The following is a 144,179-nucleotide window of genomic DNA, read 5'->3' as shown; positions in this document are numbered from 1 at the left end:
GTGTCAGCACAGTGCAGGGACAGCATTCACTGAGACATGAAGGGGTCAGCACAGTGCGGGGACAGCATTCACTGAGACACGAAGGGGTCAGCACAGTGCGGAGGCAGCATTCACGGAGACACCGAAGGGATCAGCACAGTGCGGAGACAGCATTCACTGAGACACGAAGGGGTCAGCACAGTGCGGAGGCAGCATTCACTGAGACACCGAAGGGATCAGCACAGTGCGGGGACAGCATTCACTGAGACAACGAAGGGGTCAGCACAGTGCGGGGACAGCATTCACTGAGACACCGAAGGGGTCAGCACAGTGCGGGGACAGCATTCATTGAGACGCCGAAGGGGTCAGCACAGTGCGGAGACAGCATTCACTGAGACACCGAAGGAGTCAGCACAGTGCGGAGACAGCATTCACTGAGACACGAAGGAGTAAGCACAGTGCGGAGGCAGCATTCACTGAGACACCAAAGGGGTCAGCACCAGTACTGTATGTGTGTCCATCAAGGCCATTCCATCATTTGTTGCGCCATGGAAACAGACACTGGCCAAGTAAGAAGCAGCAGGCTTCAGTTGTAACCATTCAGATTAAACCATGGAAACAATATAATCAGTTATAGCATTACTGGACGCATCTGGCTGCATCAGTTTAGTGCAATGTTATCATTGAACAGCAAAAGAAGATCAGTGATGCACGAGATAGGGTCACACAATCCCCTCAATGAAGAAGGCATGGTTTTACATCACGTTTTCAAGTGAACGTTTTCAAGAGGTTAAAAAAACTAAAACACGAGCCAATGAAAGCCGTAAGTAGAAATACAATATTTACGTCACGATAACAAAAAGTACCAGGAGGCCTTCTTTGCACAGGATAACATGTAATCATCTCAGTGAGTTCAAATTAGGGCTGCTATGATTAAATCAAAAAAAGATTTTTCTGTCAATTCCATTCCTCATTATATACATCGATATAAATACTGGAGGATCGATTCAATAATTACATTTTTGTAACGTGCCTCGTTAATAACATTATTTGAGTTTATCAATGAAACTGCACCGAACGCCCTGCCTTGCTATTTACAGTATTTCTGCCGCAGACAAGCAGTGGGCGTGCTCTTCTTTACCTGCTCGTGTTAACAAGCATCTGATTTGCTGGTCCCATCCTACCAAATCTTTTTTATTTCGCTCTGTGAGCAAGTGTTTTTTGTGTTTAAACCTTTTGTTTGTTTTTGTTATTTGAATAAACGGCGCTGCAGTGTCTTTTTGTCACTGCAGTACTGTCTGTGTTTTTGTTTCCTGCACTGCTGGCCTGACATCACCACTCACCATGCCTGTCACACGTGGTGTTAGAATGGGATCACCAGCGCCTCCGGGACTCAGGCCAGAAAAGGTACTGCAGGAAAGGGTACTGCAGTTTTCTTCGTTTTTTCTTTTTTTTTATTTGTGGAGGAGAAAGGAGGATGGGAAGAAGGAAGAGCTGCAAGAGGCAGCAGCAACAGCTGCCACCGGGGGACGTCGGCCCGATTTATGTGGTAGACGAGTGGTAGACATGTACACGGCTCCTCGCCCCGTCACAATTACATAGAAAAATATATTTATTTATTTATTTATTTTGCTTTTCATTTTGGCACAATCTTTTCACTCTAGTATTTCTCATTACCGTCAATCACACTGGAAGGGCGGGACAATACCGTTGGTGCGTTCGATTATCTACTAACTGGTGTGCCAGGTTTGTGTTAGCGTAGAAGCAGTAGTAATAATATTCTCATAAATGGAGTGTGGAGTAGTGGTTAGGGCTCTGGACTCTTGACCGGAGGGTCGTGGGTTCAATCCCAAGTGGGGGACACTGCTGCTGTACCCTTGAGCAACGTACTTTACCTAGATTGCTCCAGTAAAAGCCCAACTGTATAAATGGGTAATTGTATGTAAAAAATAATGTGTAAAAAAATAATGTAATTGCATTTAAAAATAATATCTTGTAACAATTGTAAGTCACCCTGGATAAGGGTGTCTGTTAAGAAATAAATAATAATCACACACACACAACTACGGCTCTCGTTGCGCTCGCACAGCTTGTAACGGTCACCCTACAAAGTTGATAGGCAACTGTACTGTCCTCCCTTAGGAGATACTACTGGCCAAATAATTAAAACTAAATAAGTCAGTAAGGGTGACTGACAGTAAAACAGGGTCGTCACAATGCGTCAATTTAACTACACAACACTGGTTTATTCCAAGGAACACAAAGCTTGACAAAAAGAATAAGACTAAACAATTATTATTATTATTATTATTATTATTATTATTTCTTATCAGACGCCCTTATCCAGGGCGACTTACAATCGCAAGCAAATACATTCAAGTGTTACAATACAAGTCATACAATAAGAACAAGAAATACAATAATTTTTTCAAGTGTGACAAACCACAATTCAATAATACAGCAGATAATAGTGAAAGTTACATCAGGATATGATTAAATAGTGATAGTTACATCAGGATATGATTAAGTACAAAATACTACAGATTAAACACTTGGCAGATTACAATATTCTGAGGTACAGGATTAAATGCAGTAAAATAGGGGGCAGATAAGAGCAAAATAAAGCATATTTAAATGAAGGGTGATAGTGTCCCAGGATACAACAGAGGAGTTCTACAGGTGCTGTTTGAAGAGGTGAGTCTTAAGGAGGCGCCGGAATGTGGTCAGGGACTGGGCAGTCCTGACATCTGTAGGAAGGTCGTTCCACCACTGCGGAGCAAGGGTGGAGAAGGAGCGGGCTCGGGAGGCAGGGGAGCGTAGCGGAGGTAGAGCCAGTCTTCTAGTGCAGGCGGAGCGGAGAGGTCGAGTGGGGGTGTAGGGAGAGATGAGGGTCTGGAGGTAGCTGGGTGCAGTCTGATCAAGGCATCTGTAGGCTAGTACAAGAGTCTTGAACTGGATGCGAGCGGTGATCGGGAGCCAGTGGAGCGAGCGGAGTAGTGGAGTAGCGTGGGCGAAGCGAGGTAGAGAGAACACCAGGCGAGCAGCAGAGTTCTGGATGAGCTGGAGCGGACGGGTGGCGGACGCAGGGAGGCCAGCAAGGAGGGAGTTGCAGTAGTCTAGGCGGGAGAGTACCAGGGCCTGGACCAGGAGCTGGGTAGCATAGTTGGTGAGGAAGGGTCTGATTCTTCGGAATTACAGAAGAAAACAACTCAGTTAGGGATAGAGTGACAAGGAAGAGAATATAGTGTAAACAAACCCAGGAAAACAGATTATAAATGAAGATACACAGCAGAGCTTAAGAATATAACCACAACAATTTAACAATTACTGACACGGAGGATGATTAATATACAGAATGAATAAACAATGCAACACAAAATATAAATCAACAAAATAGTAATGAAGTCCCAAAAAGTAACAAAAGAAAAAAAACAACAGCGATGACCAAGTCAACGGAAAGAGCTCACCAAACCGGTATGGAAGTCCAGTTAATTACTTGGGAGGAATGTGAATGATGATGTAGAGGTCTTCAGGAGATTAAAAACATTGAGAGCGATGAAATGGATGTTTGATGAAAACTGAGGTTGCAAACAGTCCAGAACAGATGCACAAAAACATACAACCACACACTCCAGCAAAAAACACAAAAGAAACTACCCCACCTAATTAAGCAAAAACGGTAACTAGACAATAAACTAAAGCAGCAGACAAAAAGAAAAACAAAGGCTAAAGAATAATATCTAGCTAACAGTATAAAGATTAGGTTTCTCAAAAGGTAGACAGACTCTCTCACCAAGGTGATAGCTATAGGAAAAAAACACACTCCCAACCCCCCACAATTAGAGAAATAAGAGACAGGTGAAGATTGACTGTGTGAGAGGATTGGTGGATGAAATTTTGAATGGACCAATGGGGTGAAAGAAAGAAAGAAATGGATACTGGGAAATGTAGTTTTTATAGGTTGGCCTGGCCAGGCTACTGCCTTTGCTTAAAGAGACAGGTGAGTGAAAATTACACCCACATATGTAGCAACAGTGCTATTCATGGTGTCCTTTTTTATATTATCGGACTCTCCCCATTGTATACGATAATTGTTAGGGCCTAACTTCTTGGTTATAAGCGCGGGCCCTACCCACTTAGGTGCAAGCTTAGCGGATAACTTACCAGAGGCATCAGATATGGGATGTGATCTGATCCAGACCAGCTCACCTTCTGCATACTGACAGGGTACTCTCCGAGCATTGTAATTCCGAGCTTGATGCTGTTGGGCTTTAGACACACGATTCCTTACTTCTCTCGCCATTTCCTGTTGGCGATCCAGGAGTTGGTAGGGATCCGTGGAAGGGGCAGGAGAAACCGCAATGAGACGGTCCAAGGGGCCTTTGAGGTTCCGCCCCAGAGCTAATTTGGCTGGTGTGAACCCTGTGGTATCATGTTTGGCCGTATTGATTGCAAACCGGAACTCTGGTAGCCACTGATCCCACAGCTGATGGTTGTTTCCGACAAAAGAAGCAATCATAGTTTTAAGAGTGCGGTTGACTCGTTCCGTTAGATTGGTTTGTGGATGGTAACTGGTGGTAAGTTTCTGTATCACCCCCCCAGGTTTTGCAAACCTCAGAGAGTAGCTGACTGGTAAATTGAGGACCACGGTCTGACAAAAGATGTTGCGACGTTCCCCATCTTGTAAAAATGTCCTGAATTAAAATACTCACAATTTTGGGAGTTTTACTATCCTTTAAGGAGAATAGTTCAACCCATTTGGTGTAATAGTCGACAATGACAAGTCACCCTGGATAAGGGCATCTGCTAAGAAATAAAATCGGCCAACATCAAACATATTTTTACCTCAGACATTTAGGTAATACTGTATTAGACTGTAGCCATTAAAGAAAAAGAACCAAATATGCGTTTTGTGTCCCCTCTTTTACATAGGACATTATCACTGTATCACTGGGGCAGCAGTGTGGAGTAGTGGTTAGGGCTCTGGACTCTTGACCGGAGGGTCGTGGGTTCAATCCCAGGTGAGGGACACTGCTGCTGTACTCTTGAGCAAGGTACTTTACCTAGATTGCTCCAGTAAAAACCCAACTGTATAAATGGGTAATTGTATGTAAAAAAAATAATGTGTTAAAAAATAATGTAATTGTATGTAAAAATAATGTGATATCCTGTAACAATTGTAAGTCGCCCTGGATAAGGGCATCTGCTAAGAAATAAATAATAATAATAATTTACTAACATATCAACATGCCTTTTTTACAATATTACAGCATCCTATAACATTTGTATACGTTAATACATTTGCTTTGGCGGCACTCTGCTGAATGTTTTATAAAGTTTATCTTCTACTGTCCAATTGTTCATCTATGATGTGCAAAGCGTGGTTGTGTACCAATGTACTTCATGTAGAGCTTGAAGATGCCTTTCACGTCCGCTACCTTCGTTGCCGCTAACACACGAAGTTCCTTCAGTTGTCATGGCGTCCTTCTGAATGTTTTTTAAATTGTGTTACGGTGACTGCTCGCATGAATGAAGGTATAAAGGTTCCGAACAAGCCCCAAAAAGTTTTTGAAACTGTATTTGAGCTCACTGTGTCAACCACAACTAAATTCAGGCAATGTGCATAGCAATGTGTTTAAACAGCACTAGTGCTTGTTGTGTCCTGCAGATTTACAATTCTCTCTGTAAGTTCGCAATTTTCGCTAACATACCGGAAAGTGACAGCAACCTGTTCCCTTCCAGACACATCGGGGGTTTCATCGAGAATTACACTAAAATATCTGGCAGTGGTTAATTCGTTTCTCATCTTATTTTCAATTGCAGTACTTGCAGAAAGCATGTCATTTTGAGATTGATTAGACACATAGCTGGCATTTTTCTGTAACTGGGACTTGCATTCCTTCATGAACAGATCCCTTGTATTTAAGTAGCCCACTATCTCCAGGAAAAGACCCCTATTCTCGGATGTTTCATGTTCATCATGTCCCCGAAAGGGTAAACCCAGCTTTCCTACAGTCTGACAGAGATGGAGAAGGTGGGTAAGGTGCTCCCTGTTTTTTGCATTCTCTGTTTATTCTTTCTCATGCTCTTATCGTGCTTCACTAAGCATTACATCGTCATGATTCTTTTTGTACTTGAAATGCTTGATTCATTCAGTTGCTATTTTGTGCTGGCTACTTTTTGTATGCTCTCTGATTTTTTGGGGGCCTTTTTTCCAATTGCAGCATGCAGTTACTATCCAAGCTGGGTCATTTTTTCGGGTTAAATTGCATGAAAACAATCGGCATTCGAAACAAAACACTTTCTTGTTTTTTTCTGAATATTTAAGTCACGATGCGGGTTCTGGTATTTTGTACCAGGCTGCATTGAATGAGCGTACTTTATTTAAGTCACGATGCGGGTTCTGGTATTTTGTACCAGGCTGCATTGAATGAGCGTACTTTATTTAAGTCACGATGCGGGTTCTGGTATTTTGTACCAGGCTGCATTGAATGAGCGTACTTTATTTAAGTCACGATGCGGGTTCTGGTATTTTGTACCAGGCTGCATTGAATGAGCGTACTTTATTTAAGTCACGATGCGGGTTCTGGTATTTTGTACCAGGCTGCATTGAATGAGCGTACTTTATTTAAGTCACGATGCGGGTTCTGGTATTTTGTACCAGGCTGCATTGAATGAGCGTACTTTATTTAAGTCACGATGCGGGTTCTGGTATTTTGTACCAGGCTGCATTGAATGAGCGTACTTTATTTAAGTCACGATGCGGGTTCTGGTATTTTGTACCAGGCTGCATTGAATGAGCGTACTTTATTTAAGTCACGATGCGGGTTCTGGTATTTTGTACCAGGCTGCATTGAATGAGCGTACTTTAAGTCACGATGCGGGTTCTGGTATTTTGTACCAGGCTGCATTGAATGAGCGTACTTTATTTCCCGAATGCAATTTGTGGAAATTTGTTTAGCACAGGCTGATGAGGCCCTTTATTTACAATGCGTAGAAGGGCAGCCCATGATTAATCGGGTACACACTTTCCGTAATGGTGCCATTAGAAGCAGTTTGCTGTGTTTTATCAGCTGAAGTCATATTTGCAGTGCCATTGCACTCTGCTCCTCCTGCTAATTCTTCTTCTGTGGGGTCTTGTGGGACTGAAGGGTCTGCTGAAGCAGGGGAGGGTAAGTTGTTATCCAGTGGCTGATCAGCAGATAACTGCTTTTTGAAAAATGTTCTAATATCTGCGTCTGCTCTGCAGGTTTAACGTAACGGTAACGTCATCGCGAATGCGCACACGTTTTCAACTGTAACAAGCGTGTGACTGTACACACCCAACCACGATCTCGTTTACAACGCAGTCGTTCGTTAGCTCGTTATGCAGAAATGCAATTGATGAGTGCCAGTGAGGAAAATTACAGACAGAGAATTGATGAGAAAAAAATAATATCTTTGCTATGATTACTGGGGGGGCTGGTGCCCCTGCCTGCCCGCCACTTCCGCACGCCCCTGACTTGAGTGGTTGTTTTTATCAGATTGTGTTTTCTTTCATATATGTAGGAGCTGCACAAATCAACACCATCATGGATAAATCACTACGACTGCTTCTTCTCGATGCTACGCTAACTCAAACCTGGCACACCAGCTAGCAGATAATCAAACGCACCAACGGTATTGTCCTGCCCTTCCAGTGTGATTGATGCTCATGAGAAATACTAGAGTGAAAAGATTGTGCCAAAATGAAAAGCGAAATAAATAAATAAATAAATGTTTTTATGTAATTGTGGCAAAGTGGCTGCTGATTAGAAACAGGTGCAGAGTTGATGCAGTGCAGAAATAAACACACACCAGGAAACTGTAATCCGTTTGGAAAAGGGGTCTTTTATTTTAACTCCCAGTCTGGCAACCAAACAATAAACCTCCAGCAATACACACCAATGTGTAATGCACGGAGGTAACAATAATAAATGGATTGCAGGCCAAATAATAAAGACACGTTATCCGCTCCACAATAATACAAAAGACCGGTCCGGGTGCGTGCAGTAGTGCTCGTGATAGGTGATAACAATTTAAACAGTGTGGTGCAGTGTTGTTCCGGGTAGTGCTGGCCCAAGGCGACAGCTCCGGAGACGTGTTAGCCGTCTAGTGAATTTACAAAAACAAAAGACAATTACTAACAGCGACAAAAACAAACAAAACACTCACAAACTCTTTTTCAATACAATTGGGAACTCTCCCGGTCCTTCCAGTTCCTTGTCTCTCTGAACCTCTCCGTCCCCTTTATGCTATCACGCATGACCTCTTGGTAAATGAGTGCAGCTGTCTCTACTCTCTTCAGCTGCTACGTCGTTTCCCTTACGGGTCAATACGTTCCTGCAACTGAGTCTCGCCTTCTTCCAGACTGGCCGTCTTTCCGGCCGGGGGAAAGAAATGTCAGGCCAGCTCGTCCAAAGACTTCCCCTTTCGCTGCTTAGCGCCCTCACAGGTCGGGAGGGAGATTTACAACCAAAAATTATATTTCTGTCACAGTAATGTATTTCGATTTTTATTTATTTATATCATTTTATTTATTTATTTATTTATTTATTTATTTATTTATTTATTTATATTTGTATTCATTTAGTTATTATTTATTTCAATATTTATTTATTTATTTATATTCATTTGTTTATTTATTTATTTCATTTTTTATTTAAATATTTATCTATTTATTTATCTTCCATAGTATTTATATTTATCTATCAAATTATCTTCCATAGTAATTACCGCTCGCATTCAATTGTTGTGCACAAGCTTTTACTTAACTGCAATGATATTAAAATAATCACGTCGGGGGTAGAGGAATAGAGCAAAAATGTATGTGGACGGTACAATCATCAATTAATTGATTGCTATTTTGAGGCTTAACTGACAGCCCTAATTCCAATAAACATATAGAATACAATACAATGGAAGCTTCAGTGCCAGGGAGAGATTGCCTTGAAATACTGTGGTGATGTGATACAGCACAAAATGTGCAACAATTATTGAGTTCTTAAGATTGTATTGAAATACCCCCCTACCTCCCCACCATAGACAGATCAAATCATCAGTGTTAGAATGGCCTTTGGTAGCACATATATGCACGTCAATGATTTCCATTGTAAAGAGCTGTGATAGTGCACAGATATGCACAGCAATGATTTCCATTGTAAAGAGCTGTGATAGTGCACAGATATGCACAGCAATGATTTCCATTGTAAAGAGCTGTGATAGTGCACAGGTATGCACAGCAATGATTTCCATTGTAAAGAGCTGTGGCAGTGCACAGATATGCACAGCATTCCCATTGTAAATATCTGTGATAGTACACAGATATGCACAGCAATGATTTCCATTGTAAAGATCTGTGATAGTGCACAGATATGCACAGCAATGATTTCCATTGTAAAGAGCTGTGATAGTGCACAGATATGCACAGCAATGATTTCCATTGTAAAGAGCTGTGATAGTGCACAGATATGCACAGCAATGATTTCCATTGTAAAGAGCTGTGATAGTGCACAGATATGCACAGCAATGATTTCCATTGTAAAGAGCTGTGATAGTGCACAGGTATGCACAGCATTTCCATTGTAAAGGGATGATTTTGTATTATTATTATTATTATTATTATTATTATTATTATTATTATTTATTTCTAAGCAGACGCCCTTATCCAGGGCGACTTACAATTGTTACAAGATATCACATTATACATTATTTCACATTATACACATATCACATTATTTTTACATACAATTACCCATTTATACAGTTGGGCTTTTACTGGAGCAATCTAGGTAAAGTACCTTGCTCAAGGGTACAACAGCAGTGTCCTCCACTGGGGATTGAACCCACAACCCTCCGGTCAAGAGTCCAGAGCCCTAACCACTACACCACACTGCTATCGTGCAGGAATGAAAAGACAGTCAACGTGGAAAATGCAAATGTATTCCCCACAAATGAAAGCAAGCAATGTACTCTCATATACATTAGATTTTGTAGCTTGTAATAATGTTTCTACTGAAAACAAACATATAATAATTTATAAACAAATAACTTACTATTATAACAATTGGCTACTACAATGTCACACTGTAATTGTCGGTGAATACAATATTACTGTAAGATATTGTCACGGATGGCTTGAGTGGTGCGTGTGGGTGGTGAGGTCAGGTTCAGGAAGCAGCAGTAAACACAGATGATATGGGGTGAAACTGGGGCGCTATGGCTGTGCTCAGTGTGTTTATTAAATAATAAAACAAAGATTTAAACAAAACACATAATAAACAAAAGGGCCCACTGGCCAAAGCAAAATAACACAAAACAATAATAATCCTTTCAAGCAACAAGTACCTTTGTTCCCTTATTTGGTCGAGGTAGCATTTACTTTTTTCTGTTTACTTCTCCGTCTCTCTAATACTCTCTGATTGTCTGAGCCCAGAGTGGGTCTTTTATACCTTAGGCTTCAGCCACATTCCCACGGGCTTTAGTAACCCCATCCCCACCAGCTACACTGTACGAGACCGGCTTTTCGCCGGTCTCAAACAATAAACAATAATGTTGGACGGCTTTCGTCTGTCCGCACACAAATACAATACATAATAATAATGATGCAAATAATAATACAACACAAATAATAATACATAAATAATGAAAGGGCCGGGCACCTTGCTAGAGATATATAAATATTTAATATGATTTCTTAGACAGCATAAACTAATCTTTTATCATTAGAGCATTTTAGTTTTTAACATGTGAAATCCAGGGAACCTGGCTGGGCACCATCATCAGTGATTGCTGCTTTGTGTCTGCTCCTGGTGGCTTAATTCCACACTGACCTTTGTTTGACCTCTTTGGAAAAGCGTGTTACAGTTAGACACTATCCTGTGCTACGAGCCCAGAATGGCACAGATCAAAGTAAGCAAATGAACTCATTTGTTTTAATGGTATCTGGTAGGATCCCAGTAATCTCATTCCATCCAGTCTCTAATACTGTAGATGTTTAGCTAGCCCCCTGTATTAATACCCTGTGTTGTGAATCGTAGAACTTGTTATGCATTTAAGGAAGCAGCTGTAGTTTCAGAAATACATATGCCAGATGAGAAGCATTGTCTTTAGAAATGTGAGTAGTAAAAGCATACAAGCTATTACGTTTTTATGATTGTTTGAATGTTTTGCCTACAATATTGCAAGAGGACAACCCTACTGTACGATACAGTCAGGTATGCATACTGTATTGTTGCAAGCAAGGGGGTGCACCTGAGTAGAATGGGTCATTGTGCTAGTTAATGTCTTCAGGACCTCCAGCCACCACAGCTTGCAATAAGTTACATAGGATGTGGGTGCACAAAACTGGACCCTGGGTGCACAAGGGTGGTTAGGATGGAAGAAGTCGGGAGGTAGGTAGTATTCAAGCTGGAGCACAGCTGGCTACAGTTAGATGTGGGATGCAGAGAAGTGTAGTGTGTGATGAGACTGAGTAATTCAACATGCGCCTACCGGCATACATGGAAAGTGTTGGGATTTAGGTTCGTTGCTCGGGAATAGCATCTGAAGACAAGTTTCGTTCTGGACTAGGTTTCTTTAGCTTGAATTGCTTTTACTGATGGGCATCCACTTCCTGCTAACCTCCTGCCTTTTGGACTCAGCATTCTATCCTCACAGCTAATGCTGCGTTGTTTCTTGGACCAGCCACATGCTGGATCGCAGGGGAAAATTAAGGGAATTTTCTCATGCAAATTAAGTTAATGAGTGATCTGACATGCAGATCACTGTGTGCCAGGTCACCGTAGAAGCAAGCTATCAGTGGTGGTTAAATATCAGTTAATAGTTGAGCATTAATGATCATTTACGTGTGAACAGTGCAGTATCCTAAAATAGAATCCTTCCATTTCTTTATTGTTAAGAAGCCTCACCTATATCCATAATGCTAAACACTCCATGTTCTGAGTTCTCTCTATCAGGTTGATCAGCACTTTACTGTTATGATAGAAGGAAGGAAAGACAGGACATCAGCAGCAAATGCTGATAATTCAGTTAATGACTGGTTAAGCAGAAGGGCAGTGTTCACAGTAGTTCTTCCAAAATATTGTTAAAATGAAAAAATAAAAAAATAAATAAAATAAAACCCTTTTCTGATTGACTTGCATCAATTGGCTACATTGTCTGAACGATGCCCCAGTTTCAGATGCGGCAGTGGCAGAGTCTGATAAATTATTCCATTTCATTTGATCACTTGTACACATTTGCTTTCTGAACAACAGAAACAGCAAACTGTGATACACTTTGGTCTGCTAACCCAAGCAATTCTCTCCTTAGCAGAATGGGAAACTTAATCAATAGAGCAATTTGTGCACAGCGCAGACCAGGTACTCTGCAGACTGCAGCAGGTTAAACCCGGTACTCCACAGACTGCAGCAGGTTAAACCCGGTACTCCACAGACTGCAGCAGGTTAAACCCGGTAGTCCACAGACTGCAGCAGGTTAAACCCGGTACTCCACAGACTGCAGCAGGTTAAACCCGGTACTCCACAGACTGCAGCAGGTTAAACCCGGTACTCCACAGACTGCAGCAGGTTAAACCCGGTACTCCACAGACTGCAGCAGGTTAAACCCGGTACTCCACAGACTGCAGCAGGTTAAACCCGGTACTCCACAGACTGCAGCAGGTTAAACCCGGTACTCCGCAGACTGCAGCAGGTTAAACCCGGTACTCCACAGACTGCAGCAGGTTAAACCCGGTACTCCACAGACTGCAGCAGGTTAAACCCGGTACTCCAGACTGCAGCAGGTTAAACCCGGTACTCCACAGACTGCAGCAGGTTAAACCCGGTACTCCACAGACTGCAGCAGGTTAAACCCGGTACTCCAGACTGCAGCAGGATAAACCCGGTTACCATGGTAAAATCATTACAGACTGTAACAAAACATAGTGAAAGCATGGTAAACTGTAATAAAGCATAGTGAAAGCATGGTAAACTGTAATAAAGCATAGTGAAAGCATGGTAAAGCAAAGGTAAGCTGTGCAAATTAAATACATGATAAACCATGGTAAAATATGGTAAAAGCAAAGTATAACCATCGGAAAAGCATGGGTGGAGGGGAACTGCAAATTCACTGCAGTAAACTTTAATAAGGGCTTTCACGCTGCTCTTCAGGAGGAAGATATTTCCACTTTCCCTGGAAACAGACAATTAATAAACCATAAACCCAGCAGAGTGTACGCAGAGTGTTAATATTTCCTGTTGAGAAACTAAGTGGTTCTGAATGGAAAGAGGTGCCTCCAGGGCAGGCTAGCAGGAGTGAGCATCTTTTCATGTGACCAGCAGCACTATTAATGGCCTCCGATGGTCCTTGGAATGCAGTTGGGTCCCTGTCTGTACAGCTGGCAAAGGCACGCTTCTAGGAAGGCAGTGGAGGAGTTGAACTGGAACCCTAATATGAATGTCTGTTTAAATTAGGTAAACATGGGGACATTTGAGACCATCTGAAGGCCAGACACCTTGGGCTGGATTCTCAAAGCTATTTACTCTTGTCAGGAGGTGAGTGGTGTGTGTGACACAATGAATATTATTATTTATTTCTTAGCAGAATATCCAAACAGTATTGTTCTTTTCAAAATGTCCAGGTTTTATTTTCAAAACAGTAAAATAATAAGTCCGCCCCTCTACCAGCTATGGTATTGGGGGGTACCGGGCGGGTTTTCAGTCCCAAAAAGAACTCAAACCATCAATACTGTTACAATCCCCACTGCCCGTGACGTGGTGCTCTTCAGAACAGTGATGGTGGTGTGCTGTGTGGCTGTGCTGTCGTGTTGTGAGGGTAGTGCTCTGGGGTTGTGTGCTTTGTGGCTGTGCTGTCGTGTCGTGAGGGTAGTGCTCTGGGGGTGTGTGCTGTGTGGCTGTGCTGTCGTGTTGTGAGGGTGGTGCTCTGGGGTTGTGTGCTGTGTGGCTGTGCTGTCGTGTCATGAGGGTAGTGCTCTGGCGTGTTAGTCACATCAGCATAAGGGGGGCGTACTCACATAATTGCATTCCCCTTTGTACTACCAAACTCCTCTCTGTGATCAGCCTGGCGCCACAGTCTGTCCAATCACTGCAGGCCCCGCAGCTGACCACAATGGAGTTGTTTAGTAGACTTGCAGCTGCGCGCCCTCCCCAAGATGGCTGACTTGATGTGACAGAGATGCTGAGACAGGCACAGGCTACAGGTAATGTATAGAGATACAATTAAGCAATTACTTAAACCACTTAAAAGCACTATCTTGTAAATAGTTTAGTACCATTAGTAGAAAGCAAAACAAAAGGTATTACCCTAATTGTGAATCAGAATTAGGAAAGCTCGCTTGAGAGCGCCTGCTCTCTGAGTGACACCAGCGCAAACAGGCTGGAAAAGGAAAAGGTTGCTTCAAATAAAGGGAAAAGTGAGGACTAATTAAAGTGCACTTGACACATTGCTGAACATCATCATTCTAGCAAGAATAAATAATGCATGTGCTCACTGAATGCCTACATTTTGCATAATCGTCTCAAGCCACAATGGAAATTCTTTGTGAAGCACTTAATCAGAGCCAAGGTAGGTAGAGATATTATTACCACCTACACAGGAGAGAAGACAGGATCTGCAGACATGGAAATCATATGCAGCTCTGTGGAGCTATTGCATTATACTGGCAAATGTGAAGGAGAAGGGGTGCATTTATCTGTGGAGTTTTACTTCATCAAGGCACTTATCACTAACAAGTCAGGTGCCTGACACAAAGTGGTAATGACACGCTTCTATCAAATTGAATTTGATTCTCTCTTGAAATGATTTTTTTTTTACACAGAATAATTATGCACGAGCTTGTCATTCCCATTAATCTGAGCAGTGGCTGCGACTAGCACTCCTGTGCTGGTGTTTAGAAATACGCTTCACACCAAGTAACACAACCATGATACGCAACTAAGATAGAAGCTATGATGCACTTGTTAAAGGATAAGTAGAAGCAAGCTTTTAATTGAAAGATACAGTGCAGGCTTTGCAACTGCTGCATGAATCTTGCTCAGGGAACATTATTCAAACTACAGTATGTTCTGCATATGAAGTCATTGGTGATTCGTTAACCCCAAGAAAACCCTGTTTGAAGATTCAGGATGCTGTGTGATTGCAGAGGAGTTAACGACGCGCTCTTGCTCTGGTGCTTGGGCTCATTTCCACAAGCACTGCTCAGAGAGGGGTTTGATTCTAGGCCTACCATTTAAGTCGCTTACTTACAAGACAAGATAGCTCAAGAAGATAATGTGTACTTGCACTAATGACTTTAATTGTTTATCCCACTTCCATCCTGTGGTTTCTGTGATGTCTGAACTCCAGATCCAGTACACTGGTATTCATTAAAGCACACCCTGTGATTGTGTTTGTGGGGGGGGGGGGGGTGATCCTTGTATGACCGGATCATTCTGTTCCCTGACCTGTGGATTGCCAAAGGGTTTGTTTCTCCCATGCTGTATCTCATTCCTAAAAAGAACATCAAACTGCAGGACGGGAAATTCCTGGCAACACGGGTCAGCATTAGAAGAAGAAGAAGACCATGTTAGGAATTTCTGACAAATATTTTCCAAGTTAGCCTGTGGAAATTTTCCCCAAAGAAATCTACTTACTAAGATAAACGGTGAACCAGATTCATACAACTGATTTAAATATATTAAAAAGGAAGCAAGTTAATATATAGGAATTAACCCCGTCTCTGCCAACCACCACCAAGACACACAACAGCAATACTTTATTTACAGACAGGGCTGCCACAATATATATATATATATATATATATATATATATATATATATATATACATATATATATATATATATACATATATATATATATATATATATATATATATATATATATATATATATAAATATATATATATATATATATATATATATAACCGAAGGAAGGTTCGAACCTTCAATGGTGCTCATTTGCATACTTTATTGGTGATGTCACCATACTACTTGTTTACATTAGATTGAAAATCCTATTATTTTACAGGTAATCCATTTTAGTGGAATAAAGAATTCACAGGTAGTTTAAAAATACTTATTTAGAACAATAATAATGTTTTATAATTTAAATAAAAATAAAAATACACGTTGTTTATTTACACGTAATTGAGCCTGCTTGCGATCTATACAGTAAGCTTGCATTATTATTATTATTATTATTATTATTATTATTTATTTCTTAGCAGACGCCCTTATCCAGGGCGACTTACAATCACAAGCAAATACAAATACATTCAAGTGTTACAATATAAGTCATACAATAAGAGCAAGAAATACAATAATTCTCAAGTGTGACAAACCACAATTCAATAATACAGCAGATAATAGTGATAGTTACATCAGGATATGATTAAATAGTGATAGTTACATCAGGATATGATTAAGTACAAAATACTACAGATTAAACACTTGGCAGATTACAATATTCTGAGGTACAGGACTAAATGCAGTAAAATAGGGGGCAGATAAGAGCAAAATAAAGCATATTTAAATGAAGGGTGATAGTGTCCCAGGATACAACAGAGGAGTTTTACAGGTGCTGTTTGAAGAGGTGAGTCTTAAGGAGGCACCGGAATGTGGTCAGGGACTGGGCAGTCCTGACATCTGTAGGAAGGTCGTTCCACCACTGCGGAGCAAGGGTGGAGAAGGAGCGGGCTCGGGAGGCAGGGGAGCGTAGCGGAGGTAGAGCCAGTCTTCTAGTGCAGGCGGAGCGGAGAGGTCGAGTGGGGGTGTAGGGAGAGATGAGCATTGCAGCAGTACCAACTGCAGCGGACAAAGCTTTATTTAACAGTCACCGTTCCAAGCAGGTTATCAGTCACATTTTACTACTACTAAAAATATAAATAATACTAATAATAATATGAATTTACGCTTGTCAAGTAACCCCAGAGATTGGTTATGCCTCCATGATGATACAAGTCGCTTGTACAGTTTGCATTCAACTTTTTTTTTTTTTGGTCGTCTGGGCATTTAACAAAAAAATCCCAACCAGCATAAGGGTTTCGAGACATTTCTTTCAATACAGTTTACGCCTTACGCACGCTACAACGCTTTGCTGTCGAGACGGCCAATGAAGAAATTAAAGGATAACACAAGTTGGAACGGAGGGGCAGATGGTGCTCAGTTTTTTTAATTAAAATTATTAGTGTTAGCGTATATTTTTATAACATATTCTACCATAGCACTTCTCTTACACTGTCTTGTAAACTAGGTATTCAGTACATTTTACTAAAGCAATACAGCCTAGAGGTACGAGCCCACTACTTTGGATATATTATACCCTGCTCCATACACTGCAGCGGCACCATGTAGAGTTGATATGTAACGATTTGGTAGCAGATTTTACGCATTATACAAATCAAAAGATCAAATTTTTGCATCTGAGTGACATTTAATGTGTGATTTATAGTATTCACACATTGTCAAACAGTTTCTGTTAACAGAAAACAAACAAAAGAACAATACAGTGTGTGTGAACCCGTCTGACGAACCTTCGATGGTTTAAAACAATCATCAAATCCCTGGCTAGCGAACAAACCTTCGGACACAGCCCTAATATATATATGTGTTTCTGTAGAGACATTCATGGTCGCACTCTTGTCATCTTGCTTCAAAGGGATTAATTATTTAACTCCTGCCATTTATTTTCTTCAGAAAATATCTTTATTAATTTAAAAACATGATTATAAATACAAACAAACTACGTGTTTCTTTTTTTTTCTTTTCTTTTTTTTTTAATTTAGTCATTGCCAATTATTTTTATTATTTTCTCCCAATTTGGAATGGCCAATTTTTTTTTTTTTAGGCTCAGCTCACCGCTACCACCCCTGCGCTGACTCGGGAGGACAATGACGAACACACACTGTCCTCCGAAGCGTGTGCCGTCAGCGGACCGCTTGTTTTCACACTGTGGACTCACCATGCAGCCACCCAAGAGCTACAGCGTCGGAGGACAATGCAGCTCTCGGGCAGCTTACAGGCAGCTTACAGCTTATATATATATATATATAATCCTTAACTCTGTATTGATGTGGTAGCAGCATATTAATGTTACTCAACAGGCTTTGCTAATGTTTATAATGGCAAATTTTATAAATTCCCTGGCTGCCAACTCTACATATTGTGCAGTTCAGTGACAGATGGTTTAAGTCCCAGGTCTGAAGGCTTCATCCTTGGGCAGGAGGCCCTTTGATCATTTTACTACTCCTACGTAATGAAAATTGACACACAGCAACATGCTGGATTGAGGAAGGAAGTGTGCAGAGATCAATGTGAAGACTAAAAGGAAAAAACAATGGCTGTCTGGCCTGCGACCTTTCATGGCTTTCACATTGTCAGCAGCAAATCTGAGAGTAAATGGGCTTGAATATAGTGCTGCCCTGACCTTCTCCAGACTGCACAGTGTGTTGGTGAGATAGCTGTTGATAGACCTGCGAGATAATTACTCGACATGGCCTATATCGCTAGAGAAAGAAACCTTGTGGCTACCGTTAGTTTTTAAAAACAATTCACTTTTATTATAAGAATATAAGAAAGTTTTAGAAATGAGAGGAGGCCATTTGGCTTGGTTGTTAGTAGCTTATTGATCCCAGAATCTCATCAAGCAGCTTCTTGAAGGATCCCAGGGTGTCGGCTTCAACAACATTACTGGGGAGTTGGTTCCAGACTCTCACGATTCTCTGTGTAAAAAAGTGCCTCCTATTTTCTGTTCTGAATGCCCCTTTATCTAATCTCCATTTGTGACCCCTGGTCCTTGTTTCTTTTTTCAGGTTTTAAAAGTCCCTTGGGTCGACATTGTCAGTACCTTTTAGAATTTTGAATGCTTGAATTAGATCACTGCATAGTCTTCTTTGTTGAAGACTGAATAGATTCAATTATTTTAGCCTGTCTACATAAGACATGCCTTTTAAACCCGGAATAATTCTGGTTGCTCATCTTTGCACTCTTTCTAGAGCAGCAATATCCTTTTTGTAGCGAGGTGACCAGAACTGAAGAAGCTGCTTGATGAGATTCTGGGATCAATAAGCTACTAACAACCAAACGTGCAAGATGGGCTGAATGGCCTCCTCTCGTTTGTAAACTTTCTTATGTTCTAATATTCTAGATGAGGTCTGACTAATGCATTGTAAAGTTTTAACATTACTTCCCTTGATTTAAATTCAACACCTTTCACTTATATCCAAACATCTTGTTGGCCTTTTTATGAATAATTATTGTATCATTAAAATGTGATATGAATCAGTATTATATCATTCAAGTTACTTCTCTGTTGGCATTCCACTTATTGCAGGACTGGTTCTTTTTTTAGCTGGTCATGTTGGTTTAAGAGAAAATTCCTTGCCTGTTTATGGGGAACCAGGTGACTCTAGTTGCCGTGCAAACCAGTGCGCTATCAGTACGACAAAACTAAACCAACAGTTGTATCTCGATTTAAAAAATAAAACATAGGAGTCCGCGCCCCTGCTCGGGAGTGTGTGGGTTGTGTTGAGTGGAGGGACTCTAACTCTATTCTGTCAGCCTTGCTTGTATAAGCATTTGTATTCATTACAGCTCTACACCTTCTCATATTTTAAATCCTGTGCACTGTTGTCAGCTCCGGATCGTGCTATTGGTAGTCTATTAAAAAACAGACGACAGTTAACAAACACTAACAAGCACAAGACAAAACTCACGGTTCACGATACTGCAACACAGACTCCTTGTAGGTTTAAAACACTAACCATTTACCAAGGAACAGATCACTTACACTATGTCCCCTATTTATACCCTCGCTCATGACCCCTAGGTTAACGAGCGCATCCGCTCCTCCAATCCTCAGATGCCACACCGTTTACCGTCTGGGTCATTGAGTTTGGGTACCGTAGCTCCTCCCCCTTCCTAAATGGCCGACTTCCACCTACCCTAAGGAATAAATTGTCGTGCCATTTAGTTAAGGGTACTCTGTTCCTTTTACACCGTGCCCTCACAGGTCGAGAGGGAGATCTAACACCAAGAATCATTTGATCTCTGTCACAAGGATTTATACCAAGTAAAGGGTAATTAAGAAATAAATAAATACCTGTCCAGCACATCCAGTAAGTTGATACTTGTATAAAAAAAGTATTTTAAAGTCCCTTGTCCTCTTTTGTTTAAACCTCTTGCATGAGGAAGTTGGATAGGGATAAATGAAAGGATGAGGGATCCTGTTTGATGTTGCACCTCCATTTGAGATGTCATGTAAACTATGAAATCAATTGATCTGTCACTAATTAGATGACAATTCAACTTCAAAAAGACTTTTGTACAAAACAAACAAAATATATTTATATTAATATTTGTCTTTAGAAATTTCAGAATCAATATCAGGCAATTATTTCCTAATTATTTTTTAAATACAGCCTTTTACTGGAAACAAGAATGAAGAGAGTAAAACAGTTTGGAACAAAAAATGATGCCAAATGGTTTCTAGGAAGGTCATGCTTGGAAAATGTCACGCAGACAATATGCCTCTAACTGCTTGTTAAACAATGCTGCAGAAAGTATAAAGTAAACACCAGAAGAGGTGAAAGCGGCTTTCAGGCTGGAGGAAGGTGAGCCAGAGAATGACTGTTGAAAAGGTTAAACCACACAGGGGAGAGATTATAAACATTTTGCCATAAAAACAATGAGAGGAATGTGATGACTCACTCAAGAATGTGGGAGAGATAGAGGGGTGGAGAGAGAGAGAGAGAGAGAGAGAGAGAGAGAGAGAGAGAGAGAGAGAGAAAGAGAGAGAGAGAGAGAGAGAGAGAGAGAGAGAGAGAGAGAGAGAGAGAGAGAGAGGGGGGGGGGGGGGGGGGTTACCATACACATAAAAGTAAGAGCAGTCAGAAAAGTGAACTCAGCATCAATACTCAAGATAGGAGTTCTTGGAAAGGGAAGAACAAGTCCAGTCCTACTTATTATTGCATTCATTTCACAGGAGGGAAAAGTTGTCAGTTAAAAAAAAAAAACACCACACCTTTTGAGGGGGCGTTTGTTCATGTGTCATTGTTTACTGTCTTTTTACATATATTAAAATAGGGATAAAATCGGTAAAAAAAATAGTTTTTAATGAAACATCGGTAAAAATTGGGGTGAAAAAATCTCAGAATGCACACTTTACATGTGGTTTCTCATTAGGTTGAATGTCCCTGGCATGTCTGATGAAGCACAATCTGCAAGTCGAAGTCACATTTTCCCAAGTTAGCTGGTACTTTGCAAACGTTTGGGCAATCACTGTGCGGACGGAAACAGTATCTCCAGAAGGTATGAACATGACATCAGCACAAAACAAGCCAGGTTTATTCGCCTTGAAATCATAAAAATAAAATTGACAGAACTGTGTGGTGCAAGCCATCGGGAGACCCTTCAAAAATCACACTGGACATTTCCATCAATGCGTTCCATGTAAATTTACCAACTAAAGCGTCACCATTTTCTGTCAGATATTTACGATTAAGATTGTCAGTGTTAGGCAGTGTTTTAGCTGATAGACAGGCAGTACTGTCGCACAAAGTCACTGATACACACCTCTGCAATAAACAGTGGCTGTCCAGCAAAGCTCTGACAAACCGATTAACACAGTCATTCTGTGCTCTCTTTTATTAAAGCGAGTGTAAAAGCTGCTAAATGGATTGCTTGTCTCTCAGTTCATTTTCCTGATTTAGTTGAAAGTGTTGCTTATTTTTCAGTGTGTTCTTTTATTGTCAGCGCGAACATCTACCTCAATGAAACAGTGTTTGCAGCTCTGTGCATCCTCTGCTTCATCTGACCCACTTCTGCTATTTTTGCTTTTTGTATACTTTGAAACATTCGTTTTCTTTTGAATATTCATAAACTGATTTACTTTTTCTCCCCATTCCTCATCCGCTAAAAATATTATATTCAGTTTAGTTTTTGATCAAGCTAGTAGTTACTATGCCCAGCAATTGCCACAATAATCACACTTGGATTGGCCAACATAATCAGGTGATAGTGTGTTTGTGAAATGACAGAGAACCACAGTTGAACGTTATTTGATCCTCTGACGTCTAAACATCTGCTGTATCCTATGATACAGTGTAGGGTTGTTTTTTACAATGTCGGAGTCAAAATTAAACAGCATTTTAATCAAATGATTGTGTATTTCCTAGAAAATAGTACCAGGATAATATTGAATAATAGATAAAAATCGGGTATAAATCAGTGAAAACCGACATCCAGTAAAAAGAAAATCCTGAAATTTTTCAGTAAAATTGGGAATAAAGTGGTAACGCGGAACACTACAGATAACGTAGCACACTGTTTGTCAGATTTACATACCATATCGATAATTTAATGTGCACGATAATGTCAGAGACTTACCAGTGACCACCATGATATAAAAAGCCCTAGCAATCCATGCATATCTTTTGGTCAATGGCGGTGGCTTATTGTGACAGGGTGGTGAGTGGTAGATAGCAAATAACACTCACAATACACTTGATTACTCCCAAAACTGTCCACATTTATTAATTATACTTACAAAAAGAAAACAAGTCGCAATGGTATAGGGGAGTCCAAAAACGCGGCGGGCTGCCGACCCAAACAAAACAACACTCCAATAACCACGATCCTCCGTGCATGAAACTGTGCTCTGCGGTTTGGGTGGAAGTTTCCTTGCTGTGCTGGGCTGTGCAGTGAGGCTGTCAGTCGTGCTGTGAGCTGGCTTCCTGGCTGCAGCGTCCGATTTCCTCTTTCCTCCTCTGCAACACACAAAAACAAACAAAACACGCTCACAACTGATCACAACGTCTCAGTGTAAGGGGCCGTACTCACGTAGCTGCGTCCCTTTTCTACTACTCAACTCCTCCCTGCAATCAGCCCGACGCCATGGTTTCTCCAATTGCTGCCTGCCCCGAAGCCGATCACAAGGGATTCGTTTCGTGTATGTGCAGCTACGTGCTTCCGCCAAGATGGTTGACTTCCGTTTTCTGCCTACCGTAGAATCGACCAGACTATGGGGAAGTATACAGCTCATCTTAAACAGCGCCCTTTCTGGTTGGGAGGGAGATTTACAGCTTAGATTCTTTCTCTCTTTGTCACACTAACATTGACCGAAAATGAGCGATCAACAGATGCAGCCCTCCTCAGGGGACAGGCAGAGGCAACGCAAACTAAAACTGCACACAGAGGAGTTAGAAATTCTAGTTTAGGAGGTTGTTTTAAATTATAATACCTTGTTCGGTCCACTCTATTATTTGTACCAATGAACACCCATTTACATTTATTCACACTTAATATAACCTGTTATTTACAGGTAATTTTCAAAGCTCTATGAAAACTGTAATGCAAGTAATGCCTCTGTGATGCCATATAGATTTCAGCCCAGAAAAATATGTTTAAATAATGTGCCTATCAGTGGTTAAAGCCTGGTTTCCAAACTAACTAATTATCGCTCACTTTAACGTGCACACTACGATTATTGCCCTTTTGTAAATCAGTGAGAATAAAGCTCATCTCATTATTCAGAGCGGGGTGCCTCATTTAAATATATTATCATAAATTACCATACACATCACATATTCATTCTGATTACCACAGTGTGGCACAATAAAATCAGTTTGTGGCACAACATGTCCACTATTTTGCGTGATAATGAATAAAATTGCAATAGTAAATATGGAACTCATGAACGTGCACACTAATAGAAATGATGGTGCACCATAATGTTCAGTGCACTTTTGTAAATGAGGCCCATTAAGCAATGGTGATTGATTCGCTACTTTCTGAATAGAAAGTGGCAAAACATCAAAAAACAGTTAAATATTTCAGGGTGTTCCTCTTTAAACTTACTAGCTGTCCTTTTACGACACTTAGTTCCAACCAAGTGCTTAATATCAGCCCTCTGTCAAAGTGTGCTGTCTAGCCCATCATAACTCTTCTGGTCACCTCATTACAAAAAGGATATTGCTGCTCTAGAAAGAGTGCAAAGAAGAGCAACCAGAATTATCCCGGGTTTAAAAGGCATGTTGTATGCAGACAGGCTCAAAGAATTGAATCTATTTAGTCTTGAGCAAAGAAGACTACGCGGTGATCTGATTCAAGCATTCAAAATTCTAAAAGGTATTGACAATGTCGACCCAGGGGACTTTATCGACCTGAAAAAAGAAACAAGGACCAGGGGTCACAAATGGAGATTAGATAAAGGGGCATTCAGAACAGAAAATAGGAGGCGCTTTTTTAGCGAGAGAGAGAGAGAGAGAGAGAGAGAGAGAGAGAGAGAGAGAGAGAGAGAGAGCACAACACAGTGGTATAATCTTCTGTCATTTTACTGGTGTCCATATTTCATTTTTCCCCATATAGAATAATGTATGGATCAGAATATATTGTAACAATACTAGATCTGCTGTAACCGCATTCGGGAAGGTTCTGTGACCCAGAGTCAAAAGTTCAACTGTGGCAGGTGTTCCGGGACGTCAGAGACAGGAGAATTGCCACCAATCAGAAGCTCGGCTTGACATGCAAGCAGGACCCAGTTGCAACATTGTTGTCACAAATCAGGGGAAAAGATGTTGCAACAATCAAGGGATTGAGAGCAGGAAGCTGTGCATGCTTGGAATTGGTGGAATTTGCCTTTTTTATTTTATTTGATAATTTAGTCACAGTCTGAGTAGCATTACGCTGCTCAGCTGTAGTTGTACCACTGGCTGGTAAAGCAGCACTCTTTACCTGTCGAGAACCTGAAATACCTGTGAGCCTGCCTTCATTTCCATCAAACACTACAATATTATCACACAATAACATATGTCTCTCATTGGGCTGGTAATGCACTCGTGGCTGTGCAAAACCAACTCAACTGGTTTTTACTGCCAACGAGAGACATATATTATATTGGTGTACCCTTGAGCAAGCAACTTTACCTAGATTGCTCCAGTAAAAACCCAACTGTATGAATGGGTAATTGTATGTAAAAATAATGTGTAAATAATGTAATTGTATGTAAAAATAATGTGATATCTTGTAACAATTGTAAGTCGCCCTGGATAAAAGCGTATGCTGAGAAATAAATAATAATAATAATTGTGTGATAATATATTCTGTCCCGTACATTATTCTGTTTATATATAACAGTTCTTTTGATTTGTCTGTGTTATTCCCCCTATGAATAGTAGCACTTGTACAAGTCATGTGAATTTTTATACATCTCTAAATCAGCATTTTGTTATTGCATAAATAACGTGATTCATTTTTTGATTGCATTGTAAATTGTTTATCTGTTTTATTGCTGTTGTTAAAATGCCTCCGTTTTAATGTGTTCTGTCGTCAGGTGCAGTGGTACAGCGAATGAAAAATAATGTCCAAATGTGTATTTATTAATAACAAATAATAACAACAAAAGTAGTCCACCCCTTTACCAACGATGGTATTGGGGGGGGGGGGGGGGGTACACGGCAGGCTTTCAATCCAAAACAAAAAAACAAACAAAACTCGACTTTGTCCATCCCCCGTCCTCCGTGCACGGCAGTGTGCGCGCTCGAGTCCTGGGAAACGTAGTGCAAGTGATTGTGATGCGGTGCGGTGCTGTGATGTGCTGTGCTGTGCAGAAACGCGCTCCTGTCTGCCGGTCCGCGGCTCACTCCTCCTCTACAACGAAACAAACACATACAACAAACCAAAAAGATAAACAGTGCAGGCTCCGGCTGTCTGTACACGTCAGTGCAAGGCAGCGTATTGACGTAGCTGCTTCCCCTTTGTACCCACAAAGCCCTCTGCAAACAACCCGTTGCCATGGTTTCTCCAATCGAGGGCCATCCCGCAGCTGATTGCAATGGAGTCTTTCCGGGTACATGCAACTACGCACTGCCCCTAACATGGTCACCTTCCGGTTTCTGCCTACCGTCAAAGCAGTCCATCTAGGAGGCAGCATACCACCGTCCTTACACAGCGTCCTTTCCGATCGGGAGGGAGATTTACAACGTCGACTCTTTCTCTCTTTATCACAGTTCTTTTCCCAGTTGAATAAAAATTGCACAGTAAATACAGGTCTCTGTCTACAACATTGTAATGAATCACACTCAAAGAAACAGAGGTGTCTTAGACCTGGTAGCTGGTCACCTTGTGTAATCTTCAGTACAATGATTGCTGTGTGGTGGAGAGCACTGAGCACTGTCAATTGCAATCACTGTGCTGCTTTAGAGGCTCTCCTCTCTATTATCACTGACTCTCGTTAATGGGGCGGGGGGGGGGGGGGGCATGTCAGTATTGAGGCTATAAGGGGCTATTCTGTATACCATACCATGCTCCATTTGCACAATAATCTTGCTGTATAAAATGATTTCTTTTCATGTTTTTTTATGCACTTCACCATATCTGTTTTTGCAGTGCCATGCTTTTATTTCTTTCATGTTTTCATTATGCCTTTACTTTATTTTATATTTATCGCTATGTTTTTAATGAGCATTTAGATAAACCGTATAGAGTAATTAAATGCAAATAGTCCCTGGTGTCACAGCTATGCACCTTGTAAGCACTTTCTCTCCATGGTACTAAATGCCCCGTCAGGTTTGAAAGCTGTTTTGTGGTAACTTCCTCATTCTTGTTCTAGCCACCTTTCCTGGCCAATGGTGGTAATTAAGAGTAATTACAATGCCATCCAAAATCATATAAATAGCAATAGGATTTTCACTGTTTTTTTACATGCAGTTGCACTTTTCACATGCACAACCCTGCCATCACATTTTGTACTGTAGTATATGAACTTAAATTAATAAATAGTAAGCATTCCTGTACAAAAGAGATTTCCTAGTTCTTGATAGATGATATTATTATTATTATTTATTTCTTAGCAGACACCCTTATGCAGGGCGATTTACAGTCGTAAACAAAAATACATTTCAATAATCACAGTACAAGTATTAATACAATTAAGAGCAAGATAAAATACAATGACTTTGGTTCTAGCAAGTACAAGTATATGACAAAATACGATTCAATAACGGAGCAGATAACAGTGTCAGTGATAGTTACATCAGGATATAATTAAATACAAAATACTATAGATTAAATTACACTTGACAGATTACAGTACTCTAAAGTACAGGATTAAATGCAGTAAAATAGGGAGCAGGTAAGAGCAAGTAAAGCGCATTAAGGAAAAGTGATAAGTGTCCAGAGGGAAAAGAGGAGTTCTACAGGTGCTGTCTAAAGAGGTGAGTCTTGAGGAGGAATTGAATGTATAGTCACACGATACAGAGTAATCTGAGAGCAAAGGTTTAGGGTTAGGGTTAGGGTAACCCATCATTAAGCTCTGTTCATCAAACATCTACTCAGTCAACTCTAGCTAATCCAAACCCTGCTAGTCCGAATAAAAACCACATGCTCACAATGAAATGCACAAACCTCAGTGTCACAGTTCTGTGATGAGTACATACAACATGTGCAGTCATCTCTGTATGCTTTAATGAAAGGGCATCTTTAAGAGGGGGTACAACCAGTACCAGACAGACTGTTAATTTGGTCCACTGAACATGCACTACCTGTACAGTACAGGGAAACATGAAAGAAAATGAGAAAGGTGTTGGTATTAAAACTGGTAGCACTGTTTAATCTCTGTACACAGAGATTAAAGACAGATTTGTCAGCATCTGCTGATAAGTGCTGCACGCGACCTGCCTGTCGTTTATTTTGCAAATGTCGCTTGATCATAAGTGAGCGTTTTGCTTCAGGGTGTAAACATAAACACTGTTCACCTGAATTCCCCTTCCTTTGGTTTTGCAGGCAGCGCTGCACAGGGGCCAGGCAGGTAGAAGTGGTTAATGCTTGTGGTAAAGGCAATGAAAATAAACACACATGGTTTACTTTGTCATCTGTTTGGATCTCGGTTAGTGCAGTGCAGAGGTTCTTCAAAGGCTGAGGCACAGTAGTAATCTTATTTGATGTTTAGCTGTTTATTTACAGCCTAAAACTTTTTTTTTTGCAGCATATTTTTCATTTACTGCTGTTTTTATTTTGTGCAAGTGAAGTACAAGGACTTTATCATATATTGAAAAGTACAGTACTGCAAGTGCTAAATGTCAGGCACACAGAAACACAGTCTGGGGTTATTACTGTGCATATACTGTGTACTCTAGACACACAGAGGATCCAAAGTGTAAATTAACAACTTCAAATAAAAACATTAAAAAAAGGTACCAGGTATAAAATGAAGAAATCTTAATTACAATTAGGGTGTCTGTTTCTCGTGTTGTATAGAAGTAGAATGAGTCCTAGCGGAAATTATTATTATTATTATTATTATTATTATTATTATTATTATTATTATTTATTTATTAGCAGACACCCTTGTCCAGGGCGACTTACAGTAGTAAACAAAAATATATTTCAAGAATCACAGTACAAGTAATAATACAATTAAGAGCAAGATAAATACAATGACTTTGGTTCTAGCAAGTACAAGTATGACAAAATATGATTCAGTAACGGAGCAGATAACAGTGTCAGTGATAGTTACATTAGGATATAATTAAATACAAAATACTACAGATTAAATAACACTTGACAGATTACAGTACTCTAAAGTACAGGATTAAATGCAGTAAAATAGGGGGCAGAGTTTGAATTACAGTTTGAATTACATTTTACAGTAAATAGTAACGTCAATAAAACAGATGGGGATTTTTTTCTAAAGTTTATTAAAAGTCCCTATATATGTGTGTGTGTCTGTGAGGCTGCCTGCAGTGTATATGTGTGTGTGTGTGTGCGCGAAGCTGCCTGCAGTGTATATGTGTGTGTGAAGCTGCCTGCAGTGTATGTGTATATGTGTGTGTGTGTGCGAGGCTGCCTGCAGTGTGTGTGTGTGTGTGTGTGCGCGCGAGGCTGTCTGCAGTGTATATGTGTGTGTGTGTGTGTGCATGCGAGGCTGCCTGTAGTGTATGTGTGCGTGTGTGTGTGCGTGTGTGTGTGCGTGTGTGTGTGCGAAGCTGTCTGCAGTGTATGTGTGTGTGTGTGTGTGTGTGTGCGCGAGGCTGTCTGCAGTGTATATGTGTGTGTGTGTATGCATGTGTGTGTGTGTGTGTGTGTGCGTGTGTGTGAGGCTGTCTGCACACTCAGGGAGCCTGTGCTGTGGCGCTGTGGGAGAGGAACTCCAGGTGAGACTGTTTGGAATTAAACAAGACCTCACCCAAAGTACCAACTTCACTCACCTGTACAAGGGGATCTACACGCTCTGCCAAGTTTTAGACTTAGTTTTCTGTTTTACATTTAAAACTTGATCTTCAGATTTAAATGTTTCCACTGCAGCACAGTGACCATACCAGTAATATAGTGTTTTGGTAAATGTATATATACTTTTTCTTTTTATGAATGACATTCTTTCCCCACAAATATACAAATATTCACAGCAAAAACAACACAAATAAAAAACAGCATGTTAAATTACGCTGTTACAATGTTTTCTTTACAGCATAATGTAGCTCTGCATTGCTCACACTGTATCTGTGATCTACGTGTAGTGTTAAAAAAATAAAAACAAATCTTAACAAAATTACTGAAGCCTTCTGAAAAGAGGTCCAGAAGCATTTAAACTAAAAAGGAAGCGGGGAGAAAACAAAAAAAAACAGAAGGGAGACCACATCAAAACAAAGGCAACAACTCAGGTAAGACAGCTATTAAATGTATTTATCTTAATGCTAGAAGTCTCAGAAACAAAATGTTAGAACTTGAAGCTACTGCACTAACAAGTAACTACGATGTGATAGGTGTTACAGAAACTTGGTTGTCTGAGAGTGATGGAGACGAATATAATATTAGTGGGTATACACTGTATAGGAAAGACAGGCAGGACAGAAGAGGCGGGAGGGTAGCGCTATACATAAGAAATAGTCTTGAAGCCCAGGTGTTAAATCTGGACAAAGAAAACAACGCCGAATCAATATGGGTCAGAATAATGGACACAAATTCAAAGGGCATAATAATAGGATCATGCTATAGACCGCCAAATTCAGACGCTGAGCAAAATAATGTGTTATACAATGACATTCGAAATGCGTGTAGAAAAGGAGAAGCCATACTAATGGGGGATTTCAACTTCCCCAGTATAAAATGGGAGAACCCGGTGGGGAGCACGACGAACGAAATTGAAATGGTGGAAATGACAAATGACTGCGTCCTAACGCAATTTGTCAAGGCACCGACTAGAGGGGAGGCATGCCTTGATTTGGTCTTTTCAAATAACAATGACAGAATAACTAAAACAGAGGTCAGAGAGCCATTGGCAAACTCAGACAACAACATGGTCTTATTTGAAGTGTTTTTAAAACCCCAAAAGAAATGACTAAAGCTAAGGTTTACAATTTTAGAAAAGCAAACTATGACGGTATGAAACAGAGACTAACAGAAGTAGATTGGAGTAAAATAGAGAAAACATCCACAGAAAATGTACTACCGAAACCTAGTCTGCAGCTTTACAAAAACTGTAGCTTATTACAAAACCTGATTCCGATGCCAAAAATTTAGGACGTCATCATTTAGAAAAAAAGTCCTTTTTATACAAATACTTTGTATTTTCGTTTTGTTTGGCAACGCTGGTAAACACATTTCCATATGCACACATAAGATTTCTATTGTTAAATGCAGGGCCAAAAAAAAAATATATAAACAAAAAGCATTGTAGGAGGAAGTTTGAATAATACTGTAATTCTAGTAATAATAATAATAATAATAATAATAATAATAATAATAATAATAATAATAATAATTTTGATTAACTTTAAATGTTAATCTTACAAATTCTCAACTATTATTATTATTATTATTATTATTATTATTATTATTATTATTATTATTATTATTATTATTATTATTAATAAACCATTAATAAAATAAATCAGGGAATCAATCAGGGGCGGGTTTATGTTTATGAATCAGTGAAAGTTTCACGTCGTATTGCACACTGTACACAAAAAAAGACTCCCTTTCGAAGGGAGTCTCAATCAGTGTTTTTTGCCATCCAAGCAAGCCCAAATTTCCCACCGACTGCATCAGCAGCACTGGTATACTGTATATTGTAACGCTCCATGAAAATAAATAGGTTCACACAGGCTGTCTCGTCCAAACTGTTTATTGTGAACACAGGTAAAATAAATTTAAAAAAAAAAAGATCTCTGTCAGCCGCGGATCATGGCAAAGAAATAATAATAATAATAATAACATTCTCAGTTTCTCACTTGCTTTCCACTTCACAGTGCTGCTTCAAAATGATTATGCCAGAGAATATGCTCTTTATAGTAAACATTTTCCTTCATATAAAGCTACAGATTTTTTTTTTTTCAGAATAGGCATTGTCAATCATGGGTATGTCAAACTGTATGTCAGAGGCTGTCGTTAGTTAAGACTTGACTGTAGAAAGCGTTCAATAACTCCTAGTTAAGTTCACTCTTGTGAATAGCAGGCTGACGCTCAGGACCGATTAAAACTTTATGCTAATGAGGTAATCATAGGTAACCTTTCTCTCAATTCGTTAATAACATGGCTTCATAGATGAAAATCGTTGGGGCTAACGACGCATCTGAATGATCTCTTCTGAAGAGCAACTGTCATTAAATAGGTGCCTATGGACGAAATCCCATCATGTATTCCTGTTTTCTCATTTCAACAGGCCTTAACCCTTTATGAATAGACCCCCCTGTGTCTTTGTCAGGTAGTTAATTAACCTTGACTATCAATAAATCAATCAATCTTTATTTTATATAGCGCCTTTCATAGTGGGCCATCATCACAGACTACCTGACGAAGAAACATTGTGTCGACTAATTCTCAAACTGAACACAGTAGGGATTCAAGGAAATGCATGCATATGGATTAGGGAGTGGTTAACATGTAGAAAACAAAAAGTACTGATTAGAGGAGAAACCTCAAAATGGAGATTAGATAAAGGGGCATTCAGAACAGAATATAGGAGGCACTTTTTTACACAGAGAATTGTGAGGGTCTGGAACCAACTCCCAAGTAATGTTGTTGAAGCTGACACACTGGGGTCCTTCAAGAAGCTGCTTGATGAGATTCTGGGATCAATAAGCTACTAACAACCAAACGAGCAAGATGGGCTGAATGGCCTCTTCTCGTTTGTAAACTTTCTTATGTTCTTAAGAACATAAGACATAAGACATCTTATGTTCTTATGGCTCAGTTTTTTAAGTTTGCATTTTCTATTTATCTGTGATTATTTTTTGTATTCTTTAATTGCTCTACCTGCCCCTGAATGAAAAGTTTACAAAAGCTGAAGAATATGATAGCTGTATCTTGCTCTTAAACAAGCACACCTTACAGGATACTGCTGCTAGTTACTGGAATCGAAAGGTCAGAGTGTTTTGGGTCCCTGAAACAGTCATCTCGGACTGCCGTTTCTGCACTTCACCCAATCGAACTGATGAAAACTAAGTGCTCTGAATACAGGCTTCTGGTGCAAAACACGAGCACTGAAACCAACAAATGAGTCAACCTGCTGCCAGCTCCACTCTCTGCGGGTCGCACTCTTACCAGAAGCAGTTTAGAAATCAAGCAGATAATATAGCTGTCTAACCGACTTAGATAAAAATCTATAATAGTAATAATTTAAAAAAATAATTTAAAAAACCACAACCAAACAGCAAGACAGACTGCAGACTGTTTGTATCTCACCATTTCACTGTTCGCCATCTCTGCAAGATCTGGAAATATTTTTTTAAGAGTAAAGAAACAAACAACTGCTGAGCGCTCAATGTGCATTTCCTGTGCTTGTCGCTTTCTCTGAACCTCAGATAGATTTGACACCGATAAAGCCCTGCAAATGTGTTTTTTTATAGATTTTTCATCTGTGGGAGTGCATATATTTTTATACACACGCTCACTGAAATAGAACAATAAAATGCAGCCTTGTCAAACTTGTACATATTGCAAATCTATATTTATGTTGATATATTTTAGTAAATCCTTTTTTTTAAATAGAACTGAAGTATAGTTGTAAGGTTGGATGAAAATGATGTCCCTAGCAATGATATAGTGGCAGGGCTCGAAATGTAGCCATGCAGCAATTGCTGTGAGCGCCCTTCTCAATTACCGCAATGCCCATTAAAATGTATGTCTATGCATGGCTATTATGGCTGCAGTGCCCTTTTTGCCGTCAAACTAGGAAGTGTTTGGATCCAAACAATAACATGATTGTGTGATTTGCGGGGTTAAGTCAATAGGGCAGCAGTGTGGAGTAGTGGTTAGGGCTCTGGACTCCAGGTGGGGGACACACTGCTGCTGTACCCTTGAGCAAGTTAGTACTTTACCTAGATTGCTCCAGTAAAAACCGAACTGTATAAATGGGTAATTGTATGCAAAAATAATATGTAAAAAAAAAAAAATATATATATATACAGTATATATAATGTAATTGTATGTAAAAATAATGTGACAACTTATTGTAACAATTGTAAGTCGCCCTGGATAAGTGCATCTGCTAAGAAATAAATAATAATAAGTTGCATAAGCAAGAAAAAAACTCAACCCTTTCAAGCACATGGGTTTCTACCATGCGCAATAATGCCATCTCAGAAAAGAGTCCTGAAAAAAGAGCAGAAAGCCTTGCACACACAAAACTTGATAATTTTTTCAGGTCAGTAGTTTAGAAATATTTAGATAATAACCACTTATAAGTAAGTTTCTTGCAGGTTTAAAAATAAATAGTTACTTAACTCACTTGAATATGGTCTAATTGCAATTGTTATTAACACAACAAAACCAAGATGGTTGGAAATAAATTTCTACATTGTATTCGACTGTTTATTATGATGATTTGTCCATCTTGTGATAAAAATAAATTTTAGTTCATCCATATATGCAACACTATGCCAAAATTAAATTGCGGTGCATGTGTTTAAGATAAGGAGCTGTGCTTTCCTGACTTTTCCTAAATATATGTACTAATTATCCTGACAAAGAAAGAATCACGTAGCTGATTTGTGAGATAAAATATTATTATTATTACTGTTGTATGTACATGATATACCTGTATATAAACAAATGTGGCTTTGTAAACAATTGTAAATGAAGCCTATTCTGTTCAAATGTTTATTTATTCAGGTCATTTTGATTATAGTATGTCTGTGTATAAACGCATAGCTTCAGTTGCATATATGCGCTTTGTTATGTAGGCAATGGTGACAGAGAAATAATTAATCTTGGTTATAAATCTCCCTCCCGACCTGTGAGAGAACAGTGTAAAAGAAACAGAGTGCCCCGGACTGGATGGTTGGACAATTCATTCCAAGGGTTAGGTGGAAGTCGGACATCTGGAAAGGGGGTGGAGCTATGTGACAACTGCAGCTTGAAGGAGAAATGGTTGCACTCGCTAACCAAGGGGGCGTGACTGATGGTACAAAAGGGGACGTGGCTAGGTGATCTGTTCCTTTGTTTATGGTTAAGAGAGAAACGCTGAAGGATGAAAGTAAAATAATCATGAGTGTTTATTTAGTGTTTGTTTGTTTTGTCGAGTCTAATTGTACTACTTGTTATTTATTAGACGACTAACACGATCCAGAGCTGTCGCTTAAGGCCAGCACAAACCCGGGGATCGTTCAAGAAGCTGCTTGATGAGATTCTGGGATCAATAAGCTACTAATAACCAAACGAGCAAGATGGGCTGAATGGTCTCCTCTCGTTTGTAAACGTTCTTATGTTCTTATGTTCTTATGTCTTATGTTCTTAAGAACATAAAAATATAAGAAAGTTTACAAACGAGAGGAGGCCATTCAGCCCATCTTGCTCGTTTGGTTGTTAGTAGCTTATTGATCCCAGAATCTCATCCAGCAGCTTCTTGAAGGATCCCAGGGTGTCAGCTTCAACAACATTACTGGGGAGTTGGTTCCAGACCCTCACAATTCTCTGTGTAAAAAAGTGCCTCCTATATTCTGTTCTGAATGCCCCTTTATCTAATCTCCTTTTGTGACCCCTGGTCCTTGTTTCTTTTTTCAGGTCAAAAAAGTCCCCTGGGTCGACATTGTCTATACCTTTTAGGATTTTGAATGCTTGAATCAGATCACCGCGTCGTCGTCTTTGTTCAAGACTGAATAGATTCAATTCTTTTAGCCTGTCTGCATACGACATGCCTTTTAAACCTAGGATAATTCTGGTTGCTCTTCTTTGCACTCTTTCTAGAGCAGAAATATCCTTTTTTTAACGAGGTGACCAGAACTGAACACAATATTATTATTATTTGTTTATTTAGCAGACGCCTTTATCCAAGGCGACTTACAGAGACTAGGGTGTGTGAACTATGCATCAGCTGCAGAGTCACTTACAATTACGTCTCACCCGAAAGACTGAGCACAAGGAGGTTAAGTGACTTGCTCAGGGTCACACAATGAGTCAGTGGCTGAGGTGGGATTTGAACCCTGCATTTATTTGGCCCTGCATTTAACAATAGAAATCTTACGTGTGCATATGGAAATGTGTTTACCAGCGTTGACAAACAAAACGAAAATACAAAGTATTTATTTAAAAAGGACTTTTTTTCTAAATGATGACGTCCTAAATTTTTTGGCATCGGAATCAGGTTTTGTAATAAGCTACAGCTTTTGTAAAGCTGCAGACTAGGTTTCGGTAGTACTGTCATGGATTCCGTTTTTCTTTTTGCAACAGCTATCGACGGCAACCAGGGAACATTGATAATGCTGATGATGTCATAAAAAAGAGGTCGATTTTTGTTCTTGAACGATTGTATACCTATTCATAAAGTGCGTTGTGACAGTCACCTGTTTGCTCAGATCATTTTATGAATAACAATATGGACAACTTTCTTTAGTTTTAAACAAAATGTGTTTTATTACAGCAGTCATCAAGTACTTTTATGAATAGGGCCCATTGTGTCGAAAAGCATTGTGGTTTTTGTTTGTTTTGTTTGTTCAAAAAAAAAGTTTGTTCAATAAAATATATTTTAATCAGAAATTGACAGAGTGTGTTGGTGGATCACAGCAAATCAACAAGAAAAATAAGATTAGTTCAACTGCACAAAATGAATACTTGTGACAAACAATTCAATTGAGACAGTCTCTTAATTATTTTTTAATTGTTTTTTATCAACTTCTTAAAGCACTGTTTTTTTGTATTCAGCCGATGAAGGACTTGCAGTCCGAAACATCCTTTTTAAGTACCTGAAATATCCTTTTCTTTTTTCTTATATATATATATATATATATATATATATATATATATATATATATATATATATATATATATCCAGGGCTAGCAATGGAATGTGATTGGTCGAGCAATGTTCCAGCTGTCCGTATACTGGATGGATGTCTTTATACTCACCCGACTTTGTCACTTAAAATAATGTAGTTTGTAAACGCTACAGAAAAACAGAAAAATACACTTCTGCACAGTATCCACCCCTCTCAGATATATACCTTGAAAGATTACTGAAATCCGGGACCTCGTTGTATTTATTTTTATTCCTCCCGTCTGTTCTGCTCAAACAGTGTGTGTCTGCACTGTCAATGTCAGGGAAAAAAAAATAACTCAGTGCCATCTCAACTCCACCCCCTGGAGTATCTTTTCAATGGCAATGTCCACACTATCAAAAATACAGATGTACTTTCTTTTGCATGTTCCAATAAAATTAATGTACTCATGTTAACTTAGTGTGCAGTTCAAAGTTATAAATGGGACTACTTTATTGGCGTAAGGATATTTAATTTAAAAAAAAATGTCTTCCCCTAAACATTATTTATGCTTTTTATTCTTCAGATCCACTGTTTGACCTGGATTATAAGGCCCTTCAGGGCGTCCGTATACGTTGAATATACAGACTTCTCGGGGGCTGGAGGCACTCGACTTCATCTCATGCCTCACAACGCCCAGAGGCGTCCGTATATTCAACGTATACGGACTGCCTGTCAGGACTTATTGCATTCATTTATAGTTAACATAATAAATTCTTGTCCAGAACAACCAGATAATGAATGTCATCAGGAGAGGGTGGAAAAAAACCTACTGGTGCCCACTTAGCAGGAGTGCAGCACTGGCATGTACTGCTGTTAATTATAGAAACGCTTTAGGAGAACATTGGGGCCCTGTCTGTGTGAAATCATGATTACTATTATTATTCTTTAACTGATTTGTTAATTGAAGCCTACACTGTGTTTTATTTGTATTTTATCTTTTTATCTTTGCAGCACTAATAAGATTTCTTTCTTTCTTTCTTTCTCTTTCTTTCTTTCTTTCTTTCTTTGTCTGATAAAAGGGCATTAAGGCTGTCTGAAATATAGATATATATAAAACCTACAAAGTGAACACATTACCTTTTATCAAAGGCCTTGCCCTTTTGGTCCTCAACTGATTCCAGATTACAAGCTCACCTCTGCCCCCAGAAATCTACTTGGAAATGGATTTGAACCCCATGCTGATGTTATTGTGTTTATGATTGTGCCTGTTATTCTACTGGCGATAGAGACGTGGTTTATTATGTATAGTGAATAATAATAATAATAATAATAATAATAATAATAATAATAATAATAATAATAATAATAATAATAATAATAATATTGTTTTGTGGTGGTTTGGTGGTGGTTGGCTGGGATAGGGTTAATTTCCTATCCCTGCCAAAATACATGTGAGAATGTGGCTGGAGCTAATTGAGTAATTGGTGATAATTAGGCTCCAGCCACATGATATTAAAAAAGGAGAAAAATCCTTTGTTTGGGGAAGGAGTTTTTGTCCCTCCGTCCGTCGTTTATTTTGAAAAACTGTAGTGACAGGCTAATGCCCAGCCTATTTTTGGGGGATTTTGTTTAAACGTTTTGTTTTGGCCCTTGCGTCGTGTTTTTTTGTTCTTGTTTATTGTGTGCAAGATTTGTTTTTGTTTGATCTTTTATTTTTGCTCTGTGAGCAGTAGTGTTTTGTTTTGTATTTTTATTTTTTGTTTGTTTATTAAAAACGTGCAGCAGCACTTAAACTACAGCTTCCTCGCCTCTGAGTCTCCTTCCCAGCCAATACCATCTGGGCCGGCAACGCTACCTTGTCACTAATAATAATAATAATAATAATAATAATAATAATAATAATAATAATAATAATAAATCTTTATTTATATAGCGCAACTCATGTGCAATACAGCTCAAAGCGCTTTACAAGCAGAATAAAACACAGAAACAAAAAAGCACAATTATTAAAAGCAGAAGTAACAACAAAACTCAAACTAAAACATGTTAATATTAAGAAAAAGCAATATTATAAAAATATGTTTTTAATCAAGATTTAAAAATAACAATTGAGGGTGAATCTCTAATAAAAGCCGGTGGGTAATAAAAAAGTGTGGGAGCATTAAAACAGAAAGCAGCCTCTCCCATCCTTTTACGATTCACCCTCGGAATACACAGGAGACCAGCATCAGCAGATCTAAGAACGCGTTCCGTATGGTATGGAATTAGCATGTCATTCAAGCAGTCTGGAGCTAATCCAGTCAAAGCTTTAAATACTAGTAATAATACTTTAAAATCAATCCTATAAACACAGGAAGCCAATGCAATGATGCCAACACAGGAGTAATGCGAGTCCTTTTTTTTGTTCTCGTTAGTATTCTAGCAGCTGCATTTTATTTGCACAAGCTGCAGGCGTGATAGAGCATGGCATGTAAGTCCAGAGAATAAAGCGTTACAGTAATCTAATCTAGAGAAAATAAAAGCATGTACAAATTTCTCAACATCACCCAAGGACAGAAAAGGTCTAACTGTAGCAATATTCCTCAAATGATAGAAAGAGACTTTAGTAATATGTTTAATATGTGATTCAAAGCAAAGTTCAGGGTCAAAAATAAGCCCCAGGTTTCTTTGAGTTTAACAAACCTAAATCAATGTGTGTCGACTCCATCTGTTGCCTAGAGCCTGTCTTATCTGTAAAAAATTGAGACATCCAGCTTCTAATATCAGCAAGACACTTGAATAAGACATTGATAGCTGTTATGTCACCTGCTTTAACAGATATATAAATCTGTGTATCATCTGCATAGCTGTGAAAATTCATCCCATGTTTCCAAATAATCTCCCCAAGTGGAATCGTGTATAAAGAGAATTACATGGGACCAAGAATGGAGCCCTGCGGGACACCACATGTAATATTGGCTAATCCAGATGCAGATTCTCCTAAGGCAATAAAATATTGTCTATTCAATAAATATGATTTGAACCCATTTAGAACAGTACCAGAAAGGCCCACCCATTCTCTAAGATGATGAATTAAAATCTCATGATCCATGGTATCAAAAGCAGCACTCAGGTCTAAAAGGATCAGTACAGATAAATAATTTGAGTCTGCACTCATACGTAGATCATTCACAACTTTGACCAACGCAGTCTCAGTGCTATGGTTAGAGAGAAATCCCGATTGAAATTTCTCAAAGATGTTGCTATTATTATCCATTAATGTGTTTAAAAATTACCTTTTCAAGTACCTTAGCTAAAAAGGAAGGTTCGAAATAGGTCTAAAATGACTTAGAACTGAGCTATCCAGATTGGATTTCTTGAGTAAAGGATTCACTAAGGCAGTTTTTAAAGAAGCTCGAAACCACCCTGATGACAAAGAACTATTAACTATATGAAGGACCTCATTGGACAGCTTGCTAAAGACCTCCTTCAAGAGACTGGCTGGTATATGATCCAAAAGACAGGTAGGAGATTTCATTGGCATAACTATTTTATTTAAATCTTGTAAATTAATTAAAGAGAAGGAATTGATTTCTGATTCGATTGTTTTAGATGGCACACAGAGCTCAGAATCATATTGATAATGTCAGAGACTTACCCGTGACCACCGTGATATCAAAAGCCCCAGCAGTCCAGGCGTATCTTTTGGTCAGTGGCTTATTGTGAAAGGTGGAGGTGGCTAACATTAACCAAAAATGAGAGATCAACAGACACAGCCTCAGCAGGGGACAGGCAGAAGCAACGTAAAGTGAAACTGCACTGCTTACCATTTAATTTTAACATGTCCTTGTCTGATGTAAAAGAAAAAGAAAGAAAAAAAGCCCTTTCCTTTCTCCTTTAATGCATGCAGCCCGCCCATTAGTTTCTAAAATTGTATTGTACTGTAATTCTTCTTTAAAACAACCCGCTTATTCAACATGTGCAGTCGGCATTGTATGAGTGACATTCCCATTAAGCCAATCACAGCTCACAGAGGTAGTAAAATAGCCAATCAAATAGCACACAGGACCCGTTTCCTCTCGCAGTGTAACAGCACAGCACACATTATTTTGATTAGGCTAGCGAGGCGAAGACTTGTTTAAACTATTTATTTTACTTTGTGTAAAATTTAAAACCAGTAGCCAAAAAGTAGTTGGAGATGTCACAGAAGCAGTGAAAGGTGGAGGCTGAACACAGAAGATTCCAAAATCGTTAGCCAGATGAATATTTTTTCACTGAATAATTTGGGCATTATGTCTGATTTGCAGTGCAACAGTTGCAGTTATGAAAGATAGATTAGAACATACAATGTCACTTTGATATGCTGCACAAAGCAATGTATTCTGAGTTTACTGGAAATGTAACTTTAACTTCAATGAGTGGACTGGCTAGCAGAGTGCTGGAGAAAATTAAAGGAGGAAATGCAGCAGTACCAATTTTCACTACATTCTGCATCAACAGGCATTATGTGGAAATGTTGCAGACTTAGAACATGTAATGAGCATTGTTAGAGCCCCATGTTTATCGCAAATGCGAAATAACACAAAATGTAAAATATACAACAAAATAAAATGAAATGCAAATTATACAAAAAATCATTATAAAAGTAAACATAGAATGACATTTTTAAATTGGGAGGTTTATAGAACAAATACTTCAAATAAATACTTGCAATCGTAGTTGTCAAGGCTCAGTCGTTACCATAGACACGGTCTGAAGGGAAACGGAAGCTCTGCCTAGCACTTGCGTAGATGTATAGTTTGAAGCGAGTCGTTTGGGAATTCAAATTGTGAATTCAAAGACGTATGTTTCTAAAATGCCTAAACCGCGCATAATTAAACAACGCTGCAAAGAATTTGAGCATGAGGGGATGTATGCAGCTGACGCTGACAAAATAATGATGAGCAGATTTTACAACTGTCGGCTGGAATGGGACTCAAAGATACCGTCGTTAAGCATCATTAGATGTTTATTGCTTTTGGGGAAAATATGGCTTGCTTGCGTGTACAGTATTTTGCATTCGTATGCTAAACGTTTTTATTTATTTTTTAATGGGTAGATTGCTGTATGTGCAATTATTATGACAGCCCCACAATAGTAGGGCAGTGTAAATATATTTATCTATTTTTGATTTGAAATTATTGTATTTGTATAGAGGGCATGGGCAGTATTTACTGTAAATAGGCAGTTGATTAAAGAGTGGGGGACTGTACGTTACCGTTAGTGCTGCTAATGAGAAATTATGATAACCAATTATTTTTCTGGGCGAGGTCTGTTTGTCAAAATGTAAAAAAAAAAAAAAAAAAAATCAGATCATGTTTAATAAAAAATATGCATGTAAAAACATGATGTATACTATACTATTATTGATATACATCTATTTGAGTTGTTTTATTAATGTGTATCTGGAATAAAACAACATTTGTGAAAAATAAAACGACATTTGTGAAAAATAAAAAAAAAATATTAAAAAAAATTTTAAAAAAAATTTCATAGTGGCACTGTTTCTGTTTACTACATTGCGTTTGCACTGTTTGCCAGTATCATTTTTTTCAGTGCTGTAAACATTTTTTTTTACTGTCTGAGATTTCCATTGAAAGTAAAATACAATACTCTTCTATTTCCTCCATTATATTACATTTGTGACACAGAGATTTTTTATTTTTTTTGTCAGGTGTTCTAGGAAAGCTGTTTCCAGTTATATCTGCCTATTTCTGTACTATAAAATAATACATTACGTAATATGTTGATTAAATGATTGAAACCGTGCCTGCATACTTATTGACTAGGAATCGTGCAGTGGGAGTGTGTTTTTGTAAAGTGATATATTTGAGTATATTGGCCTACATACAATTTCTATAGACATTTTCAGGTACATTACTATATATATATATATATATATATATATATATATATATATATATATATATATATATATATATATGTGTGTGTGTGTTTACAGGTAGTGGACAAAAAAGTGGAAACACCAATGTAAAGTCACTTAATAGGGCGTTTGGCCACTATGGTATCCCGCTCTGTGGAGTTCTCGGTGGACCGTTTTTGATGAAACTGACTGCTCGCGCCCCAGGTTGAAATTTTCAGTCAATTGATCTGCAGTTGCTCGCCTGTTTTGCCTTGCACTTCGAAGGAATTAATGCACATTTAACGCCCTTTAGTAAATACCATGTGAACACAGCTCCTCTCATTATTCTGAGCTGGCTGCTCATTTAAATACACCAGCATGCATTACAATAAGAATCACATGTTCATTCTGATTACCGTAGTGTGAAGCACTACATTTAGAGCACTCCAAGATATGCCACGTATCGCATGTGATAATGAATACAATTGCAATAGTAAATATGGAAATCATGAACATGCTGCACACTAATTGCAATCATCGCGCACCATAAAGACCAATGTATTTTAAATGTATAAATCATTGCGCTGAAATAACACTAATGTGTTTTGGGTAGGCTATTACATTCTGAAAAAAATATAAATCTGTACAGTACGCCTATACAGTGTACAGTACAGTTAATTCTAGCGCACTTTGGTGTACAATCCGAATAAAAGATTATTTTAAATTAAAACGAAATGATTTTAGCGTTAAGCGTTGATTATTATTATTATTAACTTGGCCTACTTCGTAGCCTAGATAGTTAACACAAAATAGATCATGGTGCCGCATTGGCAAGTTATGATACAGGAGAACAGTCAATTCTCGTTAATATGAATTGCAAGGGACCAGCAACAAATATTGCATTATACCACTAATTCATATTATTATGAGTAGCCTATAAGTCAAATGTACAGTCAGTTTTTATTTAAGTTAGTCAGGGGTGCAGTGCTAAATTGTGCACAATTACAAACCACCTGTACATTAATAGAATAGGTGTGTTTCCTATTCCTGTACAGATGTTCAGAATGAGCTGGAGGGGTTAGCGGCACATGTGTGCAGTCTATTGCTCCCAACAGGTATGCTGTAATCGAGAAAGAATGCCTAGCCGTCATGAAAGACAAAATTAACTGAAAGCCAGTTTCTGTGCGGGTAGACCCGGCCATCCACATGCAGTGTTTGTCCCAAAAACGTTGACCTCGCATGGGCCCCAATTCTGCTGTACAGGTCAGTCCGACCCTGGCTCCCAACATGTTGGGGAAACCAGAAATGTCATAAAAAATATTTTCAAGGCTAAGTAAGTACACCCTGCCAGTAGGGAAAAATAAGTATTTGGGTGCTCTCCTCAAAAATGCATTGAGAACAACTGGCAATGCACCAGAAAAAGCAGACTAGTAAATGCTAGTGTGAGCCATTATAATGAAGCAAGCAGTAATTACAGTATTTTGTTAGTGTGCATATATTATTTTGTACCTTAACAGCTCCCGTAGCTAGAGAGAGGAGAGAGAATGCTGGGAGAAAAGGAGGAGGAGGTTGTTGTGCGGGAGACGTGGTAGAGTGCAAATCAATCCCAACTGCATCCCGTTACTTTTATTATTTTCTAACTGTAGTCGTATCACAGTTTCTATACTGTCTGCTGGCCAACTACGTTGTGTGTTTCCACTATTGCTGAGCCTGTATATCGGAGTCAGTGTTTAATAAAACCTGACAGAGACTGTAAGCAAGATCAAGCGCCTGGCCTGTTTCATTTGTCCACGCTACGGATCCCCGGGAACCAAAGGTAACCCACGGCCTTACACTAGCAACAATTGTGACTGTTGAAAATATGCTTTCAAAAGTTCTTGGTTGAGAACCGCAAAGAAAAACGGCTGCTGCAAAGCATTCCCTAAAAAGTCGCTAACAGCATTGTGCTTGTTTAGTACATTTCACCCTAGACTTCCAACTCGTTTGTGACTATTGAAACAGCCACAACACTTTAGTACATCTACCCCAGAGTGTCATTCTCTGGTTTACTTTAAAAGTTTTAAACCCAGTTGACATCACCCTTGAATTTGAATTTGCTTTTTTAAAATTATTATTTTTTTTTTTACACGTTTTCCATCACAGACATAAACTAACTATGTAAGATGAATTTCACCACAGACAGCTTGCACACAACAACTTGGCAAGGATCAGCATTACACTCTTCTGACAGACATTACTGGGCTTACCTTAGCTAGTTCAATAAAAACATTTGTAAAAGACTATAAATTTTCTTTTCAACAACTTGGTAATTACAGACACATGGCCGGGTCTTACAGTACACACCACAGTGTTGTTTCATTGATGTTGAAGTCTCTCATTCGGACACAAACAATGAGGTAATAAGAGCCCCCCACGCACCCCTCCTATATCCCCAGCAATTGTGCAGAATGTTTGTTTTATTAAGATAATCGCATGTCCTTTACGATTCTGTCTTCCCAACCTTAGGATTCTATCCAGTAAACACTCTGGTCTACTAGTTTGGTTTGGCTTCTGTTCTGTATTGAGCTGTTTGCCACGGCACCATCCCACCACTTTCCTTCTTTTAACACTTCAGAATAGTGTTTCTCCTAAGGACAGCCCTGTACAACAATTAGTGTTTGGCCAGCAAGAATGACGCTTCCAATGCTATCCTCCGACATAGTTCAAAACTCTGCAGTCACTCACAAGGAATACAATAAAAAATAATAAAAAGAATCGCACTTTATAAACACAAAATTATTATTTTTATTTTATACTACGAATACCCTTCACGTGACGTGATAACTTTATAAATTATAAATCACAAAAAACAAAGATTGACTCAAGACCATTTATTGAACATAAAATAGTTAACTGTGGAACTTTTGTATGTCGTATGTTCTGTGCCCAGGATGGCATTTATACACAGATGTAGAGGAATTCTGACAATCCTTAACAGGGATTGGTGGATTGCTCACACATGATTTACATTACGGATAGGTCTGTTTTCTTTTTGTTTTCTCAATTCTTATGTCCTTGCCTTTGTACAACAAAGCCCATTCCTGTGTTGGCCCAGGCATTAGCTGCAGCAGTGTACCTGTCCGCGTGATGATGTCAACAAAAACCTAGTGCAAACAAGTTTCGGTGTGATCATGTCAACAAGAACTAGGTACAAGCATGTTTCTGTGTGATCATGTCAACAAGAACCAGGTACAAGCATGTTTCTGTGTGATCATGTCAACAAGAACCAGGTACAAGCATGTTTCTGTGTGATCATGTCGACAAGAACCAGGTACAAACAAGTTTCTGTGTGATCATGTCGACAAGAACCAGGTACAAGCATGTTTCTGTGTGATCATGTCGACAAGAACCAGGTACAAGCATGTTTCTGTGTGATCATGTCGACAAGAACCAGGTACAAGCATGTTTCTGTGTGATCATGTCGACAAGAACCAGGTACAAGCATGTTTCTGTGTGATCATGTCAACAAGAACCTGGTACAAGCATGTTTCCAGTGACCACAACAACGTACAGCCTTGTTTTTGTTTTTCACTTCAAATGTACTTCTGTTTTTAGCATCAAAATTATTTTAAACTGTTTGCAGACTTTTACAACTTGTTCTTTCTTCTAACAGCCAACAATTCTTGGTAAATCTGGGTTGGCAAAAAAATATTTAACAATCAACATAAATTTTATGCAACAGGTTTTAACACAGTGGTTATTTTAATTGTTTGAGAATATTTTGGATGGACAAAGGTGTTTCAAAAATAAATGTAAAGTATATAAATACTTAAATGTGTTTAAAATATTTTGCATAATATTTTCTAAATTATTTGATTCACATTGTAGATAAAATATAGAATCTGTGAAAGTGTGCAACCGATTTGAGAGACGAGTGTACTAAACCCAGCCAAGATCACTCAAGTCACTGACTCACCGCTGAGGAAATGTCTTGTATTATATATTGCTTCAGACACATTCCTTTCTGTCTAGTTTGGTCAAGCAGAATATTTCCAGAATACTCAGAAGATCTTTAATAGTAGCTTTGTATGTAGAATGGGTTTGGCATCTGTCCAGTAAACAAATGGAAGACTCCTGCCCACATTGCACAGCTAAGGTTCCAGACATACTTGAGTCCCAGACACGCCAGCACATCTCCAGCATATTTACTGTTAACCAGCATCAATCTCCACTTCTAAATCATATGTATTTATAGCCTACAATCATACACACTAAAATACATACATAAGTAGATGCCAACATAAGAAAATAAATTCCAACCAATCTACATAGATGGCTTCTGGTATTTTCTTTCTTTTTAACCAAAAAAAGATTGTAAAATGCACATTAAAAGAGTTGTATATAGTAAGCTGTGGCAAAATATCCCCAGGAAAAAGGGTAAATGACTAGTGGGGTTTAATTTTTATTTATTTATTATATTTTTTAATCCGTCCCATCCGTTTTTTACCCACATGCCAGATAATCGTAAATCAGCATTTGATATGTGAAGTGTTCTTAATAAATGTACATTCTGCATGACAAAATGCACAATTTTAAATGAAGTTTACAAATTGTACACAACATTCCCATTATTTTTTATTTCCATATTCTTGCTGCTTGCTGGTGGGAGAGCCGTCTCCCTGTACGCTAATAATTTCCATAACCTGCTCTTAATTGTATTAATACTTGTACGGTGATTCTTGAAATGTAGTTTTGTTTACGACTGTAAGTCGCCCTGGATAAGGGCGTCTGCTAAGAAATAAATAATAATAATAACAATAATAACAATGAATTCTGCTTCCATTCATTTTTCTTGATCACGTTAACATGCATTTTGATTAACGAGTTCCCCTTATCTAGTTTGAGACAGGAAGTGATGTAGGTGACCTGTGACAATTAAGCTTTTTAACGAGAAATGTGTTCATTAACAACCTCATTGACTCAATTTAAAAGCAATGTTGTTGAAGCTGGCACCCTGGGATCCTTCAAGAAGCTGCTTGATGAGATTCTGGGATCAATAAGCTACTAACAACCAAACGAGCAAGATGGGCCGAATGGCCTCCTCTCGTTTGTAAACTTTCTTATGTTCTTATGTTCTTAAGAAGATCTGGGCATCATCAACATAGAGATGATACGAGAAGCCATGAGAGGAGATGACGGGACCCAGGGAGCAGGTGTAGAGAGAAAACAGGAGGGATCCCAGGACTGAGCCTTGGGGGACACTTGTCAAAAGAGAGCAAGAGGCAGAGGGTGAGCCACGCCAGGACACCCGGTACGTGCGATCAGCGAGGTAGGAGGAGAAGCAGGCAAGAGCAGTGCCGGAGAGTCCCAGGTCAGCGAGGGAGGACAGGAGATTAGAGTGGTTGACAGTGTGAAAGGCTGCAGAGAAGTCGAGGAAAATTAGGAATGAGGAGACGGCCAGAGAGCAGAGAGTTCATGATAGAGAGAAGAGCAGTTTTAGTGGAGTATGCCTGGTGAAAGCCAGATTAGAGGGGGTCAAGCTGAGAATGTGTTGGTGATGTACCGCTCTCTCAAGGGTTTTAATGAACGGGAGAAGGGAGACAGGACGGTAGTTCTGGAGGAATGAGAGATCAAGGGAGGGTTTTTTAAGGGGGGTGATGCAGGCTTGTTTGAAGGCAGAAGGGAAACAGCCAGTTGAGAGGAGATGAAAGGGAGTAGAGCAGGGGCAGCAGCCTGGAAAAGGTGAGAGGGGAGGGGGGTCCAGAGCACGTGGTGGGTTTATGACTCTGGAGCAGGGAACAAAGATCAGGCACCGAGAGGGGCAAGAAGGAGTAGGACAGTAGAATTGTAGGGGTTGCAGAGGGTGATGGGGAATGGGTGAGTTGAGGACAGAGGGTGGGTAGGGAAGGAGGCGAGGTAGTGAAGAGTTTGCGGATGTTTGTGATTTTGCAGGAGAAGGAGGCAAAGTCATCAGCCGAGTAGAGGACAGTGGAACAGGGGGAATGCTATGGAGGGAGGAGAACGTAGAGAAAAGTTTACAGGGATTGTTAGTGGAATACTGAATGATAGTGGAAGTAGAAGCTTTTGGCAGAGGTGAGTGTAGAAGAGAAGGAAGAGAGGAGGGAGCAATAGAGAACCAAGGCAGCAGGGAGATTGGTTTTCTTCCATTTCTTTTCAGCAGAGCATAGGTGTGAGCCAAGCAGAGCACGGAGGAGAGCCAGGGCTGGGGCGGGGAGAGGCAGACAAGTCGATGGGTGAGGGGGCAATGGGAGTCAAGGCAGGAGGTGAGGGACGAGAAAAGGGTGAAGGTAGCCGAGTCTACAGAGAGTTGGGAGAAGGAGTCGATAGAGGGGAGGTGCGAGAGAGCAACAGAGGAGAAGACAGTGGGGGAGAGGGAATGGAGGTTTCAATGGAAGGTGACAGAGGGGGTCGGTGGAGCAGGAAGGGATGGGAGCGACAGAGAGAAGGAGATGAAGTAGTGGTCAGCGATGTCGAGAGGAGTGACCAAGAGGGCGGGGGGAGCAGTCCCTGGTGAAGACGAGGTCCAGTTGACAGCTTGCTCTATGAGTGGGGCTGGCAAGGAGAGAAGAAGGCAAATGAGTGAAGAAGGGGAGGAAATCCAGCAGAGTGGTTAGGGTTAGAGAGGTGGATGTGGAGGGAGAGGGGAGGGAGGAGAGGAGGAAGTTAAGCTCAATAAGAAAGTGAGTAAGGGGTCCAGGAGGGCGATAGAGAACAATGAGGAGGAGGCGACATGGGGAGGTGATTTCAACAGCGTGAAACTCAGAGGTGCTAACTGAGAGAAAGGAGGGGGGACAGAAAAGAGCAGGTAGGGAGAGCAGAAGTCCTGTTCCCCCACCCCGTCCAGAGGGGTGAGGCGAGTGGGACAGGACATAGAGAGAGGAAAGGCTGGCCAGAGTGTTAGTGTTATCAGGAGAGATCCAGGTTTCAGTGAAAGCTAGGAAGTCAAGAGAGAGGTGAGAGGCAAAGGCAGAGATGTTCAAAGTCAGCTTTGTTGGAAGCCGAGCGACAATTCCAGAGGGCGCCAGAGAGAGCGCTGGGTGGTGAGGAGAGGAAAGGGGGAGAGGCAGGGAGATCAGGTTAGACGAGTTAGATTTGCGGCGGCAGGGAGGAGACAGAGGGCAGGAACGAGAGGAGAGGATTACAGGGATATTAAAGGTAGTCATGGCAGGGAGCAGTAGAGGAAAGGAAGTAGAAATGGGAGAGGGTGGTGCCGAGAGGGAGGTGAAAACAGACAGGGACAGGAGGAGCGAGAGCATTAAGTAAGAAAGAGAAAAGAAAGAAATGTATGCAAACCTGGTCTAGAGTTGGAGCCTTCAGTTCGACGCTTGAGTAGAACGTTTGCAGACGGTCCACGTTGGCCTGTCCTCGTGTGGACTACCACATTGTAGACTCACGGCCCTTTGGTGAGCTGATGCTGTGCTGGTGCACTAGCTTAGTATCAATGCTTATATAATGCCCTACAGATTGAGAGCTGGGTGCTGCAGACAATTGTTTGCAAAGTATTCTAAATCCAGTCAGCTGTGCCCTGTGCGAGTTGGTCGATTGTCACACTAACAAAACTCGCTCACGTTACAACCTCAACTGGCAATCATTCACAAATGAAATATTATTTACTTACAGAGCGATCTGATCCGTTGACTGCTAGCCTGCTTGCAGTGTTGCTAAACTGCAGTTACAGTGTGATTTTACTGCAGTGGGGGTTAGGCTGCAGTTCCAATTGAATTTTACTACATTGTAGACTGAAGTTACAATGATTATTTCAGTCTAGTTTAAAACTGCAATGAAACTCAATGAAGTTCAAAACATTTGTTTAACCCACAATCCTTCTTAAAGACTCCAAGCAGCAAGTGCCAGTGTTTGGAATCAGTGCTGGTTTACACAGATTTGTTAGCTGCCCAGCGGAATTAGCAATGCTGATGAGGTTAACTGGCCTGTCTAGAAACCATAAACACTGCTGAAGCCTTGCCACCATGTCCAAATACAGGAGGCAAGTAGTAACAAGTGCAGGATTGGATGCTTACAGTAGTACGATTCAAGACCAGCTTTCTTGAAGATCTGTAAATGGCAGGCTGTGTAGATTAATGACTTATCCAGGCTGAAACTAAAACAATTTACTTGCCTCATGACCTCTCTCATGAGTTTACTGTTGTGTTCAGTTATTCGAAAGCATAATTCCACCCTCTGAAGTGGTTGTTTTCTCTTTTTGGAAAGGAACCAGTTTATCCATTAGGTTGTTCTAAAATAGATTAAAGGTTCAGGCAGAACCACCGCAGTAAACATTTCACTTTTTAGAATGTTTCCCAACAGCCACCCAAACTAAAACATGAAGAAACTGGATTGTTCCTGATTTGCTAATAGCATCACACATTTACTGCAGCAATATTATTATTTATTTCTTAGCCAACACCCTTATCCAGGGCGACTTACAATTGTTATAGGATATCACATTATTTTTACATACAATTACCCATTTATACAGTTACGTTTTTACTGGAGCAATCTAGGTAAAGTACCTTGCTCAAGGGTACAGCAGCAGTGTCCCCACCTGGGATTGAACCCACGACCCTTTGGTCAAGAGTCCAGAGCCCTAACCACTACTCCACACTGCTGCCCTATGAAATACTATATTGATTAAATATATCTGCTAGTCTTCGCTGGGGAAAAAAACAAATTCAGCAAATTGCAATCTGACCAGACAACCTTTCCTATGAAATGCCAAGTTTGTTATATTAAACAATCTGCTCAGCGAGTGTTAATGACAAAGCAAACACCCCACACTGAAACCATGAAAGAAAAGTGCATTTAAAAAATGTAGGGATCCATTGTGACATTGTGACTGTATAGGAGAGTATGGCTTTAAAACACTCACAATAACATCATAATGGCTTGGGCTGTACCTGAGGACCGCATGGGGCTTCAGGGTAATGTGGAAGAGGCCATTGCTATGAAAAGTAGGACTCGTTACCCCTCAAGCACCAGGCAGCAGTCTGAAAATCACCAGCATTGATTCAACCTCACTGGCTTCCTGTCCACTTCAGGATTCATTTACAGATTATCCCTAAACATGCAAGAACACGCACCTCTTTATGTATGCGTGTGTGTGCACGTGTATGTATGTCAGTACAGGTATGTATGTATTCCAGATCTTAAAAACTGTCTTGGTTGATAGCCCTTAGTGCCAGTATTAGAAAGGTTACAAACGAGAGGAGGCCACATTAGCAGTGTCTATTGGAAGAACCCAATGTATTTGGTAAATAACTGAAGAACTAATGCCACGGTCCAACCATTCTGCATTTCTGTATAATATATGCCCTTTTAGGAGGGTAGTGTATACGATATATAAACCAGAAATAAGCTACAGTAATGCAGCCTCACTTGAGACCATCCAGGATGTTCATTGAGAATATCAGTCTGTGTTGAATGTTTGCATTATTAATAAACCAATCTTTAACAGTAGACTGAAGCAGTCCAACCAAGTATAGCATGCCTGTAGAGCACTCTACAATGTCTAAATGTAGAAACAAAACCAAAGAGTCTGCTCAATGTATGATCTGCACATGCTCTTATAAGTCAACTCTGTTCATTGGTAAATAAGACGAGGGCACTAGTATTACTTGGGATAACCAAACCATTTGTCATTTATTCATATTCAGCTTGAATTAGATCTATTCGTCTGTAGTCTCTCATATAAAACTTCCATTTAACTTCCTTGGATCTGCAGTTCAGCTGCTCTGCAACTGATAACAGATTTAATTGTGTAGTAACTGTAGATTAGAAATGCTTGAATGCCATTGATATACCAGTTGTGGTGTTTCATCTGCTGAGGGAACACTTTACTGAAATATGTTTAGTCTTCTTTAGCACCGGCTATCCTCTCACTTTCATCAACTTGCTTGGTTGCCAGGACTACCAGAGAAGTGCCGCTCGTTAGCATGTAAGAGGCAATAGTTATCACACCTCGAGTTAAACAAAACAGCACCTTCTCTGGAGGAGTCAGTGTAAGTCTTTAATGTAACAGCATTAATAGGCTGGTTAAAGAAGTCAGCTATCTTGATGTCATTATGGTGAGTGTTTAATGCCACTGGACTGTGTGTTCTGTTTGTGTGTGTGTGTGTGGCTTAACAACCACAAACCTTGTTCTAAACAAACCAAACATGGCGTCGCCAGTGGTAAAGTTGGTTTGAAGTTCAATATTCATTTGATATTCACAACCATGTCACCTAGATGTTTCAAACAAACTTTAAATGTGAAGCTGAGCGGTTAACCTTTCCTTTAACTGTAAATCCTATAAATAGTTTGTGAAATCTTGCAATGTAATATTCTTCTGTTATTGCTTCCTTTATTGTTTAATGTTCTGTAAATATCAGGCTACCGTTTTTATTTGTGTTAGTTTTTTTTGTACGTGTGTGTAGCAGGGCAGCAGGAGAGAAGCCCTGCACATGACAAGGGGGCGGGGCTTCTGTCCTGCTGCCCTGCTACAGCAGGAGAGACATGGAATGACTTATTAAGAAGCTAAAAATATTGTTGTTTGTTGTTGTTGTTGCCGCCGTTCGTGTTAAGCCTGAAGCACCAAATGGGAGTTTACCCACTTTTTTTATTACCACTACACCACTGGTTAAGAATATGAAAGAAGGAAAGCTCTTTAATGTTTATCACCATGCGGCAGTTGGAATCTTAAAAGAAACATCACCTTGGAGATTTTTTTTTTTTTCAGTTTCTGGATCATTTCACTTTGTGCTGTATCCAGTATTGATTGGAGGAAGCACAGTGAATCCAGTGGCTGTTGCTCATGGGTCATCATTTTGATTCAGACCGCGAACAGGAGGTGACAGGGAGACAGACAGAGAGAGAGAGAGAGAGAGAGAGAGAGAGAGAGAGAGAGAGAGAGAGAGAGAGAGAGAGAGAGAGAGAGAGAGAGAGAGAGAGAGAGAGAGAGAGAGAGAGAGAGAGAGAGAGAGAGAGAGAGAGAGAGAGAGAGAGAGAGAGAGAGAGAGAGAGAGAGAGAGAGAGAGAGAGAGAGAGAGAGAGAGGAGAGAGAGAGAGAGAGAGAGAGAGATTGATTAAGTGCCATAACATCTAGTGACCGAGGAGGCTGCATGTGGCAGCATGGTACTTCAGGCCATCTGTGTCTCATTCACTGTTTGTTTTGACTGGAAGCTGAAAGCATGTGACCACTTAACTGCTGTGGGTACAGAGGGAAACAAGTCTGGCCAGTAAGCATGGAAAGAAGAGGGGCCTGTGCAGCTGATTAGCAAGGCTCATAACCTGGAAGCGTTTCTAATTTGTAAATTATATGCCACATTTAAAAACAATTAGCTTTCCTGCACTTGAGAGCTCAAGCATCATACCAGATCAATACAATCCAGGCTTTTTTTTTTTTTTTTTTAAATTGAAGAATTTTCTGTACGTAACACATTACTCTATCCGTGGAATGAAATGCGTTATTATTTTAAAGTAGACAAGCTTGTTTTGACAGTTAGAGTTTACCACAGTTCTGAATAGCTAGAGACCCGAGTTTTACATGAATACGAAATAAAATTAAACAACTGACGGCTGGAATGGGAGTTGAAAGATATCGTCTTTAAGCATTAGCTGTTAATTCCTTTTGGGGAAATATGGCTTGTTTGCTTGTATTTTGTATTAGTATGCTAACTCTGTGTTTTATTTCAAGTGGTGCAAACTTTGCACTGGAACAAATGCTGTTTTGGTTTTGAATGAATGAATCTGCTTTGCTTAGTGTTTAAATACTGAGAAACCCCAAGCTTGTTTTGTATACTGGAGCCCTGCTTCAGTGCAATGGGATTGAAATACAATTCCTGTTGTGTTTTTTTTTTTTTTTTTAATGGATAGATTGCTGTATGTGCAATTATTATGACAGACTGTGACCCAGATGGCTTAAGGGTGACATCAGAACAGGAAGTAGGGATACAGGTCTGGAGTGTGGAAGCGCTGATGCGCATGTTTAATGATAATAAATAAAAGGATTAAACAAATACAACACACTTGTACAAACAAAACGGCACAGTGGTCAAAATAAACAGACAAACAGACACGGAACAAAACAAACAAGTACCCAGCACGCATGGCAATTGTTTTCTTATGGTTTCTATTTGCTTTACATCCCGACTCTCGTTCCGTCTGTTAATTATTTAGTCGAGTCCAGACACAGTCTGCACATGAACTATTTTACACCCCTGTGCCCAAATACTGTACATACATTTTAAATACTAACAATCCTACACCCTGTGCACCAATACATACCCACATATACACAATAACACACCACATAAAACTGAAAAACTCAGCCCCACAATAATAGGGCAGTGTAAAATATATTTATATAATTTTTTATTTTTATTTGATCTTATTGTATTTTTATAGAGGGCGTGGGCAGTATTTACTGTAACTAGGCAGTTAATTAAAAAGAGTGTGGGGGGGGGGGGGGGAGGGGCTGTACATTACCATTACTGCCGCTAATGAGAAATTATGATAACTAAATTATTTTTCTGTGCAAGGTCTGTTTATGTGAAAATGTTGAAGAAAATCAGATAATGTTTAATAAAAAAATATGTATGCAGTTAAAACATGATGTATACTATACTATTATTGATGAAAAATTATCAAAAATAAAAATAATTTAATGGGGCTCTACAAATAGCCTTATAATAATAATAATAATAATAATAATAATAATAATAATAATAATAATAATAATAATAATAATAACGTAATTGTATGTAAAAAGAATGTGATATCTTGTAACAATTGTAAGTCGCCCTGGATAAGGGCGTCTGCAAAGAAATAAATAATAATAATAATAATATGTACTCAAAATTCTTCTTTCATTGCAGGCTAACTTCCAATCACCTGTCAGTCCAATACGCTAAAGAACTTCTCTACCCACTTGTGCAGAGGAGAAATCTCTGATAGATTAGTCCAGCATGTGACCTTGATATAAATATCACAAGATATACCATCATCTATCTCTGAAGGAGACTTTTTGTCGTTGAGACCTTATGAATATTGTATGTAGCCTAAAATCCTGGATCATTGGATGAACAATTGCGTATGACACAAGCACATTCTTTATTGCGAACGATGGCATCTCCTGACACATCCATTCCTGCCTCGTTCAGCTCTTGATTATGGGGAATGATTAAGAGCCTGACATCGATCAATTTCATTGTATCAATGGCTTTGTGACTGGAATCAGAGCCGTCTACTCACCCTGGCCAACTGCACAGACTGGGGTGGGAGGTAGTGGGCAGGACCCTTTTGAAACAGGCCTTGGCTCAGTAAGGGTTACATGGAAAAGTCTACATAGTCACAGAAATATTAAAGATTATACAGTGCAGACAAATAGTGTGATGGGGTCGTGAATCAAAAGGCACTGCCATGTTATCAGGAGCAGTCTCCCGGCTGCAGTCTAGACAGAGGGAGGTCAGATGAAGAAAAGCAGAGGGCCCCACGTGGAATAATAGGGCAGACAATGGGACGCGTGGTGCTGCACTGCCGGAACCCTGCCCAGTGCGTAACAACACAGTCAGGGCAGGATGCAGCTGAAGAGTAAAACCAGACTGCAGTCATTTAAACTGCTGCACTGAAAAATAAAACACAGCTCTGAGTGGAGGTCAACTAAAGCAGGGAATTCCTGTCAAGCAGACAAACAGCTGGAAGTGTAGAGAGAGGAATAGGGAATAATAAGTCTATCCTCAAGCAGTGTGTGGGCAGGAGATTTAATATTACACACACACACACACACACACACAGTGACACACACACACACACACACACACACACACACTGACACACACACACACACTGACACACGTATACACGCACACACACTGACACACACACTGCTGTAGAAGTAGCTGTGAAGTGTGGCTGCTGTGTTTACTGTGCACGTGTTGTTATGAGAAACAGTTTAAGGAGGATATAAAAGTTATGCAAGGCCACCCTCTATGACGCCACCACAGTCAACAACTGTGACCTCCAAATTTCACGTTGTCGCAGAGGAAAGTTCGTTAAAGAGCAAAACAATGATGAGCATTAACATTGTGAGAACTACCTCAGAGACACACCACCAGAACGCACTTATGGAACTAGAGTCGTAGTATTTATTTCTTTATTTCATTTATTGCATTGATATAGCGCTTTTTATACAAATGTAAATCACTGTACAGTAAATAGCAGAAAAAAATAACAACCCACAATACATTCGTATAGCATGTCACACATACAACTGCCACAGTCAGACCATTTAAATAACATTAACAAATAACAATATACACATACTACATGCTACAAGCAGCAATTTTAAAGTTACATTAAAACCCACTAAGATCAGAAAGCCATTTTATAAAAGTGCATTTTTAGTCTTGACTTAAACTGTAATGGTCCCAGCTTCCCTGACAAACAAAGGCAACGCATAGCCAATAGCTCCTGTGTTGCTTTTGTTGACCGCAGGAATAACCAGCAGCCCCGCATCCTGTGATCTCAGAGTGTGGTTTGGAAGATACGGGGTCAGTAACTCCTGCATATAATCCATTCAGGGCCTTGTAAGTTAACAGCAAAATCTCAAAATCAATTCTGTGCTGCACAGGGAGCCAGTGTAAAGAGGCCAAAACAGGGGTTATATGTTCAACTTTCCTGGTTTTAGTCAGGATTCTAGTGGCAGTATTCTGAACAAGCTGCAAGGGACCTAAAATGGAGCCCTGTGGACACCACAGACAACTTCCGATAATGCCGATTTTACCTGCCCAATAGAGACAAACTGAAACCTATCAGAAAGATAAGATTTGAAGCAGGATAGGACAAGGCCAGACAGTCCAATTGTTCTTAGTAGTAGTAGTAGTAATAGAAGTAGTCATAGTGGTTGCAATAGCAGTATCTAGTATGGCAAGGGGATATTAAACCATCTGATGAACAATTACTTAATTGAAGGGTGTCAGATTCAGAAATGTGACCCCGTAGCAGTTAGTGTGTCAAATTCAAAAATATGGCCCTGGAGCCATTTCATTTTTAGTGGAGTTTAAATATATCTTGCAGTCCATAAATGTATTGTATGCCCTCAGTTGGAATCTTACCCACAGTTTCTTTTAGCCAATGTCAAAATGGTACTGTGCTCCACTACAATAATGAAAGCAGCTTATTCATGTGTTCCATGTTCTGTAATAATGTACAGCCATTTGCATCATACCGCTCTAACATTATTGCAGGTACTGTTAAGGCTTCAGCATATAATTGCATGGTTAAATCACATGAATGTGACACTTGCTAACAGCAAACAGCTGCAGATGTGTTACAAAAATCCAATAAATTGGGTGCAATACGAGATCGTGATATTAATGGGATTGTGTTAATGTGATAGGTCTATTGGAGATAACTACAAACAATTTGCATACAAATCGGCAACTAATAAAACAGATTTAAATAGAATAAGTGCATTGAAATTGCTGCAAAGCGGATTTTTATGAAAATATTTCTCCAGTGAGGGGTATATATATGCTTTAAGTGATTGTCCTTTCACTTAACAGCTGCTGGCTTCAATTTATTTTGCATCATTGTTATTTGAACGCAGATTGTTTTAGACATATGAGATTCTGTGCATGAAGCCATTTTCTAATCATTTAGAAAATCAAGGATGATTCCGAGCCCAAGTTTTTATTCTGATTCTTCGCAAATTTTGCCCACTGTAAATAATTCTAGCTGAACTTATAGCTAGGTTACATTGTAGTACAACTGCAGTGCAGTGTATGTTTTTTGTACCAATTTACTGTTAGGTTGTTAAAATGCAGGCGCATTGAAGGTTAAACCAAAATCATTTCACAGAATACATTTATACAATGTAATATATGTATTTCTTCTGTTGCCGGAAAGGCATGTCTATTTTCTAAATTCACTCTTCCACGGTTGACACATTCTGTAATCCCATTCCTCATCTCTCTCTTTGAACAAGCTATCTTGTTTTGATAAAGCTAAAAAAAAAAGCCTTATTACATTTCTGTGTTCCTGATTGTCGAATATTCATGGCAGACCACCTGCCTGGGAGTTGAGGCTGTGCCAATCTTCCAGCAGGCTCTGGCCAACCCCGATCCCCCTCAGCCGCCCTTATCCACACACCCCCACCCCCTAATCACCCCACTGAACACCATCCCTGCCCAAATCTCATTCCCTCCACTTTCAGCAGAGACAGTTTGATCTGTCTCTGCTCAGAATCGTGCTTCATTCTGATCCTGCACAGTTTTTTCTGTAATGCTCTAAAGCAAGCTCCCAAGCTGTTTCTGGTAGTTATCTACTGTCAGAAGCTCAAGGCAGTCTCAGATCTCCTGTTCAAATAATGCACACTGTGCTGTTCACACATTTATGCAATGCTGGAAAGAATAATCATAGAACATGCTTTTGATTTCTAGTTTATGTAGTACTGCAAAAAAAAAAAAAAGAAAAAGAAAAAGGCCATCTTGAGTCGCATACAGTTGCATACATTACCAGGAGGCAGTATTGGATCAAAGCTTTTAACAGCTGGGAGATCCTGGTTTTAATTTAAATAATGCATTTTTAATGCAAATCCATTGCCTTTGGGTTAGAATTCAAAATGCATGGCAAACCAGATTCCTCACTGTTTTGTGACACTGAGCTCTACAAAGTGATTGTAATGCATACCAGGTAAGATTTACTGGAATTTATTTTTAGCTCTGTGTAGTTTACTTAATGCATGAAAATTTCATTTTTTTGATAAACAATTTTTCAAATGCCCTGTGAAATTGCAAGATAGAAACGCGACTTGAAGAAATTCTCCAAAGTTTATCTGCCTGACTTCATGTGGATTTGCAGATATCCCAGCTAGTTTCACAGCTTGCAGCATCCTTTCTGCAACTGAAGCAGCTTATAAGGGATTCTCTCTCATAATCACACTCACTAATCTGCCATTCCTCGTGCATCTAATTGCCTCCAGACCGCCTCTGCATTCCCAGCTGGGTCCTGAACACAGTCGTGTTTTGATTCACTCACAATATCAGCACCTGACACACTGGAAAACTACAAGCTGTAGCCTCTATTGAGTGGAGCTGTGTACCTCCGGCCAGTCAGCCTTGATGCTGGATTAATCCTGCTGGTGTACGTTATTATGGCAGTGGCATCAGAGTAGATCTGTAATATAGACTACACTGTATTCTGGTGACGATTAGCCAGTTCACAGTAGATTTAGCAATAAAAAAACTCTCAGTAGATTTTCTCCATTCATGTCTGAATATAATTTTTAGTAAAACAAATACAATACTGTAAATGTCAACCCCCACCTCACATCATTAACAGCATATTAACATATAGAACAGTTTGTAATATACTGAATATGGTGCTGACAAGTTATTATTATTATTATTTATTTCTTAGCAGACGCCCTTATCCAGGGCGACTTACAATTGTTACAAGATATCACATTATACATTATTTTACATTATACAGATATCACATTATTTTACATACAATTACCCATTTATACAGTTGGGTTTTTACTGGAGCAATCTAGGGAAAGTACCTTGCTCAAGGGTACAACAGCAGTGTCTCCCACTGGGGATTGAACCCACAACCCTCCGGTCAAGAGTCCAGAGCCCTAACCACTACTCCACACTGCTGACAAGTGATGTATTGTTCCAATTACTGATTCTAAATTAAAGTTATTTCATTCTCTATCTTTTGCAAGCTGCAGGTTACACCATCTATAAATTACCATGTAGAATTGCATTGTGTCCTGAGGGTAGAGTCCCGGCTAACCTGTGAGAACCTGTCAGAGAACCTATTGCCGTGTTTGTTGCTGTATTTTTCAAGGGATTCGTGTGCAGCTCTGGCCAGAAGTCTTGCATCACCTAGAATTTTAGGATTGAGACATAATTAAAAAATATATATATATACAGTATATATGTATACATATACTGTATGTGTGTGTATATATATATATATATATATATATATATATATATATATATATATATGTGTGTGTGTGTGTGTGTGTATGTGTGTGTGTGTATGTACAATAACATAATTTAGATATTTTATTTAACATCATGTAATCAAATAAACTACAAAATGATATTGCAAAAGTCTATTGGAAGCCATAATAGTAATACAGTATTTCATGTTAGATTTCAAAATGTCTCATTTTTCAATTTTTTTCAGTTTTTCGTTAAGTATATGGAAAACTAAAAAGCGGCATGTAATTCTATATGTTAACGTCACATTATTCAGCAGATTTCATGCTACTAATTGATCAGGAACCCACATATTGTGTTAGTTAAATACGGACAGAATAAGGCAGCATTTTGAATTGGAATTTACCAAACACAGACTCACACATTCTCAGCATGTTAGTGATTTTACAAGTGCCTGTATTTGCATGCTAACATTTGTCATTAAATGTGTATTCATATTACACCTTGGGAGCAGCAGCCACTGGGACTGGCAATGCACACATCTGGCTTCTAATGTGACCCTGTAGTAAGACGTGCATGCAGTACCAATGTACTATAATCACTTATGTGATTTGATTTTGAAGCTCCAAGTGACACCGAGGCATTCAGGCTGCTCTAAACTAAGTGTGCTGTGTGTAGGTGTGCATCTGTGTGTGGGTGGGGAGTGGGTGGATGAATGCATTTGCATTGACACACATGCACTACACATCTCTGCTCTCAATGCACAATATGCAAATCATGTTGTATCAGCAAGTGGAGTGTCACCCTTACAGTACAGGGCATCAGCCTTGTTCCTAATTTATTCTGGCCTTCCCTGCGCATCCTGGCCAGGTTTTTTTTTTTTTTTTTATAATACAGGCTTGACTTCAAAGCATTGCTCGTTCGGTGGTGAAAAGAAATATGTCCGCGCTCCAGCTCTTATCAGCCTGCTGCAGGTTTGTACACAGAGGGTTCAATCAACCAGTAGGTATAAAGCAGAGAGTACCACAGGCTACCTAGACATTGAATTTGCCTTTGTTTTGCTGTGTGCTTAAATTAAAGATCTGCATTCAAGAGAGCAGTTTGAATTCTCTGCAGATTATCACCCTGTGCCAGCGGACCCCCTGAAGATTAATATACACTTCATTTTTCATGGTGGGGGGGCATTCAAGGATTTTGGTGTTCTTTAATAAATATATATTTAAATTACATTTTTGAGGTGGCCCCAACATTTGCTGCAGAAGTCAAAATTAAAACCATTTTCTGTCTGTGGAAATAAAGTGCTAAATCTAGTCTGCTTCCTTCCTTCTGGTGCCCCACTGTTCAATGTGTTCTTCTACTTCACTGAATTTTTATATGAAAAATGCACTTTTAACATGTATACTAGCAAAAAAAAAGAAAGAATCTTGCGCTGTATAGGAAAGTGGTCTCCAGAGATGAGTGTGGTACAAGGATATTCCATTCTCAGCTATTCCAGAGTGGAAGTCAAGCAACCAAGAGATTTTCCACAAGCTAACTGATACTTGACCCCTCAAGGTGAAAATCTCTGCAAGATGTTAATAAAATCACAAAATGATTTCACTTGAAATTAATCTAAACTTGCGCGAGAGAATCTCCGAATGCAGAACTCCACTTTTATATGAGGTGATAGAAGGTTTAATATATGACAGATACACATTTGTCATACTGCATGTCATACTGGTTTTCCACAGAGTTTTAATTTTGCTTCAAGAGCAGCTTGGAAAATTAGCCATGAAGCCGCCCCCAGAGCCCTTACATAACATCTAAATGTCTGCACCATTCCAGAATGGCTCAAATCCCTCTTCCCGTCCACTCACTCCTTTGCTTTAAGGACAAGTGAGCACAAATCAAGGGATTCTATTTGCAGAGTGACTGGGCTTGAGAGTTACTAATGAAAATGACCACCATCTGCCGCACCTGTTTTTTGCTAATCCAGCACAATATTGATGTGCTGATATCAATCCTGCACCCTGCCCCCCCCCCCTCACAGCCCTGGTGAACGCGTTTCTGATATCAATCCTGCCCCCCCCCCCCCCCCCCCACGTCCTCACAGCCCCAGTGAACGGGTTTCTGATATCAAGAACTGTTGATTCAAACATGTTTGTTTGTGTGTGTTGGCATGGGTGTGTGTGTTCCTCTATACATGTAGTTGCCAGTTGGTGTCCTTTGTTGTTTACTTGACATTTGCACAGTGCCTCCTGACCTTTTGACAGAACTAATCCTCACTCACTGTGCTTACCTTCACATAGATTTCAATAGTGTCAAAAATATCACTTAAATTATTAAGAGCAATTAGGAAAGAAAGTAATGGCTTGATACATTGATTTTATGCAGAAACACCACAAGTCATCCTAGACCTTATAGCTGAATTTCACCTTTTCATCACCTGGCTGACTGTCCTCCTGGTAACACCGACTTCATTGACTTTCTCCACTATAAGGGCCATATGGCATCTTTGGTATCATAACTGATGCAAGGACAGGGGTAGTTACACCACACTCTCTGCCTTGAGCAATATGCAAGGACAGGGGTAGTTACACCACACTCTCTGCCTTGAGCAGTATGCAAGGACAGGGGTAGTTACACCACACTCTCTGCCTTGAGCAGTATGCAAGGACAGGGGTAGTTACACCACACTCTCTGCCTTGAGCAGTATGCAAGGACAGGGGTAGTTACACCACACTCTCTGCCTTGAGCAGTATGCAAGGACAGGGGTAGTTAACTGATAGTTATTTTGCTTAGAGTTTGAAAAAGGCTTAACAGTGAGTGACTGACCAGTTTGCTGCATAAAATGGGAAATCTTAAGGAAAGAAAGGTAGCACTTTACATTAAGTGTCTTACACAGTAGTTACTTAGTAAACACACGTGTACTTACACATAATTACAATGTTACAATGTACAATTACAATTACAACATAGTTACAATGTACTCAGGGGCTGATGTAAGGATACATGCAAAGTGATTTGCAGCTGCAAAACACCCATATTGCAGCCAAAATTGGTGTTTTGCATGCTCAAACCATGTTTAGTGGCCACTAAAATTGCAGAGAATGTAAAGAATGGTTTTCACCTGCTGTTCTGCACCCGCTATCAAATTAGCACTTTGCCATCATTAATCCATTTAAATGATATTGAAGTATTCAAAAGAAAAAAAGAGCCTGGCATTGGGTAGGGATCTGGAATACTAAGCGGGTGCAAACATTATAATGAGATGTAAGGATTGTGCCTTGTACTTAAGCAATTACTGGCCCTCCAAAAACTTTGCACCTCCTCTGACAAGGTGGAAGCCATTGTAGAAGCGAGTAATTAAGAGCTGTATAAAAGCACACACCTGCAGAGACCTGTCATTGGCTTCAGGGTGGCTGCTGTGGTACACTTCCTGATGCGGCCTTGCTGAACACAGGCAGGAAAACCTTCAGAAGAGAAGGGTAAGACAGTGAAGATCCTACATATTCAAACGCAGGGTCACTTTGTTTGGGACACCAGAGGATGCGGTGGTAAGGCGTCTCACTCCACAAGTCATCCTAGACCTTATAGCTGAATTTCACCTTTTCATCACCTGGCTGACTGTCCTCCTGGTAACACCGACATCATTGACTTTCTCCACTATAAGGACCATATGGCCTCTTTGGTAGCATAACTGATGATGGCTGAGGCTTTTCCAAATAACGCAATTTCATGATGAGTGACCACAGCCATAAGGACTCTCAGCTCCTCCTCAGAAAACTTTTCTTTTCTTTTCCATGCACCAAGAAGACTTTGCTGCCCTTCCTCTGACATATGTTTTGTTTGGTTTGCTTTTTGTGCTCCACAAATCTCACACAGTGTCTACTGCACTCTGTACTCTTAACTCACCTAAATACCCCGATTCACAGGCGGCGCTCACTGAGACCCTCATTATCATGATTGCAGATCATTATTTGTGTGTGTTGAGTAATTTGCATTGCTCTTAAGCTTACATAGGCCGCAGTGCAAAATAATTGCCTGCCCGTTAGACAATTTGGATTTTGCACCACAATGGTTTGCACTGCGCCTATCCTTACATCAGTGCCTTACCACGTCTAAATCTTTTTGCATGATATGTGTAAGTGCACAATTATATCAGAAAAGGATTAGTTAGGTTTAGAATTAGGGTTATAAAAAATTACACATTAAGTACATTGTACACTAATTATAAATGTATAATAGGGCAGCAGTGTGGAGTAGTGGTTAGGGCTCTGGACTCTTGACTGGAGGGTTGTGGGTTCAATCCCAGGTGGGGGACACTGCTGCTGTACCCTTGAGCAAGGTATTTTACATAGATTGCTCCAGTAAAAACCCAACTGTATAAATGGATAATTGTATGTAAAAAATAATGTGATATCTGTATATTGTGAAATAATGTGATATCTTGTAACAATTGCCCTGGATAAGGGCATCTACTAAGAAATAAATAATAATAGTAATGCCAATTGTATTAATCAAAACTCTCTGTAAGGATGAGCAACCAATTTTACCTCTGTATTGTCTGTCTAACACAAAAGCGTTATTGAAATATGTTTGAATTGCAAAAGCTATATTGTATTGTATTGTCTGTCTAACACATAAGCATTATTGAAATGTGTTCATCCTGCCATTATTCCAACTTCTAGGCATTGCCATGTAGTGCTCAATTCTGAAGTTGAAAAACAAAATTGCAAATTTCCAAAGTAGGCTTTCACTAAATTTTTTATTGCCATCGGTACACTGAAAAAAGCAAATGCTGCCCAAAGAAGTTTATGTGGCACTGAACCATATGCATTAGCCAAATCCAGGAATGTCACATGGAGCTCCTTCCTCTCCTTTTTAGCTGATTGAATTTGTTGCCAGATCACATTGATGTGTTCTAAGCATCCTGGGAAACCTGGAATGTTCGCTTTCTGTACTGAAGTGTCAATGAAGCAGTTATTTAATAGGCAAGTTGACAATCTCAGAGCAATAATGCTGAAGAAAATATTGCCTTCTACGTTTAATAGGAAAATAGGGCGAAACTGACTGATGCTTGTAGATAATCTTTTTCTTTTGGTATAAAGACCTGCTCGGCGCCATGCTCTTGGTACAACCTGTTTTTCCCATGCCACTTTCATCAGGATTCATAGAACTCCAGAAGCACTCTTGTATACTCTGTACGGAACTCCATTAGGCACTGGAGATGATGACGCCCTTGCTTTTTTCACAGTGTGCTCTACTTCTTTCCACTTAGGTGCACAGTCCTCCATTTGGTAGTCTGGTGGATTGATAGGTGGAATGTCTGAAGGAATTGACATAGGCTCCGGCTTTTTTAATCTGTATGTGTTTCCTCCAAATATCTCTCCAGCTCAAACTTAGATTATTTTAGTGTGCCATATTTCTCACTGGACCTTTATAAAAGTTAGTTCTCACATGTTCCTTCTTTTTGTAGCATTTCTGTAGGTGCTCAGCTCTGTGCAATGTTGCAAGCTTATCTTTTATGACCCTAGTCTTTTGTGTGTCTTTTATATAAACCTGTGCTTTTCTAACAAATGCAGGCAGATTGAAACGAACAGACCAGCTGTCTCTTCCATCATGCAGTGTGCAAGTATTTAATGTTTAAATACTTGAGGTCCAATTAAAATTGAACAGCCAAAAAAGGACATGTGTTGTAAATGCTGGGCTCACATTCTTTTTGCTTTACTGGCAGAGCTGGGCGATCAGGATTCCATCAGTTACAAGTTAAAGCAGCGTCCCACTTTCAAAGAAAGAAGACAAGTTCTAAGAAAAAAAGGGTTATTAATTACAGTTCAATTCAGGACAAGACTGTGTTTTAATAAAGCACAGACCCCTCAGAGGAACTGGTGATAGAATCTGAATAGAAATAAAACTATTTTTCTGAAGGTATCTGTAGGTAGAAAATGTTTTTTTTTTATGTGGTAGGTTTAGTATTATTATTATTATTATTATTATTATTATTATTATTATTATTATTATTATTATTATTATTATTATTATTCGTAGTCGTAGTAGTCATACTAATAGTAGTCAGTAGTATTTCCATTCATTACACCATACTTTGATATTAACTTGAAGGAGCAGATGCCACTGCTTATGAAAAACATACTGTACATATCCACCAGGTGACAGGGGATTAGTCACATATTGCAATAAAGATTTGTCTTTATTGTAACAGGAGAGTTTCCTTGTTAAATCTAATGAAACCTGCCCTGCTGTTCCATATGCAGTGTCAGTGATACACTGATGTTAAAGAAGACAGACTGATGTCGTGCTGCAGTGATTTTTCTTTTTGTGTTTATGTTATTTTATTTATTTATTTATTTATTTCATTTATATAGCACTTTTTATACAAAAGTATCGCAAAGCACTGTACAGTACATAGCAGAAAAAATAACAAACCACAATACATTTGTATAGCATGTCACACATACATTGTATTTATCTTGCTCTTAATTGTATTATTACTTGTACTGTGATACTTGAAATGTATTTGCTTTCGATTGTAAGTCGCCCTGGATAAGGGCGTCTGCTAAGAAATAAATAATAATAATAATAATAATACAACTGCCACAGTCAGACCATTTAAATAACAGTATACATATAATAATACAAAAAGCTGCAATTTTAAAGTTACATTAAAACCCACTAAGATAAGAAAGCCATTTTATAAAAGCGCGTTTTTGGTCTTGACTTGAAAACTGTAACGGTCCCAGCTTCCCTGACAAACGAAGGCAGAGCATTCCATAATTTAGGAGGTCTACAAGAAAAAGCCCTACCTCCCGTGTTGCTTTTGTTGACGCTAGGAATAACCAGCAGTCCTGCATCCTGTGAAGATACTGGGTCAGTAACTCCTGCAAATAACTAAGTGCTAATCCAGGGTTACTCAGTTACATTCTCTGGCGGGCCAGATAAGGCGATGTCCAAACCTTGGGGGGCCACAGGGGGCTCAAGATGTGCGTAGTGGTGGGGGTTGTTTAAATGGTCATGAAAATCTGACTATCCAATCACACTTCACATACAGTAACAAAACGCTGCAACACTACACCTGCACCAATCAACTAACACATGTCAGAAATAACTACTAACAATGATGCAGTGTCTGATCACTACTTAATAATAAAAATAGAAAACAAATATATTTTTTCTGATATTTTCCTGACAATATTCAAACGACATCTTGCAAACAAATAATTATACAAATCCCACTGTAATGCTATTAAAACAGCATGTTATTCATTTTAATTTTATTAAAAATAGAAAAATGTTGTGAAAATGACTGCGCAGCAAGCATTCAAGTTAACTAATGAAACTAGTGATCGCTTTATTTATATTGTATAAGCATCTTACTAAGCGCCTGATTAAAAGTGTAGCACTGTGTCTCAATATGCATGTTCTAACTCCAGTGTGTTTCAATGTAAATTAAAAGTTTATAAATTAAACACATGGCATGACAGTAAACAGAGGGAAAATAAACTTAAGTGCATATTCAACTTTGAGAGGCATGCCTTATTTACATTTATTTTTTTTAAACCCAAACAAAAGATCTTTGACAGGCTTGGTTTCTTATGGCCAATTTCCTGTGCCTGAACACTTACTAGTGGCCGCATTGCTAATTTGATGAGAGATGAGAGACTGCAAGGGTTGAACTCGTAATCCCACATTTCCTTTTATTTGGTTCTGTGATTCCACTAGCATAACTTCTGTTTTATCTGAATTCAACATTAGAAAATTCTGTGACATGCAATGCTTGATGTCTGGAAGGCAAGTAGCTAAACACTCAGGCAGAAGAAATTCCTGGCTTAGGGACAAATATAGCTGGGTATCATAGCAATGGAAGTTCACTCCATCTGTGGATAATGTCACCCAACTGTAGCATACAAAATTAAAACAGCAAGGGTTACTTGTACTATAAGAATTCAATGTGAGGGAAGGAGGCTTATGAGTATACAAAAATAATAATGAAACAGGACCGCTATCTTTCTGTGGAACTGACAGAATGTACAAAAAATGACTTACTGTACAGAAAAGGCTAAATTCTGTGTGTAATGAGAGAGACCCGCTGACAGGGGCGAGAGAATTAAAAAAGCAGCAAATCAGCAAGTCTGTGTTCCTAGAGAGCATCAGAGCATCTTCTGCTGCAGAGAGAGAGAGAGAGAGAGAGAGAGAGAGAGAGGATTTGAATGCTTGCAGGCCCTGTGGTGTTTTGTAGCAGCAGTATTGCAGAGAGGAAGGGCCCCATGCCAGATGAATGACCTGTTCCCCCTGTGCCACCAGCACCTGTCGTTCTGAACACGTATGTAAACCGTGTCATTGGAACACAAGCCCCAGCCAGGTCTGGAGCCTACAAGCCTCGTGTGTCAGAGCAGAGAGGTGTGAGAGCGCTGACGTCCCCCAGAGCCTCTCCTGTGCACAGCTGGGTTTTCTGTTCCAGCAATTCACACTCCCTTGAGTGCAAAAACATGCACTTGGCTTGCCAGGATGAGGGTGGTAATGCACCAAGCTGTGCGGGTGTGTGTGCGTCGCGATGTGTGTGAATTCCACCCACTCTATGATACACCATGTCCTGCCGATGATAACTGACCTAATATGGATCTCTCTGTTCTGTTGCTCTCTCTCTGTCTCATTCTACACATATAGAAAATATGGAAGACCTGTAATTACTTTTGTATTGGAAACTGTAAGCTGTTAACTGTCTTTTTGTTGTAATTGAATCTTCTAGCCCATCGCTTCTCAATCTGTGGGTTCTGAGCTGCTTCTAAGTGGGTCGCAAATGCCTGTTTCCCAGCATAATGAATATTACTGTCCGAGCATGTTTCCGTCTCAACATCAACATTAACACTTTTTTAACCTTATGTAATTTGACTCGAAAGCTAAAAGAAATCAAGTTACATGGAGTGCATCTAAAACGAAAGAAAATACATAATTAGAGTTCAATTAATTAGATTTTAGTACATTTTAAAAAAGGATTGTGTTTTTAAACGTATTGGGCCTGACCAGGAAACTGCATCACCATCAAATACAATGCCAGGGCCAGCAGAAACCAACGGCATAGCGGAAAAGAAAAGAAAAAGTGGCGGGGCAACCCGTAAATACGACAAATCTTATCTTATCTTCAGCTGGCTTCACTGATATCGGTTCTTAAACTGAACCCAAACCGCAGTGTGTCATTGCTGTGAAGTGCTTGCCATTGAAAGCATGAAACCATGTAAACTCAAGAGGCATCAACAAATGCAAAACCTGGGTGATGAAGGCAAACCTTTGGCTTATTTTGAATGGAAATTGGAGCAGATACAAATACCAAATAATATAGTTAGCAGCAATTCTACTGCATCTCAGAGTGCTTTGAAAGCTTCCTTTCTAGTTTCGCAGCGTATAGCTGAATGTAAGAAAGCCCACACAATAGCCGAAGAGTTGATATTACCAGCTGCTATGGATACGTGGAATGGTGCAATGGTGGCAGGAGCATTTGCTGTGCAGTGCAGAACTCCCCACACAAACAACAGCCGGGGACATTTCCAAGGTGTTGGACACTTCTATGGTCGAATGCGCATTGGAATGGAAGCACTGTGTGAGAATTGCCACCGGTGGTGTGGCGCTATGATGGGTAGAAAGTCGGGTTGTTCAGCGGATTTTGCAAGTTGCAAAAGATTCCTGCTTACCATTGTTTTCTCCACAAAGAGGTCTTAGCATCAAAAAAACGAAGCCCCGAACTGCATGCTGTATAACAGGCAGCTACAGGATTTGTAAGCTTTATAAAAGCACCCCCCCCCCCCCCCCTCAATGCTCGCTGTGCTGAAGTGCTGTGCAGGGAGATGGGAAGCGAACACATCCACCTTTTATGCACACGAAGCTCGTTGGCTGTCGAGGGGTAAAGTGCTGCATCATCTTTGTGAGCTCGTTTAGAGGTGCATTACTTTTTGATGGATAAAGAGTCCAATTTAGCAGAGGATTTTGTTGACACAGTGGCTTGCAAAACTCGGTTACCTGGCTGTGAACACGGTGTCTGGTGGTGACGTCAGGCCAGGAAGTCAACAGACAGGACTAGTGAGTAAGTGCACTGTTGCACCAGTTTATTATAAATAAAAGGTTTAAACAAATGAAACACTTTACAAAACAAAAGGCACATTGGCCAAAAGAAACAGACAAACAAACTAACACTTATAACAAGTAGCGGCTGGTGTAACCAGCACGCATAGCAATTGTTAATTTTATATTTGTTTCTTCTCCTCTCTCCCGTTCTCCACTCTGAACATCCAACCCAGAGTGAGTGATTTGTGCCTCTATATATACAGCAGTGTCGGGATTCAATTATTATTATTATTTGTTTATTTAGCAGACGCCTTTATCCAAGGCGACTTACAGAGACTAGGGTGTGTGAACTATGCATCAGCTGCAGAGTCACTTACAATTACGTCTCACCCGAAAGACGGAGCACAAGGAGGTTAAGTGACTTGCTCAGGGTCACACAATGAGTCAGTGGCTGAGGTGGGATTTGAACTGGGGACCTCCTGGTTACAAGCCCTTTTCTTTAATACCTGGACCACACAGCCTCCTGCTAAGTAATTAATCATTGCAGTAATTTGTGCAATCCCTGTGCCCACATACTAACACACATTTTATCTGCATGTCAAGTGATTGTGCAATCCCTGTGCCTATATACAACTATACATTTTAAATCACTCGTGCTACATAGCCCACATTATACCCCGTGCACTAATACATACACACCAACAATAAACACCACATGAAACATAAAACACAAACATACGCACAGGAGTGGGGCACCCCGCCACACTGGCAGATATCTTCAGTCACCTCAATCAACTAAATGTATCACTTCAATGCCATGGAGGTAACGGTTTTTTGCACAATGACAAAAAACAGCTTTTGAAAAAAAGCTGCAACTATGAGGGGAGGTTGCTGATGGGAGTACTGATATGTTTCCTCTCATGACTGAAACTGTTGATGATCATGAAGCCCAGGATTTCCACAAAACAAAGGTTTAAACCACCTCCCTGCTCTCACAGCTCAAGTCGACGAGTATTTCCAAGACAATCCTATATTGAGTGATTCAACACCCTTTTACTACAGAGATTGAGAGTCTTGACCTGGCTAGTGACTGTGAAAACGAGCTTCGAGAACTTTCTTGTGACGGATCTATGAAATGGAAATTTGTGTAGGTTTCTCTTTCACAACTTTGGATCCTGGAGACACGTCCACTCCATGGAGATAACTACTACGGAACCCTCAAACTACAAGACAGTGCTCAAGAAGGAATTGCCCAGCCGAGGCTGTGTGAAGAGACAGGAGTCGCCGTGAGAATGCCGGGACTCCAGGAGCTCAGAAGGAGGTTACTTTAGGGGATGTTGATCCCAAACACTGTATAGAGAGGGTTTTTGTAGTGTAGTAGGTTCCTGGAGCGGGACGTTTCTTTTAGTGAAACTAGCGCTCACCATTTGTTTGGCAAACTTATTTGTAGCTTTGTTTGTTTTGTTTTTGCAAAAACATTGTAGTCTATTTCTTGTAACTTTTATTCGTCATCCACAAAAGCAAAACTTGCTCAAAAGATTTGTCCTATAATTATTTGTTTTCAAGAAATTTCTAGAAATTATAAATTTCCACTGAGGTATGTAAACTTTTGACTGAACTATGTATATATATATATATATATATATATATATATATATATATATATATATATATATATATATATATATATTTATATATATATATGTATATATATATATATATATATATATATATATATATATGTATATATATATATATATATATATATATATATATATATATATATATATATATATATACAGTGTGTGTGTGTGTGTGTGTGTGTGGATGATCCTCAAGAGTTCTGGAACAATGTTCTATGGACAGAGGAGTCAAAAGTGGAACTTTTTGGCCGACATGGGCCCCATTATGTCTGGCGAAAACCAAACACTGCATTCCACAGTAAGAACCTCATACCAACGGTCAAGCATGGTGGTGGTAGTGTCATGGTTTGGGGATGCTTTGCTGCATCAGGACCTGGACGCCGCCATCATTGAAGGAACCATGAATTCTGCTCTGTATCAGAGAATTCTACAGGAGAATGTCAGGCCATCTGTCCGTGAGCTGAAGCTGAAGCGCAGCTGGGTCATGCAGCAAGACAATGATCCAAAACACACAAGCAAGTCTACATCAGAATGGTTGAAGAACAAGAAATTTAAAGTTTTGGAATGGCCTAGTCAAAGTCCACACCTAAACCCCATTGAGATGTTGTGGCAGGACCTGAAATGAGCAGTTCATGCTCGAAAACCCACAAATGTCACTGAGTTGAAGCAGTTCTGCATGGAGGAGTGGGCCAAAAGGCGTAAAATCATCCAGGAAGTCACAAAGAACCCTAGAACAACATCCAGGGACCAACAAGCTTGGTCTTATTTTTTACAAAATTTTGAGTTCAATGAAATCCAAATGGGCAGTGACTGGACTGTGGAAATACTCTTAGACCAAGAAGTGTTATTATAGATTTGATTCTTTGATGATTCTATATTTTGTTCTGAAAGACTCGGAATTATACCCCTCCAGTGATTGGCCACCTGTATAAAAGAGGAGCTAGGAGCCAGCTCCCTGGTTAGTTGACAGAAAGGACTGGTAGTACTAGCACCAGCACCAGCACCAGCACCATCATCAGCACCAGCACCATCACCATCACCATCACCAACACCAGAACCAGCACCAGCACAAGCACCATCACCATCACCATCTCAAGCACCAGCACCAGTACCAGCACCAGCACCAGCACCAGCACTAGCACCAGCACCAGTACCAGCATCAGCACCAGCACCAGCACCAGCACCAGCACAAGCACCAGCACCAGTACCAGAACCAGCACCAGCACCATCATCAGCACCAGCACCAGCATCAGCACCAGCACCAGCACCAGCATCATCATCATCATCAGCACCAGCACCATCACCATCACCAGCACCATCATCAGCATCAGCACCATCATCAGCACCAGCACGAGCACCAGTACCAGAACCAGCACCATCACCAGCACCAGAACCATCACTAGCACCAGCACCATCACCAGCACCAGAACAAGCACCAGCACCATCACCAGTACCAGATCCAACACCAGCACCAGCACCATCACCAGCACCACCACCATTACCAGCACCATCACCAGCACAGCACCATAACCATCATCAGCCCCATCACCATCACCAGCACCAGAACCATCACTAGCACTAACACCATCACCAGCACCAGAACAAGCACCAGCACCAGCACCATAACCATCATCAGCCCCATCACCATCACCAGCACCAGCACCAGAACCAGCACCATCACCATCACCAGAACCATCACCAGCACCATCACCATCATCAGCCCCATCACATCACCAGCACCAGCACCAGCACCAGTACCAGCACCATCACCATCACCATCACCAGAACCATCACCAGCACCAGCACCATAACCATCACCATCACCATCACCAGCACCAGAACAAGCACCAGCACCAGAACCATCACCAGCACCATCACCATCATCAGCCCCATCACCATCACCAGCACCAGCACCAGCACCAGTACCAGCACCACCACCATCATCAGCCCCATCACCAGCACCAGCACCAGCACCAGTACCAGCACCAGCACCAGGATCAGCACCAGCACCAGAACCAGCACCATCACCAGCACCAGAACCATCACCAGCACCAGGATCAGCACCAGCACCAGCACCAGCACCAGAACCAGCACCTGCTCCAGAACCATCACCATCACCTCTACCATTACCATCACCATCACCATCACCAGAACCATCACCAGTACCATAACTTTAATTACTACTGTAACGCTGTTTGTATACAGCGTTACAGTAGTAATTAATGTGAACTTAACAGTGCAATATATATATATATATATATATATATATATATATATATATATATATATATATATATATATATATACAGTGCCTTGCGAAAGTATTCGGCCCCCTTGAACTTTGCGACCTTTTGCCACATTTCAGGCTTCAAACATAAAGATATGAAACTGTAATTTTTTGTGAAGAATCAACAACAAGTGGGACACAATCATGAAGTGGAACGAAATTTATTGGATATTTCAAACTTTTTTAACAAATAAAAAACTGAAAAATTGGGCGTGCAAAATTATTCAGCCCCCTTAAGTTAATACTTTGTAGCGCCACCTTTTGCTGCGATTACAGCTGTAAGTCGCTTGGGGTATGTCTCTATCAGTTTTGCACATCGAGAGACTGAAATTTTTGCCCATTCCTCCTTGCAAAACAACTCGAGCTCAGTGAGGTTGGATGGAGAGCATTTGTGAACAGCAGTTTTCAGTTCTTTCCACAGATTCTCGATTGGATTCAGGTCTGGACTTTGACTTGGCCATTCTAACACCTGGATATGTTTATTTGTGAACCATTCCATTGTAGATTTTGCTTTATGTTTTGGATCATTGTCTTGTTGGAAGACAAATCTCCGTCCCAGTCTCAGGTCTTTTGCAGACTCCATCAGGTTTTCTTCCAGAATGGTCCTGTATTTGGCTCCATCCATCTTCCCATCAATTTTAACCATCTTCCCTGTCCCTGCTGAAGAAAAGCAGGCCCAAACCATGATGCTGCCACCACCATGTTTGACAGTCGGGATGGTGTGTTCAGGGTGATGAGCTGTGTTGCTTTTACGCCAAACATAACGTTTTGCATTGTTGCCAAAAAGTTCGATTTTGGTTTCATCTGACCAGAGCACCTTCTTCCACATGGTTGGTGTGTCTCCCAGGTGGCTTGTGGCATTAGTCATTTAGGTCAACATTGGATCATTCAGAGATCCTCACTGAACTTCTGGAGAGAGTTTGCTGCACTGAAAGTAAAGGGGCTGAATAATTTTGCACGCCCAATTTTTCAGTTTTTTATTTGTTAAAAAAGTTTGAAATATCCAATAAATTTCGTTCCACTTCATGATTGTGTCCCACTTGTTGTTGATTCTTCACAAAAAATTACAGTTTCATTTCTTTATGTTTGAAGCCTGAAATGTGGCAAAAGGTCGCAAAGTTCAAGGGGGCCGAATACTTTCGCAAGGCACTGTATATACAGACGTGCTCAAATTTGTTGGTACCCTTACAGCTCATTGAAATAATGCTGCATTCCTCCTGAAAAGTGATGAAATTAAAAGCTATTTATCATGTATACTTGCATGCCTTTGGTATGTCATAGAATAAAGCAAAGAAGCTGTGAAAAGAGATGAATTATTGCTTATTCTACAAAGATATTCTAAAATGGCCTGGACACATTTGTTGGTACCCCTTAGAAAAGATAATAAATAATGGGATTATAGTGATATTTCAAACTAATTAGTTTCTTTAATTAGTATCACACATGTCTCCAATCTTGTAATCAGTCATTCAGCCTATTTAAATGGAGAAAAGTAGTCACTGTGCTGTTTGGTATCATTGTGTGCACCACACTGAACATGGACCAGAGAAAGCAAAGGAGAGAGTTGTCTGAGGAGATCAGAAAGAAAATAATAGACAAGCATGGTAAAGGTAAAGGCTACAAGACCATCTCCAAGCAGCTTGATGTTCCTGTGACAACAGTTGCAAATATTATTAAGAAGTTTAAGATCCATGGAACTGTAGCCTACCTCCCTGGGCGCGGCCGCAAGAGGAAAATCGACCCCAGATTGAACAAAAGGATAGTGCGAATGGTAGAAAAAGAACCAAGGATAACTGCCAAAGAGATACAAGCTGAACTCCAAGGTGAAGGTACATCAGTTTCTGATCGCACCATCTGTCACTTTTTGAGCGAAAGTGGGCTCCTTGGAAGAAGACCCAGGAGGACTCCACTTTTGAAAGAAAAACATAAAAAAGCCAGACTGGAATTTGCTAAAATGCATATTGACAAGCCACAATCCTTCTGGGAGAATGTCCTTTGGACAGATGAGTCAAAACTGGAGCTTTTTGGCAAGTCACATCAGCGCTATGTTCACAGACAAAAAAATGAAGCTTTCAAAGAAAAGAACACCATACCTACAGTGAAACATGGAGGAGGCTCGGTTATGTTTTGGGGCTGCTTTGCTGCGCCTGGCACAGGGTGCCTTGAATCTGTGCAGGGCACAATGAAATCTCAAGACTATCAAGGCATTCTGGAGCGAAACGTACTGCCCAGTGTCAGAAAGCTCTGTCTCAGTCGCAGGTCATGGGTCCTTGTGGCAAAGTGCCCCCCCTGTGTATGTTATATGTTACGTGTTGTGTGTAAATGTTGGTGTATAAGCATTGGTACACGGGATAGAAGCGGGTCTGTAAATTGTATATTTGTATTTAGGCACGGGGATGGCACATCACATCACGTGCAAGTAAAAAGTAATAATATGTGAGCACGGGGAATTGCACTTTAATTAATTCACGTGCAGTTGTACCGAGATTCCAATTGAATGATTGACTAGCAATCGAATCTCGGTACAACTGCATAAAAGCTGCATGTTTTCACTCACTGGGGGTTGGGTGTTCGAGAGTGGAGAACGGGAGAGAGAGAGGAGTTAAAATAACTAAGATCGTAAATATAAGTGTTTGTACTCACCGTGTTTGTTTGTCTCTCCGTGCACCGTTTGTTAAGTGTTTAGTACGTTTTGTTTGTCTATTTATTTTGGCGCAAGTGCCGTGTCCTGTTTTGTTTTATGTTCAAACCTTTTATTTTCTGTGTTGTTAATTATTAAATGCTGAGCGCGATCACGCGCTCAGCTTAACCAAAATCCAAGTCTCTGTGTGTTACTTCCTGGCTCTGGTCTGACACCACCCACTCCGGCCGTCTTTGTGACAGTCCTCCAACAGGATAATGACCCAAAACACACAGCTAAAAGCACCCAAGAATGGATAAGAACAAAACATTGGACTATTCTGAAGTGGCCTTCTATGAGTCCTGATCTGAATCCTATCGAACATCTATGGAAAGAGCTGAAACTTGCAGTCTGGAGAAGGCACCCATCAAACCTTAGACAGCTGGAGCAGTTTGCTCAGGAAGAGTGGGCCAAACTACCTGTTAACAGGTGCAGAAGTCTCATTGAGAGCTACAGAAAACGTTTGATTGCAGTGATTGCCTCTAAAGGTTGTGCAACAAAATATTAGGTTAGCGGTCCCATCATTTTTGTCCATGCCATTTTCATTTGTTTTATTATTTACAATATTATGTTGAATAAAAAATCAAAAGCAAAGTCTGATTTCTATTAAATATGGAATAAACAATGGTGGATGCCAATTACTTTTGTCAGTTTCAAATTATTTCAGAGAAAATTGTGCATTCTTCGTTTTTTGTGGAGGGGTACCAACAAATTTGAGCACGTTTGTATATAGTACTGTGCAAAGGTTTTAGGCAGGTGTGAAAAAATGCTGGTTAGTTCTCCAAGATGTTTGGGCCAACCTACCTGCCGAGTTCCTTCAAAAACGGTGTGCAAGTGTACCTAGAAGAATTTATGCTGTTTTGAAGGCAAAGGGTGGTCACACCAAATATGGATTTGATTTAGATTTTTCTTCTGTTCACTCACTTTGCATTTAGTTAATTGATAAATATAATCTATTAACATGTCTATTTTTGAAAGCATTCTTACTTTACAGCATTTTTTCACACCTGCCTAAAACTTTTGCACAGTACTGTATATACAGTATATATATATATATATATATATATATATATATATATATATATATATATATATATATATATATATACATACACAATACTGAATGTTATGTAATAGTAGCAAATCTATTTTTCTGCTTTGTATCATTGCCTGTGAGACTAACAGTTGAGTGATGGCTAAGGCAAAATGTGCATACCTGTCAACAGTCAAGTGGAAATTAGAATAAAGTGATGAAAATCAAGACAGGGTCAATGTAGCTGTTTGCTGTACAATACAACTAGTAGAACGAAATGCAACATGTGAAGTATCAGGTCTGTGTATTGCCCTTGCCAGTGAACTGGTAAAAGAAGCATTTACAATTCAAGTCTTTTTATCAAACCAGGTCTTCCATGCACGGTGGGAGCATGGGATTGAAATGCATCCTATTATAGGAACTGTTTAGTATGTCATGAATCTGCTCCTAATTAAATTGTATTTACTGCCATTTCTGAACAGTTAGTGTTAATTACTTGTATAGCTTGATACAATTAATTCAGTAGTATTTGACTTACCATGCCTGAGTGATCGACTCAGGGATTGATTAGCTTAGGCTTGAGAGAGTGCAAGAGAGTGAGAACAAAGATGATGACTGTACCGTACATGCATATATCATTCATTGTTATTATTACTAACGTAAAAAAGGTATTTGAGAATTAGACTTTACTAATTTACTTTCCTAAAATTTGTGAAAACCTAAAATATGCAATATATGCATGGTTCATTAGAAATCATTTAAGAATACAGCCCTATATGTTTCTTTTAATGGTATACCAGCTCTATAGGCTTATCGGTTTTCAGGTAAGATGGAGAAAAAACTGTCAAATATATATTTTGAAAAAGTTTAAAAGCAGAGGAATATCTGTGCTTTATAAAGGTTGTATTCTCTCAGCATTTATAGAGTTCTCATCGTTAGAACTAAAAGCTTGCTCTTGACTGCAAATAATGAAGAGTACTACTGAAATAAAAAGAGAGTGACAGTCTATTTTTATCATATGCCTCACAGCCATTTACATGATTTGATTTTTGAAAAGCAGGCAATTTATGTAAAAAAATTCATCATTTTAACAGACTTGACTGTGACCTGTTACGGGTTACATAACCAGAGCCAGGGCTTCATTGAAAAAGTAAGTGACAGCGCATGTGACAGTCTCTACTCACATAAAGCACTGTATATAGAGCTGCACATCAGGTCTGGAACACTACAGTGTGATCTATACATACACACATAGGCGTCATTTACACGGGGGACGTGGGGGACAAGCCCCCCTCACATTGCAGGAGAACTAAAACTTTTATTTTATGGTAATTTATTGGTATAATCACTAGTCAGTATAGAAGTCAATGGGAAGAAAAATGGAATCGAATCTGGATCATGGGACGGTGTTTTAATATGAGGATCTGGATCAGGCGCCACTGATCCGTTATGCTGATTCGATCCTGGAGCTGCACGCGCCTTACTAGAGAAACTGACCAATAAGAAGTGAACATACACGGAGCGTAGTTTTAAGACCCCAGCTGACAAATTTCTATACAGCCTGAGACCACAGTAATGAGGATGCACTACGTTGCTGTATCCAAAACACAGGGAAATGGTTTAAGTTTGTAATTCACCATAGCTTGTATTATTTACTAATGTTATTACACTGAGGTTTCTGTCTACTTACAGTGTAACTTTTCATTTTGAATTGAAACAGGAAACTTAAAACAGCAAAATGACCTTTGTGTATATAAATATAGACATCAATAAAAACTGAATACATTACCAAGAACTTTTTACATAATTATTATACCAATTTAATCATGATAATTTATATTACTGATTGTAGCAGGGTGATTGCCCTGCACATGTGTAAATTAGTGTTGGTATAATTTGTATGGGGAAATGGGTTTATTGTGTATCGTTTTGCAGTTGATTTGTGTGGTTACATTATTGTTTACAGACGGGCGCTCGATTTAGACTTGCTGCCTGCTAGGCTTGGTTGAGGGGAAGGGCAGCAAGTAATTTGCTGTGCTGGACCTCAATCAGCTGGTGGGCGGGTCTTGACCGAGTGTCCATCAACTTAAAAACATCCGCGGGAGATGGCCCGGGATGACTGCAACGCCATGCCAGAGGGGAGCGGCGTACACTCAGGAGGAGAGGGTCTGCTCTGCAGGAACGACCGCTACGCAACCCTGAGACTGCAAGCGGTGCTTGTGAAGGCAATGCCCAACCAAGGCCGTATGAAGCAGCACGAGTCGTTGTATGAATACCGGCTCATGAGTAGGTTAGTTAGGGGATAGTGATCCCATGTGATGTATAGCGAGGGTTACGTATTGTAGCCGGTTACTGGAGCGGGAGGCCTCGGTGGCACCTTTTATTTGTACTGTGTTTTATTTTGTATTTTTGTACAGCTTGCTGTATGTGTCCTCTGTGTGTTACCATGGCTGGTAACGTCACATGACCATCTTTATTTACTTTCTGTTTTGTTAATAAATCCTGCGGGCCTGTGCCGGCATTTCAACTCCACCCCCAACGTCTCTCTGTGTTGCTTGAACAGCGGCTACCCACACACGTGACACGAGCAAGACCCAGTCACACTGATTCTAAATTACTGTGCATGTTGAAAATACATCGCAGACTCTCGCATCTATATTTATCAATGTTCTAAAAACTATTTTTTTACTAAACATTTTAAACACACAAACAGGGGTACCGAGCAACGAGCAGCACATCAGGTCTGAACACTGTCTACAATGTGATATATACACACACAAACAGGGGAGCAACGAGCATCACATCAGGTCTGAACACTGTCTACAATGTGATATATACACACACAAACAGGGGAGCAACGAGCAGCACATCAGGTCTGAACACTGTGTACAATGTGATATGTACACACAAACATAAGAACATAAGAAAGTTTACAAACGAGGGGAGGCCATTAGGCCCATCTTTCTCGTTTGGTTGTTAGTAGCTTATTGATCCCAGAATCTCATCAAGCAGCTTCTTGAAGGATCCCAGGGTGTCAGCTTCAACAACATTACTGGGGAGCTGGTTCCAGACCCTCACAATTCTCTGTGTAAAAAAGTACCTCCTATTTTCTGTTCTGAATGCCCCTTTATCTAATCTCCATTTGTGACCCCTGGTCCTTGTTTCTTTTTTCAGGTCAAAAACGCCTGGGTCCCCTGGGTCGACATTGTCTATACCTTTTAGGATTTTGAATGCTTGAATCAGATCACTGCGTAGTCTTCTTTGTTCAAGACTGAACAGATTCAATTCTTTTAGCCTGTCTGCATACGACAGGAGAGCTTCAATGGAGCACAATGGGATGCCTCAGTCAAGGCAATGCTGCGCCTTGTTTCAAAGTCATTTTTGCTGAGATCCCCAATTCCCCAAATCTACAGGGTAATTGTAAAGAAGAAGAATAGGAACATATCTGTCAATAGGATCTGTGTGAGAGGGGGAGGTAGCTTCAGAGTCTGGTCTTTGTAAAACATTAGGATTTTGTGTAGCCTTGGATACGGAAATTAATTGGGACTCAAACTTACTTGAATCAGGGAGATTTAGATTTTATAAATTACATAACACACTTCAGGGAGGCCATTATCATAGCAATTTATTAAGTGTTAATATATGAGGAATAGCTTTATTAGCCAAGTTAGGTAATTAGATAGTCTGTAAGATACATTGGGGGAGATTTTCAAAAGGTTGTAAATGATAACTCCAGTGTTAATCAACAAATTGGTATGTAGCATTGATTTTGGCTTTTTCAAGAGGTTGTTATGCCTATTTCGTTATTACAGTGGCTCTCAAAAGTATTCACCCCCCTTGGACTTTTCCACATTTTATTGTGTTACAACGTGGAATCAAAATGGATTTAATGGCGTTTTTGCCACGGATCAACACAAAAAAGTCCATAATGTCAAAGTGAAAAATAAAATCTACAAATTGTTCTAAATTAATTACAAATACAAAACAGAAAATAATTGATTGCATAAGTATTCATCCCCTTGAGTCAATATTTGGTAGAGGCACCTTTGGCAGCAATTGCAGCCATGAGTCTATTTGCATAAGTCTCTACTAGCTTTGCACATCTGGACACTGCAATTTTTGCCTATTCTTCTTTGCAAAATTCCTCAAGCTCCGTCTAGTTGGATGGGGACCTTTGGTGAACAGCAATTTTCAACTCTTTCCACATATTCTCAATTGGATTGAGGTCTGGGCTTTGACTGGGCCATCCAAGACATTGACCTTTTTGTTTTTAAGCCACTCCAGTGTGGCTTTGGTTGTATGTTTGGGGTCATTGTCTTGCTGGAAGATGAATCTTCTCCCAAGTCCCAGGTCTCTTGCAGACTTCAGCATCCATTTTGCCCTCTACCTTCACGAGCTTTCCAGGCCCTGACGCAGAGAAGCATCCCCATAGCATGATGCTGCCACCACCATGCTTCACGGTAGGGATGGTGTTCTCAGGATGATGTGCGGTGATAGGCTTGCGCCAAACATAACGCTTAGCATTGAGGCCCAAAAGCTCTATTTTGGTCTCATCAGACCATAGAATCTTCTTCCACTTGGTCTCAGAGTCTCCCACATGCCTTCTGGCAAACTCTAGCCGAGATCTGATGTGAGTTTTTTTCAACAATGGCTTTCTTTTTGCCACTCTCCCATAAATGCCAGTTTTGTGAAGCACCCGGGCTGTTGTTGCCGTATGCACAGTGTCTCCCAGCTCAGCCGTGGAAGACTGTAACTCCTTTAGAGTTGCCATAGGCCTCTTGGTGGCCTCCCTGACTAATGCCCTTCTCGCCCGGATACTCAGTTTTTGAGGACGCCCTGTTCTAGACAGATTCACAGTTGTGCCATATTCTCTCAATTTCTTAATAATGGACTTTTCTGTGCTCCGGGGATATTCAATGCCTTGGAAATGTTCTTATATCCTACCCCTGATTGGTGCTTTTGAAGAAACTTATTCCGGATTTGCTTTGAATGTTCCTTCGTCTTCATGATATAGTTTTTGTTAGGAAATGTACTAACCAACTGTGGGACCTCCCAGAGACAGGTGTATTTAACCTGAAATCATGTGAAACACCTTAATTGCACACAGGTGGACTCCAGTCAACTAATTATGTGACTTCTAAAGACAATTGGTTGCACCAGAGCTTATTTAGGTGTGTCATAGCAAAGGGGGTAAATACTTATGCAATCAATTATTTTCTGTTTAATATTTGTAATTAATTTAGAACAATTTATAGATTTTATTTTTCACTTTGTTTCTTGAATTACCTATGAAAAGGAGCCGTGCCGTACCCCTGCATATGATGGTGTTGGCAGCATTGTCCTTCGATGTCTCTCTGTCATTTCAAAGGGTCACGGGTGGCTTGATAAAGAGGGTTAAATGATCAGTATCCCACTTAATCAGGAGCAGCTACACACTTTTAAAAGGGAGTTGTATGACATTGCTGGATTTCCCAGAGTAATGGGAGCCTTTGATAGCACACACGTTGCACTCACATCACAGCAGCACCATGCATCCTATACATCTGGAACGTATGTGCAGATTTACCTGTCACGACTTACATTTTGACACAATCTGCTGTGTTTAATCATTTCAGAGACCCAATGCACCAGATGGCATTTTAGTAGGTGTGACCCACTGGGGTGTTTTGTCACTGTTTTTTCGGGTCTTGAACACAGTCTGGTGGAACCAAGCACTCTGGACAATAGTATATTGGTTTTACCAGGGCGGTGCCTGTATATTTATTTTCTCATTATTGGAGTTCTCTTTATACAGAATCACGCAAAGCAAATACCAACAACATAAACAAAACAAAAAAAAAAACCTTAGCTCCTTAGTGTGGAGCACTAACTAAAACTTTTAGTTATCTTTTAACTACCCCCTAAGCTGTTTACTGACAAAACAAAACACAACTTAGACCAGGCAATACTAATCACTGAATCTGGTGGAATATTGCTTCCCCCAGGTAGAACACAACCTTCAACCTATTTCCAGCACGCACAGGTACACACCTTCCACCACTTTCCCATATATTTTATAGTTCACTTTGTCACATAGGTCAGTAGTGTAAGACTACCTAGATAATTCAATATTTGTAGTTATGAAAATATTTTAGCCTTTTCTATACTTGTGGTTATTAATGAGATTTGTTCACCTGTTTTAACCATTTATAACCTTTTACTATCAAAGAATTACCAAAGCAACTAGCCTATCTGAACTCTGGATACGTACATTATATGACAGCTGACCTCTACTGTAGATTTTATTTGAATTAAACAAATAAAAACTAAGAGTAAATCATTAAATATTGGTATAGAAAATGGCATATTAGATATTATAATAAAGTTTCCTTAGGTGATTGCAGATTTGTAATGCATCCTTGGCTTTTAAACACCTGGTATAATCCACACAAGAACATAGAACAGGCGTACAAGGACACACAGATCCACTAGGAATATGATCAAGCGGATCTTTTGTTTACTAAAAATGAGGTTTCGGTGCCTCGACATATCAGGTTGTGTGGTTCAATGCAACCCCCAAAACGCGGATCTTCGTAGCGTGTTGTATCTGGGAGGAAGAAATGCCTCATCTTGAACCAGAATATTCCTCCCAGAGAAGCCACCAGGGCCAGGGCTGTCCGGCAACAGATCACTGACATGGATTTTGCCTAAACATATTTGTAATGTTGTCAGACTCCCCCTACACTTTATGTACAATGTACACTTTCACCTTTACACGTCTTTATGCATATACAATGTTCTTATAATACTCTAAGTGTTCAGTGGCTCCTTCTAATCATGTTGAGTTTATTTATCGTGGAGGTGAGCAAAGAGTACCAGAGAAAATGCACAATTAGAGGAATTCACCAAGCAATTATAAACAAATTGTGTATTGGAGTTATATCGTAATTTTTAAGCTTAATAAATATATAAGGAAGTGTCACTACTTGGTATACATGTATAATAACTAACAACTACAAACACAAATGGCACCTCAAATGTATTTATTTATAGCCTACAATCGTACATACTAAAATACATACAAATGCAGATGTCAACATAAGAAGATAAATTCCAACCAAGCCTACATACCAAAAAAATGCCTTTTTGCAAAAGATTGCAAAATGCACATTCAAAGAGTTGTATATAGTAAGCTGTGTCAAAATATCCCCCCAAAGTCGTTGAGACAGGAATTTATGTATGTGACCTATGACAATTACATTTTTTAACGAGAAATGCATTCATTAACGAGTCAATTTCAAAGCATAACAGATTCATTTTATTAACAAATTCCATTTCAAAGTCAGTTGCTGCTAAAGCTGTTGCTACTATTCCGCGAGTTCGATAGAATAACACTGGTGTTTGAAAATCCCCCCCATTACTCCAAATGGACTGGACTGAAACAATATGTGTAGGGCTGAAACTGGATATTTAAACACATGAATCTCTGAATTGGTTTCCTGAACGGGTAATTAAAGTTTGCTCATGTTGACAGTAGAGAACAATTAATCGAATATAATGTTATCAGCACAGAGAGTTATTTGTAAAGGATATTTTTTTAACACATTAGCATGTCTTATGAAGTGTGTCCTATTGTGACAGAAAGACGATGATTCTTGGTGGTAAATCTCCCTCCCGACCTGTGAGGGCGCTAAGTAATGGGAACAGAGTACTCTGGACTGCTTGGCCTGACAATTCATTCCGAGGGTTAAAAGGAAGTCGATCATGTAGAAAAGAGACGGAGCTTCGGTACACTAACTCATTGACCTGGAAGGGAAATGATGTGGCAGCTGCAGATCATATAAAGTAGCTGCAATCATTTCCCAAGGGGTCATGAGTGACGGTATAAATAGAGGTTGAAGCAATGTTATCTGTTCCTTCGTTTTGGTTTATGAAAAGTGACTTGGAAGGACCTGTGTTTCGTGTATCCGTATCGTGAGTGTTTGTTTGTTCTGTCTATTTATTGTTTGCTATCACTAGTCTATTGTTTACTGTTTGTTTTGCCATCAGGCACTGGATACAAAATATCATTAAACAACCTTTGCACCTGGATTATAATTGTCTGTCTATAAAAGCTGTAAAAATATCACCTGTAATCAAAGTGGCACTGCTCTTTTTAAATTTCCACTCTGATGTCAGCCTGAGGACAAAGGGTAAGCAGAGCTCCTGCAGGCGGCTGCAGATACAAGACTGTGCCCCTGGTTTAGTATAGAGGCCTCCACATCAGAATCAAAGAATCAGAGGTTCCACAGAGGACCTGAAACCTTGAATCGGAAATAAGCCTCCATAGTTAAAGTCAACATAACCGTAAATCACTGTATGAGGTTGTCTCATCTCAGACCTAATCCATTGCTGAAAACAATGAGAAGTGCTGTATATACTGCCTACATTTTCCAGCTACTTTAAAAAATAATAATAATAATAAAAAGATTCTTTGGTCACATAATTAAAAAGCATGCACATGGAGATTCCCACCCAGCTGAATTGGGTTCTACTCTTGTTCTGCGTGCCAGTGTCTATCACTGCATGTTAAGAGACCCGGTATTCGTAAAGGTCTACAGCGCACACACCTGGGAGATGAAAATATAATTTTTTTTTTGTATCAATGAAATTCTGATACTGATCCAGTGTGCCTGACTTAAATATTAGGTCTTCCGAACAGATTGTTTGTCATTCAGTAATCAACTGCCTTTGAAACATAGAGCTGCAAGCCACCTGGAGTCTGACTGACTAGAACAAGCCAGCTTCACCCACGGCGAGAATGGAGGAAGGCTAAGTCAGTGTAGGCAATTCCAGCTGTGCCCTGATGTGCATAAGCTCCAAATGCAAACATAATATCCTCAGAAGGAATAACACACATAGGAGAAGTGTATTTCCATATAAAAAAATAGCATGCAATTGTGCTAAAATGCAATTCAGAAGCAATACAGCGCTATCATATCATTCATATACTAATCTTCCAAATAATTGCCTATTTTTTCAGCTTCATTTCTCTCCTTCAACTGCCCTTTGTAGCATAAAAACAACAATTACAATCATTATTAATGAGCTGCAGACTGCAAGATGGAAAGACCTTGTCTGACATTTAGAACACATGTTGGACCTAAGGTTGGGTAGTCTGTGTTATTTGATATTCACTCTTGGCATTTTCCTATCACTCGTTGACTTACTGTTGAAAAATTCATTTTAGCATCCACTGTTGCATTATTCATAGTGGCTGCAGAAAACACACACACACACACAACGCCAAGTGTGGAGGTAAGATTAGACTCCCCTAGAGGTACATTAGGTATATAAATAGAGTGCTTAGTTTTGCTTGACGGTCTATTGGAATACAACTGACCTTTGAAATCATTTACTATTGATGAGTTCAAGATCAGTGTTAAAAATAAACTCTTTAAGCTTTTTTGCTTATTTTGTAAGCTAAAGACAAAACTGGATGAGAATGTGTGAAGCAATCGTATCGGTCATATGGAAGCCATCTCCCAATTCGTTCCTTACAGTGTACTCCCACCAAAAGCTCATGCATTCATTTTCAAAGGAGGTTCTAGGAATTGAGGAGAGGTGGGGTGTTTAGTTCTTATGCAATTACACACTGTTTCAAGAACAATGGCTAAGTTGTTCCAGGGTCGATTTTGAAGGATGTGAAACACCTGAACTTTCCCTAGATTTCTGGCACTTGGAGTGCAAACGTCAACCTATACACTAAAGTCCTGTTATTGTTATAGAGCACACATGTTGTGGGATGTCTACTTTGAAGAGCCTGCATCCAGGGTAACAGCATCCCTTGTATCTGCATATAAGGTATAAACATTGTATATACCTTTTAGGATTTTGAATGCTTGAATCAGATCACCGCGTAGTCTTCTTTGTTCAAGACTGACTAGATTCAATTATTTTAGCCTGTCTGCATACAACATGCCTTTTAAACCCAGGATAATTCTGGTTGCTCTTCTTTGCACTTTTCACTCTTTCTAGAGCAGCAATATCTTTTTTGTAACGAGGTGACCAGAACTGAACACGATATTCTAGGTGAGGTCTTACTAATGCATTGTAAAGTTGTAACATTACTTCCCGGGGCTCCCGAGTGGCGCATCCAGTAAAGGCGCTCCCCGTGGAGTGCTGGATTCTCTCTATAGTCTAGACATCGCGAGTTCGAGTCCAGGCTATTCCTTTGCCGACCGAGGACGGGAGCTTCCAGGGGGCGGCGCTCAATTGGCCGAGCGCCGCCCGGGGGGAGGGAGGGTTAGGTAGGCCAGGGTGTCCTCGGTTCACCGCGACACTTGTAGTCTGGCCGGGTGCCTGCGGGCTTGCCTGTAAGCTGCCAGAGAGCTGCGTTGTCCTCTGACGCTGTAGCTCTTGGGTGGCTGCATGGTGAGTCCGCAGTGTGAACAAAAGTGGTCGGCTGACAGCACACACTTTGGAGGACAGCGCGTGTTCGTCTTCACCCTCCCGAGTCAGTGCAGGGGTGGAAGCGGTGAGCTGAGCATAATAAAATAATTGGCCATTCCAAATTGGGAGAAAATAATAAAAAATAATTGGCAACGACTAAATTTATTAAAATAAAAAAACAAACACATTACTTCCCTTGATTTAAATTCAACACTTCTCACAATATATACGAACATCTTGTTGGCCTTTTTTACAGCTTCCCCACATTGTTTAGATGAAGACATTTCTGACTCAACATAAACTCCTAGGTCTTTTTCATAGATTCCTTCTTCAATTTCATTATCTCTAATATGATATTTATAATGCACATTTTTATTGCCTGCGTGCAGTACCTTACACTTTTCTCTATTAAATGTCATTTGCCATGTGTCTGCCCAGTTCTGAATGCTGTCTAGATCATTTTGAATGACCTTTGCTGCTGCAACAGTGTTTGCCACTCCTCCTATTTTTGTGTCATCTGCAAATTTTGCTTACTATACAAGTAATTAATGTAGATTAGGAAAAGCAAAGGACCTAATACTGATCCCTGTTGTACTCCACTGGTTACCTCGTTCCATTTTGAGGTTTCTCCTCTAATCAGTACTTTCTGTTTTCTACATACTAACCACTCCCTAATCCATGTTGTCTGAGAGTGATGGAGACGAATATGATATTAGTGGGTATACACTGTATAGGAAAGACAGGCAGGACAGAAGAGGCGGAGGGGTAGCGCTATGCATAAGAAATAGTCTTGAAGCCCAGGTGTTAAATCTGGACGAAGAAAACAATGCAGAATCAATATGGGTCAGAATATTGGACAAAAATTCAAAAGCTTTCTGGAAATCTAAATAAACCATGTCATATGCTTTGCAATTATCCATTGTCGATGTTGCATCATCAAAAAATCAAGCTGGTTAGTTTTCCTAAAACCTTTCCTAAAACCACGCTGACTGTCTCCCAGGTTACTGTTACCATATAGGTAATTTTCCATTTTGGATCTTATTATAGTTTCCATAACTTTCCATATTATAGAAGTCAGGCTTATTTGTCTGTAGTTACCTTATTCAGTTTTGTCTCCCTTTTTGTGGATCGGTATTATTTTTGCAATTCTTGTCTGTCGGTACAACCCCTGTCTCAAGAGATTGTTGCATGATCTTAGTTAGCGGTTTGTAAATAACTTCTTTCATTTCTTTGAGTACTATTGGGAGGATCTCATCCAGCCCAGGGGATTTGTTTATTTTAAGAGCTCCTAGTCCATTTAACACTTCTGCCTCTGTTATGCTAAAATTATTTAAAACTGGATAGGAACAGGTCAACATGTGAGGCATGTTGTCCGTGTCATCCTTTGTAAAAACCTGTGAAAAGTAATCATTTATTATATTTGCTATATTTTTCTCTTCATCTATGATGTTGCTATTTGTATCTCTTAGACATTTTACTTCCTCCTTGAATGTTCTTTTGCTGTTATAATATTGGAAAAACTTTGCAATGTGCATTCCTTTCTAACTTCCTTTTTGACTTGCATTTGCAGTTCCAAGTACCCTTTCTGTGTACTTTGATCTTGGTCCCTTTAAACGCGCTGTACTACATTTTTTAAAAACAGCCATCCTTTTTCTGTGGATGTTTTCTCTATTTTACTCCAATCTACTTCTGTTAGTCTCTGTTTAATTCCTTCATAGTTTGCCTTTTTAAAATTGTAAACCTTAGCCTTAATCATTACTTTTGGAGTTTTAAAAAGTACTTAAAATGAAACCATGTTGTGATCTGAGTTTGCCAATGGCTCTCTGACCTCTGTTTTGGTTATTCTGTCTTCGTTATTTGAAAAGACTAAATCAAGGCATGCCCCTCTCTAGTCAGTGCCTTGACAAATTGCGTTAGGAAGCAGTCATTTGTCATTTCTACCATTTCAATTCTGGCTGTCGTGCTCCCCAGGGTTTTCCCATTTTATATGGGGGAAGTTGAAATCCCCTATTAGTATGGCTTCTCCTTTGCTACACGCATTTCTAATGTCATTGTATAATTTTATTGACTATTTTGCTCGGTATCTGAATTTGGTGGTCTATAGCATGCCCCTATTATTATGCCCTTTGAATTTTTGTTCATTATTCTGACCCATATTGATTCTGCGTTGTTTTTTTCTTCCTGATTTAACACCTGGGATTCAAGACTATTTTTGGTGTATAGTGCTACCCCTCCGCCTCCTCTGTACTGCCTGTCTTTCCTATACAGTGTATACAGTGTGGAGTAGTGGTTAGGGCTCTGGACTCTTGACCAGATGGTCGTGGGTTCAATCCTCGGTGGGGGACACTGCTGCTGTACCCTTGAGCAAGGTACTATACCTAGATTGCTCCAGTAAAAACCCAACTGTATAAATAGGTAATTGTATGTAAAAATAATGTAATATCTTGTAACAATTGTAAGTCACCCTGGATAAGGGCGTCTGCCAAGGAATAAATAATAATATACCCACTAATATTATATTCGTCTCCATCACTCTCAGGCAACCACGTTTCTGTAACACCTATCACATCGTAGTTACTTGAAATCCCAGACATTTTCCTTTATTTCCAGATTTTCTGTGTACCTCACACACACTGTCATTTCTTCTTGTTTGAAATGGCATGCTTCGTCAACAAGAACATTCTGAATTATACGCTTTTGACAATATCAGCAGCACATTGTAAAAGTTGGTTTTGAGTTGTGTGGCTTGTGAGATTGAAAGAACCGCTCATTTTTGTTGCAAATGCTTCATCATACCTTGTAAACAAATTCCACAATTCCAGAAAGTTTCCACAGTTTCTAGATTCTTCTCTCTCATCTTGCCCTCTGTGGAAGGGTGGTGGGTAGTTCACTGACACACAGGAGACACAGATGTAATCGAAATCACCGCACAGGTGCCCAGTTTTATTATGAGTAGATAATCCCTCTTTTCAGCCCGCAGAGGGCGCTGTTGTCTGTGGTCTGCCTTACCAATGATGGTACAGACAGAACCACAACTATACCAGACGCGGTACAGAGTACAGGTGCTCAAACACAAGAATAATCCAAAGGCGAAAGGAAAGCACAATAAACAAAACTACAAATAAAAGGTGCTGCGCTCGGCAGCCTCACCCCAACCGTCGCTACACACACGGCCCGGGTCTCCGTCCTACACTCACGGCTCCCTCAGCCTGCTATACAAATGTTTATCGGGTCTGCCCAAGGTTTTCCCCGCTACCACTATTTCTTTTTCTTTTTTTTCTTTTCATTGGGATTTCCTTCCCCGCAGTTCTCGGTCCTAGACCAGAGCTTCCACACACTCAGTACGTCTTAGAGGGGCAGACCTGAGGGAACAGCAGAATGTTATTTAATAGGGCCAGCAATCCCCTCAAGACCCACCTCTCAGCCACTCAGAGAGAAGGAAAGCCCGCACACCCACTCTCCCATCTCTCCGTGCCACTGCCATGACTGACAGGCGGATATTGACCGGCTGCTGCCCTCTTCCTGCAGCACTTTGAATACATCAGAAGAGTCAGTACAAGTCTCCCCTGTTACACCCTCGCAATGCAATGCCTTGTTTAGTCAGATAAAGTAGTAAATTGGTAATCTTTGCAGCATACTGTCTGTTTTCATGCACCACCATTTTGTGAGAATCACCAAGGTCCAGAATATCAGATTTAGTTGGCATTTCAATGTCATTTGATGTCATTCAGTGTCATTCGAGGAGACCATGCTTGGCTGGTTTAACATGCATTCTTCCGCTGATTTGAGCCCCCCATACCGCTGCAGGAGGCAGCCAACGAAAACTCGGAATCCTTTTCGCTCATTCCCTTGCCTGGAACATCCTCTTTACAATTTCTAAATGTGTTCTAATTGCAGATATTGCTGTTATCTATACAAACAGCTTGATCCGAATCTGATTTTTTTGACGTGCCCAAAATGTTTCAGAATATCCATATTTCCACCTCTCAAGGCCTTCTCTGACTACAGTGTTGATTTTGATATCCCAGCTTCATTAGCGGTGTGCTACAATGTAATTGCTCTATAATAAAGTGTTACCAGCAGGTATTATTGTGTGGAATATGCATTGCAGCCTGGCACTCTTGTTTTTCAAGAGGCATTTACTCCTTTCTGATTAGCTAGGACTGAAGCTGGTTGTCCAGTCCAGCACTGAGCTCCCTCTGTGCCTGCTGACATTGACTGATGAGCTTTTTTATTCTCTGCAGAAGGGCTAATGAGACGAGCCCTGCAGGCTCACCTAAACTGTTGCAATGTGTCTCTTTAACTGAGAGAGGGATGGAAAGGGGTGGTCCAGATGTACCACAGCTGGGAATGTTTCCAGCAGCCTCTCTGAACTGGCTTGGTGAGTCCAACACACATCTGTTTATAGTGTTATTCCATATGACTTGAGAGTCAGTGCTGCGTTTTCATAACAACGATGCCCACACAGCCATCACAGCAGTGTGGCATAGTGGTTAGGGCTCTGGACTGTAAAAAAAAATAATGTAATTGTATGTAAAAATGTGATATCTTGTAACAATTGTAAGTCACCCTGGATAAGGACGTCTGCTAAGAAATAAATAATAATAATAATAATCACACAAGATGCATTGGGTGTTGCATTTAGTCAATGGCCAGTTTCACAAAGTTTAAGATATGTAAGTTGCAGAAGAAAATGTTGTTCCACACCAACAATCTGGAAAAGAACATAGGTTTAACCAGCATTTTGACTGTATAGGCTACTCCTAGAACAGCTTGTAGGATATGTCAGAATGTCAATTGCTAAAATAAGGTGGTCTGACCTCAGCAGCCCAGACTATTTTAACAGTCGACACTGAAGGGAAGTGGAATGGAGCCTCCTGACTACAGACGTTTCATTGTGTGCTCCTGGATCTCACAGTCTGTCAGCCTTTTTCCTTCACAGACGAGAAAGAGTTATATTGTCAAACTCTATCCAACATCATATATAGCATACCCCACATTCCAAAAGAGACTGGCCCCTAACTCCCATTAGTGTCAAATAGAATGGATAAAGGCTAGTTTCCCTTCCCTGTGTGTCTTTTGCAGTGCAATAATAGATAACGCGATTGCCCCCCTCCCTCGTCTTTGCTGGACAATGAAAGCTGTCAAAATGAAGACCAAAGGAAAGCCCATGCTGAGCCTCTTTAATCCCATTTTAGTGAGTAATTAATTTAAAGTAGGCTCTGGCATAGAGCTGCCTCAGTGTCATGTAATTATTCAGAAGAGACAGAGAGTGCTTCTTCCCGCCAAACAGTTATCAGCATCGATCTTAAAAAGACACGCTGCTTCCCTTGTCTTTGTAATGTTCTTTTGTTTCTTCAAGTTTCTAAATGTTTCATACCCTAGAAATCAAGATTTTCTAAACTTTACCCCAACAATATATATATTTTCTAAATAATGAAAACATATATCTTCACCTTGGCAATGGCATAGAAAATGCTGTACAGGAACATCTTAGATCAACTAAAAGCACCTCATGGAATCACCTCTCTGTAGCTTTCCAGATCATCAGTGTTGACTGAAGCAGCATTTTTAGCTACATTACATGCAGACCAATTCCTAGAAATGATTTTCATAATTCTTAGATCAGTATTTGCAAAGGGTCTGATGGTCTACGATAGCTGTTGAACTGAATGCAAATTCTGTGAATTATTAGGTGTCCTTTCTTTAGAGTCAATATTTCCACACAGGTGCTCCTCTAAGTTTACTTAATGATATACCCGTAAGAAAACATTAACAAACTGCATTCCAAATAAGAGTGTGTAAAACTAAAGAGAACATTTGAATAAAATGTTCCAGTCTCTGTGGAACATTGGGTATAATAAGTAGCTTTTTATGGTATATTTCTAGGTTATTTTTCTTGATACAAATAAATAAAATAAAAATAGTTTGGATTATTGCAAATGTTAACCAACAGTCTTTTTCAATTATTTCCGCAATGATGGGTGATGGAGGACCATCAGCCCCTCAGAAGGGAGGTGCGACTGTGCAGGAGAGAACAGGGGGGTGGAGGACGAAAACATGTTGGAAAGGTGGACAAGGTCATTATAAGATTGTTTAGCCAATAGGATTTAGTGAGGGAGGTTGAACCCCACATCTTGAAATACGGTAAGCCTCCAATTTATTTCATAATGTATGCCCACGTCCCACATCCCTCTCCTAATTTACATCACAGACGTATAAACAGCTCTGTCGAGGCCTGCTCCTATCTTTTATGCTTGAGGGGGCTGACACTTAACCTCTGTCAGATCTGACATTTCTGACACATGCATGTTGATTACTATGGATATTATTTGACTGGCAGTATCAAGTATGCTCAGGTTGTGTACTGGCCGTTAGATTAAAAATCCCCTCCATTCTTTCTGCTTTAGACTTGTGTTGATGCAGTACGAACGTTTGCAGCACCGGCTTCATGATGTGCATTCCCTGAACTGGGTTTGTGACTATAGAAAAGTAGATAAAGATTTCTAAAAAATCTGAAAAAAAAACACAAAAGAAAAACAAGATATCTATAATGTTAATCACTCAATCGTAAACTATTCAATAGAAGTAAAAAAAAAAGTTGTATAAACTGACAAAAATGGATAAAAACTGTTATTGCACGAACAAAGATGCCTTTTATAACTGTGTTTTTTTTTTTTTTTTTAATTTGCTGGAAACTCTTAGTAACATTTGCATGGAATGACTCATATACACTGTTAAACAGTAATGCCAAAAGAATGCTTATCAGTGTTTTGATGAACGAGTCCAACCAGAAAAGCCCTCTTCCCTCAGACAGTGCTCATCCTGATGTGAAGGACAGTCGCCATTTCACAATAGAAAAAGGAAACCTCCCTACTCTCACTGGAGACAGTCAGCGTGTCTCAAAGACGCAGGCTGTTCTAGCACTTGCTCTTTCTAAATATAGATAACTTCCAATACTGGTGGTTTGCCAAATAAAAAAAATGCTCAAATTAGCCTTGTAATTATTTTCCTGTTTGGTTACATTTTGTATTCTTTAGTTTATGTTTCAGTGCGTTGACTCTTTCAAGAGCTCATTGTCTTGGCTGTTCGTTATCTCCATGTCGATGCACTGTTTCAGCCTTTCTGACCACATCTCCGTCACAGAGAGCTGGGGCACAAACAGATCAAAGTGCTGCATTATAGAAACATACCATTCATACAGCTCACTGCAAGCTATAAGATGGTCTTGAATGTTTGGGAAGGTGGTGCTGACTTACAATCTATTCATAAAATATGATTTGTAGTTAGTAGATAACAGATATAACAAACAAACAAAAGGATTTCAAGACAATCTTTGAGTATTTGAGTCCAGAAAAAAGGCAAGAATATTTTAAAAAACAGCTCAGACCAAAAGCAAAATAATTTAAAAAAGAAAACGCATAACCCTTATTTAGCATCGGACATGATTCAAAGATGCAGTTGGGCGAGATCATGACTGTGTACCATTTTCAGAGAGATGGATGTGCACCTTAGTACAGTACAGCTCTTAACATAAGACTTGGCAGGCCATTTTAAAAATGGTGCTGTGTTTCCAATTCAGAGCCCACATCTAGAATGCAATATCTCAAGAAGATGAAAAAGCAGCCTCTTTGTGTTGGTGTAATAAAAAGCAGTCTCTTTGTGTTGATGTAATGCTCCACCAGTCCTGGTGATGTTTTTGCTAAATCCCTGTAGACTGCATGTATATATTAAAAGTTATAAAGTCATATTCACCCTGTTGGCAAGTGTATTCCATGACAAACAGCTTCCCAAATGGGTCTCATGTTCAGCAGTGTTGCTCTGCTGTAGTTAAACCCTGCTAAGCTGTCCATGAATCTGTAAACACTAATTCCAATCCATATTCCAAACTTGTCTCATAATTGATTTATGAATTCCATCAGCTGCTAGTCTAAACAATAATGGACCTGGTCCAAAGAATGCAGGAAGCACCTACCCACTCCCCCGTGGAGCTATTGTTTAGGTGTTTGTAAAATAAAGGCAATTTCTCTTTTTCGATGCAATATTTTCACTTTGGTGTTTGTTATGATTGTACATGTGAGGAAATGGGTCAGCGGCCACTAAGAAACCAAGCGTCAAAGTGTCTGCGTTCTGAGGAAGTTCAGTTACTGGCAGGTCTGAGGTCTCCTGCTATAAAGGGATTATTTATAGCATCACTTCTCGTAAACCGGTAGAGGAAGGTCAGAGAGTAAAAGTGAATTAAATTCAACACGGCAACAATAACATTAAAAAAGAATAGATGTGGCGGGAAGGATTTTGGCTAAATATCACAGGTTTGCCAACATAATATCCTTTCATTGAAAAACTGATAATGCAGCTTCACCTGTGCACCACTCCTCTACTCGATTCACAGGTTTGCACACACTCTTCTTGTGTCGTGGTAGCTGTTTTTCTTTAATTGCTTTTCTTAATCTGACCTGCTGCATGTTTGCATTGGATGTTGCTGGTAGTGGTAGGTACTTGCAATGTAATTTCCAACTGAAGCCATTTGATATTATGAAAGAAATGTATCGCTTTCGTTATAGCTGGAATATCGCGGCATTAGGTTCACCTAAACTAGTTTTAGCCCAAGGTAGAGACATGTTTAGACTGAAGGCTAATGGCACTTCAGATTGTGTAAAACCAAGATAAGCCACATGAGTTCCTTTTTGTTATTAAATCATGTTCCTGTGAAAGCTTTTAAATAGTCAATTTGCAACAGCAAGACAGTTCAAATTATTTGATGCAGTCTGAAGCATTATCCTGCCAGAACAACAAAGGTACTCCCGAGCAGGAGAAGACTTCTCTGTGGTCACACCATGCATGGGACAATGCATTTAGAAGCGTATTTGGAGAACAACAGCATCTTAGCTGTGTATAAACTTATTTTAAAGAAAACGATGTCTCTGTCACTCCGGTTTTTAATGCCACACCTGTGTTATTAGGGGACCTTCTTGTACATAAAAGCCTTAAAAATACACAGGTACAGTATACCAGTGCATCACCTTAGGAAACAGATTACAGCACAACCAGCAATGACAATGTAATAGATTATGAGATATTGTACAGTATTCCTGTATTACCATAGATGATCCATTGGGAATGGGGTGTTATTTCACAATACATTCTCAAGCAGAATTCATACAAGAGTAAATTAATAAGCCATTAATGGGTGCCGGTGTTGAATAAAGTTCAGATAAACACACACATTTTAAATCAGATCCACACAGAGGGATGGTGTTATTAGGTGAAAATACTTTATTCAGGAAATTGACGGGAGCCTCACATTTCCCCCAAATAAACTATTTGTATGTGCAATTCTGAGTGTAAGTTGATTGCTGGAAAGTGCGGTGAGTATAATGCTGGTTTCCAGTCTGGGCTCCGGGCCAGTGTAATTCAGGCAGCAAGCGTAACTTACAGTTGGTGTACTTTCATCTTGGAGCCAATAGCAATTAGTTTAGAAAAAATGTGAAAGCTCCATTGATTAAACACAAACCGTTCTCCCCTTTCTGTTGCTGCCCCTGATCTTTTTTTCTTTCACAGGTGCAGCTAACATATTGCAGTGCATTTATTTGCAATTCAATTTGTTGCCTCTCTGCTGTAACCGATTTACCAGTTGGGTGGGCTGAAGATCTACCGATGGGTGACTTCTGATCTCACTCGTCTGGACGGGAATGCAATGGCTCCCTGTGGACCCCCAGTTCAGATCAGTATGTCACGCAGGGAATGCAATGGCTCCCCTTGGACCCCCAGTTCAGATCAGTATGTCACGCAGGGAATGCAATAGATCCCCTTGGACCCCCAGTTCAGATCAGTATGTCACGCAGGGAATGCAATGGCGCCCCTTGGACCCCCAGTTCAGATGAGTATGTCATGCAGGGAATGCAATGGCTCCCCTTGGACCCCCAGTTCAGATCAGTATGTCACGCAGGGAATGCAATGGCTCCCCTTGGACCCCCAGTTCAGATCAGTATGTCACGCAGGGAATGCAATGGCTCCCCTTGGACCCCCAGTTCAGATGAGTATGTCATGCAGGTAATGCAATGGCTCCCCTTGGACCCCCAGTTCAGATCAGTATGTCACGCAGGGAATGCAATGGCTCCCCTTGGACCCCCAGTTCAGATCAGTATGTCACGCAGGGAATGCAATGGCTCCCCTTGGACCCCCAGTTCAGATGAGTATGTCATGCAGGGAATGCAATGGCTCCCCTTGGACCCCCAGTTCAGATGAGTATTTTGGAACAAATGGGATTTGAATCACACTATATAACATTGATCTTTTTTAGACTATATATTTTTGGAAATTCATCCTCTCATAGGAATCCCTTTTGGAAATGTGAGCAACTACACTTCTACTTAATTTCTCCACACCTACAAATAACCACAAGACATGTTCACCTTACCATACCCCCCCCCCCCCCCCCCCCCCGATTATATAGCCATCCAAAGTGAGTGCAAGCAACAGTGTTTTTAGTAAAATCTCTTGTAAAATGTTTGGGACAATGAAAGCTGACATATAAAGCTCTTGAAAGGTCACAGTCATTTTCTACTTACGGTGTAGCATTACAGTTATGTGTTATAAGAAAGGGATTCATTAAAAATAAGGATTCCATATAAACCTCGAAACCTGGTGCAAGGCAGACAGAGGAGACGGGCCAGCTAAGCTTTGTAGTTTCCATCTTAAGAATGATTTTAAAAGTTTAAATATCGGATATACTATGGAAACTATTTGGAATTGTATTAGACAGGAATAGCACATTTGGTCACAGCTATCATTTACAGCTTTATGCCTGTTTGTGTTTAATGTTCAGCCCTGGTGTGTGTTGTTTATGACGAGGTCTTTCTTGCCCCAGCATAGCCAGCTGAAAACAAGCACAACGAACCCTGGCCATCGTAAACCAGTTCCATCCCATGTTGGCATTTATAATAGATTCTACACACAAAAACAAATCATGTTTTTTACATTTTAAAATAATATGTGTGTAGGATTATTACGCAATAAATGTCACAGTTCAGAGCCACTTCAGTGCTAAATGATGTATCAAAATATTACAGAAACATGTGCTACATTTCCAGTAAGACTTGGCTACAGACAGGAGAGATAAGAACCCACTCAATCCATTTTATCTCCAAGATATTTCCAGTATGTGCCGAAAGACAACACCCTACATTTCATAAAACGCATCTTTAGTTTACAGTGTTCCCAAATGATATCAACTGCCCTACAAATCACTGCATTCGATGCCACGCTAATTAGGAATCTACAAATTACATTTACACTTTGTATATACTGCACGCAATATTGTTGTTCTCTGTAAACATTTCCAGTACATAGTTTTCATAATGAAGTCTATATTGTAATTCAAAGAGGATGCAGGGTTGAAATCTATTTAATTTACTGTTTGAGCCACATACATATTTAAATATCTTTTGTTTCGAGGAAAAAGCACAACATGTCTCCTTTGATGTTCCCATTGTATAACCTCTGCAGATAATGAGATGCTGTTCACCTCACTGGTTCAAAGCTGGCAAGTGCATTTCTTTTTGTTTGTTTGTTGTTGTTCTTTGGATATATATTTTTTTCAGATTCAGTTTCAGATTCAGACGTAGTTGGTTTTATTTCACCATTTCTTTCAGTTTACATTATATCTGAATTGTGGTAAATGTGCTACTTATGGTTCAAACAAACCTTTTATGAGATTGAGTGTGAGCGGTTTGATCAACAATAAATGCAAACTTTTGGCGTGCTGAACAGTTGATTAAAATATCCTTTTTTTACCCCAAAAGTAATACTTTAACAATGCTTCAACTAACTATTGCCAGATAACCTGGTTGATGTGAATCGCTATATATTTACACAATGGCTTTGACTTCAAGACGCTACTGTCACCCGGGCAAATTGATTTACAAAAGGCCTTTGCGCTTTATTCCAGACCATCATATCCCACAATGCAGACATGGCATTCGATGACAACCTCTGTTGGATGCAAACAAATAGATGTGTGAAACTGCAGCCAGTCAGGGTGTTAAGGGCAGCCCATGATGGACGTGAGAAAGTGGTGGTTTATCTGGGGTTATTATTATTATTATTATTATTTATTTCTTAGCAGACGCCCTTATCCAGGGTGACTTACAGTCGTAAACAAAGATACATTTCAAGAATCAAAGTACAAGTGTTAATACAATTAAGAGCAAGATAAAATACAATGACTTTGGTTCTAGCAAGTACAAGTATATGACAAAATAAGATTCAATAACGGAGCAGATAACAGTGTCAGTGATAGTTACATCAGGATATAATTAAATACAAAATACTACAGATTAAATGACACTTGACAGATTACAGTACTCTAAAGCACAGGATTAAATGCAGTAAAATAGGGAGCAAGATGAGAGCAAGTAAAGAGCATTTAAGGAAAAGTGATAAAGTGTCCAGAGGGAAAAGAGGAGTTCTGCAGGTGCTGTCTGAAGAGGTGAGTCTTGAGGAGGTGCCGGAAGATGGTCAGGGACTGAGCAGTCCTGATATCTGTAGGAAGGTCATTACACCACTGCGGGGCGAGGGTGGAGAAGGAGCAGGCTGTGGAGGCAGGGGAGCGTAGAGGAGGTAGAGCCAGTCTTCTAGTGCAGGCGGAGCGGAGAGATCGAGTGGGGGGTGTAGGGAGAGATGAGGGTCTGGAGGTAGCTGGGTGCAGTCTGGTCAAGGCATCTGTAGGCTAGTACAAGAGTCTTGAACTGGATGCGAGCGGTGATCGGGAGCCAGTGGAGTGAGCGGAGTAGTGGAGTTGCATGGGAGAAGCGGAGTTCTGAATGAGCTGGAGCGGATGGGTGGTGGACGCAGGGAGGACAGCCAGGAGGGAGTTGCAGTAGTCTAGGTGGGAGAGTACTAGGGCCTGGACCAGGAGCTGGGTGGCGTAGTTGGTGAGGAAGGGTCGGATTCTACGGATGTTGCTTAGGAAAAATCGGCAAGTTCGTGCCAGAGTGGAGATGTGCTGGGAATAAGAGAGGCAGGGGTCTAGGGTGACGCCGAGGTTCTTAGCGGAGGAAGAGGGAGAGAGTGTGGTAGATTCCAGAGGAACAGAGATAGAGAGATCAGAGGAGGGGAAGGAGGAGGAGGGAAAGAAAAGGAGGTCAGATTTAGAGAGGTTGAGTTTGAGGTGATGCGAGTGCATCCAGGAGGAAATAGCAGACAGACAGGTAGAGATACGGGAGGGGATGGTGGAGTCAGAGGTGGGGAAGGAGAGGAAAATCTGAGCATCATCAGCATAGAAATGGTAAGAGAAACCATAGGATGTGATGAGGGGGCCCAGGGAGCGGGTGTAGAGAGAGAACAGGAGAGGACCCAAGACTGACCCTTGGGGGACTCCTGTTGAGAGAGGGCGAGGAGTGGAGGTTGCTCCACGCCAGGTCACCTGGTAAGTGCGGTTGGAGAGGTGGAGGAGAACCAGGCCAGAGCAGTGCCAGAGATTCCCAGGTCAGCGAGACAGGATAGTAGAATAGAGTGATCGACAGTGTCAAAGGCAGCAGAGAGGTCGAGGAGAATTAGGATAGAGGAGAGAGAGGCAGCTCGGGCAGAGTTTAGTGAGTTAGTGACAGACAGGAGGGCGGTTTCAGTGGAGTGAGCAGAGCGGAAGCCAGATTGGAGAGGGTCGAGCAGAGAGTGGTTGGACAAGAAAGCAGAGAGCTGGCGGTGTACAGCCCGCTCGAGGGTTTTGGAGAGGAAGGGTAGGAGGGAGACAGGATGGTAGCTCTGGAGGGAGGTGGGGTCGAGGGTAGGTTTTTTGATGAGGGGAGTGATAGAGGCTCGTTTGAAGGCAGAGGGAAAGAGACCAGAAAGGAGAGAGGTGTTGAGAAGGGAGGAGATGAAGGGAAGTAGAGCAGGAGCAGCAGCTTGAAAGAGTTGAGTGGGGAGGGGGTCCAGGGCACACGTGGTGGGTTTGTGACCCTGGAGCAGGAAGGAGAGGTCAGAGTCTGAGAGGGGAGAGAAGTTGGAGAAGGAGGGTGAGTTAGTAGGGGATGCAGTGGGTGTAGGGGTTAGAGCGGGAGGGAGGGAGAGGTGTTAAAGAGTTTGCGGATATATGAGATTTTAGAAGAGAAGAGGCAAAGTCATCAGAGGAGATAGAGGAGGGAGGAGGAGGGGGAGGGTTAAGGAGGGAGGAGAAGGTAGAGAATAGTTTATGTGGGTTGTTAGTGGAGACTTGGATTATAGATTGGAAATAAGAACATTTCGCAGAGGAGAGAGTAGAGGAGAAGGAGGAGAGGAGAGAGCGGTAGAGGTCTAGGGCAGCAGGGAGTTTGGTTCTCTTCCATTTCTTTTCAGCAGATCGCAGTGTGGTTCTTGCTGAGCGGAGTGTCGGGTATGATTGTCCCTGATTACTCTAATGTCTCTTCAAGAGGCTCACTGCAAAAGAAGTCGAAATATAAGATGCCGCATTTTGCCAGTGTGTCGAATTCTATGCCCTGTCACCTGATTTTAATATACAGTAAGTGGCTTTGGTGGTGGTTTTTAATTTATTATGCAGACTAGAGAAGGAATGTGCCAGCTGGAAGTCTCTCTGAGAGATCTTGTCCTGATTGTGATGACCAGGGCCGGATTAACCGATACGCAAATTATGCTATAGTGTAGGGCCCCCAAGCAGAATTGGGGCCACGCAATGTCGCCATTTGTTAGGGACTGTAACAGGGGTAGATCTGTGCTGACTCTTCTGGTGCGTTCATAGTGCTGCAAGAAGAGGGCAGCAGCCTTGCAATATCCGCTGGTTAGTCATGGCAATGACACAGAGAGGTGGGAGAGAGGGTGTGTGGGCTTTCCCTCTCTCTGAGTGGCTGAGAGGTGGGCATTGCTGGGCTTGCTGGCCCTATAAATAACGTACTGTTGTTCCCTCAGCTCTGCCCCTATAAGACGACATAACGAGCCAGCGGGAGTTCTGCTCCAGGACCGAGAACGGCTGGCAAAAGAAAAAGAAAAAAGAAAACGAAAAGAAACCCCAAAGAGAAGAAACTAGAAAAAAATATTTGTAGTGGGGAAACTTTGGGCAGACCCCATAAAGTAGATAAAAGCAGGCTGAGGGAGCTGAGAAGTGTAGGATGGGGACCGGGCTGTGCGGGTAGCGACGGACAGGGTAACGCTGCCGAGTGCAGCACCTTTTCTTTGTAGTTTTGATTTCTGTGTTTTATTTTTTCTTTTTGATTTCTACTTTTGTTATTATTATTATTTGAGGGCACCTATGAGTGCGCCAGCGGGACTGTTTACCTGTGGGTATTTCTGTGGTCCTGTCTACCATTGCTGGTATTCAGGCCACGGAAAACAGCGCCCTCTGCGGGCTAAAACACGCACTTGAAAATGAAAAAGGAATAAATAAAACTAGGCACCTTTGCGGTGTTTCAAGTACACCCTTCTGTCTCCCGTGTCAGTGAATAGCGACAGCTTTCCGCTGGGATATTTTACAAAAACTGCATGTGGGTGGCCGGGCTCACACACACAGGAAGAGAGGAAGAGAGGAAGAGAGGCACTGTGGGGGAGTGTCCCACCCCTTTGTTTATTATTTATTTTATATTATGATTTATATGTTTATATAACGGCGAAAGCCAATTATTATTTGTTATTGTTTTGTATTTTTGATTATTAAACCTTATGAGGATGAGCATGCATGATCAGCTACTGATTATTTAACTAGCTCACAGTCGCGCATCCTTACTAAACTCGTGCAGACTATGGCCGAGGGGTAATAAGATAATTAATAGCTAGTTAACCCCTCAGACAGAATATAAAAGCCTGCAGCTGTAGAGTGTACAGAGGAGAGTACGGGAGAGCGAGCAAGGAGAGAGCGAGATTCAAAACCTAAACAATTGCTAAGCATGCTGGTTTTACCCCAGCGCGATACTTATTTGTTTATTCCTGTTTGTTTAGCCAACGTGCCCTTTTGTTTAGTGTGTTGTTTGTTTAAATCTTTTGTTTGTTTTATTATTTAATAAATAAGCTGAGCGTCATTTGTGTTTCTGGTCTGTGACGTCACCACACCTGCGCATGGCAAACCATCCTGTCACAGGCGCACAGAAGCTTGCTTTCAGTTCATTTTTTCTTTTATGGCGGCGAGGCATTAAACACTCGATTACAGCAAACCTGTCTCTAAGTCTCTCATGCAAGCAGATTCCTGCTAATGTACAATACCAAATGCTCCACACCCTCTACCTCCTGGGAAAGATTCGTCCTTAGTCCTACATCAGAGGCATCAGTCTGCAGGATAACATGTATGAATCATGCTTATAATTAGGGGTTAATGGTTTTGTAACTTTACAGGTAAGTATATTTTTTGTAATAACCGTCTCTTCTATACCCCCCAGGTTGTTTGGATCTCAGGCTGAGCATCAGACCCCACCCAAGGAGCGCACATGAACCACACAGACATTAAAATAGTTGTTCTTTATTATGTCAAACAACAGAACACAGTTTTTCACAAAGAAATGCCAATAACAAAAACACTTTTACCCCTAAAACAACAATGGTTTTCCCAGGAATACTATAATTTAATATCCACACAGTAAGTGTTCAGGTAAATAAGCAGTAGAGTTCAGTCCCACCGGAGGATTTCAAAATGCCCCACACTGTTTAGAAGGTAAATTAATTATGTCCACAATACAACTATAGTGTCACCTAACCTTCAATGGCCGCAGAGTGTCTCGTTCCTCAAAGGACAAAAATAAATCTTCTCCAAAGTGGTCTTCACCATAATGCAGGCACTTTAACTTGTCCACGAAGGTCCAACTGGCTCCTTGCCAATACTTTGCATCCAGAGCCCATGCCCGCCTCCAGGGGTTGCTTCCTCCTTCCCTCTGTGACGTCGATCCAGGAAAAACAATGAAAACAATCCGTCCTTAATACTCGCTCTCCCCTCCCCGTGTCACTCTCTGAGCAGGGCTAATTCACACACCCCACATTCGGCACCTCCCTACAAGAGCATTAGTCTTCCAACCCAGCCACTGATACTTAACTAGTAGGTGAGAGCCTCGCTTATCGGGGTGTCTGCAGGTAATACAGCAGCCCGTCTTCGCTGCAATCCTTCTTCTGGAATCGAGGGAGAGAGAAGGCAAGCCCTGGAGTCAGACAAAACTACAACACGTCTGTAACTTATAATACAATAAAGATATATTCCAGTCCAACAGTATGCTTATTCCATTCACAGTCCCTATGTACTCGTGTAACAGTTAACAATAACTAGAACACTAGCATGCATCAAACGGGACACTTACATAAACAACACGAGTTATACTCGCAGTCCGTTGTGAAACAGTGTTCTCTTAATCTCAACAATGCAAAGAGTACTCAACTTTCTTTTCTGTTGAGACTTCGCTGCATTTAGTTGTGCAATTTTGTTTCCTTCTGCTTCTCTTCAATGTATTTATTGCTTGGGCTCTAGTGCTGCTTCTCTTCCTTCCTTGTCCAAACTGGCTGCAGTCCGGTTCACATATGTTCCCCCCCATGTTCTCCCTCTCTGTTATTTTGACTCCAGTTATATACGATTTGTGGGGTTGGAGAGAGTAACTCTACCAGCTTGAGGTGGGAATTTGATACTTTTGTTACTACGGAGAGAAGCATACTGGGTATTTGCCCTCCAAACATTAGAACCAATTGGTCTCAATGACAGAGTCCATTTGTGTTTCTTAATATGAAATTAATGATTTAAGTCAATTACATTTTGATAGTTTCTATTGTATGTATTTGTGGTATACTGTTGATGAAATAATATGAAATCATGCTCAAATTTGGAAATGTCAATTGCATTATGCTGAATCAATTATTATATTTATTTATTTTAAATAACTCTGCTGAACTTATGCAGCATCTGGGAGGGGCACTCGTTCTTTCTGATCGGGGTGGGATCAACAAGGCAGAATACCAGAAGGAAAATATAAACTAGACCACACTACTATGTCGGGCAATGAACATCGTTTTATTAAATACAGGTGGTAAACTATACTTAACAAACAGGGCAGATCTAGACAAATTTAATCTAAAACAGAATGGTTTAATAGATCAATTAAAAATCATATTCAGCTAAATAAAAAAAATATTCAGCTAAAAAGGCACTTTACAGAGCGTTTAAAAGGGACCAAAAACAAAGTACACATTAAGAGTACTTGGAACTGCAAACACAAGTCAAAAAGGAAGTTAGAAAGGCCAAGAGAGAGATAGAAATCAATATTGCTAAGGGGGCTAAAACCAATTCCAAAATGTTTTTCCAATATTATATCAGCAAGAGAACATTCAAAGAGGAGGTTAAATGTCTAAGAGACACAAATGGCAAAAACATAGACGAAGGAAAAAAAATAGCAAATATATTAAATGATTACTTTTCACAGGTTTTTACAAAGGAGGACACAGACAACATGCCCCACATGTCGACCGGTTCCTATCCAGTTTTAAATAACTTTAGCATAACAGAGGCAGAAGTGTTAGAGGGACTGGGAGCTCTTAGAATAAACAAATCCCCTGGGCTGGATGAGATCCTCCCAATAGTACTCAAAGAAATGAAAGAAGTTATTTACAAACCGCTAACCAAGATCATGCAACAGTCTCTTGACACAGGGATTGTACCGACAGACTGGAAAATTGCAAATGTAATACCGATTCACAAAAAGGGAGACAAAACTGAACCAGGCAACTACAGACCAATAAGCCTGACTTCTAATATATGTAAACTTATGGAAACTCAAACTGAATGCAGTAGGGATTCAAGGAAATGCATGCACATGGATTAGGGAGTGGTTAAAATGTAGAAAACAGAAAGTACTGATTAGAAGAGAAAACTCAAAATGGAGCGAGGTAACCAGTGGTGTACCACATGGATCAGTATTAGGTCCTCTGCTATTCCTAGTCTACATTAATGATTTAGATTTTGGTATAGTAAGAAAACTTGTTAAATTTGGAGGCGACACAAAAATAGGAGGAGTGGCAAACACTGTTGTAGCAGCAAAGGTCATTCAAAATGATCTAGACAGCATTCAGAACTGGGCAGACACACGGAAAATGACATTTAATAGAGAAAAGTGTAAAGTATTGCACGCAGGCAATTATTATTATCATTATTATTAATATTATTTATTTCTTAGCAGTCGCCCTTATCCAGGGCGACTTACAATCGTAAGCAAATACATTTCAAGATTCACAGTACAAGTAATAATACAATTAAGAGCAAGATAAATACAATGACTTTGGTTCAAGCAAGTACGAGTGTGACAAAATACAATTCAATGATACAGCAGATAACAGTGACAGTGATAGTTACATCAGGATATGATTAATTACAAAATACTACAGATTAAACACTTGGCAGATTACAGTACTCTGAAGTACAGGATTAAATGCAGTAAAATAGGGGGCAGATAAAAGCAAATAAAGCACATTTTAAGGAAGGGTGATAGTGTCCCAGGGGAAAAACAGAGGAGTTCTACAGGTGCTGTCTGAAGAGGTGAGTCTTAAGGAGGCGCCGGAATGTGGTTAGGGACTGGGCGGTCCTGACATCTATAGGAAGGTCATTCCACCACTGTGGAGCGAGGGTGGAGAAGGAGCGGGCTCTGGAGGCAGGGGAGCGTAGAGGAGGTAGAGCCAGTCTTCTAGTGCAGGCGGAGCTGAGAGGTCGAGTGGGGGTGTAGGGAGAGATGAGGGTCTGGAGGTAGCTGGGTGCAGTCTGGTCAAGGCATCTGTAGGCTAGTACAAGAGTCTTGAACTGGATGCGAGCGGTGATCGGTAGCCAGTGGAGTGAGCGGAGTAGTGGAGTTGCGTGGGAGAAGTGAGGCAGAGAGAACACCAGGCAGGCAGCGGAGTTCTGGATGAGCTGGAGCGGACGGGTGGCGGAAGCAGGGAGGCCAGACTGGAGGGAGTTGCAGTAGTCTAGGCGGGAGAGTACCAAGGCCTGGACCAGGAGCTGGGTGGCATAGTTGGTGAGGAAGGGTCGGATTCTTCGTATGTTGATCAGGAAGAATCGGCAAGTGCGTGCCAGAGTGGAGATGTGCTGGGAATAAGAGAGGCAGGGGTCCAGGGTGACTCCGAGGTTCTTAGCGGAGGAAGAGGGAGAGAGTGTGGTAGATTCCAGAGGAACAGAGATAGAGAAATCAGAGGAGGAGGAGGAGGAGGGAAAGAAAAGGAGGTCAGATTTAGAGAGGTTGAGTTTGAGGTGATGCGAGTGCATCCAGGAGGAGATAGCAGTCAGACAGGTAGAGATAAGGGAGGAGATGGTGGAGTCAGGGGTGGGGAAGGAGAGGAAAATCTGAGCATCATTAGCATAGAAATGATATGAGAAACCATAGGATGCGATGAGGGGGCCCAGGGAGCGGGTGTAGAGAGAGAACAGGAGAGGACCCAAAACTGACCCTTGGGGGACTCCTGTTGAGAGAGGGTGAGGTGTGGAGGTTGCTCCACGCCAGGTTACCCGGTAAGTGCGGTTGGAATACAAATGTGCATTATAAATATCATATGGGAGATACTGAAATTGAAGAAGGGATCTATGAAAAAGACCTAGGAGTTTATGTTGACTCAGAAATGTCTTCATCTAGACAATGTGGGGAAGCTATAAAAAAAAGCCCAACAAGATGCTCGGATATATTGTGAGAAGTGTTGAATTTAAATCAAGGGAAGTAATGTTAAAACTTTACAATGCATTAGTAAGACCTCACCTAGAATATTGTGTTCAGTTCTGGTCACCTCGTTACAAAAAGGATATTGCTGCTCTAGAAAGAGTGCAAAGAATAGCAACCAGAATTATCCCGGGTTTAAAAGGCATATCGTATGCAGACAGTCTCAGAGAATTGAATCTATTCAGTCTTGAACAAAGAAGACTACACGGTGATCTGATTCAAACATTCAAAATCCTAAAAGGTATGGATAATGTCGACCCTGGGGACTTTTTTGACCTGAAAAAAGAAACAATGACCAGGGGTCACAAATGGAGATTAGATAAAGGGGCATTCAGAACAGAAAATAGGAGGCACTTTTTCACACAGAGAATTGTGAGGATCTGGAACCAACTCCTCAGTCATGTTGTTGAAGCTGACACCCTGGGATCCTTCAAGAAGCTGCTTGATGAGATTCTGGGATCAATAAGCTACTAACAACCAAACAAGCAAGATGGGCCCAATGGCCTCCTTTTGTTTGTAAACTTTCTTATGTTCTTATGTTCTTAATCTGGAGACTGTCACATTCTGCACGAGTTTAGCATGGATGGGGAATTTTAACCCCATCCATGCTTCACAATAACAATAACAAAACATTGTGTTTTTAAAAATCCAAACCATACATTGAAATAATACAATAAATACAAATACAAAATAATATACTGTATATAGACACACACAGGGGCGGGGGTGACCTTGTCACAGGCCCCCAAAATATGGGTTAGTGTAGGGCCCCCACGTCCTTTAATCTGGCCCTGGTGATGACCTTTCATTTCCAGACACATCTCTCCACAGCCTGGATGAAATAATGATGTAACATTGTATTCCGATGGGGAGAGCACCTACTAAGATGAAAGGTAGAGGGAGAAGCTATGGACTGACAATGGCAAAGCTGACTGACATTGATTTGCCATTGCTGGCTCGGCACTACTTCCTACAATGTGGAGGGGCTGGTAGGCTTAATTGCACAGCTGCTACTAACATGTTGCAATCCATTAATAAGCGCGAGTCTGAATCCATCACAGTTTCAGAGACAGTGTTAGATTGCTGCCCTGTTCCTTAACCCTTTCTGTGCCAGACACCGACAGGTTACTTCCTAGCCTTTTTACAATAACAGGGGCCTTTCCTAACCCTTATGTTGTTTGACGTGTATTTTAAAACCTTGTCAGAGTTTTCCATGCCCACTCTCCTCCCTGACACATTTCCAAATAAATAAATAAATAGCACTTAACCTTTGTTTGATTTAATGCATGCCGCTACACCTTTTTCAGAACCAGTATTTAAATCAGGAACAGCTGTTACATCTCTTTTAGTTCAATCTGAAAATCCCAGAGCCACTAAATAATTTGGTTGATAAAATCCACCAAGGCTCTTTAGAGTCAAGCACTGGGATGATTAAAGCAACCCGGGGCTTTGTTAGGATTGATGGGAGTTTGGGAAGCACAGATATGCACTGGGTTCCCTTTTTATAAATTACATTGCACCCATGGGGGTTATTTCATTATATTTTTAATTAACCCATTTGTATTGTTTCAGCGTGGTATTACACCAATGTAGCTGAATGGAAGGTGGCCCATTTGCCATGTTACACATTCACACATATCATGCCGTATCCCATTGTTTTAAAAACAAAAATGTAGGTGCAGCTTCACCCAGACTCTGCAAGGAAGACAGAGAGAGAGAAGTGGGAGGGAGGCGGCACTTACTATAACTGTCATTCTTTCTCTATTTAAACTTCAGGACTGTGCAATTTTATGCCAGCTCTGTCAAATCTATTGCAAAGCCCGGCAATGCCCGACACTGGTTAAAGTTGTTTTTCAACTATCTTGCTGATTTTAAAAAAGTGCATTTTAAAATACCTTTAACATGTTTTACATGAATTTGGTTAGTGTACATGTATACCAACACTAAACCAGCAGATTACCTCAGTAGAAACAACGAGATGTGGCGGCATGCATTAAAACAAATGCAGTGGTACATTCCGCACTGTACATGCTTTAAATGAAGACAGAGAGAAGTGACAGGAGCCGCCTGTCTCAAATCCTATACAAGTTGCCGACTACTCCTTTTATTAACATTGTGGAATCAATGGAGGCCAGAGAACACGGTTAGACAAAGGAATTGAGTAGGTTATCTGCACTGCTCCCAAACCAAAGCAAGGTGACGCATTCAGAAAACTGAACTGCCTGTCCATTGGACCTGTATCTGGATTTCATCCGGACTCCGGGGGTTAACATCCCTGTTGAGTCCACAGGACACGGGACGATGGGGCATTTGTGACGCTTTGTCAAATCTATTTTATCTTGCCCTGTCAATGTGCCTATTTCACTAACTTCATATCTTAAACAGACTAAAAACATTGACCAAAAAAAGATGTTAATTCCAGGTATAATCTAAACAATGGCACCACCCATTCCTGCCTGATCTGAAAGGCAGCCTTTTAAACAATGGGCACACAGCTTTTCTTACAAGCTCTTTACTTACCTAAAGCGTCACCATTTGTCTAATAGCTTTGTCTCGCATTTTCTATTCAGAGACGTGTGTGAGTCGCCACTTTCATACTTTGACACTCTTGTTCCCTCTCCTTACCTACCACACACTGGTGAGCACTGGAGGATCCTGGGGGAGGGAGAGCAAGATTTCCAATTCAAGTTGAATGTCTTGTGACTGGCATTCTCAATTGATACTGAGTATGTCTCAGACAGACAGAAATCATTAGCTCACTGCACTGTCTGCATTTGTAAAGCACTTTCCAGTCGGGGAACAAGGCAGACCTGTGATGACAATAAGAGCTTTGCAGTCATTACAGCCTCACTTTCACTGCCACAGCTCCACTGGCTTCATCGCATTTTTAGGGCCAGCCTCTTAAAGGCTTGTCTTCTTTGCTCTGTTTGACTTGGAAATCCTTTCATTATTGCCACTGTCCAAATATAATCCAAATACAGCACATACTCAAAAGCTATTATTATTATTATTATTATTATTATTATTATTATTATTATTATTATTATTATTATTATTATTAAGTGTTTGTCCATCAATCTACACTATCTATCATTTAATGTAAAACACTGAATCATAAGGTATGCAGCAACACTAAAATAAGCTTGTAAAATTATTTAACAATTCTTTGTATGAAGTCTATATTTATGCCTTATAAAGAATTATGGTCCCAAAAATGATCTTACAGGTATTTCTACATCAGTCTTTCTACCCATCAATCTTTCTACCACTATCACAGGAAGAAGGACAGACAAAGGTGCGGGATAGGAGGAGGAGAGACTTCTCTTTTAGAAGTAATAATCGAGAGGAAAAACCTTCCCATGGAGTTCAGAGCAATCAAAGCAATATAACATCTGCCCTGCCAAACAGATTAGACTGAACTTGAGAGAGGCCAAGGCCTGACACGTGGCTGAATGGTGAGCCGGGTTAATGCAGTGTTTAATGAAGCTGTATTTCACCCCCAGGGCGTTGCTGTGCCGGGAACAATAACATGACGGAAGCTGTACTGGATCCGCTCTGCTGTAACAAGGTCATTCGTGTATTACAGCAGTTCAACAGACTCCACTGATAACAAAAATGAAGAGAACTTTGGTGGGTCGAAGTTCAAATTGCAGTGGTGTCATATATATGTATTAGTATGTTTATTGCCAGCTTGGGATTGTTGGTTATTCATTCACCTGTAGTACAGATGAATCCGCTTTATATCATGATTGCTGCGCAGGCATCATTCGTGATATAAAGAGGGTCATGATATAAACCGTGCTTCACGTTTGCCTGTGACAGCACATTATGAGTGCGAGAAAAAAAGAAAGAAAACTAATGGTGAATTAAAGAGCAGTACATACTGTACATGTAGTCGTTCTTTACATTGAAACACATGCTTATCGTTTACTACAGGACAAATACGTCTTGTATCATTAACTGGAATGAAACAGTTTGTGTCAGGATCTAAAAAAGGCATGAATTGTCAACTGATGAGAGGTGGGTTTTTTGTGTGCATTTGAAGATGAAAAATTTGGTGACGTTGGTATTTTGTAACTGAACTCTATCCCGTGACTGCCCACGCAGCATTTGACAGGCTGCACAAAATGTCAGTTTATCAGCCGAGATGATTATTGGTTGTTAGTTGCGTTGGAAATTAATTATTATTTCCTGTGGTTACTTATAAAGCCCGCCCACGCAGCATTTGACAGGCTGCACAAAACATGACAATAAGCGGGTTTGTGAGATGATATTAAGAGAGGTAATTTCTCAAAGAACCTATGGTGCATGGCGAGTGGTTTTTGAAAAATCGTGATAATAAATGGAGCGAGGTGATATAAAATGGGTTCATCTATACTTTGCTTTAGTTTCACCTTTCTACTAACCAGTATTGAGGAATAATGTCATCAAAAAGGGATTGCCTTTTTGAGACCAAGCTGTGGTTTTAATGCGAATTACAAGAACACATTAGCGAGTCCCATTCCCAGACACTGTGAAACATGAGTGCGGACCCATTCCCAGACACTGTCTCCCACGCAGTTGCTTCCACATGCTGTTGCCTGAAACATGAGTGCGGACCCATTCCCAGACACTGTGAAACATGAGTGCAGACCCATTCCCAGACACTGTGAAACATCAGTGCGGACCCATTCCCAGACACTGTGAAACATGAGTGCAGACCCATTCCCAGACACTGTGAAACATGAGTGCAGACCCATTCCCAGACACTGTGAAACATGAGTGCAGACCCATTCCCAGACACTGTGAAACATGAGTGCGGACCCATTCCCAGACACTGTGAAACATGAGTGCGGACCCATTCCCAGACACTGTGAAACATGCCTGACTGCAGACCCATTCCCAGACACTGTGAAACATGCCTGAGTGCGGACCCATTCCCAGACACTGTGAAACATGCCTGAGTGCAGACCCATTCCCAGACACTGTGAAACATGCCTGAGTGTGGGCCTCAGCTGGTTCTAACCTCATACTGCCCTCCCCCCCACCACCACCACCACAGAGGAAGCTTTAAATATCACAAGGGAGCAACATTAAAAATTCAAGAAAATGATGGTCGGAAGGAAGCAATGAATAATGAGATATAATGAGATATGCCAATCTACCGATCTATATAGTGTGCACTGTCTGCTGTACTCAGTGCATTTAGAGATGCATTTAGAGATGAATAAATAAATGGAGGGTTAGACATAATGTATTTCAACACCATACATACATTAAAATAGACTCAAAAATAGAAAACAATCATCAATTTGTGACACCTGAGCTTCAAACAATGGTTCAATGATTTGGGACTTTTGGTAACTCTTTACATAACACTGTTGTAAACTCACTAATTAAGAATTTTGAATTTTTCATGAAAAAATAAAACATTAGTTCATTGACTGTCACCCAAAATGCACTGTTTTTTTGTAACCCAGTAACCCAGATAGGGTGGGCTGGGTCATTCGTCTAGTGGGATTGACAATCAATTAGAAACTACTGCTGTAAATCATGTGGGGCTTTGAGATGGATACCTGTTTCAAGGAAAAGGGAGTGAGATGGAGAGGGACAGAGAGTTATGGGGGAGAGTGAGAGAGGAAGAGAAAAGGAGAGAGAAGTAGAGAGGAGGGAGAGAGAGTTGTGTGGCACAGTGAGAGATAGAGGACAAAGGTATGGAAAGAGGAAGAAAAATCTTGCTCCCTGAAAGAGCTGATCGAAGAAACATCAGCTGCTTGACACATTTGACATTTCCTAAAAATGTTGTCAGTAACTCCGTCTGAGGCAGGGGTAATTCATCACCATGCTTGTGAGCCTGGCAGTTTCAGCATTAACCCCTTACATGATTATTCATATCAGTGAGCCTGCTTCTGTTTGTGATAACACTGTCCTTATGCATGATGAATGGCTATGCTGCAATGTAATTACATTTTCATTAATGGAACCTGTAATAAATACCCATTAAGAATAATGTTATACGTGAACAAAAATCTCAGCTTGTATATTTTAAAACATAACCATTTAAAACTTCCTAAATGTTTCAGCTCTACTGTACATTATGATTATTAATTAGTCATTTAACAGACACTTTCATCCAAAGCGACTTATAGAGACTAGGGGTGAACTATGCATCATCAACTGCTTCTACAGAGTCACTTACAATAGGACTTTGGTTTACATCTCATCCCAAGGACAGAGCACAATGAGGTTAAGTGGCTTGCTCAAGGTCACACACAGTGAGTCAGTGGCTGGGATTTAAATTGTGGACCTCATGGTATCAAGTCCCATTCCTTAACTACTGGACCACCAAGCCTACCAATATAACAGTGAATTCAGCCTAGGACCTTCGCAATTGTGTCTCGGCTTACTACACTTATAGTTCTTTAAGTGGAGCGGGAAAAACGAACCCATCAAGCTCAGTAAATTATAGCCCAGGAGAAAGCCATCTAAGAAAGCTTCAACCCGGAACACAGTTGAATGGTACAAAATATAATTAAAGGGGTGGGAATCCCAGTCCTTAGCGACAGCACAGCTGGTTCCCACATTACTGTAAATGCCCTACTTTGTGCTTCTCACAAAAAGGGTACCCCCTGCTTCACACAGCTGGAACAAATCACTGGGAGCGGCAAGAGAAAAGATGAAGGATACTCTGCTGTAAATACACTTTGAGTTTAGGGCGACCCCATACTGTGCAACATCTACTCTGGACCACATGGGAGCAACACTGCATGTACTCTATGCAGTATGCAAAGATAGAACATGACATATGTTTCCCCGTCTATTTTTTTTTCTAATATCATATCAGGAAAACATAGTAATACGAGTAACGACAACACCCAGCAGCTACTGGATCATGAAAAAAAATGAGTTAATACTGACCCCTTATAACTGCATATTTATTATTATTATTATTATTATTATTATTATTATTATTATTATTATTATTATTATTATTATTTATAACATCAATCTAAACATTGTCTGATATAGAATAATCTGTAGTAAACTGATTTCTATGACACATTTACAAAGATGTTTAGTGAGGCTGGTCACCTTTCACCCTAATCAATTTCCAGATGTGTCTGGTATTAAACGGACCTGCCTGCTTGCCTGCTTGCCTGCCTGCCTGAATGCCTAATGCATATTACAAGTCAAAATGCATACGATGGTGGAGGAGACTGCGTAAAAAAAGTCCTGCAGACTAACAGTGAGGAATTCAACCTGATTTTCTCTTAGCCCTGGGGCTGTATAAGAGAGAGAGAGAGAGAGAGAGAGAGAGAGAGAGAGAGAGAGAGAGAGAGAGAGAGAGAGAGAGAGAGAGAGAGAGAGAGAGAGAGAGGGGGGAGGGAGGTGGGGAAAGGGAATGAGAGGAGCCTGTATAATATCAGCCTCAACAATCATCCTCAGAGGACAGATGGGGCTCTGATGACGCACAAATGCTGCTAAAAAAAAATCCTTTTCATGACGCAAGCTACAGCCCTGAAAACTGTTCCTGTGATACCCAAAAAAAAACATAATTTTGCCTTCTCTGACATCAATGCAGTGCTCTGACTCCATCATAAACAGCGCAGAGAAGAAGCTGCAGGGATTCTTGGCATTCTTCATTGTTAACACTTTCATGGTTAACAATCTCTTTCTGCAGCTTATTCAGTGTGAATTCTTTATCTTCATTTTGAAAAGCTACTGTTAGAAGCAGCAGTGTGGAGTAGTGGTTAGGGCTCTGGACTCTTGACCGGAGGGTTGTGGGTTCAATCCCCAGTGGGGGACACTGCTGTTGTACCCTTGAGCAAGGTACTTTACCTAGATTGCTCCAGTAAAAACCCAACTGTATAAATGGGTAATTGTATGTAAAAATAATGTGATATCTGTATAATGTGAAATAATGTATAATGTGATATCTTGTAACAATTGTAAGTCGCCCTGGATAAGGGCGTCTGCTAAGAAATAAATAACACTAGAAGGTAGAACAGTACAGAGAATACAATTGTACAACAGCTGCTGCATTCCGCCATGCTTCCTTTTCTGAAAGGGGGAATCCCTTTACAGTTGAACACCACTTAACACACAGTGCAGCTTGCCATCCTGCTGTGCTCTGTGAATGGCACAGAGTCCACCTAACAGTGCTACACTGTCTGCACTGAGCACACTGTGGGGCTTAATACAGGTACAGGAAGGAGAAGCCTGCTCTTTCGCTTTGTATTATGCTGTCTAGTTTCGATGCAATCCTTTTTCCCATAAAAAATGATCTGCTACAGCAGATACTGAACTGCATCTGGAATTAAGAGTAACCCAAGGAACCCTGCAAGCTTATGGTTTTAAAGCAGTACTGCAATAGAACCACAGCTTTAGTTAGGGACCCTTAATCCAGTTTGTGGTATTACTGTATTCATTAAAGCTGTAGCATCCCTGGCCTTTCTTTCTTTCTTTCTTTCTTTCTTTCTTTCTTTCTTTCTTTCTTTCTTTCTTTCGTTCTCTCAGTTCAAATGACCTTTACTTACCGCTGCATTCATTTCCCTTTCCTTTTTGATAAAAGGCTCTGTAATCTCCTGCTATTATAATGGGAATGAGCGCCCTCAGATGCAGAGTACATTCTGCAGTAATCCCCACTTCACAATGAAAACAGGCTTATTCTTATTCCCCAGGTCAATTGACCACCAGTTCTCGAACGCCAGCACTCATGAGAAATAGGCTTATGTACTTAAACGTGACTTGATCCACAGTATGGGCTGCCTATAGATTTTGTATACTAGATGTATGGCAGGTGAAGACACAGGGAAACATGCAGCATTCAATGCACTAGGATCCCTCTAGGGTCTTAGTACTCTTAGTAAAATAGTTTTCAAGGAGAGAGAAGAGGAAGAGAAATCCACACAGAAGGGGCATCAAGCCAAACAACAAGAAGGAACCTACGGTGCGGAGATCTATTCCAGTTTGATAGCAGGTGACAGAGAGGGGTCTAGAGGCAGTCTTTATTTACATAATAATGGAAATATTAATGCAGCAACATGTTACTAGCTGTTCTCTCTCTCTCTCTCTCTCTCTCTCTCTCTCTCTCTCTCTCTCTATATATATATATATATATATATATATATATATATATATATATATATATATATATACACAGAGCACTACAGTGTATACCTAATAATTATTATTATTATTTGTTTATTTATCAGACGCCTTTATCCAAGGCGACTTATAGAGACTAGGGTGTGTGAACTATGCATCAGCTGCAGAGTCACTTACAATTACGTCTCACCCAAAAGACGGAGCACAAGGAGGTTAAGTGACTTGCTCAGGGTCACACAATGAGTCAGTAGCTGAGGTGGGATTTGAACCAGGGACCTCCTAGTTACAAGTCCTTTTCTTTAACCACTGGACCACACAGCCTCCTATAGTATAATACTGTATACTGTAGTTCCATATGGATAACTATACATGAAATCAAATTTGAGTACTAATACTTATTGGTGTGTGTCAGCTAGGGTTCATTGAAAAGGTTAATCGTAGTATTTTCCAATCCAGCAGAGTGTGAAGGCCGGGGTCATTACGAGAAGACTGGGGAAGCCCATGTCTTGTCAACTAATCAGCTGTTATGGGAGTGCTTTATGGGAAACTGCACTGTAACAGCAAGAGCAGTATTCTCTCATTCTCCAGAGAGACCTGCCATAACAGCAAGAACAGCATTCTCTCATTCTCCAGAGAGACATGCCATAACAGCAAGAACAGCATTCTCTCATTCTCCAGAGAGACCTGCCATAATAGCAAGAACAGGATTCTCTCATTCCCCAGAGAGACCTGAGTTAAGTTAGAATTTATGAGAAGCACTTGCTTGTGTTTTTCTTATACCATGGTTTTTACCATTTGATTTACACAACATACTTAACACACTGAAGATGCAAAATATTTTTTATTGTGACACAAAAGTTAATTAAACATTTAAGACATTTGTTGGTTGCATAAGTATTTACCCCCCTGAGTCAATATTTGGTAGAAGCACCTTTGGCAGCAATTACAGCTGTGAGTCTTTTTGGGTAAGTCTCTACCAGCTTTGCACATCTGGATCCTGCAATTGTTGCCCATTCTTCTTGGTAAAATTGCTCAAGCTCTGTCAAGTTGGATGAGGACCGTTGGTGAACAGCAATTTTCAAGTCTTGCCACAGATTCTCAATCGGATTGAGGTCTGGGCTTTGACTGGACCATTCTAAGACATTCAGGTTCTTGTTTTTAAACCACTCCAGTGTAGCTTTGGCTGTGTGCTTAGGGTCATTATCCTCCTGGAAGGTGAACCTCCGCCCCAGTCCCAGGTCTCTTGCAGACTGAAACAGGTTTTCCTCTAGAATTTCCCTGTATTTGGCTCCATCCATCTTGCCCTCAATCCTGACCAGTTTCCCAGTCCCTGCCAAAGAAAAGCATCCCCATAACATGATGCTGCCACCACCATGCTTCACCGTCTCAGGGTGATGAGCAGTGTTGGCTTTGCGCCACACATCACATCCCATCTCAGCTGTGGATCTCTCCAGCTCCTTCAGAGTTACCATTGGCCTCTTGGTTCCTTCTCTGACTAATGCCCTCCCTACCTGGTCACTGAGTTTTGGTGGACCACCTTCTCTAGGCAGAGTCGCGGTTGTGCCATATTCTTTCCATTTTTTAATAATGGATTTAACGGTGCTCCGGGGGATGTTCAACGTTTGGGATATTTTTTTATAACCCAACCCTGATTGGTGCTTCTCCAGAACTTTATCCCAGACTTGTTTTGATAGCTCCTTGGTCTTCATGATGCTGTTTGTTTAGATATGCTCTCTAACAAACTCTGGGGCCTTCCAGCAACAGGTGTATTTAATCTGAGATCATGTGACACTTTAATTGCACACAGGTGGACTCCATTCAACTAATTATGTGACTTCTGAAGGCAATTGGTTGCACCAGAGCTTATTTAGGTGTGTCATTGCAAAGGGGGTGAATACTTATGCAATCAAGACTTTTCAGTTTTTTCTTTGTATATAATTTTGAAAAATATGTAGATTTTTTTTCCCCACTTCGACATTATGGACTATTTTGTGTAGATCAGTGACAAAAAATCCTAATTAATTCAATTTTAATTCCAGGTTGTAACACTACAAAATGTGGAAAAGTCCAAGGGGGGTGAATTCTTATGCAAAGCACTGTATATATATATATATATATATATATATATATATATATATATATATATATATATATATATATATATATATATATATATATATTACCATACATGTTCCAGCTGGCCAGGTAGGCCTCCCTTTACTGAAGATGACGTATGAAATAACAGATTAAAAGCCAAGCATAGTGTCTTTAAAGGAGGGTTGTGTCATACATGTTTTATTAACAACTGCACCATCTGTTGGATCATTGATTCTCTCCCCAAAGAGTTAGGAAAACACAAGATGTTAAGGGTGACCATTTGGCTCACGTTGCATTCTGGTACTTGATATATTGCATATATATAATGAGCTATAGAGTCACCAAAAAGATTCCACTCTTGTCATTCTCAGTATGGTCTGGGAAAACACAAAACACAAACCCTATACAGTACAGCACACTGCTACAAAACACAAGCCCTACACAAACCCTATACAGTACATCACACTGCTACAAAACACAAGCCCTATACAGTACATCACACTGCTACAAAACACAAAATGGACATAAAAGAGAACATCGGTCTACATTTTGAGCTTTTCTCCATCCTATCTATCTTGCTGTGCTTGAAACCTGAATTTCTTTTTGTGTCAGTTAGCGTTGATTTGCCCCATGTTTATAGCCTTGGCATATGATGTAGACCTTTGTCTTCCTGAAGATGTGAGTCTCTTACACATCCCAAGCAGCTTACCCCATTTAAATAACAGCTAAAGAGATGCCTTCAAATCTTTAAAGCAATTACCAATCACAAAATAATTCACTTCAGGATACGTTAATGTTCCCCTTTTTCAGGGTGCAGCTGCGATGCCTATCTGGAATATAAACTCACAGAATGCACAATTAGACACCAGGAACACAAAGGGCATCCAATGGCTTGGGGCGGGATGCCCTGTTCCTGCTGTGAACGATGCACATTAAACCTGACTATTCCAGTCATGAAATGTGTGCACTCTGTGTGTCCGCTGTGCACTGGTGCAGAGCATCGAGAGGGTAAACTGCCTCAGCATTCGCTCAGCTCCACCAAACCACACCTCTCTGTTGTTTTATTTCCTGCATCTGGTCTGACGCCACCCACTCCGGCCATCTTTGTGACACTCAGCCTCTCATTTCCTTTCTTGTTTTAGGCTTTTTAATGCAGAAAAGAGTGGCTCCTGGCCCTGGCAGAGGTCCTGTCCTTCAAAACCCATCTGTGATTGAGTATCCAATGCCAAATAATAACATCTTTAGATACTGCATGGGTAATGGTGTATCACTTACAGTAGGTGTCAGTTTATATCGATATAGGAATGGTTGAAATAAGAACTCCAATAGCAATGAAGACATATGTCAAGAATGAATGACTACTTTACTGCTATTCAATAGGAAATTATATTTAGATTAACTTGTAAAATGAATTCTACATGTTGGTTACAGTTTACATGAATTGGCATTAATTGAGCGTTCAGTTCTGGTCACCTTGCTACAAAAACGATATTGCTGCTCTAGAAATAGTGCAAAGAAGAGCAACCAGAATTATTCCGGGTTTAAATGGCATGTCGTATGCAGACAGGCTAAAATAATTGAATCTATTCAGTCTTGAATAAAGAAGACTATGCGGCGATCTAATTCAAGCATTCAAAATCCTAAAAGGTATTGACAGTGTTGACCCAAGGGACTTTTTCGATGTGAAAAAAGAAACAAGGACCAGGGGTCACAAATGGAGATTAGATAAAGGGACATTCAGAACAGAAAATAGGAGGCACTTTTTTACACAGAGAATCGTGGGAATCTGGAACCAACTCCTCAGTAATGTTGTTGAAGCTGACACCCTGGGATCCTTCAAGAAGCTGCTTGATGAGATTCTGGGATCAATAAGCTACTAACAACCAAACAAGCAAGATGGGCTGAATGGCCTTCTCTTGTTTGTAAACTTTCTTATGTTCTTATGTTCTTCTTAGACATGTGGTTCTACTGCAGGATCACATTCAACAATGGGATTACTTAAAAGCGAATGATTCAATATTAGTGCGTGTTCCTGCTAAACTGGGATCTAGAAGAGCAGAGAGCTGTATTTTAATTGAGTTCTCAGTGCTGCACATTGACATGAGTAATTCAATGGAGACAAAATGCAGTCAAAGTACCGCTGAGTGACAGTTTAGGGCAAAATTTTAAGGGCAAGATTGTAAGGTCTGATTAGCTTTGGTTGACCACTCTGAGCCAAAGTTCTGTCAGGTGCAATTACAGTGAAGCCTAATCAGTCTTATAGCCAGCCTCATTATACGATTTTACACACTGTTGGCTTTGAGAGCCTGCAAGAGAGGCTTTAGATATCCCTGGGGACTGAAGATTAGATATGATGCAGGGGTAGTTGCAGTGCAAGCTTCCTTATATTACTATTTTATTATTATTTGTTTATTTAGCAGACTCCTTTATCCAAGGCGACTTACAGAGACTAGGGTGTGTGAACTATGCATCAGCTGCAGAGTCACTTACAACTACGTCTCACCCGAAAGACGGAGCACAAGCCCTTTTCTTTAACCACTGGACCACAAAGCCTCCTATGAACTGTATTGTGCAATACACACTCCAACCTTCCACCCCACTGTGCCTCAATACTGGCCTGGATGGCTGGAGACTAGTCCCATGGACATGCTCTAATTCATGGCCTTTCTCACAGACTGACTATTACACCGCATTTCCCATTAGTGCCAATTGTACCAGTGCTTTGTGATGCTGACACCTGCCCACACAAGTAATATCGTCTGTGTTGCAGTAAATTGGAGCACTGTCCTTCACCCAGGTGACCTGGCTCAAATCCTAGAGCACTGTCCTTCACTCCGGTGACCTGGCTCGAATCCTAAAGCACTGTCCTTCACTCCGGTGACCTGGCTCGAATCCTAGAGCACTGTCCTTCACTCCGGTGACCTGGCTCGAATCCTAGAGCACTGTCCTTCACCCCGGTGACCTGGCTCGAATCCTAGAGCACTGTGCTTCACCCCGGTGACCTGACTCAAATCCTAGAGCACTGTGCTTCACCCCGGTGACCTGGCTCGAATCGTAGAGAACTGTGCTTCACCCCGTTGACCTGGCTCGAATCCTAGAGCACTGTGCTTCACCCCGGTGACCTGACTCAAATCCTAGAGCACTGTGCTTCACCCCGGTGACCTGACTCAAATCCTAGAGCACTGTCCTTCACCCCGGTGACCTGGCTCGAATCCTAGAGCACTGTGCTTCACCCCGGTGACCTGGCTCGAATCCTAGAGCACTGTGCTTCACCCCGGTGACCTGACTCAAATCCTAGAGCACTGTGCTTCACCCCGGTGACCTGACTCAAATCCTAGAGCACTGTGCTTCACCCCAGTAACCTGGCTCGAATCCTAGAGCACTGTCCTTCACCCCGGTGACCTGGGGGAGAACTGGGGAAGGGAGAAGACAAGGCGAGCAGCAGAGTTTTGGATGAGCTGGAGCGGACGGGTAGCAGAGGCAGGAAGGCCATCCAGGAGGGAGTTGCAATAAATTTGTAATGGAAATCACAAATTTATTTTACAACCGATCACTCATGATTGTTCTAGGCATATGTATAAATGTGGTTGTTCTAGTGTTAAAATGACCTATTAAAGCTTAACAACAAATACATTGGCAGAATGTTCTATTTTTGAGTGAGTTAAGTGTACCATAACCTTGATTTGTATGTTGAGTTATTTTTAATTATTATTTCTGAATATGTTTTAAAGCTTATGCTGTAACAGCCCTTGTGTTAAAGTGACCTGGAATCCTACTAAACACCACATTAATAGCATTCTGATGGTTAATGTTGTAATTTTATTTATCATTCTCTTTTTTAAAAATTGTTCTTGATTTAATAATAAACGAATTTATTGAACATTGGATCTTGATGTCTGATTTAATTGTCTAACTGCGGTGCAGAGGTCCTACATGCAGAACAGCCCTGGCTTTTACCAGAGGTTCAATCCTACGGCATTAAGAAAGATAAACTTGTGCCTGCCCTATAATAACAGCTCTGCCATTCATGTGCCTCACCCGAGGTGCGTGGTAGAAAACACATGGGACTTTAGAAGCATGTGGAGTTTTCAAATGCTTCCACAGTGTGCCTGCACAGAAAATACAGGGTACAGAAACTAGGTCAGACCAGAGCTGATGGTCTAAAAAAATGAACAACTAGAAATATGAAAGTTATTATAGCCTTACACTCGCATCAGACAAATGACAAATTCAAGCTTTCACTTGAGTGATTATATTTCCTGCTTTAAGCATTTCATTTTTCATATTTCAAAAGGCCTTGCTTGTTGGACACAAATAAACATGCTAGTTCTAAATGTTCAAGACTGATCGAGGTGTTGTTGTCCCAACTGCAATAACTGGGAACTATTAATATCTATAAACAGCTGGAGGGCATGGTGCACTCTCCCATACACAGCTGAAAGCAGGTATATCTATAAACAGCTGGAGGACATGGTGCACTCTCCCATGCACAGCTGAAAGCAGGTATATCTATAAACAGCTGGAGGACATGGCCCACTCTCCCATGCACAGCTGGAAGCAGGTATATCTATAAACAGCTGGGGGACATGGTCCACTCTCCCATACACAGCTGAAAGCAGGTATATCTATAAACAGCTGGAGGACATGGTGCACTCTCCCATGCACAGCTGGAAGCAGGTATATCTATAAACAGCTGGAGGACATGGTGCACTCTCCCATGCACAGCTGGAAGCAGGTATATCTATAAAAAGCTGGAGGGCATGGTGCACTCTCCCATACACAGCTGAAAGCAGGTATATCTATAAACAGCTGGAGGACATGGTGCACTCTCCCATGCACAGCTGGAAGCAGGTATATCTATAAACAGCTGGAGGGCATGGTGCACTCTCCCATGCACAGCTGGAAGCAGGTGTTCTCGTTCATTCCTAAAATGCACTTTTGTGTTTCGATTGTTCTGTGGTTTTACTGCAACACCAATCCCAACTGCTGCTGCAATCCCATCCTATCTCAGTGAGGAGCAGCTTAGTGTTCATACAGTATGGGTGATTGGGACGGAAAAACAGATGCAAACTGGCTATGCTCTACTGCTGAAGATTAAGACTTGTTTAGATATGCTGCCACGTACATGCAGCTTTCATCAACATCGCTCTCCAACTCCAACTGGGATCCAACGATCAGCATACTGTGCTGCACTGTACACATCCCGTTGATTGATTTTATCCCTTCTTTGTGAAGTATTTATAGCATCTAAGCCTTCAAACAATGTATTCCTTAATAAATATTTACAACTATATTGTACTTCCAGAAATGATACTGCCACAGAGACAGACTACCACTCCACACATGGAGCTATACCCTGTAAACGTGGCAGTCTGGGTTTGGGAGCATGATATTGTGTAGCTTTTCTCTAAAGGGCCTATATACAATTTCAAAATGCAATGCCCATGACCTATCGAACCTTGAAATAGGTTTGTAATTAAAAATACACACAATTTTACTTTCTCACAGTGACTTTTTTGCCTTTTCTCTGTTTAAGATTGCTGCCTGTATACAAACGCATGAGTGATCACACAGCATGCACATGACCAGAGAAAGCTGCTCCAGTGTTTTGTCATATCAGTGTTCACCTAGTTATATATGTGACACATTAAACATATAGAGAAGGCAAATAGAGGTTCAAACATTACTCGCTAATACATTCTGGATATACTTATTTAAACTCAATACTGTACAGGGTCACCCAGCATGTCCAGAAAGATCTAGGTCTGCACAGCGAGCTCCCGAAAGAATAAGAGAAGCTTCAAGCAGTCTAAATAATAAAATCAATGCATTACATTGTCTATTAGGCATCTTTCAAGTGGTAAAAAAATAAATATAATTTTTCTTTGCCTCAAAAAGTGTTACTGAGTGAGTGGGGCCTCATAGTATCTTTACTGGGTATCACAGCCATGTTGTGCTACAGTATGTTGGTGTGCATGAATTACCCTTCTTCAAGTACAGGACATGCTTTTTTGCATTGGCGCTTATCCCAGTTAAAGCAACGTTTTCTTTGGCGATCATGTTATGTATTTACAACACTAGCAGGAGGCTGAGGGTTCTTTAAACCAGCTCAGCATCCTGATCAACACTATAAATGATGAATGACGGCCAATGGCTGCTAATACTGAAGACTAGAGGTCTGTCTCTAGCCAGGATGTCACCTATTGAACAGTCCAAGGACCTCCAACACGCACTACTAAACACTCACAAGGAACAGGGGATGTGAAGGGCAATGCAGCAAAAACCTTGTTACGTGTTAAATTGCTGTCTCCTGTGTTCCACAGACAATGAGGGATGGGAGAAGCTGCAAGTTTATCCTTGCAAATGAGCCCTCCTGTGACGCTCAGCAGGAGTCGATCAGTGGAGAAGGAAGCCAATCTGCACATGATAGATTATCTTACACTAAGCTCTGCGGAAAGTCATTTTTCAGTGGATTTCTCAAATGCTGTGCAGAGGATCTTTGATAATTAATGTCAGTGAACCTGATATTTTTATCAGCTCTCCAACAGCATTTGGCTTGCAGTTTCCAATATGAATGGCTTTTCTATTTTATTTTGAATTAAATATTTTTAGTTTTATAATTAAATTGTGTTTGTCATTAAATTCCACTGGCTTGTGCTGCAATACCTGAGTATGGGAGATATCTTCAGAGAGAGTCCCATACAGATACAGTGCAGTATTAACTAGGCATAAGATGTTTGTTTATTTCCGTGTCAACAGAATGATATGCAAAAGCCCTGCAATTGCTCAGGAAAACATACATTAAATAGGAGAGGAGACATATCAACCTCGGTTAATTCAACTGGTGGATAACTCGACACCTTCGCTTAATTCAACAGAGTGTCTTGGTCCCGAATTTTCTCCATGTAAAATATATGCATCCTTCCTCTTAATTTTGTAATTTGACACCATGCTTTAGTCGTAACTCGACACTTATTAACGGTGTAGTGTTATTTTCAGGTATGCGGTTATAAAGTGGTACGCAGCGCCATGCTTGCTCGCTCATGCCTAAACAACATGCCCTGCTTTCTTAATTCAAACAAATGTTTTTTAAACAGTAATAAAATGAAAACTACACCATAAACCTCACAAAGTCATATTTGCGTTCAGTGGGAGAAACGAGAATTTCACCAAATACCAGAAAAAGACCTTGACAAACACCTTTCACATTTTATGTTGTCAGTAAAAAAAAAAATGGGGACGACTTTGAACTAGTTCTCTCTGAAGCATTCCTAGCAGCGTAACCTGCACAGACATAACTATAACTATGAATGCAGCATTTTCAAGAGCAGCCCTTTGCAGTTCAGTCAAACAAAAACAACTTAAGAGGGTAAGAAACATAGAATATATAAATAATAATATGGGTCAGAATATATTTCAACACAAAAATATATAATATAATATATTCTGACCCATATATTATACTACATATATATATATATATATATATATATATATATATATATATATATATATATATATATATATAAAAAATGATTTCCATTACACGAGAGTAGATGTTAAAACTTCATGCTGATTTGAACTCGGCTCTCGCCAAGATAAGCACCAACTAAGACGAGGCTTTACAGTAAACTAATGTGATCCATATGCGTCTCCATCCATTTACGTTTCCTTCCATGTGATGATGTAGATATCCTTCTGTCTGGTGTTAATGGCTGAAGTGTAATGCTGGCTCCAGGGATCAGCTTATTTTGCCTCCCTGGCGCATCAGCACACACAACGGCTGCGATGCTGGCTCCGGGGATCAACCAAAGTGCGGCCTCCCCAGCGCATCAGCATGACAACCGTCTGGATTGAGCTAAGTAGGGAACATCTCTGGGGTTTTCAAGTGGGCACCTTCCATCCTCAGTGTTTCGTCGACTAGCCCACGACACCTCAAGAGGGCTCGACGGTGATTCTGGCGTCCCAGCATCACCCCCCTCCGTCCCCCACTCAACTCAGCCCAGCTTACTTACCTGTCCCCAGCCAGAATCTTTCCGTCTCAACCACAGCCAGTTGCTGCTCCTCTCTGCTGCTTCAGATAAGTTCTTCACTGTGCGACGCAACTCTTGGCCACTGAATCCGACGTCTCTGAGAAACCGGGTTGTAGAGTGTGCCACAAATCCTCGACAACCCACTTCCACTGGGTAAACCCGGACTCTCCATCCTCGCTGTTCCGCTTCAGTGGCTAGTTGAGCATACCGCAGTTTCTTCCTCTCATACGCCTCATCTACAGCATCCTCCCATGGCACTGTTAACTCTACCAGGTGAACAAGGCGTGCTGATCCAGACCACAAGACAATATCTGGTCGAAGGTTAGTGGTGGCAATCTCAGGTGGAAAAATAAGCCGTTGACCAACATCTGCCAGCATATTCCAGTCTCTAGCAGCTTCCAGTTGTCCTGGGCGAGGATTGGTTTTAACACCTTTTCTTGGTGGTTGCTCTCCTGGGCGGAGGAATGTTGTCTTTTGTGTGTAATGTTTTGATGGAACAGGTGGCAACTTATTGGTCATGTTACGCTTGTCTTCCAATGCTAAGGCCAAACATCGCAGCACCTGGTCATGGCGCCAAGTAAACCGTCCTTGGCTAAGAGCCACCTTACATCCTGTCAAAATGTGCCTTAATGTTGCAGGTGATGAACACAAAGGACATGAGGGATCCTCTCCTACCCAGAGGTTTAGGTTCTGTGGTGATGGGAGAACATCATATGTTGACCTGATGAGGAAACTGATCCTGCTCTGTTCCATTGACCATAGGTCTTGCCAGCCAATCTTGCGTTGTTCCACACTCTCCCATCTCATCCATTCTCCCTGTTTGGCCTGGGAAATGGCCTTTATACACCTCATCCTCTCCTCCTGCTTTTGCACCTCGTTGACTACCAGCTTCCTCCTTTGAGCTGGGGCCGCCTTGTGCCATGTAGGAGGAGTTGAACTGAAACCAAGACCCCCTCTTCCATGCTGAACTTGCCCCATGATATCACCAATTCGAAGGGCAGCCTTTGCATCTTCCACAGCTTTCTTTGCCGCCCACTTTCTTCCAGTTTTCAACACAGGTGCTGCCTCCCTTACGCATTTATCGCGTGACTCTACTAATGTCATTTCCAGTCTGACCTTGGCGCACTTAAACTCCTCGGTTAGAGCAGAGACTGGTAGCTGCAGTATTCCTTTACCATAAAGTCCCACTCTGCTGAGGCAGCGTGGAACTCCCAACCATTTCCTGATGTATGAACTGATTAAAGCTTCCAGCTTCTCTACTGTTGTCAAAGAAACCTCGTACACAGTCAGTGGCCACAGCAACCTCGGCAGTAGACCAAACTGAAAGCACCAGAGTTTTAGTTTACCTGGTAGAGCGCAGCTGTCTATGCTCTTCAACCCTTACACTGCTTGTTGTCTAACTTCTCCCACACGAACTGTGTCCTTTAGATCCCCGTCGTACCATCTCCCAAGACTCTTCACTGGCTTCTCGGACACTGTTGGTATTGCCTCACCATTAATGAAGAATGTTTTATCTACTACTTTGCCTTTAATTATAGAGATGCTCCTTGATTTAGTGGGCTTGAATTGCATTCGTGCCCATTCAATGTTATTGGTTAATTTGCCCAATAATCGATTAGTGCAGGCTACTGTTGTAGTCATGGTTGTCATGTCATCCATGTATGCTCGAATTGGTGGTAGTCGCATTCCAGAAGCCAAGCGCTCTCCTCCTACTACCCATTTTGATGCCCTAATGATTACTTCCATTGCCATGGTAAAAGCCAGTGGAGAAATGGTGCATCCTGCCATTATTCCAACCTCTAGGCATTGCCATGTAGTGCTGAATTCTGAAGTTGAAAAACTGAATTGCAAATCTCCAAAATAGGCTTTCACTAAATTTGTTATTGTCATCGGTACACTGAAAAAATCAAATGCTGCCCAAAGTAGTTCATGTGGCACTGAACCATATGCATTAGCCAAATCCAGGAATGTCACATGGAGCTCCTTCCTCTCCTTTTTAGCTGATTGAATTTGTTGCCAGATCACATTGATGTGTTCGAAGCAACCTGGGAAACCTGGAATGCCCGCTTTTTGTATTGAAGTGTCAATGAAGCAGTTCTTTAATAGGTAAGCTGACAATCTCTGAGCAATAATGCTGAAGAAAATCTTGCCTTCTACGTTTAATAGGGAAATGGGACGAAACTGACTGATGCTTGTAGAATCTTTTTCTTTAGGTATAAAGACTCCACCTGCTCGGCGCCATGCTCTTGGTACAACCTGTTTTTCCCATGCCACTTTCATCAATTTCCACAGAATTCGTAGAACTCCTGAAGCACTCTTGTACACTCTGTATGGAACTCCATTAGGCCCTGGAGATGATGAAGCCCTTGCTTTTTTCACAGCTTGCTCTATTTCTTTCCACTTAGGTGCACAGTCCTCCATTTGGTATTCTGGTGGATTGATAGGTGGGATGTCTGACGGAATTGACATAGGCTCCTGCCTTTTTGAATCTGTATGTGTTTCCTCCAAATATCTCTCCAGCTCAACCTTAGATGCTTTTAGTGTGCCATTCTTCTCACTGGTGAATAACTTCTTTACAAATTTGAATGGGTCTTTATAAAAGTTAGCTCTCGCACGCTCCTTCTTTTTGTAGCGTTTCCGTAGGCGCTCAGCTCTGCGCAATGTTGCAAGCTTATCTTTTATGACCCTTTGTAAGAGATTGAGTCCCTCCTTCTGACTTTGTTCTGCTCTTCTCCATTGGTTCCTCAGCTGTCTCCTTTCTCTAACTAAGCGTTCAATCTCCTGCTGCCGTCTAGACTTTCCAGGAATAGTTTGTACTTTTTCCTTCCTTTTTTCAACTCCAAACCTCTCACTTCCATATGCGTAGATGATGTCCCCAAATTTATCCAGCTTCTTTTCAACTGTTCCACTTAATCTTTCCAATGCAACGCAGAGATCTGTGTTTACTGTGTCCCATGCAGTTTTCTCACAAGCTCTTGGCCATTTAACTCCAGGCTTGTGCCCGTTGAGGTTCTTTTCTCTCTTATGCTGGTTTGTCTGACCGGGTTCACAAGGATCATTAGGTTCATCACTAACTGTGTCCATGCAAGTCCTCCTCACATCTATGACAGGGGTGCTGATATCCTGCGAACTGTGGTTTGCTTCCTGTCGCTGGATTTCATTCGACTGACTTGACTGACTTCGTAAGAAGTACTGATCAATGCGAGGCCCTTGTCCCTTCTCCCTCAAGCATTTCATTCTCCCTTGATGAATCTTCAAACCCCTGACCGTTGTCGCCTTGCTCCAGCCGCAGACACAAACCTGGAGTTCCATGTCTTTGTTAACTGCAGATCTTGAACTAGTCTTTTGTGAAGTACTCTCCATATCCGTTTCCGTTCCTAAGTCGTTAACCGTGTTGTCCAACGTTGAGTCATCTTCCGCCCCCGCTCTCGCAGACTCTAGGGGTATTTTTCTCTTTAATTTCTTAGAAGCCTTGGGCGGGTGTCTCCAGCATCCTGTAAACACAGAGCTGGATACTGCCGACAAGGGTAGCTAACCCTTACCAGCCCCAATGGGGTCTCTTTCCTCCTGTCAGCTGTCTCTCCAGGCTGTCACAAGGTCTTTCCCTTGTTGCCAGCTGCACTATTCACAGCAGTCACTGGACGTATCCAGATCTTCATGATTTCCATTACACGAGAGTAGATGTTAAAACTTCATGCTGATTTGAACTCGGCTCTCGCCAAGATAAGCACCAACTAAGACGTAGCTTTACAGTAAACTAATGTGATCCATATGCGTCTCCATCCATTTACGTTTCCTTCCATGTGATGATGTAGATATCCTTCTGTCTGGTGTTAATGGCTGAAGTGTAATGCTGGCTCCAGGGATCAGCTTATTTTGCCTCCCTGGCGCATCAGCACACACAACGGCTGCGATGCTGGCTCCGGGGATCAACCAAAGTGCGGCCTCCCCAGCGCATCAGCATGACAACCGTCTGGATTGAGCTAAGTAGGGTACATCTCTGGGGTTTTCAAGTGGGCACCTTCCATCCTCAGTGTTTCGTCGACTAGCCCACGACACCTCAAGAGGGCTCGACGGTGATTCTGGCGTCCCAGCATCACCCCCCTCCGTCCCCCACTCAACTCAGCCCAGCTTACTTACCTGTCCCCAGCCAGAATCTTTCCGTCTCAACCACAGCCAGTTGCTGCTCCTCTCTGCTGCTTCAGATAAGATATATATATATATATATATATATATATATGTGATTTTTTTTCAATATTAGTCTAGTACTGATACTATTTATTGTAAGCACCGACATATCTGATTTTTTAACATGTGATAAGAATATTCTTAAAAATTTAAAATAAAAACAATCATCATTTAAAAATCATATGTGACACTTGGTTTTTAATATTAAACATGGACTACCAGTTGGTGTCATTGGCTTTCATAAATGAAGTGCTACAGTAATTATTTATGACGACCTCTTTGCTGAAATAATAATGCATTTAGCAATGTATTGCTATTTCTGAAGGGCCAACAAAGCAAAATAAATTCAATCAATCACTGTTCATACAATGTATAGGTATCCATTCAACACCAGTACTGGGTACATACCTCACTGCTTTGTACCTCTAAACAGTACCTCTGAATGATGGATTGAAGATTGACTATACACGAGTCAATCTTCAGACAGTGCTGTCATTCCTATACACGAGTCAATCTTCAGAGAGTGCTGTCATTCCTATACACGAGTCAATCTTCAGAGAGTGCTGTCATTCCTATACACGAGTCAATCTTCAGACAGTGCTGTCATTCCTATACACGAGTCAATCTTCAGAGAGTGCTGTCATTCCTATACACGAGTCAATCTTCAGAGAGTGCTGTCATTCCTCACATTTTTCACAACAGCTGCTTGGGTCACAGGCTGGGTAAGCACCCTTATTATGTCTGCTGTCTTGCTGGAAAAACTTGCACAACAAGACTTGGCTTTGATAACACAATGAGACCACACATGATGTACTGGTTTCTGTCTATCTAACTATCAAGCTGGTTTATTTAAATACAGATCTATCTATCTATCTTTCCTGTCTAGTCATGGTGCATGCTGAGAGTGTGCTGCTGTGATAGTGGAGAGGTATTTGGTGCGATTAGGTGAGCTTCTTTTCTTTCTATTTTATGTTTATATATTTATTTATTTATTGTACAGATAGTTTATTTATTTCTTTATTTCTTTATTTATGTATTTGTATTTTTATAGTGCTTTTTCTACAGTGGTATCTCAAAGCACTGTACAGTATATAGTAGAAAACCAAACCAGAATACATTTGTAAAACATATTACATATCTAACACAATCATACCATTTAAATAACAACAGTATAATATATATATATGTACACACACACATCCATACCTAATAATAATAATAATAATAATAATAATAATAATAATAATAATAATAATAATAATAATAATAAATGCAGACAGAGCATTCCTGAATTTAAGAGCTTTACAAGAAAAAGCCCTACCTCCCGTGGTGATTTTGTTGACCCTAGGAATAACCAGCAGTCCTGCATCCTGTGATCTCAGAGTGCAGTTTGGAAGATATGGGGTCAGTAACTCCTGAAAATAACTGGGTGCTAATCCATTCAGGGCTTTATAAGTTTTTGGGGGTTTTATTTGTTTTTTTTTTAATAAATTTAGTCGTTGCCAATTATTTTTATTATTTTCTCCCAATTTGGAATCGCCAATTATTTTATTATGCTCAGCTCACCGCTACCACCCCTGCTCTGACTCGGGAGGGCGAAGACGAACACATGCTGTCCTCCAAAGCGTGTGCCGTCAGTTGACCGCTTTTTTTCACACTGTGGACTCACCATGCAGCTACCCAGAGCTACAGCGTCGGAGGACAACGCAGCTCTCGGGCAGCTTATAGGCAAGCCTGCAGGCGTCCGGACAGATTACAGGGGTCGTTGGTGCACAGTGAGCCGAGGACACCCTGGCCGACCTAACCCTCCCTCCGACCGAGCGGCGCTCGTCCAATTGAGCACCGCCCCCTGGAAGCACCCGTCCTCGGTCGGCAAAGGAATAGCCTGGACTTCAACTCGCGAAGTCCAGACTATAGAGCGCATCCTGCACTCCACGTGGAGTGCCTTTACTGGATGCGCCACTCAGGAGCCCTAGGGCTTTATAAGTTAACAACAAAAAATCAATTCTATAGTCCAATACAGAAAGAAAATATATCTTTAATGAATGGGACACATGTTAAATATATGCAAAGGCTGCCCTTTGAATCGGTGATATCATGGGTCAAGTTCAGCATGGAAGAGGAGGTCTTGGTCTCAGTTCAGCTCCTCCTACATGGCACAAGGCAGCCACAGCTCAACGGAGGAAGTTGGTAGTCAATGAGGTGCAAAAGCAAGAGGAGAGGATGAGGTGCGTAAAGGCCATTTCCCAGGCAAAGCAGGGAGAATGGAGAGATGGGAGAGTGTGGAACAACGCAAGATCGGATGGCAAGACCTACGGACGGCTTATTTTTCCACCTGAGATTGCCACCACTAACCTCCAACCAGATATTGTCTTGTGGTCTGGATCAGCATGCCTTGTTCACCTGGTAGAATTAACAGTGCCATGGGAGGGTGCTGTAGATGAGGCATATGAGAGGAAGAAACTGCGGTACGCTCAACTAGCCGCTGAAGCGAAACAGCGAGGATGGAGAGTCCAGGTTTACCCAGTGGAGGTGGGTTGTCGAGGATTTGTGGCACACTCTACAACCCAGTTTCTCAGAGACGTCTGAAGAACTTATCTGAAGCAGCACAGTGGAGCAGTGATGCTGGGATGCCAGAATCACCGACGAGCCCTCTTGAGGTGTCGTGGGCTAGTCGACGAAACACCAAGGATGGAAGGTGCCGACTTGAAGACCCCAGAGATGTACCATTTTTAGCTCAATCCAGACGGTTATCATGCTGATGTGCTGGGGAGACCGCACTGTGGTTGATCACAGCCGTTGTGTGTGCTGGTACGCTAGGGAGGCAAAATAAGATGATCCCTGGAGCCAGCATTACACTTCAGCCATCAACACCAGGCAGAAGGATAGCTACATCATCATATGGAAGGAAACACAAATGGATGGAGACACAGATGGATCACATTAGTTTACTGTAAAGCTACGTCTTAGTTGCTGCTTATCTTGGTGAGATGAATAATATATTTATAAATTTACCATATATTTTCAACATATAAAATAAATATATTGTTCACAAATTAAATTATATTTAAAGTATATTCCACATGCACCAGATATTTTTTATGTAATTTTTATACATTAATGTGACAGAAAGACAATGATTCTTGGTGGTAAATTTCCCTCCCGTCCTGTGAGGGCGCTAAGTAACGAGAACAGAGTACTCTGAACTACTTGGCTTGACACTTCGTTCCGAGGGTTAAAAGGAAGTTGGTCATGTAGAAAAGAGACAGAGCTTTGTTACACTAACTTATTGACCCGGAAGGGAAATTTATTTATTTATTTAGTTTATTTAGCAGACGCCTTTATCCAAGGCGACTTACAGAGACTAGGGTGTGTGAACTATGCATCAGCTGCAGAGTCACTTACAACTACGTCTCACCCGAAAGACGGAGCACAAGGAGGTGAAGTGACTTGCTCAGGGTCACACAATGAGTCAGTGGCTGAGGTGGGATTTGAACCGGGGACCTCCTGGTTACAAGCCCTTTTCTTTAACCACTGGACCACAAAGCCTCCTGATGTGGCAGCCACGGATTGGAGGAGCGGCTGCAATCATTTACCAAGGGGTCATGAGTGATGGTATAAATAGGGGTCGAAGCAATGTTATCTATTCCTTCGTTTTGGTTATTAATGAGTGACCCAGGAGGACCTGTACTTGTGTGGTGAATAATCATGAGTGTTTTGTTTTGTTCTGTCTATTGTTGCTTGTAATCACTAGACAGCTAACACGTTCCGGAGCTGTCACCAGAGGCCAGCACAAACCCGGAACAGCACTTCACTTGTATCACTGTAAAATGTATTGTACCACAAATCACTAATTCACGCACTAAACTGACTTGTGTATGTGTTTTGTGTTTAATGTGGGGATACAATAACGGGACTATTATTTTGGGACCGCTGTATTACTTACCAGCATTATTATTTACTGTTTGTTTTGCCGTCACTGGAAATAAAATAAACAAATCTTTTCACCTGGATTACAATTGTCTCTCTGTTCTTTGATCACCTGCACCTGCACACTATAAACCACTTTGCCACACATAATACACGCCACCACCAGGGATTAAACCAGGGACAATACTATAATATAATACACGCCACCACCAGGGAATAAACCAGGGACAATACTATAATATAATACACGCCACCACCAGGGATTAAACCAGGGACAATACTATAATATAATACACGCCACCACCAGGGATTAAACCAGGGACAATACTATAATATAATACACGCCACCACCAGGGAATAAACCAGGGACAATACTATAATATAATACACGCCACCACCAGGGATTAAACCAGGGTCAATACTATAATATAATACACGCCACCACCAGGGATTAAACCAGGGACAATACTATAATATAATACACGCCACCACCAGGGAATAAACCAGGGACAATACTATAATATAATACACGTCACCACCAGGGAATAAACCAGGGACAATACTATAATATAATACACGCCTGGCACAAGACAGGACAACCCACCCTAACACCACAGAACAGCCAGTGTCCTTAATCTGCTGTCCTTTATCTCTGCCGCTGTACGCTGCCGCTGGCTTGTGTGGAAGTAGTAGCCACGCTAATAGCTAAGTCTAGTGTTTTTGTGTGACATCTAAAAGTAAGTGACTTTGCCAGCTTTAGGCCAGGATGGCCAGTTCAAGCTGCCATCATAGGGTAAAGATAGTGACACAGGGGTTTGTTTCTTTAGAGCAGTGTGCTTTGGCATTAGGTGAAGTTGTTGGGTGTGACAACATTAAATCTGCGTCTAAATGAATGGATCAAGTGTTGCTTTCTTGAGCGAGATTGATCTCATTGCTAAAGCTCTGGAGAACGGAATTGTGGTAAATGATACCTTTGTTATGGTTTTACCACTGGCTTTACCATCCAGAAAGGTCATTCTTTCAAATGTTCCTCTATTTTTTAAAAGCGACGTAATAAAGAATGCACTTTCTCGTTATGGTCAAATTGTGTCAAGTCCCAAAAGAATCCTGCTTGTTTGCAAATCCTGAAAGCTGAAGCATATTGTTTCATTTCGTAGACAAGTCAATACGATTTGAAATTATATAAATTGGAAGCGAAATGTAGCGCTACAATTCAAAATAGAGGAAACTCATTAAATCATTTTTGTAACCACGGATTAAATTAAATGTCTGTACTGTGGTAACGAGCGGCATATTGTAAAAAATTGTCCTGAAAAAGACAATAAGGAGGAAGGAAAAGACAGTGAGCGCAGGAAAGGGGAGAGAGAGGAAACTGGGCAGGTGAAGGTTCAGGAAGCCGTGAGCGGCTCCAGGGACCATGGGAATCCAGAGAATGACTGAAAAACAGGGCAGTGAGGAGGTGGACAATAGTGTCGAAAAACTGTCTGCTCCGACTGTAGCCGGTAGCACTGGAGAAGGGGAGAGCACTAGTGAGAAATCAAGCTGTAGTAAACAGACAAAGAGAGGGGATGAGTCTGTGGAGCTTAAACAGAAAATAGAGATTCAGTTGGAAAGCGAGGAGAGAGGGAAGGAGGAACAGACAGGAGCCGAGTAACAGAAGGTAATGAAAATCCAGAAGTAGGAAATGGAAGAAGAAATAGTAGGGGAGGATTCTGAATTTAAAACTCCTAGAAAGAAATGGCAGCGGCAAAGGACAGCTGATGGAGCTGCAAAGAAAAAAATTAATGTTTCTAATGATAGTGTGGCTGAGCTGAATACACCTCAGACTAAGCAAAGTGAATGGACAGTTCTGTGGAGCATTCAAGATGCCAAGCAGGGCTGTTGAAGAGAGCTCAGAGACAGACAGTGAAGAGGAGGTGAGTCTAACTGGCTGTCTGGAGCAGGGTGTAGTGTTAATAGCATAAAACAGTTTTTAGAAATTATAAAAGGCAGAGAGGAGTTAATGTTTCGGGGCATTTCCCGAATCTTGAACTGTTTTACTATATGCGCATTTCACTCTAAAGAAAGCGGTGTTGGTGCATGAAAAATGTCATAACAAATGTTAGTAAAAAATTGACAAATGTATGATTTTTATATGGATTGGAAAATTTTCATTTCTTTTTTTCTGTCTGTGTGCTTGCTGTTTCTTTTTCATGTTTGTTTTTCTATTTCTCTACCTAATATGAATTGTATTACAATTGGGTCCTTAAATATTAATGGGTGTAAAGATGAGCTAAAGAGAGCTGCTTTATTTGAGTATCTCTGTCAGAAAAACTTAAAAGTGATATTTTTTTTTATAAGAAACATACACTGATATTAAAAATCAAATAGACTGGGCTAGAGACTGGAAGGGGGAGGTTGTTTTTAGTCATGGGTCCAATGTAAGCACTGGGGTGATCATTTTATTTTCAGAAGGTTTTAATCAAGATTCTTTTTTTATATATATAAATTTGGAATCACCAATTTTTTTCTCATTTTCTCCCCAATTTGTAAAGCACAATTTATTTTTATTTCAACCCGGCTCACTGCTGCCACCCCAACTCTGACTCGGGAGAGAAAGATGGACACACGCGTCCTCCAAAACGTGTGCCATCAACCATCCGCTTCTTTTCACTCTGCAAGCCCGCCATGCAGCCACCTCAGAGCTACAGTGTTGGAGGACAACGCAGCTCTGGACAACTTACAGGCAGGCCCGCAGGCGCCCGGCCAGTCTACAGGGGTCACTTGTGCATGGTGAGTCGAGGACCCTCCGGCCGACCTAAGCCCTCCCCATCAGGGTGGCACTCTGCCAATTGTGTACCACCCCCTGGGAACTCCCATCCATGGTTGGCAGTGGAATAGCCTGGATTCGAACCAGCATTCTCCAGGCTGTAGGGTGCATCCTGCACTCCAACCTTTACCAGATGTACCACTCGGGAGCCCCTAATCAAGATTCTTTTGATTTTATTGAGGTGGTGAAAGGACGGCTGCTTAAAGTAAAAATGAAAATAATGGAAAACGTGTTTGTTTTTATGAATGTATATGCCCGAATGATGGCAGGGAGAGGGTTACCTTTCTTAAGATTTCAAATCAACTTTTAGATGGCTTTAATGGTGAGGACAGGTTGTTTTTAGCAGGTGATTTTAACTGTACTATAAATCACTTGGAGGACTGGAAAAAAAGAGTGCACAGAGAAAAGCTATCCGCAGTCTAAAAACATTGGCAGGAGAAGAGCCTGGGGAGATCCGGCAATATGCTGTGGATTTTTACTCAGAATTGTTTACAGCGGAAGCTGGAGGGCAGTCTGAGGAAACAGTGTTTCCTGGAGGCTCTGTCGAAGATCCCTGAAGAGGAAAAGGAAGTGCTGGATGGGCTTTTAACAATGCAGGAGCTCTCTGACTCCTCCAGGGGCTGAAAGGGGGAAAGCTCCAGGAATGGATGGGCTGCCAGTTGAATTTTTTTTTAACTTTCTGGGCATTGTTAAGAAATGACCTGCACACAGTCTATCATGAAAGCTTGGAGAAAGGAGAGTTGCCTGAGAGCAATAATAACATTATTACCAAAAAAAGGATACTTGTGCAACATAAAGAACTGGAGGCCTGTGTCGTTGCTGTGTACGGACTATAAAATAATTTCAAAACCGCTCACAAACAGATTAAGCACTGTGTTGGGTCATGTCATACTCTAACCTGCCCCCTTTCTACCAGTCTGCTGAAGGCGTAGCAGTTTGAGGGTGCAAATAGGTGAAGGAGCTCTTGATTTTTATTGGCTGCTAGAGGAGCCTGTCATTTTTAATCCTGTTTTTAAAGTACAGTTAACAGAGTCTCAGACTTTCACAAAATGAATGGTGAAAGCTGGGGTTACAAATCTGTGCCAGTTCATGGACCTGGATAATTTTAAATGGAGAAGCTCACAGCACGTATTCACAACTCTAGGGTTATATTCTGTTAGAGTTTCTGGGATGCTGCTTTCTCAGTTGCATACCGCCCTTTCCAGTGAGCAGCAGGAGATCATAAAAAAATATTTCTGTGAAAGCAATCTCAACCTACTTGAGACCCCTTTTCCCTCATTTTCCTCATCTGTCAGGCTGGAGGGGGAAGATAAAGGGCTCATGTTAAAAATAAAAAAAACTAACAGATCTCCCCCCCATCAAATATAGAGGGTGATACATTGTAAGAATTGTGTGTTAAAGTAAAACATAACAGCCAACTACAAAAGCTTCCAGACATACATTGGAGGGAGTGCTGGAGGTAAGAGAGCAGGTCAAACCAGGAGGTGAGAGGTGTGGGTGAAAAACAGTCTGTATTTATTAAATAAATAATAATCAATCCGGGGTGGGGGGGCGGGGGGATATGACAGGATTGCAGTCCCAGCATAATAATACACAACAATCACAACAATCCAGGTTGGTGCATGGGAAAGTGCTCTCTCTCTCTCTCTGTGGTGCTCGTTGTGCAGTGCAGTGCAGTGCGGTTGGTGCTCAAGGTGATAGTGCTCTCTGTGGTGCTCGTTGTGCTGTGCTGTGCTGTGCAGTGTGGTTGGTGCTCGGGGTGATAGTGCTCTCTCTCTGTGGTGCTCGTTGTGCTGTGCTGTGCTGTGCAGTGTGGTTGGTGCTCTGTGTGATAGTGCTCTCTCTCTGTGGTGCTCGTTGTGCTGTGCTGTGCAGTGCTGTGCTGTGCAGTGTGGTTGGTGCTCGGGGTGATAGTGCTGGCTGTCTGGCTGCAACTCCCTGGCACCTACTCCTCTGCCAAAACACAACAAAAACAAACAAAACAAACAGTGCACCGTCTTGTCAATCATTCAGAGTAAGGGGCTGTACTCACGTAGCTACGTCCCCTTTGTACTGCCAAACTCCTCCCTGTGATCAGCTCGGTGTCAAGGTCTATTCAATTGCTGCCTGCCCCGCAGATGACCACAGTGGAGTTGTTTAGCAAACTTGCAGCTACGTGCTTTCTCCAAAATGGCTGACTTCCAGTTGCCACTTAACATCGAGTCGTCCCGTCTATGAGAAAGCATACCACCAAGATTACACAGCGCCCTTTCTGGTCGGGAGGGAGATTTGCAGCTCAGATTCCTTCTCTCTCTGTCTCCTAATGGCCTCCCCTCCTATGAAAAAAATCCTTACCTGCACGATGCTTCACTTGGTAGTGGAAGGGTTGCAGTGGCAGTTATCTAGGTGTTCGTGTTCCTCACTGTACGGAACCACCTTAAAAGGGCATGGTCCATGACAAGAGTGAAGAAACATCCCAATAAGCAACAGCGAAGTACTTTATTTCCCTATGAGCCATTTTCTTGCACATATAAATAATAGGGTGTCCTACTGCGTCAACCTCTTGGGACAGGACTGCCCAGACCAGTCTGAAGAATGAACTCTTTACTGAAATCTGGTGAAATTAGAGCTGGGGCCTGGCATAGTTTCCTCTTAATCATATCAAAGGCCCCCTGACATTCCCCTGTCCACTTAACTAATTTTGGTGCTGTCTTCTTGGTAAGGGGGTTAACTATAGTGGAATACTCAGGGATAAAGCGGCGGTAATAGCACGCTAACCCCAGTAGTGATCTCACTTGAGACTTGGTTTTCAGGATCGCCATCACCACCAAAGCCTGGACTTAAGAACATAAGAACATAAGAAAGTTTACAAACGAGAGGAGGCCATTCAGCCCATCTTGCTTGTTTGGTTGTTAGTAGCTTATTGATCCCAGAATCTCATCAAGCAGCTTCTTGAAGGATCCCAGGGTGTCAGCTTCAACAGGGGCGCCTGTTTAACCCGTCTTGTGTGGCGCTGGGTACTCCAGTGGTGGGCATGGCACAGAGTATTCCGGCAACGGCAATGTGAGCCATGGCACAAGCCACACCAGCAGCGGCAACGCAGGCCACGGCACAGGGTAGCCAGGCAACAACAGCACAGGACAATGCACAGGGCTCTCTGACAGCGACAATGCAGGCCATGGTGTGGGGATCTCTGGCAGCGACAGCGCAGGTCGCAGGACAGGGCACTCTGGCTGAGATAACGCAGGTCGCAAGACAGGGGACTATCTAGGCACCATCACTATAGGACTACACCACTCGCTCCGGGAAGGCTGAATGACCCAGTTCAAGCATATCCCCTACCTACTTGCTGACGAGTTGATGTGTGACAAGTTAAGATGTGTGCACTACAGTGTGCTGCAATCATCTAATTGGAGGGTTATGCTTTTAGTATAGACACAATGCATACATTACTACTATGCTATATACAGTATATATATATATATATATATATATATATATATATATATATATATATATATATATATATATACTATATTTACTTTGCATTAATTTATTTTTTCCAGTAAAATCTTCATTTAACAGCTGCCTAGCGTATTAATGTGTTACAATACATATGTACATATATTACCACTTCAAATCAGTTACCACTTGACTGGTTTCTTGGTGCTTATTTCCAGTACTTATTGACTTACAATATTCACTGGGAGCTAATTTACTCGTTTAAGTCAGTCTTGGGTCCTCTCCTGTTCTCTCTCTACACCCGCTCCCTGGGCCCCCTCATCACATCCTATGGTTTCTCATACCATTTATATGCTGATGATGCTCAGATTTTTCTCAGATCTCTAAATCTGACCTCCTTTTCTTTACCTCCTCCTCCACCCCCTCTGATCTCTCTATCTCTGTCCCTCTGGAATCTACCACACTCTCTCCCTCTTCCACCGCTAAGAACCTTGGAGTCACCCTGGACCCCTGTCTCTCTTATTCCCAGCACATCTCCACTCTGGCACGCACTTGCCGATTCTTCCTGAGCAACATCCGAAGAATCCGACCCTTCCTCACCAACTATGCCACCCAGGTCCTGGTCCAGGCCCTGGTACTCTCCCGCCTAGACTACTGCAACTCCCTCCTGGCTGGCCTCCCTGTGTCCGCCACCCGTCCGCTCCAGCTCATCCAGAACTCTTCTGCCCGCCTGGTGTTCTCTCTGCCTCGCTTCGCCCACGCTACTCCACTACTCTGCTCGCTCCACTGGCTCCCGATCACCGCTCGCATCCAGTTCAAGACTCTTGTACTCGCCTACAGATGCCTTGACCAGACTGCACCCAGCTACCTCCAGACCCTCATCTCTCCCTACACCCCCACTCGACCTCTCCGCTCCGCCTGCACTAGAAGACTAGCTCTACCTCCGCTACGCTCCCCTGCCTCCAGAGCCTGCTCCTTCTCCACCCTTGCTCGGCAGTGGTGGAATGACCTTCCTACAGATGTCAGGACTGCCCAGTCCCTGACCACATTTCGGCGCCTCCTTAAGACTCACCTCTTCAAACAGCACCTGTAGAACTCCTCTGTTTGTATCCTGGGACACTATCACCCTTCATGTAAATGTGCTTCATTTTGCTCTTATCTGCCCCCTATTTTACTGCATTTAATCCTGTACTTCAGAATACTGTAATCTGCCAAGTGTTTAACCTGTAGTACTTTGTATTTAGTCACATCCTGATGTAACTATCACTATTTAATCATATCCTGATGTAACTATCACTATTATCTGCTGTATTATTGAATTGTGGTTTGTCACACTTGTACTTTGCTTGAACAAAAGTTATTGTATTTCTTGCTCTTATTGTATTACTTGTATTGTAACACTTGAAATGTATTTGCTTACGATTGTAAGTCGCCCTGGATAAGGGCGTCTGCTAAGAAATAAATAATAATAATAATAATAATAATAATAATAATAATAATAATAATAATAAGTCTGGATAAAACGTTTTATTTCAGGGATGATTGCACATTATAAGCACATTTGGTATGCCACTAACCACCTGTTACACAATACTGCTAATGCAGCACCTCCTGTGATCTGGTTATTTCTATATTGTACATGTTGTGTTTCAGCAGTTTCATAGACACTTGGAAACAGTAAACACAAAGGCAGAAGCAGAATTAAATCTTATTAAAGGAAACCCGTGAATCACACCCTTGTGCGCATCTAATAAAACAGAAAGTGAAATGGAAAGAGGTATTGCCCAGGTGAGATGAGGTTAAAAGCTCTGTAACCATGAATGCACACTTTTGCACAGTGGC

The sequence above is a fragment of the Acipenser ruthenus genome, chromosome 30, assembly GCF_902713425.1.
Source record: "Acipenser ruthenus chromosome 30, fAciRut3.2 maternal haplotype, whole genome shotgun sequence".
Lineage (NCBI taxonomy): Eukaryota > Metazoa > Chordata > Actinopteri > Acipenseriformes > Acipenseridae > Acipenser > Acipenser ruthenus.
The sequence above is the reverse complement of the archived record's forward strand: the minus strand, read 5'-3'. Positions refer to the sequence as shown.